This window comes from Amblyomma americanum, chromosome 10, assembly GCF_052857255.1.
Source record: "Amblyomma americanum isolate KBUSLIRL-KWMA chromosome 10, ASM5285725v1, whole genome shotgun sequence".
NCBI classification, from domain to species: domain Eukaryota; kingdom Metazoa; phylum Arthropoda; class Arachnida; order Ixodida; family Ixodidae; genus Amblyomma; species Amblyomma americanum.
Window position 1 is genome coordinate 52,179,492 of NC_135506.1, and position 130,490 is coordinate 52,309,981.

The 130,490-nt window shown below is 46.8% G+C and overlaps 2 protein-coding genes across 2 annotated transcripts; both read left to right on the forward strand.

Moving 5' to 3' along the window:
* Positions 1-19,112: 19,112 nt before the first annotated feature.
* LOC144108298 (uncharacterized) lies at positions 19,113-44,030 on the forward strand. The gene is made up of 9 exons (XM_077641563.1): positions 19,113-19,323; positions 21,458-21,713; positions 24,369-24,504; positions 27,442-27,594; positions 29,513-29,807; positions 33,989-34,149; positions 38,824-39,170; positions 41,567-41,912; positions 43,661-44,030. The coding sequence occupies exons 1-9, from the start codon at positions 19,113-19,115 to the stop codon at positions 43,973-43,975; spliced, it is 2,220 nt and encodes a 739-aa protein (XP_077497689.1). The 3' UTR covers positions 43,976-44,030.
* A 13,665-nt stretch (positions 44,031-57,695) lies between these two features.
* Positions 57,696-88,589, forward strand: LOC144108299 (uncharacterized). Its single transcript, XM_077641564.1, has 10 exons — positions 57,696-57,933; positions 66,559-66,814; positions 67,911-68,046; positions 68,204-68,371; positions 72,174-72,326; positions 76,081-76,360; positions 77,540-77,700; positions 81,109-81,455; positions 84,415-84,760; positions 88,263-88,589. Exons 1-10 carry the CDS (start codon positions 57,696-57,698, stop codon positions 88,587-88,589), a joined length of 2,412 nt encoding a protein of 803 aa, XP_077497690.1.
* Positions 88,590-130,490: the final 41,901 nt, after the last annotated feature.

Consider the following 130,490-nt stretch of genomic DNA (forward strand, 5'->3'; position numbering starts at 1 on the left):
ACACACGCGCTCAGTTCTCGATTGTCCTTGGCGGCAAGTGGTGTAGGTATAGGGGCATGGTCCACAATTGTCTGCGGCAGGTCTAGTGACCACCTGCAAATTACTTTTACCGTATTGGTGAGCCCCCTCCGAAATCATGGTTCCGCCAGAAAATTAGTTAATCTCGCAGCCTAAAAATATATTTGCGCGCCTCTCTTATATCTGACTCTTGTGCATGTAGGACCGACAGCACTCAACGAGTGTTTTCTTCAGTTTTGAAGGCTACGGAGAGCTCCCAGTTCACTGTGCGTCCTGCTATTTGTAATAAATCACCATCCCCAGGGTGGAATTACGTGTGTGAGACAGCTTTCTGTCGCAGGAAAGCAGCGGGGAGGAGCCTTTCGCATAATCAGAGGCCGGCAAATTGGATCAACTACAAATTTTTCTCGCCTCGTAAGCAAAGGCAAAGGATGAATACAATAAATTTGAACACATATCTGTCAAACCCAAAAAATAGGAAGGCTTTGTATCGTTTTATGGAACGGAATGTTAACTCCTAAGCCATACAGTTAACCAGCTCGGTAGTGCTCTCTCCACATGAGGCGAAAGATGAGTTAGAGCGAATCGCACAAGGGCTTTCATTACGTTTTCAGGAGATGCGTAGAGTCCTTCTGTACGTCCCGACCAGTGCTCAAACAATGTTGATGTTGACATGTCAGAGCTACAAACTTCAGTTTCTTTAATGCAATCCTGAGCTCCGGGTTGGGATTGTGTCACAGTCGGTACGTTGAAAATCTTAGTGGAAGACTTCACTCAGGACCTCCTCAATCTGATCAATACATCACTGAAAACTGCATGGTTGCGCACTCCTGGAAGGTGGCGAAAATAATACTGCTCTTTAAAGATATAAAAAAAGGCTTCCGTATTGATGACATTCGGCCGATAGCTCTAACATCCAATTTGGTAAACCTCACAGAAAGAATTGTGCACAGCCGCCTATCAGCGCATGTTTCAGAAGTCAACGCATTGAGCTCTGCCCAGATTGGATTTCGCCGCGGATGCTCCATATGGTCTGCCCATGTCGATTTAGAGAACAGTCTGCTTTGTTGTACGCAAGAATGAAGTATCAGCATTAGTGACGCTGGACATTGCTAAAGCATACTACAGTGTTGAATATTCAATCATCGCTAACTTGGCATAATTACACCCGCCGTACTACATTTATGCATGGATCCCCGAATTTTTAACAGGACGGCAGTTCTTTTGCTCTGACGGTTCTTTCACCTCGGACACATATGCCCAGACCAGAGGCGTGCCACAAGAATCTGCACTTTCGCCACTTCTATTCAATCTGCTGATGGGCGACATTCCAGTGCACCCTGATGTTACAGTGTATGTTTACGCAGATAACCTACCCTTAATTCTCTGCTTCTGCAACAGACATTCATGCCCTACATCATTCTCTCCAGGATTACCTCAATGCGCTCGAGGTTTGGTTGGATACAATAAATTTGGTATTAAATGTGCACAAAAGCAGTTGGCTAGTTTTTAAAAGCAACATGCCTTTGTATATATCGCTACACTACTGCTCGGACAGCATACCTCAGGTGGAACCTTTGAGGTAGCTAGGCGTTATTTATGATGCCAGTATGAATTGGCGGCCCCACTTCAAGAATAACATTGAGAAAGGTGAGCGTGCACTACTTAGGCTACTACGAATAAGTAATAGAAAACTTGGCATGCGCCGGGACGCGCTTGTACTTCTTTACAAAGCCTATGTCAGACCCATTTTGGAATTTGGATGCATACTCTTTTCTGGCTCCCCTAAATATAAGCTTCATCCGTTGCTGCTGTTAGAAAAGCGCGCACTGCGCCTCTGCCTAAGTCTCCTTCAATCATTTTCCACCGCAGTTATGTACCTGGAGGCTCGTATTCCCGACCTTAACTCCCGTTTTCACCTTTTAGCTGTCAGGACTTTTTGCGGGCATTTGAGTCGGCTCCTGGCGTGGCTACACCTATTTTCGTCTCGCACCAAGCCGCCTTTCACACTCCTCATTGGCCAAGGTACCCCCTCCCTCAAGTTGTTTTTACTCAGAACCTTTTATCGAGCATTGGTGTGGATCTCAATTTTGTATGCAGAGTTAGTTGGGCAGCGTCTCTTGAGAATATTGCTTTTGATTATATTTTCCCATCCAATGCGCAGCACCTGCCTGCAAGCACATAAAGTGGATTCCTCTTTGATCACCTTGCCCATTTTCCGCAACAAACTTTGATTGCTGCAGATGCGTCTGGGGCTGACCAGAAGGCACCGGTTGGTATTTTTTCAGAGTCTCTCTCATGGAGCTTTTCGGTTAGAGTCCCGTATTACACAACCACATTTCTAGCAGAGTTTATGGTTATTGGATTGGCCGCTTTGAAAATTCCCACAACTGTTTCTCGGGTGATATTCCTCTCAGATTGTCTCTCTGCTTTGTTGGCGCTGGAGTCGACACGAAAATCTTCTTTGAGACGCTCACTAAAGTTTTTTTTTTTTTGGATGGGTGAAACAGGTGCGCTTTGTGTGGATACTAGGCCACTGCGGTATTTTACAAAATGAAGCAGCAGACTTTTTGCAAAACCAGCTCTAAATGCACCTGTTGCCTGTAGCGTCCCCAAACTTGTTCTTTTCGGAACGACTCAATTTCAGCGTTTTCAGTTTATAACCGGCACGTGAAACGATCCCTTACTCTCTGCTGTTAACTACCATCATCTCATGTACCCATGGAAGGCTCGTGCGTGTAATATCCGGCAGTGTGAGGTAGCGATGACACTCATGCGGTGCAGGATTCCCCGTTTTAATCTTTACTTATGTAGATGCGGGTTCAGTCTCACAAACCTTTGTGCGGCTTGTGGTGAAGTAGAGACATTGGAGCATTTCTTACTGTCTTGACGGAGGTTTGCACATCAGATGAGAGCTCACCTAGAAATTCCCATTACAAAGTTGGGCCTCATTTTGTCGGTTCCCCTCCTCCTCTATTTCGGTGCGAGTGCCAGGGGTTTTGCATTGCGTCAAGTTTGTGAATATCTCCATATTTACATAACAGCTACCGGCAGATTCTCTTGCTAATTGTTTCCAAAATCTCCGAATTTAAAAGAGCATTTGGGTATCTTCGTGTTTTATTCTCAGATATTCTCTCCCGATATTTTCTTTTGTTTCTTTTTAATTACTCTGAATTTTTGCCCTAGGCACAATCATTAGCTTGGCACCAGTTTACCCTATTCTATGGGGTCTCCCCACTGAACCCTGGCAAATCCCCCGTCGTGGGTATGTGCCATCTCACGAAGGGAACAACAACAACAACCAAATATATACGAAAGCGGGTATATACTTTGTGTTTGTGATTGTCCCTTCGACTCGTGTGGCAGTTTTCGTGTGTTTTGTATCTTGATGAGGTTTCCGCATAAGTCCCATATTGCACATTATTTTTTGCGCTCTTAAAATGTGTTGTTATAGTGAGCGCATCGCTCAGTCTTTTTCTGTTTTGTATGCCGTCTTCGTATGGCTCGATAAATATGTGTGACAATACCGTCTCAGTGACAATACAACATTCTCAAAAGGCCACCTGGATGCCATGGGCGCCTGTGGGACGAGACAGGGAGCACCTGCTCTCTGCAGAAAATATCGCATATGACTTAAGGCCACCTTGGCAGTTTGGGAGATACATTTTGAGCATCAGCTTGCACCACTGGCACAGGCTATTACACGCTCAAACCGGTCGCCATAAAAATTAGGAGGCCAGGGGGAGTTTCGCATGTCATTTCATTGAGTTCATATGATTACTTCTCTACATATTATCCACACTATCCGGCTCTGGGTTAGAGCTATGTGCGTAAATATTTAGCAACGATAGCTTTCGTCCCGCTTATGTTTGAGGCGGAAATTTCCAAAAACTCCAATGCAAGTGAATATGACAGCGTGTAGAGCTTTGTACGGCCTCCTCTCTCGTACCGTACGTACGGGTCTTATTTATGTGTCTTACAGGCCGCCTAAGAACTGAATAGGCAGTCTAACAGAAATGGGAAATTTTCCGGCTTGCAATAAAAATGCAGCCACAAAATCAGGCACAAAGTGCAGCCTGAACATTTTGCGTTTCTTTTGATAATTGTGGAATTAAAAGAGATTGTCTTGAGTGCATTAGTTCTGTTTCCCCGCAAGTATACGTTGTATTATTGAAAAATTAAGCAAGGATATTCAGTACGTAGTCTTGTATTTAAATACTCATTTTTGCTCAAACAATTACGAATCGAATAAATGACTAAAGCGCGTAGTGTATTATCCGAATATAGAGGCGTTCAAGGTGAATATGGGGTGTGTGGAGGCCCCAAATTGTTTTTCTCGCGTGTGTTTCTTCGTTTAATGCGTGGATTATATTATGTCATTGTATCAATTTCGCGTATGCTATCATTGCTTATAATGCCACTTTGTTTTGTTATTTTTGTGCTCAGTTCCTGTTTAGAGGCTAACGATTCAGCATAATCAATGAACAATTAGTAAATGAATAAATAAATAAGCTAGAGCTAATAGCATTCCCTGTAATTGAAAACATAGACCTTACATTGCCAGGTCTGATTTTTTTTAACATTACTCTGTGATATCTGTGTGTCTTCACGGCCAGTACTTTCATTCCTTAATGAAGCCCATCTAGCGAAGGCAACTGAGCTTACCTATTCATTAAGGCCCATTTCATTTTATTTCAGGCATCTCAAGCTAAACGAGGAGGAGGGGCGACATGCTTCACTGATGAGACGCTGGCCAAACTGTTAAGGGGACCGCCGGAGCTGGTTGTTACAAAAAGACCGAGAAAAAGTGAAGGACAGTTGAAAGAGAATAGGGAAGAAAAAATGGCACAAAGAAGACTTTCTAGAGAGCGAGGCCGCAAGCGTGCACACGGATAAAAAAAATTTCGGAGAAGCTGCTGATTTATACGGACCATAATATTTCATCACGAAATAAAAAATGGCGACTGTTGTAATGAACTGAAGGATTAAACTCGAATGTGGAACACTCGCAATGAGGTAGACCATCTGCCTCGGATTGAAAAACGACGGCGGCTCGAATCCCGTGGCGTCTTTACCAAAAGGAAACATTTTGGCTGTTAAAATGATTAATCATGCCTGAGGAGCCAGAGCTGGCGACGCACCCTCTTGTCAGAACAGGATTTCGGTACCCTGGTGTAGTACTCCGCAACTACTTCCTATATACAGGTATACTCGCCAATTAAAATCCGGCGCGCAGTCCCAATTGTATGAGGAGCAGCAGAACCAGGCAGTGGTCAGATTTGTAACGCAGCGAAGGGTGCTGAGAATTTTTGGCACCAACCAAGCTGCCATTGGAAGCTGAACATCTCACCTTCTGCCGGTAGGACAGGATCTACTGAGGAAATCCGAAATTTTTAATTTCGTAAACGTGCCCTTCGGCATAACAGAGTCATATGTTCATACGGAGGCTTGTGTCCGCTCTAAATGCCAACAATGCGCCCGGTATTGTGGCCCATGCGTCCAGATCCTTCTGTCTGGTGGTCGAATGGGCTGGTAATCCTGGCTGGCGTGGTAGAGCTTGCATGCTAGCCGAAGTTCTATTCGAGGTACTAGCTGGTATGGAATGGGATAGCATGGACCCTACTGAGGACAAGAGGGGAGATCGAGCATATGCAGTGTTAAAGGGCTTACTATGCTATCACCGATTAGCTGACTTCGAGAGCTAGGTGCAGGATTCCTGATCAATAACGACACAGCTAACAACAGAGGAATCCTACAGCACTAGCAAGAGGCTTGTAAAGGCGTACAGAGGGTAGACCGCTAGTATCGAACGCCCCAGATGCGTGTTCCGTGCCTCTCTGCGCTACGTGTGCGACATCTAGCAATAACGCCTGGCTAGAGACAGTTCGGGTGTAAGTGTGGGTTCTCTGGCTAGTGCTCCTCCCAGTTCGCCGCTCAAAGCGCGCAGTGCCATCGCTGACCCTTTCCTCTGTCGGCACGTTTCGCAGCAGTCAACATAAATGAACCATGCAAAAGTCCTCCGCTCTCTTCATTCTGACGAGGCTCGTTCTGCGGTGGCCTCTTTTCGGGTACTACCCTTAATAGACACTCCCAGGAAAGTACTGTCCCGAAACCAGTGGGTGTACATAGGACGTGCCTTTTACACGCCTACCGCTCTGTAGTATGTTCTTCCTTAGACTATGAATGCGTTGTGTGTGGGTGTGGGAGACCATCATACCATAAAACTGCATCCAGTACAAAACTTAGGTCTGCATCTCTCAACTAGCGCGTACGGAACTTCCCATGTAAAATCCCTCCATGTACGATAACCCTCCCCCGCGGTCTTACCCGTCCAGAGAATTTTGCGCTTAGGAGGATCCGGGTCGGGGTTGCCCTCACACCAGTCATCCCTCGGAAGTGGCCTCAGTACCGAGATTTGTTTCCTCGGCCAGGGTGTCCGATATGTAAACACGAGGACATTGAGGCCGACATACATCACTCACTGAGGGACTGCCCAGCTCTCAAGCCTACAAGGATTCGGCACCTGATGGTGGCAGGTCTTTCACAAAGCAACCCTGCTTCATACATTGCCTGGACGCAGGGACCGTACCGTCGTTCTCTACTGGACTTCATCGAATGCGCTAACCTTTTTCCATTCATTTAATCTCTACTACATCATTCATCACACCTTCACCCATCATTAATGCCCTGGGGCAATAAATTTCGCTTAAAACCGCTCCTTCACAACAGGAGAAGAATCCCTGCATGTTCATATCGATGGAGGATGAATGCTAGAGGCCCGTGTACGGTGCTATGCCAGTGGACGTTAAAGAAGACCAGGAGGTAGAAATCTCCGCAGTCCTCGACTATGGCATCAGTTTGGGGCCTGAGTCGATTTGGGACGTTAAACCTCATAAACCAATTCAAACTAATTCTTACGTGCACATTGATACTAAGAATAAGGTCCCTAGCAAAACATCTTTGTTTTCTAATTGTCACAAAGTGCACGTCCAGAAAACTGTTCAAAAATAAACCGCAGTCGATCAGACTTTTGATGTTAGGCTCTGAAGATACATGTCGTGAACGATACGATACGATACGATATGATAGATACGATATGCCCTCCTGAAATTGCCGGAAGACACGATCCACTGCCGCCATCATGGTAGAGTTCTGCCCCTTTGTGTGACTCCACATTAACACACTCTCGTAAAAGAAAAACACTACATGAACAGATTCTAGTGCCCCTGGCTGTAAAAAGAATTCATCCTAAAAACAGCGCACACAAGACAGATACGACGTAAGGAAACGACAACACGAGCGCGGTTCCTTACGTCGTCCCTGACTTGCACATGAGTACATACCAACTAGCCCGATCTTATACTTTGGTGAAAATAATACGCAAATTTAAGAACATTTTAGTCCAACGGCTCAAAAACCAGAACACACGTCAGAATTGGTGTAGTATGGGGAGAATTGGAAAAAATTAGACGAGGCCCTCAAATTATGCATCAGTACTCAAGTAACACTTGTTGCTGGGCTAGTTGGTGCATAGTTCTATGTACAAACATTAGCGCAAAATAAGAGATAATCACAAGAAAGGTCGACAAGACAGCGCGTTGTCTTTTCTACCTTTCTTGTGGCTGTCTCTTATTTTGCGCTAACGTTTGTACATAGAATTATACATAAGTGTTTACTCCGAATATCATGCAGTGTGTGTGGTTGTGGGGAGAGTTGTAGATGAGACCATCGAAAATACCATAGGCTATACTGATTGCTTGAACCTACTCATAGCGCTACAGTCAAGAAATGATGTTGAACGCTTAGTGGGCGGCATCACATAGAACATAGAAAAAGTTACAACAACGGCACACATGATAAGATTCTGGGATGATAAGATTGAGGTACAGTGCATTTGGCAAGTTCTTTCAGACCATAAACGACAGTTTACCAATATCCTACATGAAGAGCTACATAAAAGCTCTATCCCACCGTTACTTACCTATAGGGCAGAAACATGGAGGATAACGAAAAGGGCTCAGCTTAAGTTAAGTACAACGCAGCGAGCTGTGGAAAGAAAAATGATAGGAATAAGGTTAAAGGACCGGAAGCGGGCAGAGTGGATGAGGGAACAAACGCTGGTTAATCACATCCTAGTCGAAATAAAGATTGAGGAAATGGGCTTGGGCAAGGCATGTAATGCGAAGGTGCAGGATAACCGTTAAGCTTAACGGACTGAATTCCAAGAAAAGGCAAGCGCAGCAAGGAACGGCAGAAAGTTAGATGGACGGATAAGATTGGGAAGTTAGCAGGGATATTGTGAGAGCGGCTGGCGCAGTAGAGATTTAAGTGACCAGCGTTTGCTTGGGGCATAGTTGATTCATGTTTATTCAAGTGGAATTCTTTTTTATGTGTCGCGCTAAAAAAATTTCCTTGGAAGGGTTAATTGAGGAGATATGGGAAAGGCCTATGAATTGTGATGAGCGTAGTCAGGCTGGTGATGATGATGATGACTTACGTTAGGTTTTGATACATCACCGTTTTCACAAATAAATCTCAACAACACGTTCTCAACAAAACTTTGTTCTGAAGTACTGAACAAAAACTTCATAGTGGTTTAATAAAGAAATTGAGTGATTATTGAATTAACACCAAACAAACCGTTGAGTTAACAAAGCATCAACATAATAAAAACGGAATCCCAAAGCTTATTTTGTAAGGCCTACTGCCGATGCTCTTTCGGATAAATCGTATAACGCACAGTGTTGATAGTGTTTGGCGGCGCTTAACTCTCAGGGTTTCGGCGCATAATTTCTGGCTTTTATCTCCCGCACCCCATTATCATCCAAAAAAGAATCACACGCTATCTCGTTTCCTTCTAATCATCTTGCTGGCTGTTTATCTATTTGTACTACAACCACCGTCACGATTTCTTCATTTCCCTCAAGAATGAATATGAATTACAAAGCATAAAAGAGTCCCGACGGTTGTTGCGCGTGCGTACGTGAGCCTTGTCTCTGGATTATGCCTGTTGCCTCCGGTAGTCTCCCAAATCTGTGCCCAGCAAAGTGCGAGATGCCATGATTTTAGTGGATACGCCCACCGGAAGACACTCTGCACTTTCCCAGTCGACACCATTGCCCGTGCTGTCGGCATCAGAAGATTTTGTTAGACGCTTGCATCTGGCAGACATTCGTCGGACAAATAGCTCTGTAACCAAGCGGCTCAGCACCAGCAAAAGTTAATGGTAAGCCTCATTCTGCGAGCTTTTTTTTTTTCAGAAACCGCTTTGTTCCTGGATCATCCATTAGTAAGGCAAAGCAGCTCCCCAGCTTCTGATCTTGCTGTTCTAAGTGCGAATAGAAGCAACAAAGAAAGACGACCGAGCTAAAGACAGTGGTCACACGTTTTCCTTTCTTTGTTGAATTGTACGCTTCGCGAGCGTTTTCTACTGTAAAGCTGCTTTTCACTGTCATATAGGAGCTTCCACGTGTTCCAGTTGCCGCTGTAGGCTACATTAGTCTATTCCAACTCTTCATTTCTTACCCCGAGCCTTAGATCCATATCGTACGGACACTTCCGATCCAAACTGAACCCGATCTGCATCGAGAATTTCGAGCCTGATTGAAGCATCTGGTGCTACACGAGCATTTTCAATCCTCATTGAGAACTAGCCCTCATGTGCGCAGGGTGCCGCCAAATGTTCCGCCGTTATCCATAGCATGGTGATGTCCGCCACGCAGGGTGGCGATTGCGATTCATCAAACTTCTTTTTCTTTGCCAGCATACCTTGCTCAGTTGTGCGACTAGACACTGCGGAAGCGGATGCAGCGTCAACGCATGGTTGACGCATGGGGATGCTATCTGTGTTTGCACAGACGGTAGAACCTGGTGTTGAAATTACTTAAATATGTGCACTTGATTTGCAGGCACGGTTCACTGAAAAAAGCATATCATGCATTTTAACCAATTTACACTTTAACAATTGCACTTTTGCTTTATTAACTTGCTTTAGTTTTTGTAGCTCAGTGAGGCCGAGTGTCAACGGCTGCTTTCAAGCTTTCAATTGCGCTTAAAATCTCAAGCTCGCTGGGAGACTCGTGATCAAGCCAAGAAGATGCGGAGCCGACTGCGCTTTAGAATAGCAGTGTTAGAACCTCTGCCTGATCTGCATTGAATGCGATGAGCATTGACTCAATGTGGATCGAAAGTGCCGTTTGACAGGGGTATAATATAGGCACTCCAAGCATGTTTTCCGCCGAAAGCGTCGCGGTAGAAAGGATTTGTTTGTCGGCCAAGCATCGGAACTTAATTTTGTTTAGACGCCATGGATTAAGGTGACTGCTGAAGTGCGATGCTGAGTAATAGTTTTCAAGGATGGACGGATACGGCTGAACCCTTTAAATCGGGTGGTGGCTGAAGCCACCTAGCTATGACTTATGAAATTTTACTTAATTGCCTTGATTTTAGCTACCAATCAGATAGCCTTCGCTTGGTTACTTCTACCCGCTTAAAATCTACTTTCCCTTCACTGTCCTTAAACCCCAATGCCGTGGATAAATCAGCCCCACTGCTTTCCACTGTAGGGTGAATCCCTTTACAGCAAAGTATCAAGTGTTCAGCCGTTTCCTCCTCCTCTCCTCGCGCAACGCACAACGTGTCTATCTCGTGGATGGATGGATGGATGGATGGATGGATGGATGGATGGATGGATGGATGGATGGATGGATGGATGGATGGATGGATGGATGGATGGATGGATGGATGGATGGATGGATGGATGGATGGATGGATGGATGGATGGATGGATGGATGGATGGATGGATGGATGGATGGATGGATGGATGGATGGATGGATGGATGGATGGATGGATGGATGGATGGATGGATGGATGGATGGATGGATGGATGGATGGATGGATGGATGGATGGATGGATGGATGGATGGATGGATGGATGGATGGATGGATGGATGGATGGATGGATGGATGGATGGATGGATGGATGGATGGATGGATGGATGGATGGATGGATGGATGGATGGATGGATGGATGGATGGATGGATGGATGGATGGATGGATGGATGGATGGATGGATGGATGGATGGATGGATGGATGGATGGATGGATGGATGGATGGATGGATGGATGGATGGATGGATGGATGGATGGATGGATGGATGGATGGATACGGCTGAACCCTTTACATCGGGCGGTGGCTCAAGCCACCTAGCTATGTCTTGTGAAATTTTACTCCTGTCTTGCTTTTAGCCACCAATCAGATAACCTTCGCTTGGTTACTTCTAACCTCTTAAAATCCACTTTCCCTTCACTATCCCTAAACCCCAATGCCTTGGGTCAGCCAGCCCCGCTGCCTTCCACTGTAGGGTGAAGCCCTTTACAGAAAAGTATCAAGTGTTCAGCTGTTTCCTCCTCCTCTCCGCATGCATTGCACAAAGTGTCTATCTCCTGGTACCTGACTCTATACGTCTTAGTCCGCAAAACTCCAGTCCTGGCCTCAAACAACAAAGAACTTCCCCTACAATTATCATAGATATTTTCTTTGACAATTTCCTGTTTAAAGGTCCGGTATGCTTCCAGTGCCGATTTCGTCAGCATCCCTGTTTTCCACAAAGTTCTCTCTGTTCCTTTATCCTTTTTCTTAACCGATAATTGCTGATTTGCCCCCTTACTGCTGTCCAGATATTTGCTTGTAAATTTTCTAGTTCGCTTTCTCCATTTCGTGTCAACATTCTTTATATACAGGAAAACTGGTGGATGGATGGATGGATGGATGGATGGATGGATGGATACGGCTGAACCCTTTACATCGGGCGGTGGCTCAAGCCACCTAGCCATGTCTTGTGAAATTTTACTCCTGTCTTGCTTTTAGCCACCAATCAGATAACCTTCGCTTGGTTACTTCTATCCTCTTAAAATCCACTTTCCCTTCACTATCCCTAAACCCCAATGCCTTGGGTAAGTCAGCCCCGCTGCCTTCCACTGTAGGGTGAAGCCCTTTACAGAAAAGTATCAAGTGTTCAGCCGTTTCCTCCTCCTCTCCGCACGCAACGCACAAAGTGCCAATCTCCTGGTACCTGACTCTATACTTCTTAGTCCGCAAAACTCCAGTCCTGGCCTCAAACAACAAAGAACTTCCCCTACAATTATCATAGATATTTTCTTTGACAATTTCCTGTTTAAAGGTCCGGTATGTTTCTAGTGCCGATTTCTTCAGCATCCCTGTTTTCCACAAAGCTCTCTCTGTTCCTTTAACCTTTTTCTTAACCGATAATTGCTGATTTGCCCCCTTACTGCTGTCCAGATATTTGCTTGTCAATTTTCTAGTTCGCTTTCTCCATTTCGTGTCAACATTCTTTATATACAGGTATCTGAAAACTTTCCTAGCCCACCGCTTTTCCTCCATCCTTCTCAATCGTTCCTCAAATGCTATCTTACTGCTAGCCTCTCTGCTCTCGAAAGACGCCCATCCCATATCACCCTGTACCCCCTGATTTGGTGTATTGCCATGTGCTCCCAAAGCTAACCTCCCTACTCCCCGTTGCCTAATTTCCAGCCTTGCTTGAACATCTGGCCTCATACACAGGACCGCATTCCCGAAGGTCAGGCTAGGGACCATCACCCCTTTCCAGATCCCTCTTACCACCTCATACCTATTGTAATTCCACAGTGCCCTATTTTTCATGACAGCTGCATTCCTACTAGCTTTATTCATTACATATTTTTCATGCTCTGTCAGATACTCAACACTGTTATTTATCCACACCCCAAGATACTTGTACTCATTCACTACCTTTAGCACGAACTCCTGTATTCTATGCTCGCCGCCCTCTTCAATAAATGTCATGACTGCAGATTTTTCCTTACTATACTTGAAGCCTAATCTATCTCCCTCTGTACTGCATATGTCTAACAACTTCTGCAGGTCTTCCTTGTTGTCAGCCATTATCACTATATCGTCCGCATATATTAGTCCCGGTAATGTCTGTTTAATCAATTCCCCTTGCTTGAAAAAAGATAGGTTGAAACCTAGTCCGCTCCCCTCTAGCTTGGCCTCCAAACCTTGCAGGTACAACATGAACAACAAAGGGGACAGAGGACATCCTTGTCTAAGCCCCCGCTGTATCTCTACAGGCCCTGATACATTTTTTTCCCATTTTATGAGCACTCTGTTACCTCTATATACATCTTTTAAAAGATTAATTACTCCATTTTCCACATCCAATGTGCCCAATATGTCCCACAAATGCTCCTGAGTAACGTTGTCATAGGCTCCCCTAATATCCAGAAATGCTAGCAATAAGGGCCTATGTTCCTTTTCCGCAATTTCTATACACTGTGTCAATGAAAATAGATTGTCCTCCAACCTCCTTTGTTTCCGGAACCCATTCTGTAGTTCCCCTAGCACCCCCTCGTTCTCCACCCAAGCCTGCAGTCTATCCTTTATAATTTGCATCACCACCCTGTAAACCACAGACGTCACTGTTATGGGGCGATAGTTACTTACGTCTGCTTTGTCCCCCTTTCCCTTATATATCATGTTCATTCTACTTAATCGCCATTCATCGGGGACTTTCTCATCCACTATCATTTTGTTCACTACCTGTATTAATGTTTGCTTGGATTTTGGTCCTAACTTCTTTATCAACATAATCGGGATACCATCTGGTCCTGTTGATGTGCCACTAGGAACCTTCTTCTCTGCCCTTTCCCACTCTCCTTGCTCAAGTGAAGCTATTGCTGTAACCGGTCTATCCTCCTTCGATAAATTATGTACCACGTGCTTTGCTGAAAATTTTTCCGTCATCCTTGTTCCTATGTGTTTTATTGCTTCATCCCCTTCTAGTCGAATACCCTCATCTGTAACAATAAACCTTTGTTCTAGCCTAGTTTTATTACTCATTGCATTTAGATGTTTCCAGAATTTTTGGGCTGCTTTTCTATCCTTTTTATTTACTTTTGACATCCATTGGGCACCCTTTCTTCTAATTTTCTCATTAATCAAATAGGATGCGTCCCTTCTACACTTTATGAAGGTATCCCATTTTCTGTCTACTTCGGGTTTTGGTTCCCCCCTCTTCTTGGAATATCTGTGTTCCCTGGATGCTTCCTTGCGCTTTTCTATTGCCCTCTTGACCTCCTCATCCCACCAACTCTTGGGTTTGCATCTTTTCCCTTTTAGCTTTACTCGCACCTTAGCTAGCTCTAGCTCCAGTAATCGAGTTAATTTGGTATAAGTCCATTCTGTTTCACTATCCTCAAAAATTACTTTCTCGATTTGTTTGGCTGCTACTTCCAATTGCTTTTCTGAGTAAAAATTTTCCCCTGATTCTTTATCTTGATTCAGTCCTACAATGCTTTTTCTTCTGAAGCTCAACTTGATACGCTTGTGGTCACTACCTAGACTTCTGGAACCATCTTCATCTATGCTCATTACCCCTAATCTGTTATACATCCTCTGTGACATTAGTGCATAATCTATCGTCGAGTGCAGACTCCCCGCCTCCCATGTTATGAGCCCTTCACACTTCTCGGTGCTGTTGCATACAACTAAATCATGCCTGTCACACATGTCCTGCAGCATGCTTCCTGTCGAATCCGTGTACCCATCCAGGTCTTCTATGTGTGCATTCATGTCGCCTAATATAATTATCTCGCCCTGTCCTCCTAGCTCATCAATGTCGCTTGCAATACATTCTAACATTTTCCTGTTTTCCTCTTTGGCATTAACCCCTGTCCACAGGTATACAAAGCCAAGGAGTGTTTGCTTGCCTGCCACTGTTGCTGCCACTGGTTAAAGGGCAACGGCGCCATCTTTCGGCAAAGCGCGGAAGCATTTGGAAACGGGGAGGGGCATTCCCGCTTTGGTCGCACGCCACGAGGACTGCGCATGCGCGGGTCGTGTTGGAGGACAGAGCATAGGCTCCTTTGCGCCACGCGCTGACTTTTCCCACCAGGGGATCACGGTGCACGGGATAGGAAAGCTCTGCATACGCAAGCGTTGCTCCAGTATCAGTACAGCACGCAAGCACCAGGGGCCGAAGGAAAATTTTACCAATGTTAGTTTAGGTCATGGAGGAAGGAAAGAACGCGGGAGAGAGGCGGCTACGTCGCATTCCTTGAATCCGGCTGCCCCCTGCGTACCCCCTACTTGGTCGCCGTCTGAGCGCGCTTGCGCAGCAGACAATCCAGAAGACTACGCCGCTGTGCCCAGCGTTACTCTGGGCTGCGCCGGCGGGCATATACTCCCAGTAGCAAAGCCTTTAGTTGGGCGAGTTCGATAACGTTCATGATGAAAAAATAGTGCAAAAGAAACACGAGCGACGGCGCTTGTCTGCGTCGTTCCGTTTCCGTCTCTCGTGTTCATTTTGCGCAATTTTTTCATCATGTACTCCCAGTAGCCATTGCCAAAGCGCGTGGCTTCCGGCACACTTTTTGGCGTGCAGCTTAGATAGTGAGGGCCTCTCCCACGGTTCACTTTCGTCTTCTTCCTTCAGTTCGGCGCCATGTTGTCCCTACGTTCCGGCGCCAAGGTCACCCGCGGCATGCCGACAACAGAATAAAGAAAAGCGGTGCCCAATTGGTGTTTTTCATTAACTCGCTGCGAACTTGCAAAAGGCACGCACTTCAAAGTGTAGCGATATTTTTTTTCCCTGTGTGTCAGTGGTTGCGTGCTCTCTTGAATAAGAAAGAAAAACCGAGTTTCAAGACCCCGCGTTGAGGAATATTGTGAGCCTAACTTTCGTGTTCAATTAATTTCACTTGACGTCTGAGCGTGAGTCCCGTCGTTACCTCTTCGTTGTCCCTCGTATTTCTTAGCGCTAGTTACCACGTAGCAGCCAGTTAGTCGACAACTGGAGCTAATTCGGAGCCTCCTAGCCTATGGGTCGCTTCAGGTCGTTAAACATAAAAAAAACACCTCTTGAGCATATAGCTGCTACACAGGCAACGTAGATTCAGACCTAATCCTATACGGAGCTCGCTCTTAGTAACTGCATACACTATTCAAACTACAAAACGCTTAAAGCCAAACGAATATCCATTCCCTGTCCTTTGGTTTCTTTAAGTGTAGCGCCTTGTTTCACAAGTTAATCATCGTCATGAGCCCGACTACACCCTCTGCAGGACAAAGACCTATGCCTGCAAACTTTTTAACCTCATCCGCCCACATAACCGTTTCCCGCCCCCTGCTAGGCTTGCCCTTCCTGGGAATCCACTCCGCTACCCTTAAGGACCAGCGGTTATCTTGCCTTCGCATTACATGCCCTGCTCAAGCCCATTTCGTCTTGTTGCTTTCGACTACGATGTCATTAACCCGCGTTTGTTCCCTCACCCACTCGGCCCTCTTCCTGTCGCTTAACGTTACACCTAGCACAAGTTAATATGCAGAATGAACCAAAACGTGACATGCATTTTTTAGATCTTCTCAAGCATATTGGGCTTCAAGAGCAGCGTTACTGAATACATGCTGCACAAGAGGGCAATTACTGTTTGCATGCAACACCTGCAATATTTCTAGAGGCCCGTGTACTGTGCGACGTCAGTGCGCTACGACGATTGGAAAGGACGATTGGAAAGCGTGGAATGAACGTTGCCCCGGTCGTCCCGGCCGTTCTTCTTCTTTCTTCACGAAGCCTTGGCACCTGCCCGGTGGGCTATACTTGGCAGTAAACTGACGTGCGCTGCGGCTAATACCGTCTTCGAGGCCAAATCGAACTCCGAAAATTGGGTAGCGGCATATCACTTCTGTGTTTGCCGGCGGACGTTCCGCGTACTTGGGCAGCTTGTGCCGAAATACAACGCTACGGTATCTGGCTACGGTGCGTATAGCATAGCGCAACAAGTGAAAAACGGGCTCCTCCTCGCCTTCATATTGTTTTTCTATTTTATTTTATTTCATTCCTTTGGTATTTATTGCGAGCAATGCAGTAAACATTTAGCTGTTAGTCAGTGCTTTGTGTGTGCGTGTCTGTTATTCTCGGTACATTCTTTCGCGCGCTGTTTCCGTTGAAATCATTTGTCAACTGGCCCGGCAGCATTCTGTAATAGCATCTAAGATTACGCTAAACCACGTGTGATCCAGACATACCGCTTCTGCTAACCACGCTACCCACTTCAGTGCAGAGCGAAAGATCAGTCTTTTTACAGCCACACCGTAGCCCTTTGGACGGTTATCTTCAGCAGGTTCATGTGGCGTGCCTTAGTCTCACCGCCTCGACGTTCTTGCGTGTGGCACAGCTCAGGCTTTTATCTACCTCAATCCTTTTTTTTCTACCTACCGGTATACGCGTATGCGGCGCTTTGCGCGTTCATGTGGGGCTCGCACGGTCTAGGTCAAGCGATATCAGTCTACTTCATAAGCAGCATAAAACTAACAACGGCAGTTTACGTATCGATCCTGTGGAAAAAATCCCCGCAGTAAATCACCTTTTAAAATATTTTGCTTGATGACAGTTACGCCTGTGATTTAAAAGATGCGGCATGCAGGAGAGCATTCACACCATAGATAATATTGCACATGACAATGTAGTACATTTTCCTAAAGCTGAGATGGGTGACCTGTGATTTTGAAGCCGCGTATAATACATTCTATTGGCAAAAAAAATCGTTGAGTTTCAAACCTTGTTTCAGAAGCCCATCACATACTCTTGGTGCGCCCACCTGTGCGTGCTTCTGTTTGGAAAAGCATGGCCGTCACGCCTAAAAAACTTATATAATTTAATTATCTGCTTATATTTCCGCTATCCTAGAGAACCGAAGGAAGCTCCTGTGAGCGCAGATTGTTGGGAGCTCGCGGGAGTCGTGAGCTGCTTCAATCCTAGTGGTCGCTCAATACCAAAAACTCCCTGAGATGCCGCGGTGGCTGAGTGGTTATGGCGCACGGCTGCTGGCCCGAAAGACGCGGGTTCGATCCCGGCCGCGGCGGTGGAATTTTGATGGCGGCGAAATTCTAGAGGCCCATGTACTGTACGATGTCAGTGCACTTTAGAGAACCCCAGGTGGTCGAAATTCCCGGAGCCCTTCACTACGGCGTCTCTCATAGCCTGAGTCGGCTTGTGACGTTAAACCCCCATAAACCATAAACCAAAAACTCCCTGAAATATTTCGTCTTCAGACATCAGTACCATGGACCCGCTTCTAGAAGCGGAACCTGGACACTTCCTTTCAAAGAAGGGCATGAAGTATTGAAGCCTGTTATCATGGCCTCAACCACGGCGGAAGACCATTGGTGCAACGCAACTCAATTTTCTATGCCAGCGAGGTTACGCGCAACGAGCCCTAACAGCTATTTCCTTTGATACAGAACACTTTGTTTCATCACAGGTGCGTGATGAACCAATTTATGGCCCACAATACTCTGGATAGGCGTGCATGCATGGTAGCAAATCAATGAACGTTTGCTGTTAAATGACAGTGTCTGATATCTTCGTTTGCAACGTAAAGGCCCAGCTCCATGGGCCCTCTGGTCTTGCGCGCTTGGGCGCCCACGCGCCGGCCAGAGGAAGTGTGCGCATGCGCGACGCGTCGTCGGCCTATCGCGTCCACGGCGTTCGGATCCGACAGTGCCAGATATTCGGCGCGCGTGCTGCTTACGGCGCGCCAGCATCGACCAGTCAATGGGCGTTCTGCTTCTGTGTCTGCCGGAGCGGTTCTTCCAAGCATTACCTGCAGCGGTCGACGGGACGCATACTTGCGCCATGCGCTTGGAGTTGTGCACCGCTTTTTTTTTTTGCGCGTCGGGGCTCGACGCTCAGTGCGGAGGCGCGCACGGCGCGTAGCACGCAGAAGTGTCTATGGAGTCGTGCATTTAGTTTTCATTCAGAATCCATCGAAAAAAACCCAGTGTTAAGGAAGCCGAGCTATAATTTTGTGCCTCCTTCATACTTGCACAGCAATTGTAAATGACGCATCGTAGCCAAAAAAGTGTAGTAAAAAATGCAGATTTCCGATTTCTAATCTATCGTGCGGCTTTCTTGCGTCACGTTTTACGAACGTTGATATAGGTTTTAGCGTAACTGGGATCTATGCGCAGCGCTCACGTGCGTTTTGGGCGTTCTGACTCGCCATTACCTTTTCGCCTTGATATGCAGAGCATGGCGACAGCACAGAAGGACAGACGCCTTGGTGTTATTACCGCAAAGTACATAACCACGCTTCAGGGATTGTGCACGACCACCAAGGCAACCAAAAAGGACATCACCGACATTTTCAACGAGTTACGCCGCACTCTCGATACGGGAGCGTCGACAGATTCTGCCTCGTCGTCGTCATCCCGTGCTCCCAAGGGCTGTCGTGGTGGCTCCGGTAAGCATCTCTTTCAAATAGGGAAGTGGCGTCCTGGCTGTTTTATTGCAGGTACGAGTGGGTCTCAATGTTGGTGATTTTGCTGCAAGCTTTGAAGCATATACGAATGACTGCGAAACAAGGAATGCAGAGGAAAACGACCATGGCCACGTTAGGAGAGAATGACAGCGTTGTAGACTTCAAAAACCGAGCAGTTAGTCTATCCCACCTGCAATTAAGAAGATGCAGTGAGGATGGACGTTACATTGAATATACTAACAAGGAATCGCCTCTTAGCTGGACAGGAGATTGGATACCAAGCGAGGAAACTGGCAGGCACAGCTAAAAAAGAAACTAGGGAGTAGAGATGAGATCTGGAAGCATGCTTGGATAGAGTAATAGCTGCTGGCACAGGACACGACTAGTTAGAAATCAGGGGTGGAGGCGTTTGCCCTCCAGTCGTTGTAACCTGATTAATGATCAAACTAGTAGTTTCAGGTGCAGTTGGTTTTTAGTGATCGTGATTTTGACTGCGGCGCCTGCGCGTCAGTTTTAACGCTGTTCGTCCACAAACGGAATAAATCATCTGTGCTAAAACTGTAACGCATTTTGAAAGGAGACGCGCTTAGACGCTCGCTGTTTCTGGACACGAACATTTCCGGGACGGAAAGTATGATGGGCAAATAAAGGAGAGAAAGATATAAAGATGACCATAAGGGGGACGCAAGGGATGAGTGTGCAAGTAACGACGTCGTTTTTACATTCCTCGGCTGACTTAAGGATTGTAATGTGACAGTCAGTACGAACGTCCTCACTCACGGCAGTCGAGCAAGACCAGCCAATGTTTTTTTGGTGTGAGATCACTTACACTTTCTAAAAATGACGATGAATCAAAGATTAAAGAGGGGTGGTCATGCCGATGTATTTCCATCTCCTTTGTTAACTAGCCACCACGGTGGCTGCGTGGGTATGGCGCTCGGCTGCTGGCCCGAAAGATGCGGGTTCCATCCCGGCCGCGGAGGTCGAATTTCGATGGAGGTGAGGTTCTAGAGGCCCGTGTGTTGTGCGATTTCAGTGAACGTAAAAAAAAACCCAGGTGGTCGAAATTTCCGGAGCCCTTCACTACGGCGTCCCTCATAGAGCTTTGGGACGTTAAACCCCATAAACCAAACTTGGTTAACGAATCAATCGTTCGTTCAGCCTTGGTTACGATTGAAATTATTATTATGGTTCCGATGTGTTACACCGGGCGCGCTCTTGTAGTTGCCAGCGTAGCAGAAATGTCGAGGGAAGAAAGGTTCGAAATACGAGGGAGGTTATTGTGCTCGCCTGCTGACCCGAGAGACGCGGGTTTGATCCCGGCCGCAGCGATCGCATTTAGACGGAGGCAAAATGATAGAGGCTCATGCACTCAGCAATGCCAGTGGTCGAAAAGCCCCAGGTGGTCGAAATTATCCGGTGTCCTCCACTATGATGTCCCTCATAGCACAAGTCGCTTCGGGACGTTAAACACCGTAAACCAAACAACCAAATATCAACGTTCTTGTATTGTTTACGCACCAAATCCAGATTATTCACAGTACGTTTCGTGGTCCAGGATAGGAGTAACTTTATTAAAATGCCGGCAAACGATGGTTTAACACGTCGTGGCGTTGGCCGAGCGTTAACCCAGGGTTATGCCCTACTGTGCACTATCCCAGTTCGGCCCGTTTGTGGTGGGTCGTCAGGCTTGTGCTTTCGAGCCCACCCCGACCCTGTTGGACTGCCCATAGTTGAGTGTCCCTGTCTGTAGACTGCACTGCACTTTGAAGTTCGGGCGGGTATGTCCTGGAGGTAGCCTCGGTCGAGATCCTGGCACAGTCCCACATGATGTGCCATTGGTCCGCCGGACCCACTGCACACCACTCGGATAGAGTTCTGGGTGAAGCACGTGTAGCACTCCCGGGGCGAAGAGTGACCCGGTCCGTGTCTGCCTTAGGATGATGGACTCCTCCCCACAGAGTACCGGGTGGGGAGGCGGCAGAGCCTATCACTTCATGATGCAGTTATCCGGTTATATTTCGATACAAAGGAAAGTAAACCGACGTACCCCTTGGGAGTCGACGGCGCATAAAACGAACCCAATCCTTTTCACTGTTTCCAAACGCCTGCGCAGCGCCTCAAGGTGGCAGCGGTGACCGAGAGAGCTTCGACCGGCCCTGCACGTTGCAACCTGGCGAGAAGCAGTGCTGGCTCGTGTCCGAGATCGAGCCGTGGAACCGGGTGCTGTGTCGCAACTGCATTGAGTTTCGCGAGCACGCGTGGGGTGAAATGACGCTGCAGGGATCCAACTGGCCCGAGAGCAGGACCCCGGAAGTCCGCGACATTCTCCGAGCCTCCCTGCTCGTACACCTGATTCTGCGGCAGCACAGGCGAGTGGTGCACGTGACCTACCTGGGCAGGTCGTGCACGTCACGCGTTGCTGTTTTCAATGTTTTAAAGGAGAAGAGGTTGCTGTTAGTGTAAATGCATGTGGCAACGCTTTGCTGCTTTAGCCATTAATTCCACACGCGTTTAATACGAAAGAGATTCATTGATATCTTCAAAAAGAATGGAGCAACGGAATTCACACTGAAAGTACTTGGTATAATTTTTTCTAAATTTTTACGAACATTTCGTCGCTTTCACTACAAATCGTGCTTCCCTAGGTTTGCCCGCCTCGATTAGTACGCTCCTATAATATTCAGATTCACAGGGCTCAATGGAAACGTTCGACAGCCTTGGGTCAGGACGTCGTTAGCGTGGTATGCCCCTTCATAGAATGCTAAAACAACAGCAGTGTTGTGGCCATCTGAACATGACTTAATGTTAGGAAACGTGGAAAATACCAAGGAACAAAAAATTCAACATCTTCGATAAATAAACTAAAACGCCGTTCTGGAGCTCGGCTTTCGTCAACGGCGTACTGAATTTTCTTGAAAACATGTTTTCAAGAAGAAATCTATTTTAAATCAATGTTTATAAACAGTGGACTCCACGCAGGTATGGAGTGACACTGAGTTTGATCTTAAACTGCCTTGCAAGTGCGCTGTCGCCATGAGTCGTTATTTCAGACCGGGTCCCAAGAACGTTGACTGTTCAGCCCAATGCGCAAAACGAAATCGGCAAGCAGAACCCGTAGAGCGTGGATATAAGCATGATTTCGTTCTAGTAGGCGCCGAACGCATTCGTTGCATACTAGGTAGGTAACTGATAGATCATAACTGAAGCGCGAGATCTCAGCCACATGGTACGCCTCTGTGCACCGTGCATTATTCGGGAAAGGGTGAAAAGAATTCGTATGTACCTTATATAATGTACATAAGCACAAAAACACATAAACGCATAAAGGACTCTAGGCTATGAGCTCGTATTACGCTTTATTAGAAAGCTGCTGGGAGCATAACACTAGGATTATTTCACTGGAAATACAACACTCAACCGCGCCACCACTGAAATCATGTAAATGTCCTTTAGCAGCCGTTAACACCTTGGACGAAATATTCTTGATTTTCTTGTTTTGAAATTGTCAACAACCAATCCAATTTAAGAAATCAGTGTGGACGCTCGTTTTTTGCAACTTCGATCATAATTCCGCTTGTGGCAGCGGTCGCACGTATATATGTCCAAATGCGTCCGTTTACACAGCGTCAATTCGTAGCCGACACATATACGACGCCACCGCCTTGACGGCGCAAATTTACCCATAATCTTTACAAGTGAGACACCTGCATTGCTTTAGAAAAGCGGAAGAAAACAGCGGCGGCCGACAAGAAGGGTAAATAATTCCCCTTCTCTTGGCACAGGTAGTATTAATATTCTAAAACAGCTCAGTTTTTATTACCATGCCATTACTTTTCACCCTTGGCCGGAGTATGCTCTCTTCTATAGGCCTGATCGAATAATAGTAGTGTACTTTCTTACCGATTCGAATAGGTAGTCGGATATGACAGGAATATTTAAAGTAATGTTTTAAATGTACATACGTACAATCCTCACAAAGAACGGAGCTCTATTTAACGCCGTTTTATTTGCGAGAGCCAATGGAAAATGGTTAAACGTGCGACTCGATAAAGACATGAGCGTATTAAAAATTAAAATCACTTGGATGCCCCAGTATGAAGAAAGAGGTTAGCACTTTTTGCCGGGCACTTCTCAGCTTGCCGTTTCCTCATCACAAGCCATTGAGTCGACGCACAGGCGGCGACAGGCGATCAGAAACTACACAAGCGCTAAATGTGAGGAGCAGTTAAGGAAATCACAACGGTGTGCACGCTATCTATAGAGGCTGTGCCGATTACGCTGCGGCAACGAACGTGGAAGGAAGAAACAGCTAACAGAAATGAAGTCATCGCCAATTATGGCAGCGAGCGAACTGGATGGACCACGTCACGAGAGCTGATACGTATTCTGTTTGAGCTGGAGGCACAGCCGCGCAGATGGAACAAACCTCGGCGTCCTGAAGTCTCTATTCCGCTCACGTCGATCGCGGGACTAGACACTGCAGGGCCAGCATGGCGTCCGTGTCGAAGTTTTTTGTAAAAAAATACCTCCGCACCAATTCATACAAAGCCTTTCGAATGTATTTCGAGCGTGCATTTAATTTGGGTCGAAAAATAGTCCAGTCACGAATACTTTTGAGAATGCAGTTTCGTCACAACAATCCCGGAAATAAGGTACCGCTAGCTGGCGCCTTTGATGCAACAAATAGGATAAAAGATCGACGAACATTTCGTAAACTTATTCAGAGGAAGATGGCATAAGACGTACGTGCTTGCCACATCGGCAGTGCGGACCGTGCTTAGATGCGCCCTTGTTTTGAGGCCTCAGGGCCTCAAAATAACGGTGGGCCAATGTTCTGCCACATGGCTAAGTAAACGAATTTGACTACCCATTGGTTGGAAACAAATAGCTGAAATAGAGATCGTACGTTGGTTAAGAATTGCCAGAATTACGCAAAAAAGGACAACGGGACAAAGAGCACTGTCTAGAAGAAGATCAAATTCATTTTGAGGCCTAATTTTCTGTTGATTTTTGCGATGGTACAGTTGCGTGACCCGTGTTCTGATGCACCATGCTACCACGTTCCTCGAGATGGCTATCTTCTGGCATGCCCTGCAGAATGGAGGCGGGGGAGTCCGCTTTGTCGACTTCACAGGTTCACAGATCGAGGAACCCACCGCGGTGAGCTGTACTGCTGTTGCTGCCAACTGTTGCAGCATAGAGTTAGTGTACTACTTCAAGCACTTGTGAAGAACCCATACGGTAATCTTCACACGGACGGAGGGCCTGAGACCTCAACACGTTCTTACGATACCACAGCGATGGCCTAGTCGTTTGAGCATCAGCCTCTCATGCGGAAGGTGCGGGGTTCGATCCCCAGTGCCGTTGGCTACCCACCGGTGATAGAATGGGTACAAGGGTTCCTGTGCCAGTTGGTGGCTTCTTTAAGGTGAAATGCTTAGGAAATGTGTCTTTGACCCGACCTTGAGTAGAAGAAGAAACCTCGTGCCATGGCGCAATAAAACTTCATCATCAATACGCTAATACGTTGAAAGCCATTTTACGGAGCTTCCACTGTGACGAGCTTCACTGTCAGCCGGCGAGTGGAGCCTAGCATAGCTGGTGCAAAGCCAGTTCCATATTGTGGCCTAATCGAGAACTAGGGAGGAGCAGATGGTGGTGTATAGTCGTACGACCCAGGTTATGGGGAATTCCGATCGCAGATCTGGAGCGGTGCAGCGCCTGCATCCCACGGACCGTACTCGCCCCATGCTGTATTTCGAACACTTGTGCCCCAGCTACGCTCTGGCGGCACTGACCGCGAAAAAGTACCCAGATATACTTATGCTCTCCCGCGTGCGTCGTCTGCTACGGAACAGGAGACAGGAAACGAGCGTAGAACACGCGCACTTGTTAACTCATTTTTAGTAATTAACTTTTGATTTGTAATTACACGCCTAGTTCCAATTAGATTCATGTTCCAAAAGAAGTAATAACGGCGACCAAGAAGGGAGTTGTTAATAGATGCTAATGGCGTTTCGGCTTCCGTACGGAAGCCTTGTTCAAATCTAAGATTGGTCGGCTTTATTCCTTTATTTTGGCATATGAATCTACTACCTGACCAGACCATATATCTTCAAATTTTAGATTTCAGTTGCGATTAGATTTGTAGGCCATCGTTACCAACACCCATATCAGTTTTTGCAACTCCTAAAACATGATTACCCTCTCCACTGTGGCTTGAGAAAATTTGGCTGCATCGTGCGAAAATACACGCGCTTTCGAAAGCATGCAGGCAAAGCAACCCCTCCAGTGCACGGAAAGTGTCGAAAAAGCTAAATTTGGTCGAGCCACAGAACCAAAATTCTAAACGCTCATGTGGCTGTTACCAACAGCCGACTACAACTATCTATTTGAAACTAGGCGCCTAACTATAAGAGTTAAAAAGTTTAGTAATAAAAAATATATTACCAGCTCACTACTTACGGCGATTCCCCGGTTTCCTGGTGTCCGCCAACACTGGTAATACTATGCCGCAAAATCCACCTTTTTAGCCCTAAAACCTATATTTGAACATTTTTGTAAGTGTTCGCTGAAAAACTTGGTATAAACACTCGGTAAAGCAGCGCAATACAGCGTGCAGGAAAACTGCTTTCGCCGGAAATTTGCGCGCTACGCAGCGAAGCTTAGCACCGGATGTGTGTTTTTTTCTTACTCTCTCGTGTCCCCACTTGAAGCAGAAGCAGCCGATCGGCAGGGTCAGGTGGTCCCACTCAGTGGTCTGCCTTCCAGTCCTCCACACCCTGCACTTACTGAGCGTCCTCTTTGACGAAGACGTGGCGCATACGTTGGGCAGCTACCTGTTACGGACCACGACTCTCCAGTACATCGCCTTTAACGACGTGCAGGTAAAGCGCCCCGCATGCAGTCATTTCCCGTGCGTTTGTGTAACCCTCCGTTGTTCCGTAGTGCGTAGACTCCAAAAGGAACTCGCGCACTGATTTGGTTCGATTTGTTTTGTTGTTGCTGTGATTGTTGCGGAGCGGACTTCCTCAGGGCAAATTTTTAGCGTTTCCTTGGCGATCTTAATGACCCACTTTCGCGTTGTCCGTTCGTAAATTTGTACAAAAGCCCGAAGCGCGTGCTCTCGTGAAGGTTTTTTGTTTGCTAAAATGATTCATTTTGGCCTTGGAGAAGGCAGCTCTGCTCAGCAATATGCTCCTGCAGTGCATTGTACAAGGGCTACCAAGGTATTGGATGAGACGGCTAGTGAAATTTCAAATTTAAACGTGGCAAGCAGCTCAGAGAACTACAAATGACCTTCAAAAATTTGGAGCATGACTGAAGAGCACTATTGCTTGGTATTATGTTCCGGCGTGACTGTACCGCCAATGGGCGTTTTCCACCGCACCATTTCATTCTATGCTCGTCTATTGGCTGCTATCACGCTTGACCTTCAATGGGAAAGATCACTCATTCAAATAATTTCCTCTCTATCTAAGGCGCGTTTGATCCGGAGAGAAAGGCGGGTGCTCATAGGTTCCATAGGGACCTCCACCCATACAAATTTTTTTAGACAGTCTATAAACTGTCCATAGACTTCTGTCTAAAAGTTTATAGACTGTTTATAGATTAACCATCTAGAACAGTCTATAGGCACTAAAAATCTTTTACAGTCTATATACAAGCTATCGATTCTTGTCAATACACTTTTATTAAACTTTTTTCTGTAGATAGTCTATAACCTATGGATGGACAAAAAGAAATATCTATAGGTAGGTAATAGTTTATAAGAAGTCTATAGACTGTCTATAGACCATTTTTATAAGGGTATAGACTCTGAAGCACGGCGGAACACCCAGGCAGGTGCAGCACCGCCCTCTGAACTGAAAGACTGGAATATGAGGCTGCCTCAGGATTGCGAGGCTCTGAAGTTAGAAGAATACAGGCGATCAGTTATTGCCCTGAACCACTTGCAGTCCGGTCTCTAGGCGAGGCGAGATGAATGCCAACTTTCTGCGTTCCCAGCAGCGAGTGGTTTCCTTGCTTATCTTTTGTGCGCTGCCTCAAACTCGGCGGCTCTTTTGAACTGTTCACGCCAACGTTATGCTTGTGCAGGCTGAAGATAAGGATGCTGCTGCGTTCCTGGACTATTTGGCCCGCAACCAGACAGTTACGAGCCTTGAACTGCCAGAGGACTTCGTGATGGCACGGGAGGGTGAAGCTCTAGCGCTTGTCCTGAGAAACCACGTTGCTCTTGAAAGCCTGGAGGTGAGGAGCACTGCATCATTTGTTGTTGTGCACTGACGATTTGCATCTATGGCTGGGCACTGATAGGCGCCCGGTACGCAACTACCCTCTTCTACATTGCAACTTGAAATATTAGATCAGTGTTCTCTGCGTGTGCGTAATTCAAGGTTGTAAACGTTACTAAACTGAGCATGCAATGTTTCAGTAACAATTCATTTTTCCCTCCCTTTCCCCTGTACCACGTCGAGTCATTGTAAAGGTAACTAGTGGCCTGCGAAGACAAAGATGTATAATGCAACTGGCCTCCATGACGTTACCGGCTAAAGAACGAAATTTTACTGCTAGTATTCATGGGCGCACCAACAGGTTGCACGGGTAGGGCTAATCCTCATATGACGCTGCCAAAACGGATAAAGCCATACCGAAGCACAGGAGAGAGAATTGAAAAGGCGAAATCATGGGCAGATTTCACTTCGGCGTCATGGTCACTGGGGTTAATTGCACTACTGGACTAATTTCGCTCACATCTTTCCACTTAGCGCGTCCTACGCCACCCGAAATCGTCATAATCCGACACGTCCTAATCTCAGTTCACTTTCTCTGCTCTGACACTTTTTCTCACCATGGTGTGTCAACGCGGTTACTATAAAATATCAAAACCATTACCTGGGGCAGATTGTTTCTCTTAGCACCAGTGTACTCGACCTGTCTTATGCCGTCCCGAAAGACACGGCAGTCGGCAGTCGAATTTAGATGGAGGCGAAATTACAGAGGCACGTGCACTGCGCGATGTCAGTGCATGCTAAACAACCCCTGGTGATCGAATTTTCCGGAGCCCTTCACTACGGTGTCCCTCATGTCTGAGTCGCTTTGCGACATTAAACCCCATAAACCATAATCTTGTCTTACTTGTGTAGGTTATCAAAAGCACATGGCGCTCATGTTTTCAATTTAACGTGCGCATATCATTTTCCATTCCACGTCTATAAGAGTGTTGTTAATCTAAAGGCTTTCTTGTTAGCGTCAAGAAGCTTGTCCCATAGACAGGCAAGCCATTCAGCTGCTTCGTGGGCAAGGGCAATACCCAGCTATACATCTCGGGCGAAACACCAAATCCCTAGTTTTCACAAGCAGTCAGAACATCGTCGCCATATGAATGCGGCTTATGTTCGGCAGTATCGCCAGCGTAAGAGAGAACCATCGGTCTTGGCTGCCGGCTTGACCGTGATCGTACCGTGGTCGAAGCCACTGCCTTCTAAATGTGTGGTAGCGAATAAATATTGTTCTCGCAAAGTCGAGCATCACAGGGAAAGCCGCGTCAGCGATAGCGCTCTATAGTCGGATACAACTCAAGAACTAAGTGGCTTTTCCCCGTCAAAGGACCCCCTACAGCCAATGGCGTCGGCCGATTCTCATTACCCTGCTAGCGTGAGAATTCAGGGGGAAGCGGGACAATGCAGGGAGGGAGATATCCCCGACCATATATAGAGAGAAGGGCAAAATACACTCCAGCCCTTTTCTAGTCACCTACTGAACGCCTCCATGTGGTCCTGGTTTGTCGTCACTTCTTCACGTGAAAAGGTGTACCCTGTCATAACTTCCAGCGCTTCACTACCTCTTGTACACTGTTGTTCCTATGCTGGTGTCAAAAGTCTGTTTCGTTTTCGTGTTACAATCTCCACAACGACAGCTGAATGTGGGGCTGCCTAAGTTGTAATCTAATTTTACGATTCCGCATTCATCGCGCCTGCGCTGAGAATGTTTTCGAGCACTTGGCCCATGTCATATACTGGGAATAACGCTTAATTGGACGACACAGGGTAATTTAAGGGCGGGTGGCCGCGTAAAAGATCCGGTACGGCTATCGTTGACGCTTCACCGACGCATCGGATACCTCCCTAATTTACCGCATGCATTTATTGCTCTATTCCGGCGGCAGATCATCGGCACGGAACAGCACACTCCCTCAGCCGTGCTGCGGGCTGCGCTGCAGAGCTCGAGCCTCAAGTCCCTCACGGTGCGCTTCTTCACCATCAACGCCGAAGACATCGAGGCCATGGCCGCTGCCCTGACGCGGCTTCCGCCTCCGTACGCGATTGTGACCAGTGCCGCTGAGTCTCCCGCCAGATGTCCACCAGCAGCGAAACGAACCAGCTGCCTGGAACGCCTCGATTTCTTCGGGTGCTCATCGTGCGAACCGCGTCTGCAGCGGGCTTATGCCTCGCTTATCGCAGGCAAGAACTTCACGGCACAACTCATTTAAAGGTTGACAAAGCGCAAAAAGGAAATTGGACAAAACAAACGGGGCATATAGACCTTTTCACATTTACCTTTTGGGGCGCAGCCATATTTCCACTAGGCCTCCGCAGTGGCTCAGTGGTTGTGACTGTCGGCTACTGACCCGAAGGACGCGGGTTCGATCCCGTCCGCAGCTGCTGAATTTCGATGCAGGCGAAATTCTAGAGGCCCGTGTACTGTGCGACGTCAGTGCACGTTAAAGAAACACAGGTGGTTGAAATTTCCGGAGCTCTTCACTACGGCGTCCCTCATAGCCTGAGTCGCTTTGGGATGTTAAACCCCCATAAACCAATGCTGTCACGACAAAGCGGAGTACACCTCTTACACGAAATATTTATCCGTCCGTAATTACTACTTGCTAAAACTCGAAATTCTGTCGCGCCATCTAGTGAAAACATAAATTACTCAGTCGGCGGCAAGAAGGGAACGCCGCTTTTCATCGGAGGAAGCAATGGGGAGACCGCAAGCTACTAAAAAGCTATCAAATACGCCTTAAAAAAATGTACTGCCCTTAAAAATCAGTACTATTTTACCGAGATGAGGTCATGTCAAAGATGAGGTCATGGCAAAGGATAGGGTTAATTGGAGAGACATGGGAGAGGCCTTTGCCCTGCAGTGGGTGTAGTAAGGCTGATGATGATGATGATGATGAGGTCATGTTATGCGGTACACCAATAATTTGAAGGTTTGACCACAAGATGGCACTTCAGTTCGTGTTATGCGATTTCAGGTCACAAACTAAAATCAAAATTTTGTTTCTACGACCCTAAAATGCTGAATTCTTACAATATGCGACCAGATCTATTCACTTCGGTTTTAATTTCACAAGTGTTTATGTCAGTTGTCGGTCCCTTGACATTCACAGTCATGAATGAGGGTCCAATGGGACTTCCTTAGCAGCAAGACTTCCGGCGCGCAGGCGTTAGCGATACGCTAAGCCTGCCGTAACATAGCTTGACATTTAAAAGTAAACGCTTTCCTTAAGGCGAAAAGCGACTGGGAGGGCTTGGTCAAATAATATACAGTGGAAAGTAGCCACCTGTATTACGTAATCACCAAACATGATTGCAACAGCTTTCACAAAACAAAGCGAGCGCCGATGACGAGTGCAAAAGCATGAATTTCTTTCAGCCAGCCAGAAACGTAGACGCCTCAGTCGGGCGTACCACGGCGCAATAAACTTCGCTGACACGCAAACTTACCTGCGGTATTTGCCTTCGCCTACCAGGTTATGCTGAGAGGAAGTAAACGGGTTCCCATAATTCTGTTCCAGTGCTCAGTGAAGCATCAAGGATAATTTTCAGCGTAAAATATTTATCACAGGCTGAAACGCTCATTCAAAGTGACATGTTTCCTGTACCCGATCTTATACTAGCAGCACTTTTGATGCGTGATATATTTCAGATGACACGAGCGCCCCAAATTGGAGGAAAGAGTGCATTTTCTAAGACTAATCGCTGCAGGGCTCCCGCATGCTTTCGGTATTTCCAGCGCGGTCAGAAAGAGGCCTATCAGCCTCTTAATAGCCTCAGCTACAACCATGATCAGGCTTGAGCGCTATTTTAGTGCATTAGAGCTCGATCTTCAACTCAGGCGCTTATTCATTTGCTCTGGGGGCCGAAGCAGTGGCTCAGTGGTTATGGCGCGCGGCTGCTGGCCCGAGAGACACGGGATCGATGCCAACCGCGGCGGTGTGATTTTGATGGAGGCGAAATTCTGGAGGCCCGTGTGCTGTGCGATGTCAGTGCACGTTAAAGAACCCCAGGTCGTGGAAATTTCCGGAGCCCTTCACTACGGCGTCCCTCATAGCCTGAGACGTTAAACCCACATAAAACCCCGAGGAAAAAAAACCTGTGAGGACCGTCTCTGTTGTCACCTTGTTGTGGGCAAGCTACTCCAGGTGGTCACGCGACATTGTGACCTCATGAAACCCTATCCACTGGATTGTAGACAAACTGCCCACCGTGGCGTTCAGCGGTTCAGCTAATGATTGCTGGCGAGAGGTTGCTTGGGAAGGGCATGCTGGGTCTCACAAGCCCCACCGCTGGCAGCGCCCACCGCCAGTGCTGTGAGGGTGCCCAGCGATTTATGGTTGTAAATTAGACAAGAACCATTCCACATATATGGGCATTAACTAATTAACGCTATCGCATATTACCCTTAAGCCAGAGCTTAAGTCCGATTTCATCGATCTTTGTCTCAAGCCTGCTTGACATTGCAAACCGAGTCTTGATCCGCAACAGAAATGCCAGCGCACCCAAATTGCATTCCTCCTAACCGCGCTAAATCGTCTGCTATTTCTTGCTCACTGCGCCGTCAGCCGTGCCAGCCTTGCTCAGATTGCTTGCACCACGTTTTCAGTTTAGACAGGAGAGGGAAATAATGAAACCTAAAAGAGTAACTGTAAGCTGTAGTGGCGTGTCGTTTCTGGTCATCTGACAGCAGTGGCTGAATACCTCCCCCCCCCCCTCGATATCGCGCGGCAGTGTTTTTGCTAATGTAATCCTGGCAAATACAGTGATAATGAGCAGTGGTAGCTCTCTGCGGATTGTGTTCCTCATGCGTAAGGAGATAGTTACTTTCTCCTTATTGCATCACAGGAGAAAAAAGTCCTTCGTTCTCCGTTTTCTGGGCACGAGTAATACATTCAAACTGGCATTCATCCCAAAAACCACCTCGATACTGAGGGAAACTAAAAGGGGGAGGAGGATGTTGAGAGAAAATCACCAACGTCAGCCTTACTACGCCCTAAGCAGGACAAATGCCTCTCCCATATCTCTCCAAATAACACTGTCCTGTCAGTTCTGGACACCTGGAAGATACATCACTTTTCACTGTCCTTCTAGGCAAACGGACGATGGCTGTGACCGCTTACTCCTTCACTTTTAGTTATTTTGTTTCTATTTGTATGTACTATTGATCTAATCGGGACCGGGATAGGAGTGGGCACAAGCAGCAAATTGAGGTGAACGCAGGATGGTACGCTAAAACAATCAGTATTGAAGAATACACTCAAGGGCGGCAATGTGAGACATGCCATTTTCCTGATTGATTTGCATTGTCTGGTTAATCGTCCATGCAAGTGCGGCTGATCGGTACAGATGGTAATTCATGACAGCTAAAAAACACAGCGCAGGGACGAAGGAAAGGCGGACACCACCGCCCAGAAACGTCAGATTTCTCAAGCTTGCCATGGAAAATGTTATCCAGTTGGCTCTTCACCGTAAGGGTCACGTGAAGCGGAGAGTGCACACTCGCAGATATACCACCCGTGATCACGTGGTCTGAATAGGCACACATTACACCAGATACCGCTATGGATGCTTAACAGCTAAGAAGCGCTGCGGATCTTTAAGACGGGAAACAAGAAAAGACACACCACAGCGCTGACAGCCATCAATTTCGTAATATATCCTTGTCCACCTGAAATCTAAAACAAAAATGTTTATTAGAAACTTAATTTAGCTGCTTAAAAATTGATGTATATCAGGCACATGATGTCCGCGTTGTAGAGAGCTTAACAGATTGCCCAACTTACCTGTTTTTAAGATAAAAATCTTTAAAGGTTAAAAAATGAATCGCACATTATATAAATCTTTTTGTATTTTCAATATTTTCTGTATTTTCCTGAATGCATTTTTGGCTTTATGTGCCTTAACACTCACGATGAAGCAACTCCTAAATTTCGAGTTAGCCGTTTTGCCGGAGTTCCCGGGTTCGAACCCGGCCGCGGCGGCTGCGTTTTTATGGAGGAAAAACGCTAAGGCGCCCATGTGCTGTGCGATGTCAGTGCACGTTAAAGATCCCGAGGTGGTCGAAATTGTTCCGCAGCCCTCCACTACGGCACCTCTTCCTTCCTTTCTTCTTTCAGTCCCTCCTTTATCCCTTCCTTACGGCGCGGTTCAGGTGTCCAATGATATATGAGACAGATACTGCGCAATTTCCTTTCCTCAAAAACCATTATTATTATTATTGATTATTATCATTATTTGCCATGTGGTAAATAATTCCTACATTCCCCAGACCAGGAATAGTTTTCCTGCCTCGAGTTGCCCGCGAGCTCCAAAAGCGGGCGTATCCCACCGCACTCTGTGAGCGTCCGTTTCTCTCCGCGCAGGCGTCCTCCTCGAGCTTAGGATCATCCTGTGCAACCTGAACGAGGTGTTCGCTTCCAACGTGGTCCCCAAACTTCGGTGCGACTCTCGGCTGCGGGTGCTAGACGTTACGAGGAACGAGATCCCCGTCGCGTCCCTCTGCTTCCTCGTCGGAGCGCTCCAAGTGAGTGGGGTTGAAGCGAAAAGCTTCACTGCGCTAGGTAAAGCAGTCTTCGGGTAGCAGCACAACGACATTGAACGACCTTCAGCCCAACCAAGGATAGGCGTGTATGACCATATATGCGGTACAGTTATGGCGTCGAACCTTTGACCCCTGACCTTGACCCATGATTTTTAGTAGACCTTTTACCTTTAACATTTTGTCACCTTTGGGTTGACCTTTGACCGTAAGAACATCCGATGGGGTGGTGTGAGCGCTGAGCGACCAGCCCAGTGCGGTGAGCTGAGCTCCCAACAGCTTTAGCCGACGAAAGCGCATGCGCAAATGACACCGACAGGGCAGCTGGCCTCTCGGTGCTGTCTGCGGCTGCTGGTAGTCGTATATGGTTATGCTATGCTAAAATGGTCTAGTTATTTACCGCCAAAAGAGGGCAAAAGTAAAGCTTTTGAAGCCACATGCTTCACTATACGCTCGGTAAAGCAGTCGCCCCATAACCCGAAGAATGACCTTAAACGACCTTCAGCCCACCCACGTTAGCCGTGTACGACGATATGTTTTACAGTTATGAAGTCCAGCCCTTGACCCCTGACCTTGACCTATGACCTTTAGTTGACTTTTGACCTACAACCTTTAGTAGACCTTTGACATTGGGTGACCTTTGGGTTTACCTTTGACCTTAAGAACATCCGATGGGGTGGGGTGAAGCCACGTAATGACATCCGATGGGGGTGTCGTAAGACTATGTGATACCACATAATAGCCACGTTGTCGTGTGGGTATATATAGAACGGCTGTCGAAAGCATGTAGCGGAGCTGCCATGGACGAGCCTCACGCTTGGCAAGCGTGCTTGCGTTTCGCTAAATTCCAGGGTTAGCCAAGTTAAGCCACTGCCAGTTTTTGTTATTTATATTCTTAGTATTTAGGCGTACGGCCCTTGGAACATTAGCGTGGGATGTCCGCTGTACAGTACACAGCGCATGTTGTTGGGCGAGTCGGTCATACATCGTTGAGTAAACGTGTACTGCGCAAAATAATACAAACAAGGACGAGAACGGCCCTTCTCGTCCTTGCTGTATTATTTTGCGCAGTACCTTTACTCAACAGTAGAGAGCCATTGCCGAATAAATGAAGTTTATTAAGAACGAAAATTAACAGGAATTGTCCTTGATGTCTAAGAACCGTGTAAACCGCGGAAGGAGCCTCCAATAATTCGCTTTGATTACTATTAATAGAACGGTGCAACCATCGAAATTGCTTTTAGTGTGCACCAGCAGTCCTTTTGTTAGGCACCTGTCCCTGGCTTTCTCGTTGCCGTCAGCGTAACCGTTGGGTGCGCTAGGCTCACGGTCGCCTGACCTTATGTAATGGTCAACTTGAGTCGCATAGCCTATGGGTGGCTCTGTTTAGAACAGCCGCCTGCCAGTGCAGGGGTGCACCACTTAACCACTACACCAGTGCGCCAGGAATATACCCCCAAAACTAAACGCCTAAACAGCTATCACTGAATATCGTGTTATATAATCGTAACCATGCTGTCAGTCTTTTTTTTCATGCGACATCATCTAACAGGCTTCTCGCGCTCCGGCCAATCTGAATTTCGCTCACCAGTATAGATATGTCGATCGCCTGTACGCACGTGTGAATCTTTGCCGTTCAGACTGTTGACAACGGATACAAAAAGCTCGCGCTACGACGACGAGCAAAATGGCGACGCCTATGCAGCGCTTGGAACGTTTCTGTAGCCTACATGCAATCAGTCAAAATAAAGCTCTAGATGAAATATACCTGCATGAAATGTGTCTAGATATATAGCAAAATGCATAGGTATAATGTAGTTTGGGAAAACTGCGTAATTCCAAACATCCCAACATGTCGCTACGGTTCCGAGATTGTGGTGGCCTGATTATGTGATCAAACAAAACTTCCCCACGGAAACGTGGCTTCACGAAATTTTTAGCACTTTTGACATGCTTGCTTGAATCGGAAGACCCAGCGTTTGTAAGTTAATCCGTCGCCCCTGTTTTTCTGTTTCGGAATCGATGGTGTACTCCTAGGAGGCAAACCCTTGAAACCCATTAGCCGGCAAGCAGTGAATAACGAATACGTACATATGAGCCTACATCCAAGGCAGTTACCCACTGAGATACATCAAGCGGCGCTGTAACTCAAATCTTTATAACTTAAGATTTCTGTATTCAGTGGTCGTAGATATTGAAGTACCAGAAATGAATATTCCGGATGGGAACTTCAGAGAAACTCCGCCACTAGGACGCAACTACGCATTCTTCCACCCATAACCTAAATACTTTTCTTAATCATTCCCGGTCTTTTCTCTACCGTATCCGACGCCTCTCCCTTTGCACCAGTTGTCCAGCTCCTTATGCTAATTTAGAATGTTGTCTTTTCTCCTGCCCCCGTTGCCATCCAGTCGCCTCACTTCAGTATGATGAAGATGACTGGTAACGGAAGCAGAGCGTCTGCCTGGGTAGTTGTGGGCTGCAACGTTTTTTACAACAGGGCTATTCGGAAACTGCCTGGGAGAGGAGAAGGAGAGGTAATGAATGATAGGCAGCTCGGTAGGTTTGAGAGCAGCTTTAAATATCCGGTGTCCCTGTTTCGTATTGGAAAGAAGCGCCATTTGTCGGTCTCTGTGTTGTATAAGGTTTCCAGGAGGAATTAACAGCCCCGTAGCGTACATGCGCTCAGTGGACGTATTTGCTGGAACTTTAACTCATTAACGCCCGACGTTTCATATGATACAGAGTGCCAAAATGAATAATTTCCATTTCTGCCCGCATATCTACTTGAACTGATAAAACAGTTCGAGTGATGACCTTCTCCAACGTACTTATGAACGCAAGGCCAATGTATAAGCTGCCAGAGATGCAGGAGGCCTGCGAAAAGGTAAATTCATGCAAAAACTAGCCCTACAGCAAAGCAGCCTAGAGCTCTAGAGGACTGCTAAGACAAAAAATAAAGGGGAACCTTCCTGGACAATTCCATAGGAAGCAATCTACGTTTTTATACTAGTACTTGATCCTTGAGGGCAAAGTGTTAGCAAGAAAAATTCCACGCATGACATTTGCTCGTTGCTGCTAGAAGAGCCGAGAAACGATGGACATAATCATATCCAATATTAGGCCATCTAGCCTTCGCTTTACCAGGCCGCTACAGAGACCCGAGATGCATTGGATATGGAAATAGCCAGGGCAAACTTAGTATTTAAAACCTACAAGCCAGTAACGCGATCAAAAATACTCTGCGGGGCTAGTTGGTGCATGGTTTTGATAATAGACGGTGCGAAAAACAGACAACACTGGAAGAGGACAGAAGAAACATTCGCATGCTTCGTCTGTCTGCCGTCAGTATTGTCTGTATTGCGCATCGTCTTTTTTTCAAAACGCGATTAAAGGTGGTGGTGGTAATAACATTTATTGCATAGAAAAATAAGCGTCCTCAAGGGTTGGCTGCTGCTTGTACAGATGTACACGGGCCCGTGCTTTAAGAACAGCTGTCTGCTAACCATGTTTGGTCAGTTGGTTGAGCAATCCGCCGAGTGGCCCCCATGAGCAGCGGATGTGTCTGGTAAGGGGACTACTGCCTTGGGTTACAGGCGTTCCCGCAGGTAGTGTACGAGTGTGGTCTTGGCTTTCCCACATGTGGAGTAGAATGGGATGTTGAATGTAGTGTGGTAGCGATGTAAGAGGTAGGGTGAGATGTAGCAATTTGCCGGGAGTTGTCGCCGGGCCGCACTGTATTTTGAACCTAGCGTGTGGTGAGGTGTGGGAGGGTAATGCGGCTGTGGTTGTAATGAGTGCTGGTATTTTGGTAGAGTTGCGGGCCAAAATAATGGGTGCGGCCCCGATTGTTCCACCTGCTTCAGCTATAGACTGGTGTCTGTTCCTGTGGAACCCGCGGTTCATAATTTCGGTAAAGCATTGATGCAAACTTGGCCGTGAACATCAGGCGGGATGATTTGGCAGTTGAGGGCAGTAAAAAAGTGGTGGGGATAGGGTGGAAATGCTGCAGGGGGTGTTGGCCGGTTTCTGTGCAGGAAAGTTGAGGTGTCTGGCTGCTTCTTTAGACTTCGGGTAGTTCCGAGATAGTGTTGCATGCGCCCATTTCGAGGAAGTGACTCTCGCTAGACGAGAAGGTCGCTTTTCCAGTCAGGATATCAGCTTTGTATTTTTGTGTAGGGTGAGTGCGTGATATCGGGAGTAGTAGCTCAAGCGCCTTTTGATGAGGGCGTCTCTAATATTAAGAGTTTACCTATCCAATACGCCGTGATAAGGATCAGAGAGTGTAGTTTAGGCAGGCGAAAAAATTAACTACGCTTAGAATAAATGTCTAGGTGACAATTATCACCAAACCGCGTACAAAGGGTATGCTCCAGTTATGTATCTAACCATAACTGTCAATCCACCAATAGAACTGAAGCGTCATTTCTTGGTGGTAAATCTATTTTTGTCAATAAAATTTTCAATAAAAAGTGTACCTTTTATGTTTTTGCCCTTCTGCGAAATCCGCATCGTGCAGGTATGTGTACTTTTCAAACTTTCGTATTATTCTCTCTCACCTTTGGGTCACCCTGCAATGCTACCGCAATACATGAGCGTGTCCACTCAATGCCGTTTCGTCTTCTATGCAATCCACTAAGAAGTGCTTTGTATGAACAGGTGAACTCTACTCTGGAGATGATGGCCTTCGACTTGTGCGGCTGGCTGGGGAATTTCGATGTATTCCCACTGTTCCACATCAGCCGAGAGATCGGTACCTCGTCACGCGTCCACGTAAACTGGCTCAACCCGCACCCGTTGACAACCACGATAGGCGGAGGATTGTTCACAATCTCTATGTTCGTTCTGGATCTGGGCACGTGCCCTGCAGAATATGTGACCAGCCTACTGGAACCACTGGTCTCCGGCACAAGCGTTACTTCAGCGGGCATTCAGTGCTGCAATCCCGTGGAAGACGCTGTCGTCGAACAGTTGGTCGATGCACTCGGCAGGATCAAGTCCGCCAGGTGGGCACCGTCTGTTTGTTTCTTTAAATGCCTCCGCAACCTTTCGGTTTCCATCGACAGCACGGCCGTAACTCGCCCCTACAATGCGCATTGACCCAAGCCGCATTAAACTCGCATCACTCCATCGATTCATTGAGGATCACTGGAGCGGCTGGAGGTATGACGGGGCCCCAACGCACGTTTAGCAGTAATCGTTTTTTGGGCATGTTGGTTCGTGACAATGCAGAAAATTGGGCGAAAAACGCGTTCACAAGCGAGGACAAGACGGGACGAGAGGAAACTTGTAACTGAGGTTTCTGCGAAGAAAAAAATCAAAATTGAAAATTGGCCTTTGGGGAAAGGAATTGGCGCAGTATCTGTCTCGCATATCGGCGGACACCTGAAATGTGCTGTAAAGGAAGGGATAAAGGATACTAAGAGAAGAAAGGAAGAAAGAGGTGCCGCAGTGGAGGGCTCCGGAAAAATTTCGACCACCTGGGGATCTACAACGTGCACTGACATCGCCCAGCACACGGGTGCCTTTGCCTCCATAAAAACGCAGCTGCCGCGGTCGGGTTCGAACACGGGAACTCCGGATCAGCGAAGAGCCGCCGCGGTGGCTCAGTGGTTATAGCGCTCGGCTACTGATCCGGAATTCCCGTGTTCGAACCCGACCGCGGCGGCTGCGTTTTTATGGAGGCAAAACGCTCAGGCGCCGTTGTGCTGTGCGACGTCAGTGAAGTTAAAGATCCCCAGGTGTTCAAAATTATTCCGGAGCCCTCCACTACGACACCTCTTTCTTCTTCTTTCACTGCCTTCTTTATGTGAGACAGATACTGCGTCATTTCCTTTTCCCAAAAAACTAATTTTCAACTTTCAATTTTTCAGTGATGCAGCCTGCATCTAGAACTGACCTCCCTGCATGAGAGGCCCATTCCAGATTAGCAGCAACATCATCTACTTAAACACTACCGGGCACACAAATGCAAGTCTTTATTTAAAAAAGCAAGATTCTATCTAAATGTGCAAAACGAAGAGAACTTCAAAACGTATTTTATCAAGAAAAAGCTACAGATTGTAGCACCGACACGGCGATCAGACTTTATAATAGCGACATTGGTTTCCTGGAAAGCACGTTGTTGTGATTCCTTTTTCTCACATCTGCGTTTGATACCCTTCTGACCTGCTATAGTAAAACTGTGTGAGCTTGCTTATTGTTCGAATAAACCTAGTGTTCGTCCCGTCTTATCCTAAACTATGAATATTTTTTTGCGTAACCTCTTTTTCCATCCTAATGTACGCTGGATCATAGCCAAATTGTATCAGCGGTGCTCTTTATCCTAGGTACTACTGAAAAATATTTTAGAGAAAGAATTCGCAGGGTTTCAGTGGACTGCGCGCTCAAAGTTCGTCGGAATCTGGCAGCTGCGTTTTTATAGGCAACTTTAGGGAGGAACCACTCGAGGAGTGGCGATCCTGTTTGCAAAATGTCTTCCTTGAATTTCGGGGATTCATGCCTAATTTTATGTGAACATCTCTTGAAATTCCCTGCTTGTAGTGAGCTAGTCGGTATGAAAATTTCTGGTACAGGAAGCAACTCGAATTACTGGACAAGAGATGATGTATCGAAGCTCCTGCGACGTTTGCTCAGACTGAAGTATTAAGCATCAATGCGCGTAAATCGTGAAGGGTACAAAATATCAAAAAACAAAATCGGGGTAATTTGTATCTTTTCCAGTTTCCAACCTTTATATTTGAGCGCAAGCTTGGCCCATGCCACTCGACGGATAAAGTGAAGAGAAACTTTTGTGACGGCGTTGGTTTTCTTGATGACTGGTATAATTTTAAAGGTTCTTCGGACCTGGTTTCGCTGGTGTTTCGCTGGTAGCAGTTATTCGCCTGAGGTAGTGCTGATGGTCCTCGAAGTTAATGCCGCTAGTTTACCATGCTCACACCCTTACAAAAATGGTCTATAGACAGTCTGTTGACTTCTTATACACTGTTGCCTTCCTACAGATATCTCTTTTGTCTATTCATAGTCTATAGATTGATAGATAGATAAAGAGGAGGGAAAGGCAGGGATGTTAACCAGAAAGGGGTTCCGGTTGGCTACCCTGCCCTGGGGAAGAGGGATTAGGGGACTAAAAGGAGGAAGAGAGAAGGGAAAAAGACATAACACACACACGCACAACGCTGTCACCATTTGTCGCTATAAACAAAAGTCTACTAAAAGTGTATGACCATAAATCTATAGATTGTCTACAGACTGTCTATAGGTTTTGTATTGCCTATAGACAGTTGTCTATGGTTTGTCCGTAGATAATCTTAGACTATAGACAGAAGTCTATGGACAGTCTTAGACTGTATAAAAAAGTTTGGTAGGGGCATTCAAAGTGTCTCACAAATCTTTCATGCAGGCAGTTGACCCTGCTCCTAGATTGGTCTGAAAACGGCATCGTCAGCGTGCTGCGGTCACTGGAGCAGAACCGAAGCGTCTCGGTCCTCGACATACGCAGGGCTACGTTCAAGAAGAGGTCGGCCAAGGCTCTGGCCCGTCTGGTGGAGCAGAACCGAATGCTAAACAAGATTTCCGTGGAATTGAACGAGGCAGATTCCTCCGGATTCCCGCAGCTTCGTACCGTCTGCCGAGAACTCAAGGAGGCCGTGCCTCGTAACCGCTTCCTCACCCACCTGGCACTGAATCTTCATGATGGCAACCACGCCTCAGATTCCGCCATCTTGGACGCCCTGAGGCGCAACAGGGTTGGTGGTTGTTTCGTTCTCCGCAAGAACTCTGTTCAGATGATATAAAGCGGTAATCTACCTAGTATTGGACCGCCGCCACTGCCCTCCTTGTCGCAGGCACCAGCACTTCAATCTACACTGGAGTCCGGCAGTGTCGGTTTTTCATGGTGACTTCAGATGCGAATGTGCTAATACAAAGCTTAAGAGTACAGCTTCAGTACAGTCACCTTCAGTCAGACGTCTTCAGCAGAGCTAAAGCTGAAGGTGACTGTCACAAAGTCATTATGGGCGGCCTTAATGCATTATGGTGCTGTAAGCGAAAGCTTAGTCCTAAAAATCATTTGTTGAGGCAGGTGACTGTTAGTCGAGAAAGACAAGGTCTTGTCCTTGGAGGGACACGAAGTAAAGTTCTGAACAGACGTCAAGTATGTCGGTGCGCGCTAGAGGAACGCCAGAGCACATTTTCGTTAGTTATATGTAGGCCGTGAAATTTCCGGTTTGTATTTGTGAGCAAACTGGACGGATGTTTTTTGACGTTTTTTTCGTTTTTGGAAAATCGGTGTCTTTTTGCTAGTTGTGCGGCGCAAACTCTAAAAGCGGTGATCACCGGTTAAAAAATATCAGTTTTTAAATGGTGGAATGCACGCAAATAGGATAATTTTTTTGCCTTAGTTGAAAACATACTGTGTACAGTTGTTAGTAGGTGCCTTGTTCAACGTTTTGACTCTATTCTGTTAGAATGTTTTTGCTGACAGCACCGAACTTCGTAAATGCTCGCTATGCATTAGAACTGGAGGTGGTAAAAGAAGGCCAGGGCGAAACGAGGTAATCGCACGCATAAAATTTAAAAAACCAATCATGCCAGTGCTGTAGAACAGTAGTTATTTCTTTCCTCTTCAGAGGCTCGTAAAAATGTGGGAATGTTTTCAACGATAAATTTAAACGAGACTTTGTAAAGAGTAAAGGGCGTTGGCACCGGCGATATAACTCACCCGTTCACGTCCTGGCCTCTTAAAAAGAATGCTGCCCACGTTTGACTGAACAACGAGCACGTGGACCAGGGGATATACGCGCTTTCAAGAATGTGCCATGTATACTCATATTCAAAGGTCTTCGAGTCAGATATACTGCGGGAAAGTGTACAGGGCCCTTTCATTACGCCGGTTGCAAAACTACAAAGTCATGTATTCAGAACTGGTGCTCTGGATTGGTATGAAAGAGTGAGGTCACCTTAGTAAAAGTCGTTGACAGTGAAGGTCACAGTGGAAGTCCCTGGACGATGGCAACATCTGGCCACTTACCTCAGCCTGCGCCACGGTCACCTCGCTTCCAGGTGCGAACTGCAGGTTATCGCAGGATTTTGAACAGAAATATCGTAGCTGGTAGGTTTAAGCGTCGTTGATTCTGCACGTTTCGCTTCCATGCAGTAAATCTCAGCTCACGTATCAAATGGTAGAACAAAAGCTGGCGAGGCGAGATGGCGGCGGGAACAGCTATGACCCCTGACTTCTTCAGCCTGAGAAAGCGAAAATGTTGGGAGTGTTTGTTCATTGCATGAGTGCGCGTACGCACAAAATTCTGCTCAAAGAACGGGTTGTGTATCCACTTACAAAAGCAGACTTTGCAGTGCCCTAATTCTTTTCATTATGTAAGTTGCGACAAAAGCCGATTGGCAGCAGATCGCAGAGTCTATAGGTTTTTGTCCAAATGTGTTCTGAGTCTTGTGCGCACGCAAGCTGCCTAACTATACCTTCTGAAAAACGCAGGTGCTCCTCAATCAAGCAGTTCGTTTTGTGCATGGCTCCAACGATAAAAAAGAAGCCCTTGCCTTCGAGACGCTGCAGTTCTCTCGGACTGTTCTGGTGGACCTACGTAAGCGCGACGAGGCTCGTGCCAAAGAGGAGATCAGTGAGGCCCGCAGGAGGTTGGCTCTCAATTACTTCATCTTCACGGGAGTCGTCAAGGCCAAGATAGTCTGCTGGCCGCGTCCCAGGGGAAAGTGTATGTTCGACATGCTGGGCAAGGATGTCCAGGCTCGAATCTGCTCTTACCTCAGCGTGACCGACGTCATGGACATCTAGGCGCTGCCATTTCTCAAAAGGCATGAACCCCTCGGTACAGAGTAAAGCTCAAGTGCTGTGCATTCTTATGCAAACTTGTCACCTCCCGGAGAACTTGGTCACGAGCCGCCTTATCATAACTGACGACAGGGCAACAGCGCCTTCCGAGATCGCCATTGATCTGTCTAATCAATTTTCTAGGCTAATTGCCGATCTGTGATTAAAATTTCTAGACCCTTTTGATGCGGCTTAGGTTTAAAAATTCCTACAGGCGTTTTTGTTTGCGGCTTCTTCAGTGCGCGTATTTCTCATATATTTGTCGCCGTATTTATTAAACGTCATTTTTTCGCTCAATACATTATTTCAAGAAGTGCCCCACAGAACCCAGAAGCAACTCAAAAAGGCCACTCATCGCATTCCTTCATCACTGTTATCTGGACAAGGGCCACTCAATGTCATTTTGCCAACCTCACTTGGTTTGAAAGTTTCCAATTGAACTGACAAAAGACTGTAATGACACGAAGATGTGTATGAGCAACGCCCCACTAGTTTTTTTTCCTTAAACTAGAGTTCACCGGTCCTGCATTATGCCGCATTTTCTAACGTGCTGGAGCTTCCAGCACACTATGCATTTTGTAATTGCTTTCTTATCGCACCTTTTTACGATACCTTTTTAGAACCACTATTTTACCTTTTAGGCCAACATATACCGTGTGACTTCTTACGATATGAAGTGACGCAGCACATTGCGTAGTTTGTGGTATGATTGTTTTCACTGGAAAATTGATATCTCGGCTGCTGGAGCGACATGTATTGCGACGGCCTTAACTGGCAATTGCAAACGAACATTTGTCCGCTGTTTAATCTGTAATCATATCGTCATATGTGAAGTTGAATAAAAGCGCCAAATTGGTGAGTGGCAGCCATCTCAAAGCTGCATTTGTTGCGTTGAAACCGCGAGAGAACTTCTCTCGGATGGCTGTGCCGCTTGTCCACACTTTAAGTTTGGTTTGGTTTATGTGGATTTAAATCGTCCCAAAGCGACTCGTGCTGCGAGAGACGCCGTAGTGAAAGGATCCGAGGTTCCCGGGTTCGAACCCGACCGCGGCGGCTGCGTTTCTACGGAGGCAAAACGCTAAGGCGCCCGTGTGCTGTGCTATGTCAGTGCACGTTAAAGATCTCCAGGTGGTCGAAAATATTCCGGAGCTCTCCACTACAACGCCTCTTTCTTCCTTTGTTTTCTCACCCCTTACTTTATCCCTAGCCTTACGGCGCGGTACTGGTGTCTACTGGGATGTAAGACAGATACTGCGCCATTTCCTTTTATCAAAAGCCAGTTTTTCTCGAACACACTTCTCCCTCCTCGTCGACCTCACACAAGCCTAACTCTTCACCTTTGTCCAAGCCTACGCCCTTGACATAATTCCTGTCGACAAAAGCACCGTCCCGGTGCTAAGGTGAAGACTTATCAGGGGCGTGGTATAGTTTGAGCCGAGCCACAAGTAGTATACATCAGTCACATGGCGGGTGGATGCCGTCGCAGAAGAGACTGGACTAATTTCGTACGTGACGTCAATTGCCTGGCGGAGGGCTCGATAACGGCCGGTATATCGGAAAGCAGCTTTTCATACAGCCCAACGCGGGAGTGGGACACCATAGAATGACGAAGGATCCAAAGGCGAAGTGGACGTCACGATGTCGGTTCTCGTCAATGTCCTGCTTTGCAATTGAGATGAATAGAGACAAGCGTGAGCAACCTGGCGCACCATATCGGCACGTGCAATGGCATCCTCTACGTACTCCGTGGTAGTAGCGATGGCTGGGCGGTAACGTGTTCAAAGGCAAGTGAGGGTCCTGACCGAGCAAAAAATAGAAAGGAGAGAAGCAGAAGGTTTCATGGTGGTGTAAATTATAAGCAAATGTGGTAAAACTTCGTCCCAATCGCGATGTTCGGCAGTGACGTGCACAGATTATATATATCCGAGTGTTCGATTCAGGCGTTCGGTAAGTCCATAATATGAGGATGGTAGGCTGTAGAGTCTGTGCTAGGTAGAGCAAGACCGCAGGCTGTTGTCCACGACTTTTGAATAGAAATAACGTCCGCGGTCGGTGAGGAGTTCCCGTGGTAAAAGATGATGTCGTGCAGAATAAAGTCCGCAACATCTGTAGCGCAGCTTGTCGGCAACGGACATGAGACGGCATATTTTGTAGCGATAGCTACGTTACGGTAGCGTTCTGAGCCTTCGGCGTGGCGGTGCCGCCACCCCCACCCTGTCACGTGGATGGTCTCGTGATGCGGAGCAACTGCCGGCGGCGCGGCGCCGTGGCTGATCACGTGGTTGGTCAGGTGACCAAGTGCCACCCTGCCAGCTGTAGCTATCGCGTCACTCCAAGTTTAACCAGAGAAAATTCGCCGCCAATTTTTTGGCATAGTTGGCGGCGAGAGCAATCCATTTATTGCCTCATCGGGTGGGCGGAGCAGCGCCAAGAAGGATGAGACCGACGCTATAGAAAGGAGCGGGAGGTATGTCAGCAGGCTGGGGGTGACGAGCAGGCAGTACAGATTTTTTCGCGCCTTGACACGCGTCGCAGACGGCGACATAGCGATGGACAGAACAGTAATCCTGGTCAAAATAAACGGCGGCGGACGCGGTTGTATGTGCGAGACACACCTAGGTGTTCGGCAGTTGGGAGGTCCTGAGGTTCCGACAAGACAGCCGAGAGCAGGCGCTGAGGCACGACAAGCAGCAAGTCACACCTGTCACGGTAGAGATTGCGTCGGTACAGAATGCCATCTTGAAGCACAAAAAGCCGCAGTGAGAAATCGAGGCGGGTAGCGGCGAGTCCTTCAACCATCACGCATAACGAAGGATCGCGTTGCTGTTGGTTTTTTGAGGAAAGGAAATAGTGCAGTATCTGTCTTACATCTCGGCTACAGAGAACTAGAATACTATCCTAGTGGCGCGACCGGAAGGGCGCGGGCGTGCCGTTTGGCGTAGAAACCACCAGGTGGCGCCAATGCAACTTTTTCTAGCGGCGTCGTCGCTGGAGCTTGTGTGTTCCTCCGAGTCGTTGTTCTGGTGTGGTGTACTAATACGCCTGTAGTTAATAAACATGCATGCCATTTGCTTCAACTAGCTTCAGCGTAACCTCATAGGCACCTTGTTTTCCCCCTTTGAGCATTTCGGCGATGATGAAAAATCGCGTCGTCGTATGCCGTCTGCTACCGAGAACGGGCGCCGGGCAATGAGAGGCTCACGGATTTTCCGGTGGATGTTAGTTGTCTAGGTGCGTCTTTTGCCAGGCTGATATTGTTTACCTGCGATTATAGTTTGGTGCCATGGGTTTTAACGTCCTAAAGCAACTCAGGCTATTAGGGACGCCGTAATAGAGGGTTCTGGATATTTCGACCACCCGGGTTCTTTTTAACGTGCACTGACATCGCGTACAGTACACGGGCCTCTAGCATATTGCCTCCATCAAAATGGGATCGGCGCGACCAGGATCAAACCGGTGTCTTTTGAGTCAGCATCCGAGCAAAATAACCACTGAGCTACCGCGGCGACTTAATTATAGAGAACTACACCCCTCATTCATCTGTGCGCGCGCGTACGTGTGATCTAGTCTTACGGAAATCAGTTATTTCCTGAGACGTTTAAGCGGCCTCAAAAACGCATTTTGTTGAGAAAATTTTGCCCATGACTGAAAATATTTCCAACCAAATTTTAGGCAAATTTTACTTGCAGTGTATGCATTACGTAAGCCAGGTTGATAATACACTGGAGGCGAGCATTATACTTTTATTGGCAAGTGGGGATATGTAAAAGAAAAACTGAAGCAAATATTGGTTTGATGGCAGGCACATTATTGGCGTAACTAGCCAATTAGGTTACATAGAAATTTCATCCGTGGAAACAAGGCTGGGCTTGCAGCTACCCTAACAGGGTGCTTCGCAGATCTAAGTGCATCGACTCATTTTCAGGGATTTAAAAGCTTGGCATTTCCGGTTGTTGCTGCTATTGATGTTTTTCATAAAAAAGTGAAGGCGGATGTTACGTAAAAGCAGTAAGCTCTGCAACAACATTCTCACAGTGGTCTGGACAGCCAAGTCAAAGCTCTGTTTTTGCCTTAACCACATCTACAATATCAATGATACTGTCTGCATGTAGTTCTAGGAGGCTAAAACATGTTGTGAAAGCATTTTCTAGGTCAGCTACAAATTTTTGTAGGGCGGCAGCGGGATACAGAAGACTACCGTTGTCTTTTATGCGAGTGAACTGGCTTAATTGGTTTGATCATAGAAGGTTGTGGCCAAGTAGTACACCAGGGTGGCCAAATCCTAGTCTGGTGAGAGAGTGCGTTGTCGGTTCTGGTTACCGAGATCAGGCCGCACTCCAGGCCTGGTTATGCAATTCCATCGACACGCGTTTTTTTTATTATTTTAAACCCGGTGGAGAATTGCGCGGCACCAGGATTTGAACCCCGGTCCTCTTGCACGCGAGGCGGATGTTCTACCTCTACGCCATCGCTGCGTCAATTACGCAATTGACGGGTTCAAATCCTGGTGCCGCGCAATTCTCCACCGGGTTTAAAACAAAAAAAAAATCCGCGTGTCGATGGAATTGCATAACCAGGCCTGGAGTGCGGCCTGATCTCGGTAACCAGAACCGACAACGCACTCTCTCACCAGAGCAGGATTTGGCCACCCTGGTGTAGTACTTGGCCACAACCTTCTTTGATCAAACCAATTAACCCTCGGCCCTCAGTTCCCAGCGGCTGCAGAGAAACTGACCACGGCGGCGGTCAGACCTGTGACACCGCGGAGGGTGCTAAGAATCTCTGGCTCCGGACAGGCCGCCATTGGAATCTGAACCTGGCAACGTTTAACGCTAGAACTTTAGCTAGTGAGGCTAGCCTAGCAGTGCTGTTCGAGGAACTAGCGGGAATTAAATGGGATGTGATAGGGCTTAGCGAAGTTAGGAGGACAGGTGAGGCGAATACAGTACTAAAGGACGGACACATACTGTGCTATCGCGGGTTAGAGGGTAGACGAGAACTAGGTGTGGGTTTCCTCATTAATAAGGATATAGCTGGCAACGTAGAGGAGTTCTACAGTATTAACGAGAGGGTAGCAGCTATAGTAATTAGGCTGAATAAGAGGTACAAGCTGAAAGTGGTGCAGGCATACGCACCCACATCCAGCCATGATGACCAGACCGTTGAAAGCTTCTATGAGGACGTAGAATCAGCAATGAATAGAGCAAAATCGCAGTACACTGTACTGATGGGCGACTTCAATGCGAAGGTGGGCAAGAAGCAGGCTGACGACCACGCGGTAGGTGACTATGGGATAGGCTCTAGAAATAGCAGGGGAGAGTTATTAGTCGAATTCGCGGATAGAAATAATTTACGGATCATGAATACCTTCTTCCGCAAACGAGAAAACAGGAAGTGGACCTGGAAGAGCCCCAATGGTGAGATTAAAAATGAAATAGACTTCATACTATGCGCTAAACCTGGCATCATTCAGGATGTGGCCGTCCTCGGAAGGGTGCGTTGCAGCGACCATAGAATGGTAAGGTCTAGAATTAGCCTAGACTTGAAGAGGGAACGGAAAAAGCTAGCGAAGAAGAAGACCATTAACGAGTTAGCCGTAAGAGGGAAAGCACAGGAGTTTAGGATAGCGCTGCAAAACAGATACTCGGCTTTAACTCAGGAAGATGATCTTGATGTTCATTCAATGCACGATAACCTGACATCAATAATTACGGAGTGCGCAGTAGAAGTAGGCGGTAGGACAGTTCGAAAAGATACCGGGAAGCTATCTCAGGTGACGAAAGATCTGATTAAGAAGCGCCAAAACATGAGGGCATCTAACCCTACCGAAAGAATAGAACTAACGGAGCTATCAAAGTTAATAAATAAGCGCAAAGTAGCCGACATAAGGAAGTTTAATATGGAGAGAATCGAGCATGCTCTAAAGAACGGAGGTAGCCTAAAAACAGTGAAGAGGAAACTAGGCATAGGTAAAAACCAGATGTATGCATTAAGAGACAAGCAGGGCAATGTCATTAGCAATATGGATAAGATAGTTAACGTAGCCGAAGAGTTCTACACAGACCTGTACAGTAGCCAATGTAATCAGAACGCTAATGAGAAAGACAGTAGTGCACAGCAATGCGTCATCCCGCCAGTAACGAAAGATGAAGTAAAGAAAGCCTTAGAAGCAATGAAAAGGGGAAAAGCAGCTGGGGAGGATCAGGTAACAGCAGATCTGTTGAAGGATGGAGGGGACATCGTGCTAGAAAAACTAGCCACCCTGTATACGCAATGCCTTATGACCTCGACTGTACCAGAAGCTGGGAAGAATGCAAACATTATCTTAATTCATAAGAAGGGAGACGCCAAGGACTTGAAAAATTACAGGCCGATCAGCTTACTATCCGTTGCCTACAAAGTATTTACTAAGGTAATCGCTAATAGAGTCAGGGCAACGTTACACTTTAATCAACCAAATGATCAGGCAGGCTTTCGTAAAGGATATTCCACAATAGATCATATTCACACTATCAATCATGTGATAGAGAAATGCGCAGAATATAACCAACCTCTATATATAGCTTTCATTGATTACGAGAAAGCATTCGACTCAGTTTAAACCCCAGCAGTCATACAGGCATTGCGTAACCAGGGGGTAGAAGAGCCTTATGTCAAAATACTGGGAGATATATATAGCAACTGCACAGCTACTATAGTCCTCCATAAAGTCAGCAATAAAATTTCAATAAGGAAGGGCGTCAGGCATGGAGAAACGATCTCGCCAATGCTGTTCACCGCATGTTTACAGGAGGTATTTCGAGGCCTCAATTGGGAACAGTTGGGAATAAGAATAAATGGAGAATACCTAAATAATCTGCGATTTGCTGAGGACATTGCCTTGCTGAGTCACTCAGGAGGTGAACTGCAAATCATGATCAATGAGTTAGACAGGCAGAGCAGATCGATGCGTCTAAAAATTAACATGCAGAAAACCAAGGTAATGTTCAACAGCCTAGCAAGGGAACAACAGTTCACAATTGGCAGCGAGAGCCTAGAAATTGTGACGGAATACGTCTACTTAGGGCAGGTAGTGACAGCTGATTCGGATCATGAGAGGGAGATAACTAGAAGGATAAGAATGGGGTGGAAAACGTATATGGCAAACTCTCGCAGATCATGAGTGGCAGTTTACCAATTTCCCTCAAGAGAAAGCGTACAACAGCTGTATCTTACCGGTGCTCACCTACGAAGCAGGAATGTGGAGGCTAACGAAAAGGGTCCAGCTTAACTTAAGTACTGCACAGCGAGTCATGGAAAGGGAAATGATAGGCGTAACGTTAAGAGACCGGAAGCGGGCAGAATGGGTGAGGGAACAAACACGGGTTAATGACATCCTAGTAGAAATCAAGAGAAAGAAATGGGCTTGGGCAGGGCATGTAATGCGAAGGCAAGATAACCGCTGGTCCTTAAGGGTAACGGAGTGGATTCCAAGAGAAAGTAAGAAGAGCAGGGGGCGGCAGGTTAGGTGGGCGGATGAGATTAAGAAGTTTGCAGGCAAAGGGTGGATGCAGCTGGCACAGAATAGGGTTAATTGGAGAGACATGGGAGAGGCCTTTGCCCTGCAGTGGGTGTAGTAATGCTGCTGCTGCTGCTGCTCATGATGATGATGATGATGATGATGATGATGAACTGGCTAGGTTTAAGTTCCCAGTCACCTCTTTGGTCAAGAAAAGCAAATTGAGGCAGCTTTCACAGCCCGTCTTCAGGACACATTTCCTGTCCACATAACCAGCTATATAAAATATTAGCCGGCTGTCACTTGATGCCACAGGGCAAGTGGAATGGTCTGGGGGTATAATTTCGGGAACACTGCGTTTGCTGCATCTATGTTGCCTGCATCAAGCAGTTTATCAACAAGTTCCTTCCTGCTACTATGGGAGCTTTGCTGGCCAGCATCTGCATCCAAAAGGGAACAGCACGGATTTCTCGTGAATAATTTCAAGTTTGGTGTCTCTTCGTATCAATGTTGTTGCGAAGAGCACGCTGGCGTCACTGTCGCAATTTATCCGGCCCCGAACGCGTGAATAATATCTGCCAAATCACCCAAGTGCCGGCATTCACCATTGATTTTTGGATCGAAATGTTTTACTGTAGCTGGGCAGAACAGCGTGTTGGTTTGGAGGCCCCGCAGGACGTGTTCTTCTGTTTTGGATGGGCCTTCCGCCGGAGGGGGGTACAGCCGGCGCTGCTCGCTGCAGTAAACTGGGACTGCACAGATTCATAGTAGAGGGGTAGCGCAATTAGGCTGCTCAGGGCGACAAAAGCTTAATATGCGTCCCAAGTCCGGGTTGCCGGTTGGATTAAAAGCGTTAAGGCTGCAGATCTGCGGCTCGTGCTAGTTATCCAACGCGTGTACGATGTAGGCCATTAAGAGCGGCTTTGGTGTTGGGTTGGGTGGAGCAGCACGAGCTACGCTGCTCCCTCAAGAATAAGGTGCGGGAAGCAATTTCCACTGGAGGTAGTGCAGTGACCGATCGGCTCGCGGACATTCTTAATATGTACGTGTATTGTCACAGTAGGAGGCACATACCTAATAGCGGGGTTGGTCAGGACAGCCGAGTATGTGGTGTTAGTTGCGGTCACATGTTAGCAAATGCTGCGTAATCATTTCGTGACAAGAACTACGCTCGAACGCGTTATTCGTGAATAAATAATTTACTCTGTGTCTTTTTGGTGTTGATGCCTGGTTGGTAATGGGATAAAGTACATTATCCAGTTGTTTTGAAAGTCGCACTCTTTTGAGACGCCAGGAGAGTGAATTGCGCTCGAGTTGCGATTCATGAAAGGGGTAGTCATCGTCAGCCACCTGAGTGAGGGCGGGTGGGAGTCATATGCGTACAAAAAATCTTCGTGAGATTGTGGGGTTGGTAGCTTCCCACGTAGCAAATGACTCGCACGTGCGCACGTGTTAGGCAACCTTGAACCTGTTGTCTTTTCCGGTAATGTTCTATGCTTTCCACGACTCTTGAAGTTCTCGTTTAAGTGCACCGACACTGGCGGTCTCAAAATAAATGCGGTGATCAAGGCGCACGGAATGGTCCACAATAGCACTGCGCCCACCTTTTAAAGTTGCGGACACCGTTCCTGTGTTGCCGAAGCCTTTGTGAAAAGTTTTCTACTTCGCCAACCTAACTGGAGGAAAACGCAGCACAGAAAATTTCCTAAACTGCGCCGGGCACTCATTAATTTGGGGCTTGGTCTGTCAGCCCTGGCATGAGGCGCCCTAGGGTTGACGACAGCTTGTCCCACCCCTGCATTCCTGCTGCGCCATAATAGGCGCATGTGTCCCATTGCCATAGTCGTCCCGCCTGGGGCAGCCAGTCGAATCTATTCGCTGATAACGCCCGCGCAGAAGTTCAAACGTCGAGTAGAATGAAGCTCGCGTGACTGCATCAAAATTACGAAAGCGATGTTAAGGAATAGACGGAATTATTGTTTCGTACGAAAATAATCCTTTTGTGCTTTCTGATGGACACCACCGCGGACCACGTTACAGCATTTGTTAGCATTAAATGCTCAGGTTTCCAGGAATTAATTTTTGGTTTTTATCTCCCGGGACACTATTATCATGGAAATAAAGAAGAAACTGTAAAATATACGCCTTCCCGTTTTCGTATTTTGAATTTGCAGGTTAACCCGCCGCGGTGGCTGAGTGTATTTATGGAGCTCGGCTGCTGACCCGAAAGACGCTGGTTCGATCCCGTTCGCAGAGGTCGAATTTCTATGGAGGCGAAATTCTAGAGGTCCGTGTACAGTGCGACGTCAGCGCACATTAATGAACCCGGGGTGGTCGAAATTTCCGAAGCACTTCACTACGGCGTCCCTCATAGCCTGAGTCGCTTTAGGACGTGAAACCCCCCATGAGCTACGTTCCAGCGTTTGTAGGCTTTAACTGCTCAGATTTCCGACGATTATTTCTTTTGTTTTTTATCTCCCAGGCCACTGTTATCATCCCGATAAACTGGAAACGGTGAAAAATTTGCGTGCTAATTTTCGTCTTTTCTTTCTGCAGGTTACCTAGTTGCACTACATCGCTCTCGCGATAACTTCAGCTTCGTCAAGCTCGCACATCGATTGAATTCAACGCTTGAAAGAACCACGGCGTTTTCTGCGCGTGCGCAAGCAAGCCATGTCCTCGAAGGAAGCACGTTGCCTCGAGTAATCTCAGATATCTATGTTCATCAGAGCACGAAATGCCTCGATTTCTGAGGACACGCCCACCGAAAGACCGTCGCCGTCTGCTCAGTCGACACTTTTTCTTATGCCGGGACCATCAGTGTCAAGTTTTTCCTAGAAGCTTGCATTAGGGAGTCATTTGTGAGACAAAGCGCTCGTTTCCAGCGCGTCTGAGCACCGCATGTGAGCCGAGGTGAGCCTCATTCTTGAGATATTTTTGACGTCAATTAGGAACCTTAGAGTTACAGTGGAAGGGATTAGCGCGGTAACTTAATCTCGCTAAGTTCCTGTTGATGAAGTTCGATATGCTAACAGGAGCAACATAAAAAAGCCACAAGGTCGAAAACAGGCGCTCGCACAATACACTTTTCCTGCTGAAGTGTGGGTTTCAGAAGTAGTTGATGCTAATCAACAGTTATTTCGTCATCATAGGCGTTCCCCTCAGCTCCATCGGTCACTGCAGGCTACAGCAGTTCACCTCGAGCTGTTCGTGAACACTTCTTCCGTGCGCCCCTCCTGCCCCTTAAAGAAATAAACTAAGTGGGTGCTTTGTGGCAAAAATCGTGAGATAAGTCATTGCCGCGTCACGACTGGGTATTGGGACCTATTTGCAATTTGATGTCCCGTATTTAGTTGGATCAATTCGGTGTAACCCATTCGATGTCAAACAAAAATATGTCCACGGCTGCTTGCTTATGAGTCTTGTGTAAAAATACCGGAATATATCTATGACGGCTGCACAGCTACAATTGTCCTCCATAAAGTCAGTAAAAAAAAATGGGACACCTGAGTTGCGCGTTAAGGTGTGGCGCGATAGTGTTGACTGTTGCGGAATATATGCGGAATAGGTCATTCTCAACTTTACACTCATGGATCCTTGGGAGTCGTCATACCCCTAATGGCGCTTTGGTGCAGCGGTTAAGCGATGCGCCACAGCCCTTCGATGCCAGGGGCTGGCACTGGCGGGGCTTGACACCAAGGTTGCTCACGAATAACTGACTGAACGTCCGCCAGACCCGGTGGGTAGTTTGCTCACAATCTGGTGGGCAAGCTGCGATGATGCCACGAGGTCACATGACTTAGGTGGTCCATCTATCACCTACGTGGGCCACCTAGGTTCCTTCTCTGGGGATTCTTCGTGCATTTTTCACCCACGGAAAAGGACGCCGATGACGACACCAGCTTTTCTGCGACAGGGGCTCATTAAAGCTATCGCGTTCAAACCGCAATAACGGAGAGTGTTAGGCAGAAACATGGTGTAGCCAGTGATAATCGCCGCCTGTTTGTAAGAGGTATTAGGAGGCCAGGATTTGTAACAGTGGGTAACAAGAGATAATCAACATGTTACTAATCTGCGATTCCCTGATGGTGTGGAAGGCGATCGACATTTATTGGAGGTCCCGGTAGCCGCGGCTGATGAACCGGCGGAGCGGGCAGTCGACGTTGCTGGCCAGGCCGGTCGCCGAAAGCGCTCTCATCAGCGCGAGCGAGCCCGCGCTCCGAGCTTTGTCATCAGCGCCACTGGCGATACCACCGCCGCTACAATGTCATTGTCTTTCAAAACATGATCAATGATGAAAAGATGATCAAGTGCAAAACATGGTCAGTTACTTAGACAGGCTGAGCCAAACGATGGGTCTAAGAGTTAAGGAGCAGAAAACTAAATTAATGTTGAAGAGTCTCGGAAGGAAACAGCAGATTATGATTGCTAGTGAGGCGCTTGAAGTGGAGAGGTAGCGAGAGGTAGTGACTTAGGAAACTAATGACTTAGAATGGCAGTGACCCAGAAAAGCAGTGACTTAGAAAGGCAGCATCTTAGGAAGGTACCGAATTAGGAAGGTAGCGATTTGGAAATGTAGTGGCTTATAAATGTAGTAATTTAGGGCAGGTAATAGCCTCAGATTCAGATCAGTAGGGTGAAACGACTATAAAAAAATTGGGTATAGAGCATTTGGCACGTTCTGTCAGGTCATGAATAGCAGGCTGCCGCTGCGTTGGCTCAGTGGTTATGGCGCTCGGTTGGCTGCTTACTCGAAACACGTAGGTTCAATCCCCTCCTCGGCACTCGAATTCCGATGGAGGTTAAATTGTAGAGTCCCATGTATTGTGCGATGTCAGTGCCAGGTGGTCATCACCAGGTGGTCGTAATTTCGAGAGCATTTGACTACGGCGTTCTGGGTCGCTTTGGGGCGTTAAGCCCCCATAAACCAAAAACCATTTTCCACCTCCAAGCCACTATGTTGTACACTCGTCGATTACAGCAACAACACAAAATTGGCAACAGAAGTTATGTATTGACCGTGAGCATAAATTTCTGCAGCAAATAAACTTTTGGAACTTGTCTTTGTATGAAAGTTATGCCTTTGGAGGAAACATTGCCGTTTCCAGAGGCACATTTAAATCATGCATAAACTGTACAGAACAGTTCACAGTACATTTCTGCATGGCTGAGATGCGGGACCTGCGGTTTTTGAAGGGCGTAAAATATATCACGTTAGTTTAAAATTATACATTCGGAGCTGTTTTTAAAGTTCGATTAGGCAATCTGAGTATTAATACCTGCATCTGCTTCTGTTTACTGCGCGTGTACCTGACTATAAAAAATTGCCTATGATCTATTCGCTGTTTAGATTTTCTCACGTTCTCGACAGCTGCAGGCATGTTGTGTGAGCGCTGATTGTGGAGAATCTTTGAGGGACTGAGACACTTAAACTTCAGTGGCCACCCCACACTTACCTCTCCCTAAACGTTAGGATCGCTAAACCTGGTCTAGAAGCACTTCTGGTAACGGAACTAGCACTCTTTTCCTTTTTAGTGAAGGGTAAAAAAGTGTAGAGCCTCCTGGCACCAGCTGAACCGGGTGGAAATTTTATTCTCTAGAGTGACCAGATGAATACACGTGTCCTCACAGAAAATGTCTTTTAGGATTTTGGCTCTTGGTTTCATCTTAGGGTCGTAATATTAAGACCCTGTTTGAAATTTTAGGGCAGGTAGAAGTGACCTAATACTTTAATGACGTCACAGCTCCTTGTTACTCAAGAGCACTGTCTGCCCCGCATATGACCGATGTTGCTATCGAGGAAAATACTTCGCATGGTTACTGATGAATGCGTCGTTGCAAATCTATGAACGCCAGCTGGTTATCATACATCCGTTTATTATCTTCGTTTGTAACAAAGCCTTAGTTCTCATTCAGCGTCTCCTGCATGAAGAACACAGATGTCGTCTACGTGTGAGCTGGTGTAATGGGGATCCAGGTTGCATCTCTCTCCTTGTCACTGCTTGCACAGAACCTCTAAGGGGCCATTGCAGCCGAAAATAAGTGCTGTAAGGAACTCAGATTCCCATGTTAAATTCTTCGACCCGCTATCTTGTATTACCTTCTATGTACGTTAATTCGGTTGCAAGAGTACATGGAAGGAGCTATCGGTAGCGCCCATGTGCGTTCTAGATCTTATCACCCATCATGTCTTCGCTTCCTTCACTTCACGTGCAGGACATGAAGAAGGACCGACACATCGGTGTCATGAACGCAAGGTACATCAATATATTCGCCAGGTTATGCAAGTTCGCTTGCGTCACCCCAAGGGACATCGTCGACACTTTCAACGAGTTACGCAGCTCTCTCAGTAAAGGAGAATTAAAAGCTTCTGCTCCGTCGTCGTCGCCATCCCGTCGTCCCAAGGGACGCCGCGGTAACATCGGTAAGAGCAGTTCTTCCTAAAGGCGAAGTGTTGTCCTGAATGCTGTAGCGTAGGTACGAGCTGCGCTCAAAGAGGTTGCTATTGCAACTAGCTTTAAAACATATGAAGATCTGCGTAACCACCTGTCCAAAGAAGAATAGTATTGGCTAAGTTACGCAGTGCGGATCTATATGTGCTGGAGAACAGACAAGTGATTGTAGCCCTCCACTGAAACTTGCGCTGGATGTCGTATCACTTAGATGCTGGTTAGATTTTTCTGAAAGCCTTCGATCCGCACTGAATTTAACCAGGCCCTTTGGTCAAAGCGTTTTCTTAACGTGCATTTGCTTTCGTAGGTGCAGCTTTGACTGCAGTGTCTTCATGACCGTTCTAGTGTTGTCTATCCTGAAAAGCAATGCATCGGCATGTGAAAAACAGGCGGATGAAAGGAATCTGGGGAGTTTTTTTCATTGTGTATAGACACGTGAACCTTACAGAGATGAAAGAGAAGATGGTTAAAAAGCGGAGGGGATGAAATATAGGTCACCATACAGAGCAGTCCAAGCGGTGAAGCCGTTCGTGCATTGGTCGAGCGGAGAAGGAATTGCACAGTAAAATACGATGATGCTCGCTTTCGCGTCGGCCAAACAAGACGAAAAAAAGATTTTTGATGCTACGATAGCCTAGTGTTGTGAAAAGCGCTGCAGGATAGATGACCCGAGGTAGTTATGCTTCGACAATTCGTTCAGCCTTCTTGTAGAAATACATTGCGTAGAACACATATTTAGATTAGGCCAAGCCTCAAGGGATCATCATATTGATCCCGATTCGTTACAGTTGGCTTGTTTGTCGTCTCTTTCTGGGCCGGTGCTTGAGCACTGTTTTCCGTGTTATCTTGGTTCAGTGTACGACATAGCGTCCGGCAGTCATCTTGGTAAGAGTCTTGGGTGGCCCTGGTTGGTGAATAGCAAACACCACGGACAACAGCGTTCACTGTTTTTCGTCTGTTTCTTGTCCGTTGCTTGAGCACTGTTTTCCGTTATGTTATCTTGGGTCTGTGTTTTCAATATTTGGTTTTACACGATTAAATGCCAGTTCACTCCAACGTGAACCTTGAAATGTTTACGTATGAAATGCTGGGTCTACACGCTACGATCCGCTGTTCTAACCTCATCTCCATGACACTTTTATGCCACAATCCACAAAAAAATTATGGGGGGATGCAGATTTCAAAACTATTTATGTAGTGTGCTTGTCATAATCATGAAAGCATAGTTTTTGTCTATTCCAAGTATGCATTTAGGTATCGAATATTTCAAATGGAATAGGAGATATAGGGTATCTCGGGGTTTTAATGGGGCTCTTCGTTACAGGCCGTTACCCAAAAAATGTTTTTGAATTATTAGAAATATTTGCAAAACTTTATTACCTACGCTCTGCTTTGTGCGATGATGCCGTTTTAACGCTTGTCTCAGTGAAAATGAATCGCTGGAAAAACCTACCATTCGAACATACAAAGGGTTTGGCTGGTAGTTTAGGAAAGCAACTAAATTTAGTGCAAGTAGCAGTAAGAATAACCGTATCACACAGCTCTACTCTTTACAAATGGATACCAAGCTCAGTTCAACTGCTCAAGGCAAACCAGAGAAAGATCCCGTAAAGCGAAGACTATATCTGCAATATAACGAACAGGGACAAAAAGGCCTGAAGCCTATGTGCACTTCCTGTAGCGTTCCTGCAGTTCCTGTAGCGTTAAATGCGCTGCTGTGATGCCATCTTAAAAGGTGTCGAATGAAACGACGTGAAACTAACTTTAATACTGTATCAAAAATTAAAAATGTTTGCTCCAAATTAGCTTATGGCTGTCATACTTTATTAAGGGCGAGGGAATGTTTTCGTGCATCGATTTTACGCATATTGTACTTCGCCCCGCAGGGGGGCGCCTGCAGCTTGCAGGCGTCGCGACGGTGAGTGGCGTCACCGCGGGTTCCCGAGCATCCGCAGGGACATCCCCGCAAGGGGATGATGGTGAACTGTGCATCACCACGGACCCGAGCACCCGCGCCTCGCCGTGCGTGGCATCGCCGTGTCCGGGGAAAAGGGGATCCTGGTGGTTGAGCCGATGCCGAGCGTTTGGACCCTTAAGGCCCCTCGGCGGAGGCAACACACCACTTTGGCCCCAGCTTCCTGTAGACGGCACCTCCGGCCTGACCCGACCGGGGGAAATCGGCAGTCGTCTTTTCCTTATCCTCCCCTCCATCTTTTACTTTCCTATCATCTTTCTTACAACTCTCCTGTCTCCTCCTCCTTCCTTGGTTTTTTCCTTTTTCCTGGCGGCTAGGGTTAACCCTGTGTGGCGAACTATCCTGGGTTTCGTCATATTCGGTTATAGCAATGGTGTACAGCTGGCGTGGGCAGGACTTGTTTTCAAGTTCCTGTCCTGTCCCCTAGTTGGGCTCCATGGTGGGCGGCTGGCACCAAGGCCGAAGAACAAAATTTTTTATGGCTTCCTCCCTGCTTAATAATGATCGCCCTCTGAAAAGGGGGCGGACCGATGTCACATCCCAGTTTTTCAACAAAAAGAAGACAACTTTCCCTAAGTACCACATCGTCCACAGTAAAGAAACAGAAAAGCCAGCCAGACAAATACCCCCGTTCCTTGTTTCAAGAGTTCTTACAGAATCCCTGGGCCCTCAGTACAAAGTCACAAAGTTGGCTTGTGGTGACCTCCTCCTCGAACTGCTCGACATAACTCAGATTTCAAAGCTTGCAAACATTGAAACTTTTGGCGATATTCCTGTCTCTGTTACACCGCACAGATCATTGAACACAGTACGTGGTGTCATCTCAGATAATGATTTCCTGCACCTAACAGAGGAAGAGATGCTTGAAGGACTGAACCCTCAGAATGTTACCAACGTCCACAGAATTACAATCCGCAAAGACAACAAAGAGATTCCGACAAAACACCTGGTCCTGACGTTTGCCTCATGCACCCTACCCGAGTCAATCGAGGTAGGCTATGCAAAAATCTCCGTTCGCCCTTATATCCCCAACCCTAGACGCGGTTTCAAATGCCAGAAGTTCGGTCACGGCTCCCAGAGCTGCCGCGGCCGCAACACTTGTGCTAAATGTGCCTCCAATGACCACCAATCAGACGGCTGCGACGCCGCGCCACGCTGTGCAAACTGCGAAGGCGAGCACGCTGCTTACTCAAGGTCTTGTCCTGCCTGGAAAAAAGAAAAGGAAATCATTACAATAAAGACAAAAGATAATATCACTTTTAAAGAGGCAAGAAAGCGTTATGCAATGTCGCAAGGCACTTTCTCCTTAACACCCCACACAAACTTCGCCGATGTGGTGCGCGGGCGCGGCGCATCACACCGGTCTCAGGCACCTGCCCAGTTCACACCTAGTGAGGCTGAGGCAGGGCCATCCGCGCCCCTGGCAGATGCAGCGAGAGCTGCTATGCCACCCCCAACAACGGGCCGGCCGTCCTCCAAGTCGGCAGCCCGCAAGGCTTCCTCCGTTCGGGAGAAGTCTACCACCCCCCTGCCCGCGGGTTCCCCGCGGAACTCCAGCGCCTCCATGGAGGCGATGGATACAAGTCAAAGCTCGCCTCGGTCGCAACGGCGACGGGGCTCTCTTGACCGGAAAAAAGAAAAAACCACGATAACAGGCCCTCAACAAGGAGGGACCTGAGGTCTCAAAACACTCCTCCTTAAAATAATCATGGCGTTCCTTATCCACTGGAACTGCCGTCGAATTTTAAATAACTACAGCGATGCAACAGATCTCCTACGCTCTATGTCTCCTGTAGCACTGTGCCTTCAGGAGACCAATTTGGGACCTTTACAAAAAAATATTTTTAAGAATTATAAAGTCTTTCGCCGTGACCGTGAGCAGGCAGATAGGCTCTCTGGAGGTGTTGCTGTCGTTGTTAAGAGCGGTGTTGCAACACGTGAAATCCAGCTGCAGACGAATTATGAAGCCATTGCAGTCACCGTCATTAGCTTTAAAACAATTACCATATGTTCAGTATACCTTCAGCCACACCTCACAGTAACACTTCATGACCTAGAATCACTTTTTAATCAGCTACCAGAGCCATATCTGGTAGTTGGGGATTTTAATGCACACTCCCCTTTCTGGGGGAGTGAACAGACAGACACTAGGGGCCGTATATTAGAAGATTTTATTCTGTGCAATAATGTTTGCCTACTCAATACAGGCAAACCCACATATTGCTCTCCAGCCTCAGGAATAATGAGTTGCATAGATTTATCTTTTAGCTCTTCTTCCGTTTTTACCGATTTTAAGTGGGATGTTCTCGATAACCCGTACGGAAGCGATCATCTTCCGGTAGTGATTAACTTTTCATCGCCACCATCAGTCATCCCTAGTAAACCACGCCGTTGGAAACTACACCTAGCCGACTGGCAACTATTTAGAGAAAAGGCTAGCCTGGAGAAATTATTTTCAAGCAGTCTTAACGTTGACGAACTAAATGAAATTTTTACAAGCTGCATTATTGATGCTGCGTGCCAAGCTATTCCGCAATCGTCAGGAATAGTACGACAAAACAACAAGGTATAGTACACGCAGGAATGCCGGGAAGCAAAAAAGAAGCAAAATAAAGCTTGGGGAGTTTTTCGAAGATACCCAACTCAAGATAACCTCATCAACTTTAAAAAGACGAGAGCAAAAGCTCGGTACATCCGCCGAAATGCCGAAAGAACATCATGGAGAAGCTACGTATCATGCATAAATAGTTCAGTTACGTCCAAAAAAATGTGGGAACAAGTCCACAAGTTTAACAGAAGCTTTTCTCCTTACACAATTCCTTTCTTAACAGCTCCAGGTACACAGACAAATATAGAGGAACAGGCAAACATCTTGGGAGAACATTTCTCAAACATTTCTAGTTCTTCACACTACACAGAAACATTTTTAAAGCATAAACATGCAGTGGAGAAACATAGACTTCCAACAACGGGCTGCACAAAAGAACCGTACAATGGTTTAATAACACTCCAAGAAATAAACGAAGTTCTCTCGGCCGGAAAAAAGACGGCACCTGGCCCTGACAATATACATTACGAAATGCTAGCACATCTGTCCCAGCCATCTGTGGAGGCGCTCTTGAAGTTTTTTAACCAAGTGTGGGTGCTCGGAAGATTGCCGAAATCCTGGAAGAAAGCAGTTATTGTACCATTCCTGAAATCCGGAAAACAACCATCCCCTACTAGTTACAGGCCGATAGCCATTACCAGCTGCCTTGCCAAATCATTCGAAAGTGTGCTGAATAAAAGACTAACTTTTCTGATTGAATCTCTTGAGCTTATTGACATCCATCAGTGCGGTTTTAAGAAAGCATGCTCAACAACAGACCACTTAACTCGCCTGGAAAATACTGTCCGAGAGGCTTTTATACACAGACAGCACTGTCTTGCCGTCTTTTTTGACCTCGAGAAAGCATACGACACCACCTGGAGGTTCGGCATCCTTCGTGACTTAGCAGATCTTGGCATCCGTGGCAGGATGTTGAACTGCCTGAAGGACTTCCTTTCCGACCGCTCATTTCAAGTGCGCCTAGGATCAACCGTGTCCAGGGGCTTCGTTCAAGAGAACGGGGTTCCTCAGGGGTGTATTTTGAGCACGACATTGTTTGTTATTAAAGTAAATTCCATAGCCAAAGTAATACCGAAGGCCATTATGTATTCCGTCTATGTTGACGATCTGCAAATAGCCTGCACATCCTCAAACCTGGTAACATGCGAGAGACAAATACAGCTGACAATGGATAAACTGGTGACCTGGGCAGACGAGAATGGTTTCCGGTTTTCCACACAGAAAACCGTGGCCATTCTTTTCTCTATTAAGCGAGGCTTACAGGCTGACCCATTTATACACCTGAACAAAACACAGCTACCGGTGAAAAATGAGCACAAATTCCTAGGCGTAACCTTTGACAAAAAGCTCACTTTTCTGCCTCATATAAATGCGCTGAAAAAGAAAGCCTCCCGATCCCTCAACATACTCAAAGTACTGTCACGAAAACATTGGGGTGCCGACAGGACATGCCTTCTAAAAATTTACCGCTCTGTAGTACGCTCTACCCTTGATTATGGATGTATAGTGTATGGGTCAGCGAGACCATCATACCTTAAACGACTAGATACAGTGCATAACTTGGGTTTGCGTCTCTCCACTGGTGCTTACAGGACATCACCCATTAACAGTCTTTATGTAGAAACCAACAAACCGTCACTCGAGGACCGAAGAACCATGCTCACGTGCTCGTACGTTTTAAAAATTCGTTCGCTTCCCAAACACCTATGTTACCCCATAGTCACAAAGTGCCCATCAAGAACACTTTTTAACAACAAACCACAAGCTATCAGGCCACTCCTCCTGCGTTTCGAAGAGATGTGTCAAAACCTCGGAGTACTGGACACATTACCTGCCATTGCTCGAAGACGAGCTCCACTGCCTCCATGGCACAATTTTCCGGCAATCTGTGATTTTACCCTTACGCAGTTCCAAAACAAACAAACTCCAAAACAACATATAGTACAGGAATTCCTTGCACTCGAAGAAAAATACAGTAGTTTTACGGACTTTTACACTGACGGTTCAAAAACGAATGTGTACGTAGGAAGCGCAGTGGTGCGAGGAAATTCGGAGACAGCAATGCGACTTCCACAGTGCGCATCCATCTTCAGCGCAGAATGTTACGCAGTATGTGTGGCAACAAAAAAAATATTAAATGAGAACCTCAAAAACACTATTATTTACACAGACTCTTTAAGTGTACTTACAGCCCTCCACTCTAGAAATGACTGCATGAAATGACTGCATGAAATTAGTTCAACAGAAATTAAGACAAAAATGGCAGTCGCGTTGGAACAGCGAAGTGAATAATAAACTGCACTTTGTAAAACCAGTTTTGGGTGAATTTAAGTCATGTGTGCACCAGGAACGTTTTAAAGAAGTGGTTTTATGCCATCTGCGAATAGGCCACACGCACCTCACGCACAACTTCCTGCTAACAAAACAAGATAAACCTGGTTGCGAGGAATGCGGAGAAGAACTTACTGTTAACCACATTCTATTCTCATGTGTGAAACTAGAAAAACTAAGAAAAAAGTGCTTCACTCAATTTTATCATGAATACATTCCTTTTCACCCAACATTGCTCTTAGCTGATAATGCCATTGTTAACATACCCTCCGTTTTTAGCTTTTTAAAAGCAGCGGGCGTCCTCGAAAAACTGTAATTTTTGAACCACTGGTTCCCTTTATTACATGATACACCTCAGCCACTTTCTCATTCCTGAGAAGTAGGCTGAGGTTTTTTATTTGATTGGTTGGGAGCCTCAGGATCCTTGCCTAGCCAAGGATAGCCGCTAAGGCTGCCTGACCTTCTTTAAGGCTTTTACCATTAGCGATTTCCAAATTTCTTCTCTTCTTTTACTTGGCAGCACAATGTTTTTAGGTCATCTACGCCATCGGCATTTTTTTGATATTCGTAAACATTCTACAGAAAGCCAATTCTACACCTTGAGTTTGGCGCATGATGGCCTTAGCTGCCTATGTGCCATAAAACCCAACACACACAACACACAACACACGCATATTGTACTTCGCGTTTTTCCATAGTCACTTATGTTACTGCCTAGAGACATGGGGCGGTACCTATAAAACGTATTTAGAATCAATCTTACGCCTGTAGGAGCGTGCTGTTCGTACCATAACCTTTGCAAAGGCAATCGACCCTAGCCGACCACTCTTTCAAGAACTGCGAATATTACCGGTTATCAGTTGCATACAAACTAAAGATAGCTCAAATAATAAACACAGTAATAAGAACTAATGATCCAATTCCTCTTAGACTGTTTAGATCGCCGCTGGGACAAACAAGAGCCGCCACTAAAAATATAGTTAACCTACCGCCTAGTCATAACACTTACGGTCAAAGGTTATTAGAGTACAATGGGGCGCAGATATGGAATGAGATTCCCGATGACATCAAACTCAAACAATGTTTCGGCCTTATTAAAAAACATTTTTCTTGTCTGCCCCGAACTGTGGGACTGAATGCGTTTGTGCTTAGTTTTGTATATTCATGAACCTATTTTTTGTTGTTTTGCAGATTATGTACGTGCTTAACATATGTGCAATGCCGCTATTGTAGCATCTCACGTCTTTTTGTGCATGTATTTTGAATGTGTGCCATTCTTTAGTCAATATTATGTATTTGGACCTTTCACTAGCCGAGCTGGCTATTGGTCCAATTAATTTTTGATGTATTGGTTTTATAAAATAATATGATGATGAGGATGAAAAAAAAAAGGCGGCAATTGGAGAGGGGAGTCGGAATTGCGATCGCTTGAAGGAGAACGTGTTTCAAAGCTCGCGCTTTGTATTGATCAAAGAAAAATTATTGTATTGATTTTTCTTTCATACCTCAAGATGATTTTGAGAGTGGATCTTGTGCGGAGATATAGATTGAAGCATTTTATTGCGGAAAGTTTTTTTTCAAAAGTTAAAAGGCCGGCATCCTACCTTAAGCCGATGTCGAATTGGCCAGAGAAGGCCATAATACAAGCCTAACCCCTTTCTCTGTTTCCTAACCGCAATGCAGCGCTTCAAGATGGCAGCGGCTACCGCGAGAACTACGACCGGCCCTGCACGGGGGAGCCCGGTGAAAAGCAGTGCTGGCTAATGTCCGAGCTCGAGCCGTGGAACCGCCTGCTGTCTCGCACCTACGTAGAGCTGCAGGAACACTCGTGGGGTGAACTAACCATGCGGGGATACAGCTCGCCTAAGAGCTGCATTCCTCAAGCCTCCGACGCCCTCCGGTCCTCCCTTCTGATGCACGTGCTTCTGCAGCAGCATAGGCGAGTGGCGCGTGCGGATGGCCTACGCAAGTCGTGTCTGTCGCGTTTTTCGGTTTTCTATGTCGTACATTGGGGAAAAAAAATTGGGAGTGGCTTCACTTGGCTAACCGATGAGTTCAACGAAAAGCAAGGACGCTTGCAAAGCGTCTGAGGCTTCTCCATGGCTGCTCCGCTACACGTTCGCGACAGCCGCTCTATATTACCCACACGGCCACATGGCTATGACGTGGTATAACTTGGTTTTACGACACCCCCATCAGATGCCATCACGTGGCTTCACACCACCACATCGGATGTTCTTAATGTCAAAGGTCAACCCAAGTCACGAATTGTGAAAGGTCAAAGGTCAACTAAAGGTCATGGGTCAAGGTCAGGGGTCAAGGGTTCGACACCTTACTGTACCACATATATGGTCATTCACGGCTATCCTCGGTTGGGCTGAAGGTTGTTCAAGGTCGTTGTGCTGCCTACCCGAAGGCTGCTTTACCTAGTGTAGTGACGCTTTTCTCTTCACAAAATTGGGAGCACTGGATCTGCATTAAAGGAATGCGAAAGCATTGTTGTTGCTGCCACTGCGGTGATTAGGTGTTCGTTTGTGCTACTAGGTGCTTCGTTTCTACACTTTCTCGTGACTTTGAATGAAGTAGAAAACTTTTCCACGTTCTTTGTCGCGTGACAGTGTTGCATGACTCATAAGTCGTCACTTTCGAGTGACGCTTATCAAATCACCATTGAACAACGTCATCACTTTTTCATTTTTACGACTCATCGTCAGTCACATGGCAATTGTCACATGACCCATAGATGAGGCTTTCGCTTATTCGAAAAATTCCTTGACTCCACCTGCTACAACAGCCTCCAACAGCATTTCGAGCATATCTCTAATACTGCGTAAGGAAATCCGTGATTCTCGAATAATTTTGGCTGTGAAGATCAATCATGAAACTCCAAGCTATAAAGCACAATGGTCTGCAGCTTTAGCTACTAAAAGAGGGCGGGCTAGTGAACATTTTCTTAAGGCATTGAGATGAAGACAGCATGAAAAAAGCACTGACCAACGTCTGGATGTTTGCTATGATTTCTCGCAATGGTGCAGGTGCCTGACCCGTGTTGTACTGAACCAAAATGTCACCTTAATCGAGATGAACATCTTCTGGCATGGCCTGCAGAATGGGGGCGCTGGAGTTCAGTACTTCAAATACATTGGTCCGCTGAGCGACCAGTGCCCCGTGGTGAGCTTTCCTGCCTTCGCTGCCAACAATTTTAGCATGGCGTTACCGTATACTGCTTCCACCAGCTGAGGACATGCACCCGATAACGCTATGCTGAAACTTTTATTTCCAACAAGGGCACTGGTCAAAGGATCTCGCAACGTTTTTCCCTCTCTAGCGGCACCTGTTCGACATGCAGATGTGGTGCCACTCGGTCGCCTGCCTTTCGGCCCTCCATTCCCTGGACATACGGCACGTCTTCTTCGATGATGACGTGGCGCACATGCTGGGCAGATATCTGGCGCGCAGCACCACTCTCAAATGCATCGCCCTTCATGACGTCCAGGTAAAGCGCGCAATTTGTAGTCATTTCCGTTGTGTGTGTGCAACGGCCTCATTTTTTTTCTTTTTTAGACCGTTAAGCTCTACTTCTCGCGTTTCGGGTCTCAGTGTTGGGCAGGAATATAACACAAATCGTAACCCAGTGCTTGCCATGGTAACCGAGGAGATTACTTGTTGAATAAAATAACAGGCTGCAGCGCGACGACCCAGCATTACAACTCGAAACTAAACAATGTCGATCCGGTATATCTCTGTCTGGCAGGCGTCAGTTGGGGCACTTAGACCCAACATTCGTGTAAATTTTTAGGCTAACCGTTTACCCCAGAATGTTCCGGATGGCGTCATGCGATTCAGTGTTTTGTGCAGCATAAACTTACTTGTTAGGTTAGAGCCTAGCTCTAGGCAGGGATGCGAACTGGCGACTTATGTACCCCCAATTTCACGTCTTTACTAATCTTCATATGAATATTGCTGCTCAACCGTTTGTCGCAGAGTGTTCGGGGTGGTAGCATGCGTTTTCGCGTGTCGTGCAACATAAACTTACTAGGCAAGTACGTCTAGCTGGCTGCCTCAGAGTCGGCTCATTTTTTTTATTTAAAACTAGCAGCCTGAGTGCCAGTCTTTAGATGGGACTTGACATACAAGAGATACATCAGCTTAAAAATATTTTAAGCATAGGATTGTAACAAATCACCATGAAGTCAAACCAGCATTACCCCGGCAAGCAGCAAGTTAGATTGCAAAACACAAAAACAAATTAAACAAAACATGACAAAGGAACATAAAGCTAATGGAACGCCATTGTCTGAGAAAAAAATCTGCAAATAAGAACACAGTGAACGCAATTCGACATTCAGGATAGTGAGCGAGAGAATAACTTGCGCATTGAACAACATCAGCAGGTAACGTTTTCCGATGGCGAGCGTTTCTGAGAAGCAATTTTTTTATTTTTAGTTTTTCAGGGATATTCGCCAACCTTTTAAGGGTGATAGGAAAGTGTTGCTCGTGGAGTAGTGGCTTCATTATAGCATATCTTAACAATTGCAAGTTGCTTGTTATAAAGCGAGTAAAGAAAGATTCATTCGTTTCTACCAACGCCTTAAGAGTGGGCTTTCCGAAGTAGCGTCTAGTAAGGGCTGGGTTGGGAATGCCCGTCATTAAATGCGTTATAAATTAGCCTTACCGACCTACTTACGTTGTAGCTTTTCAAGTTTAGTGATGTTAATTTGTGTGTAGTGTTCCAGATAACGGCAGGCAAGCGAGATCGAGTAACAAAACCCTCTCTCGGTGTTACTCACATTGACTTTACCATATAGAATGGGACCCGTATTGTCATGGCATGCATGCACTGCTATACTATGCAAGAATATCCACTGGGGTGGAACATTGGGTTTTCCAAGATTAATTTTACCGAAGTATTATCAGTTATGGGAAAGCGTCGCTGCATGGTATATTTGTACCTGAGTTGACCGCTCCCAGCAATGCAGAATTAGTGCTCCGAACGTCGCAAACCCGATGTGAGAACGGTTAGCTTTACGAGAGGTTGGACGTGCCCGCAATGCAGCAGTAGACTGATATTTCCTTTTTGAAGGGCTTATTTGCAGTCTCAACCCCTGCAATCAAGGCACAACTGGCGTCACATAATATTCTTCGAATTATTGCCGGAACATGGTTCCAAATAAGAGCATGTTGAACACTGTTCCACATAAAACTACTCAGTGCACTGACAAGTTGCACCAGAAATTCTAGTGTTTTCTTAAATGCGGTTCCATTTGTTCAGGTATAATTCTTTCAAAAAATAGTTTCACATAGGTTCCATTGAGGAACTGGACCCTATGTGGAACCAAATTAAGAGTACTAACGGTGGGCACGCAGTACATCTTTGTTGGTGTGCACCTCTCTCGCCCTTCCACCCGCTTACTCAACAAGCAGACACCGTTTGCACTATTTTTTCATGCGCTAGAGTGCACTTTTCGCTGACAGCTGGCACAGCAAAGAGACCTGAGAGGAACTCCGTAACTTGTGACAAACCCACTCTGCTTCCCTGCCTCGGCTGCAGGCGATGGAGGTGACTCTGAGGTCCTCGGCTTCGGAAACACTGTGGGAATCCCCAAAAGAGCGGCCTGGACTTGTGGACCTCAAGAGTGCAAAAAATCTTCAAATACCCGCTTATGCTCGTTAGTCATTCAGAAGCGAAGGCAATGAGTCCTAATGCGTGCAGCAATGATAAGGGTAGGACTGTTTAGGATTGTTTTAGGTTTATGGAGTTTAAGTCCCAAATCGACTCAGGCTATGAGGGACATCGTAGTGAAGGGCTCCAGAAATTTCGACTACCTGGGGTTCTTTAACGTGCACTGACATCGCACAGTACACGGGCTTCTAGAATTTTGCCTCCATGGAAATTCGACCGCCCCGCCCGGCATTGAACTGCGTCTTTTGCGTCAGCCGCCGAGCTTCATAGCCACTGAGCCACTGCGGCGGCTATAGGCACTGTTTAGATCTTACGGGAAAATAACCTGTCAAGTGATGCGTTGTAAAAATTATTGGCTCAGCTTCTGGAGCGGTTCATCCAGGATGGTGAAAGTACAAGAATCAATTCCCGAGTGGTACAATAACCCTTTCACTATGCATAAGTTGAATATTACACTAGAAAAATGTAAAAACTAAACAGCAGGTCCCGACAAGAAAGCATTAGGAGTGAATATCTATTGTCATGCTCTGGGCGTGAGCCCAAGGCTTGGAAACAAGTGAGCTACTCTTGCAGCTATAGCTACAGCTAGGCTGATTTCTCTAACTGCTTATTCAAGCTCGTCGGGAAAAAAAGATAAATATTGGCCTTATTTATTTTTTTTCTTGAGCTCAATGGCCTTCTTAACCAATGCCAGGCTGGGTTCAGGTCTGGCCGGTCAGCAACCGGTCAGCTTCCGACCAGCCCCCTTCATTCGACTCATGTAAAAGATGGTTCTGTTCATAAAGAGCACTGTCTATCTGCATTTTCACCTGAACAAAGAATAAAATACGACGTGGCGTTTTGGTATTCTTCGTGATCTGTGGTCCTTTTCAGTGTCAGAGATTATGCCGAGTTCTATTGATCTCTCCGATCATACCTTCGTGTGTCGCTTTGAAAACACTTTATCCAAGCAGTTAATACAGGAAAACTGCGTTCTTTAAGGTGGTGCTCTCAGCTGCACACTTTTCATAGCTAAAATAATTGGATAGAGAGCCTCCTGCCTCGGTTCATTCCATTCTCTGTTTACGTCGACGAAAAGATAAATTTGACCGTTATTTGACCGCAGATGTTCTATCGCCGAAAAACCCAAGGTCATCTATAGCAGCAGCATCAGCAATTTAACTGCCTTAGCAATAACCGTGAACACCTTATTTTGCTATAATTTGTTTCAAATAAAACGAAAGAGCGGGTCTTTTTTCTATGTCACATTCTTCCGTAATCAGAGCACGCTTTGAGTGACGAGTCTAAAGTTTCGCGTTAGCATGTGCGACGCTTGCCGCTTTGATCTCCCTTACGCATTTATTTGAAACACCGCTTATGTCACTGATCTCAAGTTCCCTGAACAATAGCAAAGTGCGACAGAATGAAGTAAATACTGCGACTCTTGCTTGGTTAGGAATGGGTTTCATTTTTAATTTTTTTAAGTTCCGTGTAACACCCCGAAAGACGCCACCCCGACTCTGGTCAGAATGTAGCCTTTCGGTGCGCAAAGCACCGAAAAGTTTCTTGTCCAATTTCGGCAACTACTGCTTTCCGGAATGAAGTCACTGTGGCCACCTGACTGGAATTTACGCAGGCCGGAGTTGGCGAGGCTATTGCGTTCCTGGGGTACCTGGCCGAGAACAAGACAGTTACAAGTCTCACGCTGCCAGAGCACCTTGTGGTACCACATGATAGCGAAGTTCTCGCAGACGTCGTGCGAAACCACGTCGCTCTTGAAAACCTAGAGGTAAGGAGCACTGCAGATTTTGCTTTTGGGCCATGATAATTTGTATCTTTCACTAAGGCCTTATCCTGCGCCTGGCGAAACCACTCTACTTCACCACATTTTCTAATCCTGTTTCTCTATTTGCTTTCCGTTTACGTTCCTCTGATCATGATATCCCCTGTGTTACGCTAGCATGACTCGATCATCAACACGGCCCTTTTTGTTTCATTCAGGTCGGTCTTCTCCTCTTGGATTCGTTATATAATCGCATGCATCTGATCTTTAATGACACTGCCTCCTTCCCCCTCACTTAACGTTGTCCATATCATTTCTCCTTCGAAAAATCGGTTCACTTTCGTTAATCTAAGATTTCATGATAGCCTCAATGGTCTGGCCCCGTAGGCACGCTGATACCTGCAGGATCGAACTGTCATACGTTATTACAGCGAAAAGCTGGTATAGGCGGCTCACCCACGGTATTCATCATGTCCAGCGCGCAACAAAAGTTGGCTCCTTGCACGTGTGCGACCGCTTACTCTCATACGTGGCTCAGGCACTGTCGCACTTGGCGTGCAGCACATTCACCTTGGCAGTTGCAGTCTGCAGCCGGGAACCGAAATACTCGTCAGAAGCGCCGGCAGTGCCACACTTATCCGCGCGTGGGGAGACACATGAAGCTGTTAGGCTTAACAGGCGATCCGAACATCGTTGCGAGGTTCACGCCACGCATGTTCGAGGGTAACGCAAGCGTAGGTAGGAAGGGTCCTACCTTGCTGCTCCCTTGTCCGTCCACGGTCTGTAGACGGCGCAGCTTCGTATTATATGTGAGGTAACTGCTGAACAAGGTGCTGACATAGTCAAGAAGCGGTGGCAACAGCTTTCTTCTGAATTCTTCTTGTTATGAAGTAGCTTAGACCTTTAGGTTTTAGGGACACTTTTGTGGAGTGCTGCAGGTAATTTTGACGGCTTAGGGTTCTTTAACTTGCAGTGACATTGCACAGTACAGAGGCCTCTATCATTTCGCCTCCATCAAAATGAAACCGCTGCGGCCTGGATCAAACCCGCATCTTTCGGGTCAGCAGCCGAGCAGCATAACAACCAAGCCTGCGCGGCGGCTCTAACTTAGCCATTGTAGGTTCCTTGTGTTTCGGAGGGTCATCCTGGCCATTTTGAGAGGTATCTGTAGATACAGGAGTTGGAAGGGAATGCCCATATGCAAGTCAATCCAGTCCTATTCATCGACTGACACCTTCCTCGCTTTCCTGATTTGCCATCACTTCCTCACTTAAACAGATTTAACCTGTCGTGGCTTCCAGCGCCTGTATGCCTTTTGGGAAGTTTTGTTACATTTAGGCTATCGAAGTTTTGTTCCTTTTTTGGGATATTTTCACAACTACAGGTGTTGCTGTCTAAGACGTAGCAACCACCTGATCATTGTATAATTTCTATTGAGAACGTTATCCAGCTGCATGAGTTCCTGGCTCAAGACTAATATTCTATGGGGTCTATCCGCTTTATTACATTAGCGATTTTTAGCCGCGTGTGTGCAGTCTGATAAAGTTCTGTAGTCACGTAGAGGATGCAGAGCGGCTACCGCCGTCACTTCAAGGTAAGTTAGGGCTGAAGATTTTTGCTGAAAGATGCGGCACGAAAAGAGAAATTTCGTCATCCTTACAAATAGAACAGTATACAAACTTGGAAGTTAGACAGAGACAATATCGCTGACTGTACAGAGTTGCGCCGTGGTGGCTTGCCTATGCCAGCACAAATGATGTCGGTTGCACACGTGTTCGTGGTGCCCCGTTAAGTCCATTCCCTCTAAAGCTTAGGGTATGAAGCCAGATACTGATCTTGTGGAAGTCCTTGGCATTTCGGCGCTTATTCTTCCTCTTTCTCGGGGAAGGACAGATAGGGAAAGAGGGACGAGGATGGCTCTGATGAACACGCATATATGCTACATGGAACACAAAATTTAACAGCAGTTTGGACAACCAAAACTGTAGTTGAATCGGCAGAGCACCGTACGCGACATGCGGAGTTCGTGTCTTCGTATCCCACTGGTGGCATGTGGTTGTCTTTCCTGTATTTTCTAATTATCTTTCAAGAAAGGAATGACCGCAGTATAGTTTGCCATTGATCAACAGGACAATTTTTGAAGGATTAAAAAAATATTCCTTTATACTTTCGTGGCTCCAGTAGGGTTCCCTTCCTTGATACTTTTCTCGGAGAGGTAAATGCTTTTGTAATCTGCGGACGGTACTACGGGCGAGACTGCGTTGTCACGAGTAGTAATCTGCTATTGTTATGGAAGAGCTGAATTATGAATAAGAATAACATGTAGTCATGGGTTTAATATGTACGAAGAAAGGAATGGGTTTGGGCACCAGTACGCTCCTTCTGAGTGGTGAATAGCCTTGTTCTGGAGCTCACGTAATCGATTGTCAGTGTATTCATAAACTCGTAAAAAAATGGACGTTAGCAGCAAAGAATTCGATACTTAGGCTTAAAGTGAAAGTGCATTTATAAAACTCTGAAATCACGTTTTTATTCGTAATTTTCGACATTTGTGTAACTACTATTTCTGGATAACACTGTTGTATCGTCTGCGTGTATTGTATACCCTAGTTCAGTACTGATATTTAAGTAATTACTGGGTCCTTAAAGGCCAAATGATAGACTGTGCTCAATGATCTTCGATATTTTTTTTCAAAATAATATGGTCGATTGTGTTGCTCTGCTAAAGATTCATAGAGCTTGTTTTTGGTGGAAAAAATTTTCGTGTCGCGGCCGGCATCTTATGTTCGCAAATAATCAGAAAAAAGCAAATTGTTAGGAACGAAGTTTTTGAAGCGTCACTGTTATTTTTTTTTTTTGCTCGAATGAAAGACATTATGCTTTTATATAGAATACTTTAAAACATTTTTCCCTAAAACAAAAGTACGAAACCGTAGTGCTTTATTATTTTACTCATTTTTACGTTCTCAATGCGCTCATTCAAGCTGTTATTTCACGTTATGCTGGAGAGACAGAAGCTGCCAATAATTTATGAAAAAATGTACAGCACGTAAGAATAAAAATCCAAAAAATGATTAACTTGCTTTTTAAGCGTATACAACGTCAATTGCTTAGGGAGGTAGTCAAAGTATAGATACAAAGTGTAGTACCTTTCACTGTACTTTTCAATAGCTTTAATTTCAGAAAAATTGATGGACACGTTTTTGTTTCATTTGACCAAATAATTTTGTAAGTCTAGAACCTGCACCCTACAATAGCAGCGCGGCAGTGCACGCCAACTCGATGGCACCACTCGGTGGTGTTCCGAAGCTCGCTATACCTCATGGTGAAAGTTACGTACGATAAAGGCAGAGCATCTGTGTCGTGATGTGCACAAAGAGACGGACAAAGGCAGGCGACAGCACAGGGCCATTTTTTTGCGGTTTTGCTTTTCATATAGTTCCACCACTTGTCCTGCAGCTATGCATTCCTTGGTAAAAGAAGAATGCCACCGCATCAAAACTGTTGTACGCACCCAAATTCAAATAGGATTTTTTCCTTCGCCCTTTGAAATCCTATGTTCTAGAGGGTGATACTATCTTTGGTCTCTTGTTTTTTGTTGTGAGGAGTTTTAGACCTCGGATGTTTTGAAGGCCATTCTTACTACCTGGCTGATGAGTCTATGAGCATAAACACTTTCTCTGTTCTGCCTCGACGCAATAAATACGGTCTGATACCCACCATCAAACATAATGCATTTATTTCTTCCTTCTGGCTGCAGATCAGAGGCACCACTGAGAGCACTCCTTCTGCCGTGCTTCGGGCTGCGCTGCAGAGCTCGAGCCTCAAGTCCCTCACGGTGAACTTCTTTACCATTCTTGCCGAGGACATCGAGGCCATGGCCGCCGCCTTGACGCAGCGTCCGCCTTCATGCACGGCAGGGACCGACGCTACTGCAGGGCTCACACCGGCATCCACAAGTCACCTGGAAAGCCTCACATTCTACTACTGTACACCGTGCGATCCACGTCTGCAGCGGGCTTATGCAGCCCTTATCGGAGGCAAGAACTTGGCGTTTTGAATTGCAGCATGGTTCATAAAAAAGTTTAAGTGCCAAAAGGTTAATAAACTAAACTAAATGGGTAAGTAGGATAGAGATAGAGCACGTGAAAGCGTTGCTTTCTCCTTTGATTTTTCTTTCACTGCAAATTATCCATGCAATACCGACGTGCCTAATCACTTACGCTCTGTGACAGGTTAATAGAGATTTGCTCTGCGGATTGTTTCAGTCTGTCCCTTCGATTCGGAAGAGGGCGATAAAGGAAAGGTTCTGAAATATAACTCGCAGACTTTTCACCGTCACTCGGAGTTAAATAACTAGATTTCTGAATGACTTCGCCCATCCCAACGTTAGTTTTAATAACACTTCATTCACGTTACCATGGGAGGCAAATCCCCGAGGCTACCTTCGGCTGAAGCGGCCCCGTATGTTCAACGTCCGACTGCATATTTTTTTCCAAGAAAGAAGGGAAACGCTAGAGTTTACGAAGCTCATTGTGTTCCTTCATACTGATATCGTTACCGATGAGACAACAGTTTTTCAACAAGGCAGTAATTACAAGCATTATAAAAACCAGTTCTGTCGTAACATCCTCTTAGAGACATTAACTGCTCTACGAAAAGAGATTGCCCGCTCCTCGAGCAGGTCTGCACACCCTGGATATTTGTCATGTGACATTCCCAAACTTGTTGCTCTCATCTCTCTAAATATTTTCATGCCTGTTTGCAGCAGTATTTCCAAGCCTGTTTTGTAATACGTTGCCTGTCCTGTTTCAATTTAGTTTACTTGCTTCTCTTCCCTTACTATTCGTTTTCTCTGCCTTTTTCTCTATTTCCTCTTTTTTTCATTATGCCTTTTGTGGTCGCAGCGTTAACGGTTATCGCGAGCTTAAAGTTGTAGTGAGAATTCCATTTCTATGGATATCGCTGCTTTTATGTTACCAGAGCATTTATTTGTCACTTTTGTAAGTAATCAATTCTTGATTAGTTACAAAACTCAACTGCTACTTCTACTTTTCGAGTTAATACTATTGAATTAGATGGCATTGATCGATCTCAGGCTCATCCCATTACTACTTCTTTACGCAACATAATTTTGTCATGTTTCGCGCGGGGTACGGGCACCAGAAGCCTGCGTCTCTTACCAACACCTACGTGCCCGCGTCTGTGTCGCCGCGCAGGCGGCCTGGTGGAGTTGAAGATACGTGGGTTCGCCGTGAGCGAGGAGTTTGCGATCAACGCTGCATCCCAGCTGCGCATGGACTCTCGTCTCCGTGTGCTCGACATAAAGAATAACAAGCTTTCCGCCGCCTCAGTCTGTGTCCTCGTCCAGGCGCTCGGAGTAAGTGGAGTACATCATTATTTCAATGTTTAATATTTACGGTCGCGACCCTTAGCACTATTCCAGCTGGCGCACTGCTGTTGTGGGCTGGGCATTAATATTTTTAAAATTTTTTAAGCCCACTATAACCTCTATCCGGGGAAGGATATATTACCGAGTAAATAACTTTTCTAACCACGGAAATCAAAAATAGCTGCCGCGGTGGCTCAGTGGTTATGCCGCTTGGCTGCTGACCCGAAAGACACGGTCTCGATCCCGGCCGTGGCGGTTGAATTTCGATAGAGGCGAAATTGCAGAAGCCCGTGAACTGTTCGATGTCCGGGCATTTAAAGAACACCTGGTGGTGGAAATTTCCGGAGCAATTCACTACAGAGTCCCTCATAGCCTGAGTCGCTTTGGGACGTAAAACCTCCCTAAACCATAAACTTCGCTTTGAATGTTGGCCGCCATGGTGGGGCTCAGTGGTTAGGGCGCTCGTCTACGGATCCGCAGTTCCCGGGCTCGAACCCGACCGCGGCGGCTGCGTCTTTATGGAGACAAAACGCTAAGGCGCCCGTGTGCGGTGCGATGTCAGTGCACGTTAAAGATCCCCAGTTGGTCGAAATTGTTCCGTATACCTTCCACTACGGCACCTCTTTTTTCCCTTGTTCGTTCACTCCCTCCTTTATCCCTTCCCTTACGGCGCGGTTCATGTGTCCAACGATATACGAGACAGATACTGCGCCATTTTCTTTCCCCAAAAACCAATTAATATCAATTTTCATGGTACCCGCGGTGGTGGCTCAGTGGTTAGGGTGCTCGACTACTGATCCGGAGCTCGGGGTTCGAACCCGACCGCGGCGGCTGCGTCTTTATGGAGGAAAAACGCTAAGGCGCCCGTGTGCTGTGCAATGTCAGTGCACGTTAAAGATCCCCAGCTGGTCGAAATTATTCCGGAGCCCTCCACTACGGCACCTCTTCCTTCCTTTCTTCTTTCACTCCCTCCTTTATCCCTTCCCTTACGGCGCAGTTCAGGTGTCCAACGATATATGAGACAGATACTGCGCCATTTCCTTTCCCCCAAAACCAATTATTATTATTATTATTATTATTATTATTATTATTATTATTATTATTATTATTATTATTATTATTATTATTATTATTATTATTATTATTATTATGGCGCCATTGCTCCGCACGCACCCTCTGCCGTGCGTATTGCGCAATGCGCGCAGCGTGCTCGCTTTTCTAACACGTCGCCAGGAGAACGAATTCGCTACTTGTGCTGGAGGACTGAGTACACATGCTTCGCTCATTACGAGACAACAAAGACACTGTTGTTGACGCATGCACTGTTCCGGCGGCAGCACAGCACGTAGGCGCTAGATAGCAGACGGAAAGTTTCACGAAAGATTGTTCAGGTTCGCCTCAGTGTCCTCCCTGCGGTTCGGGGAGGTGTTCTTCCGCTATTCCGAGGCTAAAGTTTCTCGCCTCGCGCCGACAACGGCAGCTAAAAGCGTTTCATGCTTAAAAAAACAAAATTAAGCGGAGCCCATCGCTGCCGATCCCGGGCTAGTTGAACGGCAGACGAACAGAAGAGAGCGTGACTGGGAGAGGCGCGGAAGAAACAAAGGAGCCCAGTGCTGACGTCAAGCAGCCTGTTTCCCGCTCGCTGCTGCCGCATAGCGCCTCTTAAACCTGCGATTACACAGCTCCTGAAAATAGGTCACAAAAATTATTTCGTCGATTGTATAGAGTTAAGGCACTTTGTGCGCTTATGAGTGCAAACTTGGCATTCTCCTCGAACATACGGTGCTTTTTTAGGCCCACCAGCACATGCAGCGAATGTCAAAACGGCGACCTTCAAAGTGTGGCCTCCACCATTTTTGTTCAGACTAGTTTGGCTACCAGTATTCATATTGTCACGTAGTGGTGACGGCAGTCGAAGCAGCGATGAAGACGGACGAAAGGATCTTCTAAAAGAACTGTTTATTGGGCTGACTTGCACCCAAAATGGACTGAATCACTCGGCGGCGGCGAAGCGACAAGCGTGCTCGGCGGTCGTCGAACAGAATGCCCGCCGCTGTCGGCCGTGCTCAATTTAAAGCTGATAGCGAACATTCGAGATAAAGGGCGTAAAGTTACTAGAACATTCCGGAACAACGTAGAATCAGCTTTGCCTGGCTGCGATCAATCGAGATAAATCTAGTCGCGTCTTGCGTCGCAAACAAAGCGATAAGGTGGTGTCGCGGCAGATTTGAAAAACGAATAAACACTGCAAATATTCGCGGCAATATCTATCTTTTTTTTCTGAATTTCAAGCTTGATGTGCAGCTGGACAAGGAAGATGTTTCCACGATCCATTGGTGTATATTTGACAAATGGTCGCATTTGCATCTTAGATTCTTAACATTGTTACACTTCGTACATATTCAGCACAGCAAATTGGAATTAGGCCGCTGATGCGGTTCAGTGGTTATTGTGCTCTGCTGCTAACCCGAAAGACGCGGTTCGATCCCGGCCGCGGCGGTCGCATTTCGATGGAGGAGAAATGCAAGAGACCCGTGTACTATGCGACGTCAGTGCACGCTAGGGAACCCCAGGCGGTTGAAATTATCCGGAGCCCTCCACTATGGGTCCCTTATAGTTTTTTGTTAAACTCAATAAGACCTAAAACAATCTAGTTGCAACCGGCTGATTAACTGTGATATATAAAAGTCAACTTATCAAAATTTGTTAATCCGCCAACTAGTTAACATGATTCGCCATTTTTCAGGCATCCGCCAGCACTGTTGTTACTTGGCCGAAAAAGCCACCTTTCTACCTCATCGTACCCAGCAATTCTGGACAAAAGCATTTTTGAGCGGGAAACCGTTTATGAACGCAATTTTTTCATATAATGTAAGATTTCACTATAACAGTCAATATACCCACTGATCACCTGACGTGATTCTTGTATTTTTTTCTATTAACATTTTTGTTATCGTCAAAAGCGTTCCCCATTGGTTTTCTATGGCAGTCTTATCTGCTCGATGCGATCGCTGTAAACACTTTAAGAGAAAGATTTTGCTGCAAATCAGAACAACGGACCATTATTTTCAATATTTCGATAACAGTGTCTTGAAATTTGTAACTTTCAAAATATTTGCCTGAGAAAACTGGACCTGAAAAACCCCATTTTTAAACTTAGTGGCGGACTTCCTTTAAGCACCTGGTGTATTAATAGTGCATACAGATTTGATAGGCTTATTTCGCGCCGGCAGCCATACAATTCCGTCCTAGACCTGCTAGATTGAAGAGATACGCTATGTATTCTTTGTATCGGTAACAGTGGAAAATGATTCTGCTGCAAGGACGCATCACCAGTTGCACCTGTAAATGTCGTATTTACCACACCGTCCAGTATTAAACGCTTTGCATCAACAGGTGAATTATACGCTGGAGCAGATGGCCTGCAACCTGTACTGCTCGACGCCTGACCTCGACCTGCTGACAATGTTCAACGCCATTCGAGAGCTCGGTGCGTCGTCGCGTATTGACGTCGACTGGTACGAGCCCCTGCCGTCGTACGTCGCTCAATTCGGAGGCTTGTGCAGAATATCTACCCTCCTCCTAGACCTGGCCAACTGCAGTGCAGAAGACGCAAGAAACCTTCTCGAACCGCTGGTCTCCGCCACGAACATTACTAAAGTGGGCATTGAGTGCGATGAACCTGCGGGACACGCTGTTGTTGAACAGCTGGTCGACGCACTCTGCAAGACCAAGGCCATCAGGTGGGCACCATTTGCTTTTATTTCAATCCCTCCTCAGTCCTATACTGTTACGAGTGACACCGGGGTTTAGTAGAATGAAAAAATGTGGCAGTGTCTTAACTTGCCTAACACTGGAATTCAGCGAAGAGCAACCATGTCTGAGGCTCGTCCATGGCAGCTCCCCTACACGCTCGCGATAGCCGTTCTATATATACCCAGACGACCATGTGGCTATGACGTGGTATCACATGGTCTTACGACACTCCCATCGGTTGTGATCACGTGGCTTCGCATCACCCCATCGGATGTTCGTAAGGTAAAAGGTCACCCAAAGTTAAAGGTCAAAGGTAAGCTAAAGTTCACGAATCAAGGTCACTGGTCAAGGGTTCGACACCATAACTGTACTGCATATGGTCATACACGGCTATCCATGGTTGAACTGAAGATCGTTCAAGGTCGCTGTGCTGCCTACCCGAACACTGCTTTACCTAGCGTAGTGAAGCTTTTCGCTTCAAACCTGAGTGAGTTGGCGAAGTTTTGTTTCTCTGTTTCTGTCCTTTTACTGGTCCTTTTGCGCTGTTCGTTAAGCTAAACAGGTGTTCGTCCCGACCCGGGACTGTGCATTAGCCCAAGTCGCTTAGGACTCGCCACTCGCCAACGAAACCACGGTCCTGTACAAAAACAAAAAGAAAACACAGGTTAACAAGGAACATTACTGAAGCGTTCCATATTCACAAAAACGAATACTTGGTCACAAGCACCTTCTTTACACGTGTTCATGATTGTGAACTAAAATATCTAGATTCAAGTGATTGAGATATCAACAAGTCTCTTGGTGTTGCACACGCGCTCCAGGTTTATGAAAATAGTGTGTTTTCTTTCATGTTTTTCGTTTAGAGCCCAGTTGTTAGTCAGCGCCGCTTCTGTCTACTTCCTCTGTCCGTTGTCTCTGCGCTATTATTCATTCAGCATGTATGAACTAGCTCCACCTCGCCACAATAAGGCACTTTTCCCTAAATAGACTCGACCACATGAAGAAGAGACCTCAAAGGTAATTTGAGCGTCATATTCTGTGTACTGTTTTTTCCGGCAAACAACTCGTGTTTCCTTACTTACTTACTAGAAGACAAATCATCAATATTTAGCAGGCGCTGCGAATAGATTTGCATTCTGCCTGTTGGCTACTTTCTGCACGTTATGCGAGAGTGTGGGATATGCTATGATATGCAGTGGTTTCTTATAAGGCGGTCTGTTTTTCTTCGCTGTGCCCTTGATCTTTTCCAAAAGGCTATCGTGACGCTTCAAATCCGTCAAAGCGTAATTTGCGTTTCGGAACCTATCGCTTTCCAAAGAAAATGTTTCACGAACGCAATGCTCCAAGCTTTTGTTTAGCGTTGCTTGAGGAGTATTGGACAAAATGGCACGTTCTACTAGCTTAGGGCAAGGGCTGTCAAATGGTAAAAAGGCCTTTTTCTTCAGCAGATTAGACATCCGCCGTACCAACGCGGCTATAAAACCAATTAATATTTAAATCAAGAAATTGAACGATAGTTGACGTAGTGGTTTTGCATGTGAACTGGAGACCTCCGCGCTTCGATGGAGGCTATCGTACTTTTTTTTGTGGCGACAACTTTTCTCTCAGACGAGGGAATAACACCCCATTAACACCCGAGTATGAAGCTAATAATAATAATTGGTTTTTGGGGAAAGGAGATGGCGCAGTATCTGTCTCATATATCGTTGGACACCTGAACCGCGCCGTAAGGGAAGGGATAAAGGAGGGAGTGAAAGAAGAAAGGAAAAAAAAACTGGTGCCGTAGTGGAGGGCTCCGGAATAATTTCGACCACCTGGGGATCTTTAACGTGCACTGACATCGCACAGCACACGGGCGCCTTAGCGTTTTTCCTCCATAAAAACGCAGCCGCCGCGGTCGGGTTCGAACCCGGGAACTCCGGATCAGTAGTCGAGCGCCCTAACCACTGAGCCACCGAGGCGGGGCCGAGTATGAAGCTCGCATCTTAATTTGTAAGAGCCCCATCAAATTTTTCTCCTTCCGAATTCTAAATTAGGACAAGTCAGCGCTTTTAGGTGAACTCACAAGTACATACCTTGAGTCGTATAGTAAAGCCCCTATGCAAACCCCACTCCCTAAATGTCTTAGCTAAGAAGGAACCTTGCCCTCCCCTTTCGAGAATAGCGAGAGAGCAAGAGAGAGATAAATAACATTAATGACCAAGGGGTTTAGGACACGTAGATCTCTGGGTCCCTGCACTACCCCCACCGCACTATACGTTCATAAGATCATGGAGTTCTATGATGAGGGCCGCTTCTTCTGGCGAACTTCTGCCTGGCCTGATCTGTCTAGTGCAGTAAGATCTCACATTCCTCCCAAGTGATCAGGAGCTCCGGGTCCCGCAAAGAGGATGGTCCGTAGGGCATTCAAGGAGAATTTGGGTAAGAGCAGCGTGGGGGTGGGTGCACTGGGTACAGGATGGGGTGCGCGCTCCCGGGTGGATGCTGGAGAGCAAATAGCTCCCATTTCGAGAATAACTTATTTTTAGGGAAGACGTACAATTGAGAAGCACACCAGGTGGCCCAGCCTCTTTTGTCAGATTAGATAATTTGCCCAGCAAGGTGCACAAATTACTGGACTAGAGAGGACTGATCATGTGGCCCGCCATGTTTGATTTAAAAACCTCGGAATATGAGACCAGCGTGAGATGTTTTCCGCAGTTTAAAGCGTCAATTCTGGAAACAGTTTGTCTTGCTTCACGACGGAAACAGCACAGGGGAAGTCTCGTGACTGATTGTTTTTTCTTTTAATGGCGTATACGGTGAACGGTTGTTTCCTTGTGTACTGATTGCGTCGCAGTTTTCCTGACTGTCATTATTCTCCCGAGGAAGTGGTGCTGCTCCAAACAGCTACTGCTGCTTTTTTACCGTCTTCACGTTGAAGCGACTGGCATTTCGTTTATGCAGGGATTTGAACCTGCTACTCAATTGGCCTGAAAACCACATCGTCAGCGTACTCCGGTCACTGGAACAGAACCGTAGCATTTCGGAACTCGACATAGGCGGGATGACTTTCAACAGGAGGTCAGCCAAGGCTCTGGCCAGGCTGGTGGAACAGAACCGCACGCTAAACAAGATTTTCGTGAACGTGGACGAGGAAGACTCCGGTGGATGCCCGCAGATTCGTACCGTCTGCCGAGAACTCAAGGAAGCCATACCTCGTAACCGCTTCCTGACCACCGTGGCTGTCAATTCGCTATCCGGCAACTGCGCTTCAGATATCGTCATCAAAGAAGCCCTCAGGCGAAACAGAGTGAGTCTATAGTAATGATACAGAAATATGTAAAGTGATCACTTCGAGCGCTCTATCATTTTTCTTTTGAAGATAAGCAACCTTCTAGTGCTACTCAGGACAGGTATGTACCCGAAATAGAACATCGGGCTCATCCAATTGCGGGGTAGGGACGCTGGATGCAATAGTAGTTATTGTAGTGATATCTTGTCTACGCAGCATGTCAGAGACCCACTCATGCCAGAGCAATTGAGACTGTTCGTGATCTCGCCTTGTCGAAGGTACAGATGCTTTATTGTAGACTGGTGTGTGGCAGGTCAGTTTTTCATGGTTCCTTTTGATGAAAGTCATGGCGCGGTGGAGCTGAAAGTTGCAGTCAAAGCCACTATTACACAAAATCCTCACACGAGCACCCTCACTGCGCTCCGGCGCCCTGTGTGAACCAAGCACTGAAAGAATTGTTTATTCCTCTAAATAAGTTCGTGTGGCTATAGCGATAAGCACTAAACTTCAGAACAAACGAGAAGTACGCCTAAACTCTCATACAGGGACGCCAGAGCACTCTTGCATTGGAAATTTGACCTCAGCGGTGGCCTAGTGGTCTGACCATCCGCCTCGCATGCTGTAGGGGCAGGGTTCGATCCCCAGTGCCGCCGGGTACCCACCAATAACACAATGAGCACAAGTTTTCCTCTGCCTGATGCTCGGCTTATTTAGGGTGAAATGCTTGAAAGTGGGTCTTTGACCATACCTCTTGAAAAGATGAAAATACCTTGTGTCACGGCGTTCTTTGGCCACAGATGCCCTTGCGCCAGAAAAATCCATCATCGCATGGAAATTCGATTTCCCTGCAAATGCTGCAACTTCTGTTGATGTCATCGCAGCTTCGCATTTTCACATCACTTTCGTTATTCATAGTCTTTGTACCACGCTGCACGGCTAGTCTGCTTTGAGAGCAACGCCATACCTGGCTATAAGCTTAATCTAGCGAGCTTTTGACGCCTCTCCTATTGCGGCGACCACCTTGTACACAAACGCGTGAGGTTTAGGTTATTTTCCTGTTCAGGCATTGCAGGCCGCTGCACTAAGAATACGTAATGTTACTGATAAATGAGAACTTATTTTCTTCACGGTGGTTATAAGACTGTCAAATGTTTACGGCGTTTATTTTCGATGTATTGTTGAGTGGTAATCGATAACTTTTTTTCACTAGGTCGGTTGAGAAATATTTTTTCAGTCCATAATTCATCCTCATGTTCCTTTTTCTAGTTGTTTTTGTTTCACTGCCTTTGTCTCCTCAAGCCATTCCTTGCTATACAATACAGAGGAAAATTATGAAGGCAACCATGGGCAACTTTATATATTGCTGGCCATGTGTAATTTCTGTCCTGAACGCCTTGTAGACTTCAAAAGGAGAAAAGAGTGTATAAGTAAAAATACAAACAAGTAAAATGGTTAAACAATGCTGGTTGACAGTTCGATGACGTTCAATATCTTTTTCCACCCAAATATCGCTGTAAAAAAAGTATTTATGGTGCAGGAAACGGCGTCGCTGCATACTACACTGTGCGTTTTATGCCTCTACCGGTGACGCGCCAAAGAATAAGCGTTAAGCCTCCAGGAAGCCCTCATTTTTGAGCGACAGCTCCTTGGACCCGTACGATGTGTAAACTGCGTCGGCGTCACCGTCGTGCGCCATTCTAAACAGTTTTCAGTTGTGCCTTTGAGTGCTAGCTGAAACAACGGCAGGAATTTATGCACCTGCTCCCTCCCAGTCACCTCCTCCTCCTCTTGCATTCCTAAGCACTTTGCTCATATCTTTTCCTGTGCTGTGTCTCCCGGCTGGTTTAAGAAGATTCAGTACCAACTCGTCCAGTCGTCAGCCTAAGCAGCTATCGGGTCGAATGCCTAATTTCGCAGTTCGCACAATTCGCGTTCACGGAGCTGGGATACTTAGGACGAGGCACAAGATGCAAAATCTGGTCTTTGCCGCCGCATTTCGAAAGAGACTAACTACAAACATGCTGGTATTCAGTTCAAAGTAGGCGCATGTGACACATGCCAAGATTAAGCAGAACGTTCAGTTGGGTGACTTCGTACAGATTCATTCTTGTAAAACAGCGGCTTTATCGCTTTTAGTGTAACATGTGATGCACTTTGTTTTTATAGCGAAAGCTTTACTTGCCACGAAGTCGCGATTTCGCCGTGGCGGTGCTCCGAGGAGGCACATGACGTCACAACGCGCGCCTCGCCGCGGAGCCGAACCGGTCTGGCCGGGCCGGCGGCGGTTGGCGCACTCGGCGCGAAGTAGACACGTGCTCCAAGTTTCCGCCAGTGCGTTCAGATTGCACCGAAGCCGCCGAACGCGTCGGTGGTCAAGCGCAGTTGGAGTATAGAGGATCTAGCTTTGGCCGACGTGACGTCGCAGTGCAGCGCGTGTGTTACGACGGAGTATAAGCGCGCCTTAACAGAGCCTGCGCGTAACCGCTAACCAGCGTATTCGGTGGCAGCATCTATGGGAGCCACTGAAACCCCCCGCACAATCACTGAATAAAAAAAAACCTGTGCCGAGGCTCGGAATCGAGCCACGGCCTTTGCCGTATGAGGCGGAGACGCTACCACTCGGCCACGACGGCTCAAGCTTTAACCATGAATAAAGGCACATCTAGTGAATGCACTCTTCCGATGCAGAAGTCTCCGCGCTTTCGCTACATATATCCTGGCTAAACAGAGCTCGGCCATCAGCATTTTTTTTCTTTCAAGCGCCAGTTATTGCTATTAAAAACTTACTAGAGAGTCAGTGCTCGTCCCGTGTCCTTCTTGCTCCTGTCCGTCGTAGTTCGCGCTGTTTTGCAAAAATGAATCCCAAGATTTTTGCATGCTTCATTGCCTTCCTCAGCCAGCGCCTCATTATTCTGCCTGCTCCCACTTCATACTTTCTATATTGTGCACCTTTCCTGTGCTTCCTGCGGCTTTCTTGCACCTCTTTGTTATCGTCTTGTGAACAATCCTGGATACCATCTAATTCCCACTTCCAGCGAGAGCTTCTACAAAGGCTCATGCATTCTATTACCACGTTATCTGCATGCACCCCTTTATGAAAATTGGTTTTTCATGGCAGAAAGTGGCGCAGTATCTGTCTCACATCTCGGTGGTCGAACCGCGCCGCAATGGAAGGGTGGAAGGCGGGAGTGAAAGAATAAAGAGGTGCTGTAGTGGAGGGTTCCGGAATAATTTCGACCACCTGGGGATCTTTAACGTGTGAACAAGGCGAGTGAGATGGCGCGGTGGGCCTCTACGCTGTTACGTCTTCACCTGGAGGGAGAAAATTTTTGGAATCATAGCATACGGCCGCGTTCGAGCCGTTTACCAAAAGAAACTTTGTGGTGTCGTCGTTCTGTTGATTGCAACATTCTGGATGAGTCCCACTAAGAGATGGAAACCCATTTCTCGCTTTTGCGCAGCGTCATTCTGGGTTACTCGAAGACTTAACTTGTCACGCTCCTCTTTCTCGAAAACGCAGATGCTAGTCAATCAAGCTGTCCACTTCGTCAAGGGATCCGACAGTAAGAAAGACGCCTTGGCCTTCGAGACCTTGCAGCACTCTCGTACTCTTGTGAGACAGCTGTGCAAGGACAGCGGGGATCCTGACGAGGCTTCTGCCAGGGGCAAGATCGACAAAGCTCGCAGAAGGCTGACTCTCGACTACTTCATCTTCACGGGAGTCGTCAAGGACAAGGTTGCCTGCCACCCCCGTTCGAAAAGAAAGCCCGGGTTCGACAAGCTCGACAAGCATGTGCAAGCTCACATCTGCTCGTACCTCAGCCTGACAGACGTCATGGATGTCTAAGGCGCCGCCACCTCTCGAGGGGAAAGCCAGTTCGCAGCAGACAGTAGAGGTTAACTGCTGTACAGACTGACCCTAAATTCTCACCGCCAAAAGTGCTTTGTGATGAGCCACCCGATCATAACTCATCACCGTGCTACATCAAAGTCCTATGAGCTCTTTTTGCTTTTCGTCTATTTCATGCATTAGTTGCTGATCTAAGACCATTCTAGAACAATAGAATAGATCATAAATTGAGGCAGTCGTTCCATAATTTTTAATTCCTGATATGTTGGTTTTCATGTTGTGTCCTGTGTGTATCGCCGCATTGATTAGAAGCAATTTTTTCCCTTAAGTGGTTTGAACTTAAACCCCAGAAAATCACTTCCAAAGAAGGTATTTGATCACATTCACACAGGAGTGCTCAATGAACGAACAGCACGTAAGGTCATCTTTCTCATCTCACCTGGCTTGCTTGTGCTCAACTGCACTGCTCCGAATATTCACTGACATGTATGCGGGCATCAAAAACATTTAAAAATTTTAGCTGCTCATTAGCATAATTCATGGGTGAAGTATTGTATCTTATCAATTTCGAAAAATTTTGCTGCAGCGCCGCAAATTTCTTGAATTGCTTTCTAATGCACCTTTTTACAATGACGTTTAGCTGTCAGTATTTTAAATTTTTATGCTAACGTATTGCGTGTAGCATTCTTAGCTTGTGACGCGACACAGCACATTGTGTATTCTTTGGCAGTTTTTTTTTCATCGCATACTTCTTATCGCTGCTATTGCAACGAAATGAATTGCCATGGCCATAACTGAACTGGGGATGGCCACTGCGGGCTAACTTTTTACCATTATTTTATTCTGGCCATATATTGTCATGTGCAAAGTTCATCAAAGGCTCCGAATTGTCAAATGGCCGCTATAAGATATTATCATTTATTGCCCTGCCAGGTGGCAAGTGTTTATGGTTGGCATGCGTATTTGGCTTGGCCGTTATTTACACCAGCCTTCTGCACTGTAACTAGTTCGAGAAATAAATTGCACAATGTCGCTTGTTTTTCTTTGTACTTCATCTCTCAGTATCTTAATGTACACACCATAGAGCAGTGTTCGGTTGTTTGGCATGCCCTTTTACTGCCCCTGCACTAGCGCAAAGCTCTACAAAAACAGTACATGGGTAAGTTTCTGGGCTAGCTGGTTTTCAGACATCATAAGATAAGGAGCTCTTGCAGAAAAGGACAGAGAAGGAAAAACAACGCGCACAACTTCGTTGAACTTAACAGCTTTATTTCTGAAGAAGTCGATCGCGGTTTTTAATTATGTGCCGGAGAGACAGAGACGCGCACGCACACCTACTATGCCAGTTGCCAAACTACAACTACAAGGGGTAAAAATTCGGAACAAAGTCGTTGCATATCCGAGGGCTTTGATATGCTCATCCGCTGAGGCAGGATTAACAAAAAATATCGCCCCCTTGCTCCTCACATACAAGGAGGGAGGATTTACCATCATGCCGAAATAGGTGTACATTGCGAAACTATAATTGGTTTTTTGGGGGAAAGGAAATGGCGCAGTATCTGTCTCATATATCGTTGGACACCTGAACCGCGCCATAAGGGAAGGGATAAAGGAGGGAGTGAAAGAAGAAAGGAAGAAAGAGGTGCCGTAGTGGAGGGCTCCGGAATAATTTCCACGTCCTGGGGATCTTTAACGTGCACTGAAATCGCACAGCACACGGGCACCTTAGCGTTTTTCCTCCATAAAAACGCAGCCGCCGCGGTCGGGTTTGAACCCGGGAACTCCGGATCAGTAGTCGAGCGCCCTAACCACTGAGCCACCGCGGCGGGTGCGAAAGTATCAGCAGAGTTTGATTTTTGTTTCAGCAAATGCAACAAGATTTATTTGACTAAGGCGGAAATCATGGCCGTTGTGTGAAGGGTTAAGCCTAGATGAGCTCGCTCATTCTATCAAAGATAGCAGTAAGTTGTCCCTCAGTTTATTTTTTACACCTAAAGCACATAAAGCTGAATGCCTGCTCCGCGTTATAGTCTCAGAAAAAGAGACTTGGCATAAGCGCATTGCAAGCTGCTTACAAGCCAAACTGAACCTGCTGGCTGCAGATTATCCGTATCTAATAAAAAAAAAACTTCGAATGATGCCATTTTCTTCTTGCAATAAAAAAAGTGTAGTCTTTCTAGGTTCTTCCTTCGACGTCAAAGGCTTGTACAATAGACTTACTCACAATTAACTTCTCGTGTGTGTTAATGATTGTGTTCACCAGCATGGCAGTGTGGCCTTCAAAATTGGCTGCGGCCTCCCTGTTAACAGTTATTCACTTATCCTACTTACTTACACTGAGTGTAACGACTCACTTTACATTTAAAAAAAAGGCGTCTGCATTGGTTTATGCATTGCTCCCATCTTGAGAGACCAATACCCAGCCATACATGTCAGAGAACTCGGCACGAAGCTTGCAAATTACCAATCCTAATTTTGTTTTTCATCCCAAGACGATTACCAAATTTTCGTAAACAGCCATGACAATGAATTTCTGCCACACGTACACAGTGAGCTAGCCGTCTGCATGGAGTGCTTTTCCAGCCTGTTCTTTTTTTTTACGTGCGAGCTACCGGAGAATGGCTCCATCCGCTTTCTGGTGTTTAGGTTACAATTTTCACCGCAACGTGCTTGGTGGTGCTTTGAAAGCACGGCCAACAAAGTCTATCATGCCCTGAGACTCCGCGCACTCGAAATTAATAAAAAGAAAACAGTGTCCACTCTGGCTTTAGTAACGCGTACCTAAATCATTTGAGCATTCCTTTGTGGCCAGCCTCCACAATACAGCTCACAGAATGCTTCTTTCTGGGTATCCATCATTGCTTCTTTCTTTGGTAACCGTATAAGGTTAAACGTCATGCAGAGATAAAAGCGCGCTTCGCCGAATGCAAATGACCGCAACAAAATACTGGCCGTTATATCCTACAAACACAAGGTTTCACACGAAGGTCACGTAACTCCAGCTTAGTTATGGCATAGTGATCAAGTAACAAAATGTGAAAATATTGTTGCTTACGAGAATAAGCCCGACGTCATTTCGGAAGAAAAATACAATACACCACGTTCTAGATGATCAGGTTATCGGGACGTAATTGTTGGTTTCAATCTCTCGCGTTCCCATTGTTCTTGAAAACAAGTGCAAGCATTGGTGAAAAAAGTGTAATACTATCTGGTGTCATTATTTTCATCTAGCAAATTTCCTCGTCACACTGCGCTTGTACCAGCGATCTGTTGCAGCAAGCTTGGCGCGTAGGTTACAATGCATTAAAGAATAGCCCCGTTTTTTGCGCATGCGCATTTGCGCCGTGTAACCGCAAGGTGCATGTTGTCCCGAGTAATCTCCCATGTGACGAGTAATCTCCCGAGCAGGACGTGGAAACCATTGCCTGGAATTCGAACCATCTGACGGCCCTTCTGTAATGTTCCCACCTCGCTGAGCGCAGCTCAAATCAGAAGGTTCACATTCCAGACAATAGTTTCCAGGTGCTGCTGTATTTGCTTCCTTTTATTTTTTCTTACCTTAACTCTGCTTCGCCAGCGCGGCCTCCCGTAATAGGAAAAAAAGGAGGAAGCACGTCTCAGCGTCACATCTTAGTCATGCACATGTGCTCTACTGCCTGCCGGTTTTTTGCGAACAGATATTGTGGCAGGGCGTGTGTCTTCGTGATCGGAACAGCGTAGCAGACGACGCTCTCCTTTCGTGCGCATGCGCCAGATCTCGCCGTGTTGCACGCTTATCGCCATTATAAAGTGCTGACCAGCAGTTTGGTCGACGCTCGCGCTATATTATTAAAAATCAGGACGGCTATGCCCTTCAAAGCGCAAAACGCCTTCATTTGAGAGGATATGCCCACCGAAAGACAGCCTGCATCTACTCGGACTACAACGTTACCTATGTAGGCGGCGTCAGCAGCAAGTTTTTCTTTGACGCTTGCATCAGGCAAACATTCGTCGGACAAACCGCCCGACTACATCGCGTCCGGGCACCACAGGATAGCAAAGGTAAGGCTTATTACGGGAACAGTTGTTTGCACCATTTATGAAGTTCTTTTTCAATGTGAAACCGGTTAGTAAGGTAGCTAAAGCAGCTCCCCAGCGTCTGCTCGTGCTGTTCCATGTGTGAAAAGAGGCAACGCAGAGAAGGCTAATGGGCAAGAGACTGGTACTCGCGCAATGCGCTTTCACTGATGAACTCAATGCGTCGCAGGCCTTTTATGTTATCTAACTCTACGCCATCGCGACGCGATGCCATTTCACTCTATCCAGATGTGCTGACTGGCCCGATTTTCTATAGCAAACACTTAGTTCAACTAAGAAGTGCTAGTAGCTGGGCGTGTTAACGCATATTCAGGAGAGACATAGGCGCGCAAAAATACGACCACGGGCGTAGTGAAAGAGCGTTAGTCTGGTTCCCTCACTACGTCTGCGTTCGTATTTTTGCGGTTCTCTTTCCAGGATTTAGTTCAACAACCACGCCATCGTGTATAAGCAAACGTTTGGAACTGCAATGAGACTGTATTTCCGCGATCAAATCCAATTTAAAATTAGAAGCAATTCAGTCCGAATCCTTGACAAGAATCTTATCGGAACTTCAGGCGTTCCTCGGATGCAATGAAAACCATTTTTGCATTTTGAACAAGCGGCGCATTTGTCCATTCCTGAAACAAATCAATGACGTGGTACCTTCAGCCAAACTGGCCGAGAAAAAGAAGACAGTTGGAAGCATCGCCTGATTGGACGTACAGTCGTGAGCATAAGTGCAGAGACCACGGCTCCGGGCGCGGGAGCACCTGCGGGGCCGCACCACGGCGCTGCTATCTCGTGCCGCACGCTCGCAGCGAGAGTGCCCCGAGTGACGACAAACTTCACCCTCGCTCTTGCGCAGGCGCTTATCACGCTTGATAAATTCCTAGTGCGGCATTCGGCTGCTCTACAGCTGACGGTCGCGACGAAGGGGAGCGCGCATCGCAAAGCGCCTAAAGTCTCTGAAGGGAAAATACGGCGAACTGCTCTCCTCCTCCTCATTTTTCAGCGCGCCTTGACGGTTACGCGCCGATGCGTTGTCTGTATTGGCATGCTGTTGGAAGGCATGCGCGGCTTACAATCGACTACCGAATCGCTAATTAGAGACTAATACATCGAGGCATAAAATGCAAGGCACTGTGGATCCTCGCTTTGAGCACCCCCTTTCAAAAAAGTATTGAAAATGTTTGGCACTCACAGGCTCTTTATTGCCGTGAGAAATAAAGAATCTGAACTTAGCAATCAACTAATGCTTAGTGCAGTTGCCATTAACGGCAATTACACTATCAGCTCGGCGCGGCATCGTATCGAACAGTGATGACACAACGTCGGGGCGAGCGCGAAGATACTGCCAGTCTTGCTTTACGGCAGTCCACAGTTGATTATCTGTAGTCGCGCGGAGATCCCGGGCCGCAATTTGCTTCTTGATCAGCCCGCACACGTTTTCGATGTGGTTCAGATCTGCATCTAGTAGTGGCCACTCCAGCGTGCGGATGTCTGCTTTTTCAGCAGTGCGCCTACGAGGCGAGCTGTGTGAACTGGGCTATGACCCTGCTGGAAAAGGAAGCAGCAGGAAGGAACGAAGCATTCGATGCGGAAAAGGGGGCCCAGGCCATCCTTGCTTATGGCACCTCAGACAATGACAGTGCAGCTCCCACTTGACAGGACGCCCGTCGTGTACTTGGACAGATATCTATAATAGGATGGTGGTGAAGAAGCAAAGGAAAAAAGCAAATCAGGTAGCACACAATCTATCTAGCCCAATGAAAGCATTAGGATAGATTACATTTGTCTTGGATAAAGAAATTTCTGACATGTTATTTCGCGTTCTCTTTTTCAAAGCCTAGGCCTTACCCAGCGCACATCAGCTCGTAAAAAAAATGATACAGTGCTTGATGTTGAACCTGTGAAATATAAGAAATTTCTTTATCCAAGACAAATGTAATCTGTCCTAAGGCTTTCATTGTGCTAGATAGATCGTGTGCTACCTGGTGATGGCCTGGGTAGCCTTGTACGCATCGAAGGCTTCCTTTTCCGGCAGGGTCGTAGCCCAGTTCACACAGCTCGCCTCGTGGGCGCACTGCTGGAAGAGCGGACATCCGCACGCTGGAGTGGCCACCAGCAGATGCAGATCTGAACCCCATCGAAAACGTTTGCGGGCTGATCAAGAAGCAAATAGCGGCCCGGGATCTCTGCGCGGCTACAGATGATCAACTGTGGACTGCCGTAAAGCAAGACTGGCAGACTCTTCGCGCTCGTTTCTCGCGGCAATAAAGAGCCTGTGAGTTCCAAACATTTTTAATACTTACTTGAAGGGGGTGTTAAAAGCAAGGATCCTCAGTACCTTGTATTTTATGCCTCCATGTATTCGTCTCTACCTCATTATTCGGGAGTCGATTGTAAGCCGCGAATTCCTTCCAACAGCATGCCAATACAGACAAGGCATCGGCGCGGAACCGTCAAGGCGCGCTGAAAAAGGAGGAGGGGAGGAGCTCGCCGTATTTTCCCTTCAGAGAACTCAGGCACTTTGCGATGCGCGCTCCCCTTCGTCGCAACCGTCAGCTGTAGAGCAGCCGAATGCCGCACTAGGAATTTATCAAGCGTGATAAGCGCCCGTGCAAGAGCGAGGGTGAAGTTTGTCGTCACTCGGGGCACTCTCGCAGCGAGCATGCGGCGCGAGATAGGAGCGCCGCGGTGCGGCCCCGCAGCTGCTCCCGCGCCTGAAGGCGGGGTCTCGCCACTTTTGCTCACGACTGTACTTGTGGAGGGCTCAACGGCTGGCCTATCCTTGTGCCTTTACGGAAACCCACGCATTCATGAAGGTACCTTGACTATTTCGAACATTTGACAGCTCACACGCTGTTTAAGGTGTCGCCTCTGGTGAATCGAGCTAAATTCGCTTCCTTGTGTGTCACCAGTCTCATGAGTGGAGTACAAACGATCAGATACGATGTTGATCGAAATGGCCACCCAAGAAAGTTTGCCCAGAAGATCGCCAAGCAAGCAGTATGGATACACGCGTAAGCCAATAACAGACCGCAACCGGCAGAGAAGGTGGAGGGCTCTCAGGTTCCGTTCTTCCCTGGAATCAGCGAGGCCTTGGCATGTGTTTTCCACAAAACTGCTGGGCATATTGCGCAAGGGTCTAGAGCTAACTACGGAAGGAGCTAGTAAAGCTCATGGATCAATTGCGAAGCGGTCTAAGTTGCAGAAACAGAAAAATTCATCCACATAATTGAAGTATCAGGATGACTTGAACAATGCCGGCAGAACGTCGAATGCTATTTCAGAGCATGTGCCAGCCGCCTAACACAAAATAAATTGGCGAGAGGCAGCTATGGCTGCAACACAACGCAACAAATCGGCGCACATTAATCTCGAGTCTGTAGCAATCCAGACAACGTCCGCACTCTCTATCAGTACAGCGCAAATCAAGAGCAGATCTACGGCCAATCACTTCGACATGATTTTAGGCTTAATGAGTCTGCTTCGCCCAGAATATTCTGTTGTGAACAATGTTTCCTTACGGAACTTGAAAAGTCCATTTGTTTTGCTTCAGTTTGGCCAGTGACCGTTATAGGAATCATTCACAAACATACGCCCTTAACAGAGGGTGTTAGTACATCGAACGCTGAACTACAAAGCAACCATAGCAGCTCGCGAAGTGATGTTCGTGCAATTCTGTGGGCGAAAAGAGACAGCAGACAGCACGACAGACGATTTGCTGTTGACTCCAGGCTTGGCTAGTTCTCCCTTTTACGTCACTGTTACCTCGCCATTATGCGTTTTCCTGAGTTATAGCTGTCATTGCAGGCTATATAGCCCGGCCGTTTCAAAAGCATTTATTTTTTTCTGCGCTCATTGCTTGTGTAGAGGCCTCCCCCTTCCCCTCTTAAAGAAATAGTGATAGTGCTTAGCGTTTAACACGTCGTGGATCCTGCGTCTCAACTGCATGGTCAAAGCGACGGCATTGTGTTCATCAGGGCCTATAGGGCCCTGATCGTACATGATCTCTTCGTACATGACCAAGAGCGAGTTGGTATCGGTCCATTGTGAAACAGCGCGAATAATGACGGTGACGAAAGTAAAGACGACCCTACGAGTTCTGACTCGCCACTAACTTTATTTGACATCAAATTCAACTTATACGCATGAATCGTCAGGAAAAAGAAAATCTAAGGTACCAACCCGACCACATGCAAGGATTTCAGTATAGATGTGGAAGACCTCTATTAGTCACTGCCCCAGGACAGCATTTTACAGTTTGTACACAGCTGTATCACGAAGGATAAGGACAAGTACGCCTTCACAGACAGATGTGGGATCTCATTAGACAGTTTTCTCGAACTGCTTCATTTTATCTACGTTGCACGTATGTTGGTTGGGAAGGGAAACTGTATACCCAGAAAGCGGGAGTTTGCATTGGCTCCTGTGTGGCTCCAATACCGAGTGAACTTTTTCTGGGCAAGGTAGATAGATCCTTAGAACACGCATTAGTTAGGCTTCACCATAGAACGTTCAGGTATTTATTTATTTATCTATTTCAATACCTTCAAGGCCCCCGGGGGGCGTTACAGAAGGGAGTGGAATGCGCAAAAGTAGTTTATAACGCAGCAAAACAAACCCAATGTAATACAGTAAAGAAAACTGTAAGCTTACACAAGATATAGGATTAGGTGACAAGGCAGATTAGTGGCACTGTTTTCAGCGGCTGTTTTAACACGGGTCAAAAATATCGGCAACCACGGTGGGCGGGTGGTTCCAATCCCTGGCCGTCTTCGGTATAAATTAGTTAAATTATGCATTGGTACGGCTGTTTGGAATGGGAACCTTATGGCGATGATCTGTGCGAGGTGATATGAAAGATGGCGCAGATAGCAGATCCTGTTTTGACTGGTGATTGTGGTAGTAAATTTTGTGAAAAGTTAGCGCTCGCGAGTGTTTTCTACGAAGGGGAATGCTAGCAAGGCTCAAAGTACTTTTCATAGCACTTACGCTAGCAGTGCGAGAAAAGTTACATATAAATCGGGCGCTACGTTTCTGTACTGATTATAATTGATTAGTAACAGTTTCGAGTCGCGTGTCCCACACAGACCACGCGTATTCTAACTCCGATCACGCTAAGGCTTTGTAGAAAAGTATCTTTAAAGATGGAGCCATGGAAAAGTTCCAACGCAAGTAGCCAAGCATGTGATTAGCAGTGTTAACAATATAATCGACATACGCCTGCCATGAAAGGCTGGAAGTTATATGAACCCCTAAATATTTATACATTGTTACTTCCTTAAGTACAGAGCCTGAAATATGGTAGAATAAGATTCACGTTAGCAGACCGAAATTAAACGCGCATAAGCTTACATTTGTTAGTATTGTTTCATAAGCCAAGTGTTATGCCAACTAGATACCTTATTTAAGTCACATTACAGTATGGATGGGGGTGAAACGAAATTGATTACTTGATAGATAACGCAATCATCTGCTAAAAGCCTGATTGTGAAGTCAATAGAGTTTGGCAGATCATTAATGTAAATTAGAAACAATAAGGGACCCGGTACGGACCCTTGAGGCATGCCTAAGGTTACGGAGCATGGTGAAGAATTAGCGTTCTTGGCAGTGACGAATTGAGTTCTGCTACGCAAAAAAACTCTTCATCTATGAAATAATGTTCAGGTCAATGTTCAGTTTGCTAACCTTAAAACAAAGAAGTTGGTATTTAACAAGGTCGAATGCTTTCTGAAATTCTAGAAGTATGCAGCCAATGAGAAATCTATGATCTAATGCCTCAAATAAGTCATGGGTGAAGGCAATGAGTTGCGTCTCACACGAAAACGACTTAAGAAAGCCGTGCCGATGAGGAAAAAAAACTAATCACTTTCAAGAATTCTAGCCTGATTAGAATGTATGAATATATTAGAATATATATTAGAGTGTATGTTGATGATTACCAGGTTTTTGCAGATCGTTTGAATTTCAATTCTAGAATGATTGACATTCTGGAAGTGTTCAAAGAATGTGGTCCAGGGCTGTAATTTACATTCTAGACCACCAAAGAAGATATCTTGAAATAGACACAATGATTAAAGCGGAAGAAAACCATGTCTGCTGGTACTTTAAAACAAGGTCAATTAAACTGACCCTGAGATTCAACGCGGCACTCCGAGATAGTTATACACTGCATAGTCAAGTCGTGCCTACAGAACGCCGCGTAGAAATCCTGTTTCATCTGATGAACTTTAGCTTCTAAGCCCAAGCGAACAGATTAATGGAAGTAGGCTACTCGCAACAACTACTGGCACGCATCTCGGGTGAGCCACCTAAAGAAATAAGATGCAGGCGTTCCCACACCAAGCAACAATGCAACAGGAATGAGAGTAATAAATTCGCTGTCATTACTTATGTACACCGCCTCTCGCATAGGTTGAAAAACGTGGCGAAGCGATATCAAATTGATGTCTTCTTATCCGCTCCTATGAAACTGGTCTGCAAGTGTCCATCGATGCATCATAAGCTGGAAGCACCAAACCGAGGTGCATGAAAAGGTTGCACTATACGCCATGAGAAGCATTTCGTTGCTTGCAATGAAGGCGTAGTGTATCAGATCAATTTTTCATGCGCAGCAAAGCACACAGAGCAGACTGGTCGATGTCTGAACACACGCCTTCTAGAACAGGACAAAAATGTCGAAAACATTTACCCAGATTCTCAGACTGAAGCACTGCCTCACATGCAACAGGTGTTCGCCCATATTCAACATAGCAATAGTATTGTACAAACACAGGGAGAAGACCACGCGGGAGGTCGTGGAATCGTGTCATATCGCAAAAAACCGGGCCACGTGCATCAAATAGTTCTCACAGGTAATGAGCTGGCGTTCCTGGATACAAGCTGAGGGCTCAGTGGATTGTATGTTGGTTGCTATCTATGACTTCACACTTCTTCCCTTTCCTTTCATGTAATTTTTCCAGACGCTCATGTGCATAAATTGCATTTGATGTCAAATAAAGGTAACTGAGAGTCAGCGCTCGTTGTGTCGTCTTTACTTTTCTCCCCGTCCTTATTCACGGCTGTTGTTTCATAATGGTGCATGACAAACCCTGCTGCACCAAGGGCAGAGATAAGGTCTGCCGGGAATTACAACGAAGGGCGGTTTCACTCTTGGAAATGAATGAAGGCGAGTCTAGTAAATGCAGAGGTGTCCAAGAAACGTGTCTTCGAGATATGTATTGAACCGTGCATAAATAACTTAATTTTGAACATGTAAATTACAAATATCCCAATTAAGCAACTAGCGAAGTACGTTTTCGGTGAACTTCCTTTGTGCATGGCGTGCAGTCGTACCGCCATCATGCGGCACTCACTAAAACTCGAACACGCAATGTACGGCAATGGTACAGCAGATGACGCGCATCCGGTGAATGCACAGATGTCCCAGAAACGTATCTTCGAATTATGTACTACCCGCCGCGGTGGCTCAGTGGTTAAGGTGCTCGACTACTGATCCGGAGTTCCCGGGTTCGAACCCGACCGCGGCGGCTGCGTTTTTATGGAGGAAAAACGCTAAGGCGCCCGTGTGCTGTGCGATGTCAGCGCACGTTAAAGATCCCCAGGTGGTCGAAATTATTCCGGAGCCCTCCACTACGGCACCTCTCTCTTCCTTTCTTCTTTCACTCCCTCCTTTATCCCTTCCCTTACGGCGCGGTTCAGGTGTCCAACGATATATGAGACAGATACTGCGCCATTTCCTTTCCCCAAAAACCAAATTAAATTAATTATGTACTCAGGCGTCCATTATTAATTTAACCATGAGCGTACAAAGTAGAGATGTTCCAACACATCACTCGCTCCAACTAACCAGGTTCAGCCGAGTTGAACCACAGCGGGTTTTTTTTTTAACTTCCTTTCCAGGGCATGTTGTCAAGAGCTACGAAGAAGAGCCAGGGCATTGGTGTCATCACTACTAAGTATGTGGACACGCTGCAGGGGTTATGCAGATTCACCAGTGCTACAAGTAGGAACATCACCGATGTCTTCAACGAGTTCCGCTGCTCTCTCGGTAAGGGAGGGTCGACATCTTCAATCTCGTCCCCATCACGACGTCCCAGGGGCAGCCGCGGTGACTTCGGTAAGGACAGTTTTTCCAAAAGGGGGATTTGTAGTTCCTATTAATGATACGTAGGTAGGAGTAGAGGTTCAAGAGTTTGCCTTTGTAGAATGCTTTAGAACTTCAGAACTTGTCTAAAGATTTAGCTTTTAGTTAGGCGTCACAGAGATAGCAACGTGGACAGGAGGACATATCAGTTATTGCTTGTGTCTTCTGCGATTCATACCAGGAAATAAATTGTAGAGGGGGTAATGTGATGCGAACAAAAATAGCCCATTTTCAAATACTGATCAAAGGAAGACATATCCGAGGGCAACAAAATAAGGAGGCGACATGAGATCAGCAAACCTAACTAATCGGGGCGGCTACAAGAGAACACTGAAGATTAGTGGAGGTTCTCGCCTAAAGGGAATGAACCGGTTTGATTATTATAATGAAGGGAGTACTGACACGATAGCATAGGAAGCCTAATCTCGGAAACAAAACAGGCGTTGCTGTCTGCCTTAAAATTTATCTGACCGGTCTAGGCAGTTCTTACGTTATCAAGTCATGCCACGTGGTACCTGCCACACCTGGCGTCTCATAAAATTTTTCTTTGGTTCAGACAGTTAAACATCAAGTCACGAAACGTGCCACCTTCCACCTCCCCTACCGTCTTTTCCCCCGCCCCCTCTCTAACGGCATCTCCACAAACACTGCCGTCATCGTGGAGAAGATCCAGGCGTCGGGGTCCGTCATAAAATTCGCTGTTTCTATGCTATGACGTTCCCCACACGTAACGTAATGAAGTGTTCCCATAGGTTTTAACGTGAGAGCGTTAGCGCACCTACGTCGTAAAAAAGCTGTCCGGCATAGGCGTCGGCATTGGCAACCGTTTGAAGCCTCGCAGCCGCAGTGTTTTGCTTCCAAACGATTGCAGCGCTACAACGTGGCAGCGGCGACCACGAGAGCTTCGACAGGCCCTGTACCTGGGAGTTGGGCGAAAAGCAGTGCTGGCTTGTGTCCGAGCTCCAGCCGTGGAACCGCGTGCTGTCTCGCAACTGCATCGAGCTGCAAGAGCACTCGTGGGGCGAACTGACGCTGCAAGGATTCCACACGCCCGAAAGCGATACACCGCAAATCCTGGACGTCCTACGGAGCTCCCTGATTATGCACCTGCTTCTGCGGCAGCACAGGTGGGTTGCGCATGCGGCCCACATGGGCCTGTCACGACCGTTTCTTGTTGTGGTTTCTCATTTCGTAGACTGGTGTAGATTGTTGATAACTGAAATGACTCTGGAGACCCTTTGCTGCATATTGCGCCAAAGTGTGACAATATTAAGTGTTCCACGCAAGCCTCGTTTAAGACAAAAAAGCTTCAATGTTTTCAGGTTTCAAGATTATTGCTCATTAAGAATACAAACAAAATGACAAGAAATTAGTATTGTAGCAGGTCCCATGATTAAAAAACTGTCATGCGGACGTCCTAATGCAAACTAACGTAGTCTAAACAAATACAAGTGGTCGTCGGTTAAAGTCGCATGAATATGAATTGGTCTCGGTAATATATACATCGTCAGCAAAGAAGCATCAAATAGCGCACGTACAAAGTGCAGCACGAAGCGATATGAGTCAAACACAACTAAACTGAGCTTCTTGCACAAAGATAAAAATCAAACTTGCAGCTTCTTTAGGGCCCCAGAACAGCAATGAGTACAATTCTGCGGCATCACTACATGTATGCGAAATTAACAGGGCAGAAGTTGGAATGGAATGCCTAAGTCGTGGTGCGAAGTTGATTAAAAAGGCTTTAAAATTAGGCAACACGTGAACAACGACACGACGAAGTCCACTGCACTGTCCTTTGTGAATTCAGTGAATGTACGTGAATTCCAACCAGCCATCGAACAGTAAGCTCACTTTGAGTTGTAATACTTTTTTTTAACTTTTGCCCATGGTGTAGGTGCATCACCCGTCTTCTTATGGACCAAACAATCACGCACATCGAGATGGCTATCTTCTGGCATGCCCTGCAAAATGGAGGCGCTGGAATCCGCTACCTCGAGTTTACTGGTTCGCTCAGCTACCAGTACCCCGCGGTGAGCTGTACTGCTGTCCATACCAGCTGGTTTAGCACAGTGTTATTTTGTACCGCTTCTACCACCTAGGAAGTGTCTCTATGATAAGGTTGTGCTAAAACTGTTCTTCTGCCGGACAAAACGTGAAACAGCTCAATGAGCTCCTCCCTCCCTTCGTGTCCCCACTTCCAATTGCAGCAATGGCTCGAAATGCTCATGTGGTCCCACTCGGTGGCCTGCCTTCCAGTCCTCCACTCCCTGCGCGTATCGCGAGTCGTCTTCGACGAGGACGTGGCGCATACGCTGGGCAGCTACCTGCTGCGCACCACCACTCTCCAGTGCATCGACATTAACAATGTGCAGGTAAAGCGCTCAACTTTTTATCATTTCTGTTCTGTATGTTCTGCTATATTCCGCAGTACAAAAGTTCGGGTAAAGAACCAGCCCGTCTGTTGCGCTCGCTTTCCGCATTACAGCGTCCATGCGAACGAAACTCCGGCGTTTGTCTCCTGGTGTACAGTCCCCGAGAAAACTGAAAAAAAAAGCGCGATCTGACCTTAAGGCGGCACAAACCAATCAAATTCGCCTGTTGGTGCTTTAGACCACTCGGCCATTGCCGCAGCCTTTCTGCTCGTGCGTCAAACTGCCCCAGGCTGGCGCTCATCGCTTAGGGAACCGTTGTCTTCTTCAACTTCAATCATGGCGCGATACAGTACCGACTGAAAACCAGGCTAGCACTTGCCCGTGCTGGCGCTAATTCGAACGCTTAGTTCGCTGAAGCTTGCTTTATGACGCTTGATCAAACTGAACACCTCATTCGATCAAGTTGGGCAACATCCCGAATGTTTTCAAGGAATTGGAGAAACATGCAACGCAGCCGTTCACCTCGTGTCTTAAACTGCCAGACTTTCGCGCTGTGGCATTCATTCATTTCCGCAAAAGCACATACAGGCTGCCACAAATCCCTAGGAGACGTACGTAGTTTCAGTCACTACGCAAGAAAGGCCCCACAAGTCAGTGTGAGTCAGCGCCCCCGAGTCATGCATCACCTTCGATTCTCATACACATTCCCAGATATTTTTGCAATGATGTCTTAAGAGATGAGTTCCTCTGGGGCAAACGTTTGGAGTTCATTTTGCGGGTCGTTGTGGCCGATTCTCCCTTTGCCCGTTCGCTATGTTGTACAAACGCTGGGAGCGTGCACAATCATAAATATTCCCTGCTTGGTAACATGATTCACCGGGGGCATTAGTGAAGACACTTTTGTTCATAGATATGCTGCCGTTTCAGTACACCGTGCAATAGCTAGCAAGGAATTAAGACGAGACAGGAGCTGAATTTTCAATTTACACTTGACAAGTAGCTCAAGGAAGTAAAGCACACTTCAGAATCATGGAACATGGCTGCAGCTGACGAGCATTCCGTAAAGTGTTCCGGCGTGACAGTACCACCAGTATTCCTTCCACTGCGCCGCGTCGTCGTTCTTTGCTGGACTGTTGCGTGCAGCAAAGCTCGAACATCATTCTAAACGGACATTACCGCGCCTAAATCTCTAAATACATAAGCTTTTAAGGTAGAGAAGAAAGTGGGTTCTCTGGAGACTCCTATATTATGGTTACGCTGTCTAGTTGTAACTCTAATGAAAGCTTCTTGTGAAAGAAGGTCCCGCTAAAGCGGTCCCTATAATTTCTTCGCCACGGAAGACTGCTACAAAAGCCTTGAAATCGGCTTGTATAGCGACTGTATCAGCGAGCCGGTGGTCGGGGTTCGAGCCCCGAACCAGGACGAAATTTTCTTCGCCTAAGTATTTGTGCCGAAGATGTATAGCTTTTCTCTGCAGCCGTATGGCTGCTATTTGATGGATGCTAATTAGTAATTGCTTACTCGTTACAAATCTACTTCTCCTAGGGGCTTCCCTTATACATTTTCCTAGCATTTTTTTGTACTTTGCAAACAGCGCCTTGGTAGTCCGGCGTGTTCCTTTTTCCTAGTTCGCTATTGTTTGTTCAGAAATATTGCTATGCGCAGCTTATATACTGTGGCCGGGAGAACTATTTGGTCAGCAGTTAAGAAATGAAGCGATGCTTAGCAAGGTCAGTTTCACCTTCGGAGAATTAAGTCATTTCATGTTGGCTGCAGCAGATTTACTGCAATGGCAGTTCGTTCATGTTGTTCAGGTCTCGTCATATATCAGCTCATAGTTCTAGCTTAAGCGCCTATGTAAACCGCTGCTCATGTCACTTATCTCAATTTCTAAGAAAATAAGCCATTTTAAACACAGTGAAGCAAGCACGTTGTGAATGTTTCAAGCTAATTGAAACTCAGCCTTTCCGCTGAGGTTTCAGAAGTAGGAAGGGACACCGATCTAGGCCGTGTCCAACCCGCACGACAGGAGCATGAATGCCTGCTAAGTGTGATTCTATTTAGTCCGAAGAATACAGGCGCTTTCGGTTGGCGAGGCCAAATTGCACCTTAGCTCACTTGAATTCCTTTCTCTACTGAATACTGATGCATGCAACATCTCGTTGTGCTAAGCAGTGAGATGTTTCCTGTGTCCTTGTGGCCACCATTGCTTCCAAAAAGAGATACATTGTGCGTTGCTGATCTGGATTTAATGCTTGCGCAGGCTAAACATGAGGAAGCTTCTGTGTTCCTGAGTTATCTGGCTAACAACAAGACAGTCACAAGCCTCAAGGTGCAAGTTCACTTCGTGATGGCAACGGAGGGCGAAGCTCTTGCACATGTACTGCAAAACCACGTCTCCCTTGAAAACCTGGAGGTAAGGAGGACAGCAGAATTTGTTTGTTCCGTGATAGTTACTTTTTACTGATCCTTAATAGGCATCCGGTATGCAGCAATTTTTTCCATTGTTGCTACCTGAGAGGTAGCACATATTCAATGCTCGTCGGATAACTGAGTGAAATGCGGTATTAAGTCATTGCATGTATATATTTGGCAGTGTTTCGAACTGATTTTTTCCTCCATTGTTTTGTCTCGCGTCCGTGTACTTCGGGTTCGTTATTGGGCAATGGCTATAAAGAAACTTGCTTCAACATGACGTGACCACCTTTCTAGTGAAAGCGGTCAACCCTTGAGTTACTATAATGAGTGCCAAAATAATGTTAGTTCGAACTTTGATATGGAGCCCTCGAGACAAGTCCAGGCTTGCTGAACCACAACAGAGGATATTGAAAAGGGGAACAATGGGCTCTTCGCCTTTTCGAGTCATGATCAGCCAGATTAACTGCACTAGAGTACAAATACATCTCTCATTGTTCTCCACATAGCCTTGCTTTGCTCCGGCCGAAGCCGGCCTGTTAGAGCAGTTTATCTAATCTCATGTTACCATTTGTACTCTTACGGCGTTTATTTTACTTTGGTATCAACTCGGTGACCCTACCCAATCGCAAGGAATGATTGCTCACTGTAAGGCTGTTTGCTGTTCTTGATTGTTACGTATATAATAACACGAGTCTGTTTCTCTAAACCCGCCGGAGTGTCTCAGTGGCTTTGGAGTTAGCCTGCTGATCCCAAAGCCGTGGCTTCTATCTCTGCCGCGGCGACTGTAATTTGATGCAGGCGAAATAAAAAACCACCTGTGGGCTCTGCGATGCCAGCGCACATGAAATTCTCCTCGCCCCCTCTTCGCTTGCTTCCCTTAAATTGGCTCTTCTTTGGCATTTGAAAGGGAAAGTTGTAAACTGCCCAAGCATCATGTTCCGATGCTGCCTGCTCTTCTCGAGCATGGAGTGTTCACAAAAGGCTTAAATGTCAGTCATCTGACCCCGTCGGCGAATCAGTCTGCGATTGCAGATTCGTCCTCGTCAATCTGTACTAGCGCAAGCGGAGTAATGTGGTTGAGAAAGTATAAAGTGTTCATTTATCTACGCAGAACCAGTTTGGTCAAATCCGCACAGTGGTTTGTCTTTAGCGATTACCAAGCACTCCACGCAGACGTTTGCAGCCCATGTACGCTGGCCTCCCATCATTTTGAGCTCTCTGAAAAAGCATTTTATCTCCTAACATTTTACGCACAGGGTGACGATTTCGGCGGGGTCATCGGTATGGTTCTACAGGAGGGGTCGGTCGCCGTCGACAAAGCACTGTGATTGCATACCACATCATAAAAATCGAAGCACGGCCTGAGTGAATGGGCAGCCACGAACCCGGATAGGACCGCCATATTTGCTTGTGTTTAGCAGTGTTGCCACATATATAATTTTGTCCGCAGGAACAAACTGATGCAGATGTGGTTCTCTAAAGAGAAGCCAGTATGAAACATTGGAATTCGCGTCGTTTTCGCTTTCTGAAACAGGAGGCTATGTTGTGATCTGCTTTTGACCATGTTATCAGTATTAGGACGTGGTCAGTCATTGCAGGCCTTCACAATATGACAAACATCAAAGCCCTCTAGCGTTTTTGTCGTAGTAAGGAAAGTTATAATCTTGCAGACACTACTTGCAACATTTTTTTTTCCAGAAACGCCTCTTATTTCAGCATTGCGCCTTTAAGCGCACTGTTCGGCTTTAATCCTGTATCGTGCTCTTAGAGATACTTTGTCGTATTGATGCGGTCATTCCGCAATGTTTCGTGCGTCTACCTTAATGCCTGGTTATCCTTCTCTAAAGCCTAATTTCTTTCTTAGCTTCTGCAAATCCATTATTGCAAAACTGATGATTAGCTTTCATCTTTCGCAGTTCTTTGGAGAGGGCGTTTAGGCCTTCGACGTTTCTGATGTCCTTCTTAGTTGCTTCACTGCTGAAAATTGAGCACAACACAAATTTATTTCTAGCTCTTGCGCCTAAATATCGGCGGATGGCTTCCCAAACAACTTTGCATATTCATTTCTTCTTTCCGGGGCGCAGATCAACGGCACCTACGACTGCACTCCCTCTGCCGTGCTTCGGGCTGCGGTGCAGAGCTCGAGCCTCAAGTCCCTCACAGTGCGCTCCTTCATCATCCTCACCAAGGACATCGAGGCCATGGCCGCCGCCCTTATGCGACACCCGCCTTCGTACGCGAGCGGGACCTCGGCTCTAGCGCCGCCTCCCACCAGCCGCATGGAAAGCCTGACATTCTTGGGCTGTCCCACGTACGATCTCCGTCTGCAGCGGGCTTTAGCCGCCCTCATCGGAGGCAAGGACTTCACTTGTCCCTCACCTCACGTTTCATAAAAACGTTGCAGGGAACCGCAGCTTCGCAGGGATGCGCTGCAGGCGCCAATGAAAAGCGCCCCCTCCGGCCGACTCCTCATAATTGACCGGGCAGGCCGGTCGCCCCTCGCTTCGCGTTTCCCCTCCACCGAAACGCAAAGGCGCCCGCGTGCTGTGTGATTTCAGTGCCCGTTAAAGATCCCAAGGTGGTCGAAGTTATTCCGGAGCCCTCAACTACGTCACCTCTTTCTTCATTTCTTCTCCCCGTCCCTTCTTTACCCTTCCCCTTATCACGTGTACTTGTGTTTGTTTTTGTTTTGGCAGTACCGTTAACTATTCTCGCCAGTTTCATCTTGTACTGAAGTGTGCTACTTTCTATACGAATATCTTTATTTTCTCAGCGTACTTCTTAATTCTCATATTTATTTCAAAATGTTTCTCTGTTTCTGTGTAAACTATTCTCGCCAGTTTCATCTCGTACTGAAGTGTGCTACTTTCTATACGAATATCTTTATTTTCTCAGCGTATTTCTTAATTCTCATATTTATTTCAAAATGTTTCTCTGTTTCTGTGTAAACTATTCTCGCCAGTTTCATCTCGTACTGAAGTGTGCTACTTTCAATACGAATATCTTTATTTTCTCAGCGTACTTCTTAATTCTCATATTTATTTCAAAATGTTTCTCTGTTTCTGTGTGCATGAACGCCTCTCTGCCGCAACTTCTAGTACTTGAGTTACCAGTATTACTAATATTTAGGATTTAAAAATCTAATATTCATAGCGGCCGTCGTGGTTAGCGGCTGAGTGGTTACGGAGCTCGGCTGCTGACCCGAAAGACGCGGCTTAGATCCCGGCCACTGCGGTAGAATTTCGGTAGAGGCGAAATTCTAGAGGCCCGTGTACTGTGTGACGTCAGTACCTCCAGGTGGTCGAAATTTCCGGAGCCCTTCCCAACGGCGCCCATTATAGCCTGAGTCGCCTTGGGACGTTAAAACCCCTAAACCATAAACATAACTGTGCGTTTTCTCATGCTGGCCAAGCGCTCCAGAAACCGGCAACTGGCAGAGTTAACTGACTCGTGCGTACCTCTCCCTGCGCAGGAAACCTGGTGAAGCTCAGGATCAGCATGTGCTCCCTAGGCGAGGAGTTCGCGATCAACGCAGCCTCCCGACTTCGGTTCAACTCTCCCCTGCGCGTACTCGACATGAAAAATAGCGGGCTATCTGTCCCCACCATCTGCATCCTCGTCTGCGCGCTCGAAGTAAGTGGCTGACATCATTGTTTTAAGTGCGGCAGCACCACTTCAATAGCAGTCCTGAAAATCCGATGTCTGTCTCAAGCCTCTGATACATCCAGAAATAAAATAAACAATGCCGCGACTGCGTTTCGAACCCGCGGTGGCGCGAACTGATCTCCTTCACTGGCCACTGCACCTCATCTTCGTTGTCCAAGCCTACGGCAGTGACAATATTAAAACAATGCAACATTGATAGTTTAAACAATCGCATAACACCCCAGCCGTGATCAAAAGAATGACTAAATATTTTGCTTTTGGTGAAGAAAACTTCAAGGTATCACTGCGCCGTCTCGTTCTGTATGGTAATCGCTCAATATGCTATGTAAAATATTTCGCTTCATGCCTTTACGTTACCATCTGTTCTGTAAAGTAGCCCTCAAAATGAACAGATGATACCAATACGATGGTGCACAACCCTACTGCCAGAGCAAGTTACCTGTGTTGCTCAGTTCTCTGTGAGGCTCGCTGGGCCAGGTTTGCCTTGAAGAGCTGAAAATTCGTGCTTGTTATTTCTACGATAAGTTCTTTAGAATAAAACATCCCTGAAATGGCCAATAATATCTATAATAAACATTCTCCTCTCTGAGTGCGGCTGCACTGAGATTGGAGGTTGTTTATTATAAATGTTATTATAGGATGTATATTGTATTAGCAAAAATAAACTATATCTTGCACCAGCCGTAGCTTTATAAGCCAGCATTACTTCCGTTATTTATATTGAATACCCGTAACCAGGAGATTTCGTTTTTGACCTGCTACACTGCTGTGGTGCAATAGATCATGTTTGCATGAGCAATCATAGCAAATTACTTCGGCTACCATGACACATTAACTGATCAAGTAATAAACGCTTTGCTTAAACAGGTGAATTCTACGCTGGAGATGATGGCCTTCAACTTGTACGGCACGCTGCCGGATGTCGAGCTGCTCCGACTGTTCAACACCATTCGAGAGGTCGGCGCTTCGCCGCGCATCCACGTCAGCTGGTGCAAGCCGCGCCCGTTGCACTTCGCGCGAGGCGGAGCGTTGTGCAGAATCCCCAGCCTCTTTGTGGACCTGGACAACTGCAGTGCCGAAGATGCGGCCATCCTTCTGGAACCACTGGCCTCTGGTACCAACGTGACATCAGCCTGCATTCAGTGCAGCACCAACGTGGATGACACTGTCGTTCAACAGCTGGTCAATGCACTTGCGAATACCAAGTCCGTCAGGTGGGCATTCTTTGCATAACCGGGGCCTTAAAGGTCCTGTTCTCGAGAAAATCCGTTGTCGGCGTCGATGTCATCGTTGTCGGTGTTGTGAGCGGAGAAGTACAAGCATGACTCTGGCAGGTGGCGCCCAGAGAGCAATCTAGGAGACATATGGGCCACCTAGGTTACGTGAGCTTGTACCGGCATTAAAACCTGGCCACCGGATAGTGAGTAAACTGCCTACCGTGGCAGGTGGCACCTAAGTTAATATTTGGTCGCTCGGGAAGAGCGACCTGGCCTACACAAGGCCGACCACTGGGACCACCTGCCATCGCAGGGCAGTGGCGCATTGCTTAACTGCTGCACCACTGCTCCAGGAGCGGCATGAGGACCCCCAAGAATCTATGAATGAGAAGGAGATAATGACCTTCTGCTTATAGGAATTAACCCGTTATGCTATCGCGTCATACATTAAGGTAGAACAGAACTGTGCCCTCCGTTTTTTGAAGCGAAAAGCTTCACTACGCTAGGTAAAACAGTCATCGCGTTGGCCAGAGAAATACCTTGAACTACCTTCAGCCACACCACGGTAGCCGTGTATATGTCGTACAGTTAGTGTCGAACCCTTCACCCTTACCTTAACTCACAATGTTTAGTTGACCTTCGACCTTGAGTTGACCACTAACCTTTGACACTGGGCCTTTGCGTTGACCTTGGACACTAAGACCATAAGGTGCGTAGATGTGAAGTAACGTGATGACATCCGAAGGGGGTTTCGTAAGACCATGTAATACGACGTCATAGCCACGTGGTCGTGTGGCTATATATAGAACAGCTGTCGCGAACGTGTAGCGGAGCTGCCATGGACGAGCCTCAGTCGTATTATTAAGCGTCCTTGCTTTTCTCTGAATTTCAGGGTTAGTCAAGTTCAGCCTTTGCCAATCTTTTTTTCTAATTCGTCCTGACAACTTTTGTCTCGAATGACAACATGGCTTATCACGCCCCACATCTGTGCGTTATCCCAAGCTGCATTGGACTTGTTTCTCCTCCTCTTCTGTGTGGAGCACTGTAGGTGCTCGAGATATGCTACGTTGTACGTTAGAGCTTCCCAAGCTTATTTAGCATTATACTTTATCCTAGGTAGCACTGGATAAATAAATCGGGATGCGTATTCGTAGTATTTCAATGCAGAGTACACTGTGCTTGAAAGTGCGTTGATATGTTCCAACTGCAGATATATGGGCACACTTTTTGGGGGGAAGGGGAATTAGGTGAGAGCTGGTCCAATTTTTACAATGCATTCCTTGAACTTAATTCGTTAGAGATAAATGATCGGTTGTAGTTTGGATTTATAATAGTAATTTTCTGCCCCGCCCATTTCTTTTTATTCCGCTGAGGAATCTGGTCACGTAGGCTGAAAAAAGTTCGACATGAGATAGCCGTATCCCATGAGTCATAAGGCATATAGCATTACAGGAGCTGCTGCTTGTACATCATTCGAGCAGGCATCCCCTATCGGTTACAATTTCTGCTGTGAAGGTTTTCTTGCCTGATCATTTTTAGATGTCTGAAGGCTACCAGTCTTCCAGGAGTGTGGTGCTGGCTTCTACTGTTTTGTTCGAGGAGACTGCACCCAAGGTGCTTAAGAAACGCTGCGTAAAACCATTGAAATCATGACTTACGGGTCATCATGTTCGATTAAAGAAACTGCTGTTATCGTCGCTCTGCTATGAGCGAACTAACGGGAGTGATAGTTGCACCGCACCCCATCCCCACCGCTATTAGGCCACGTATTTCAGGCTCGCCAGCACTACCCCACCACTAGTGGCGCACTCTCGAGAGCGACAGTTACTCTACATTTTCCATGCCACCTGGGAAAGTTTGGCGCACAGAAGTTTGGCGCACAAAAGTTTGGCGCACAAAAGTTTGGCGCACAAAAGTTTGGCGCACAAAAGTTTGGCGCACAAAAGTTTGGCGCACAAAAGTTTGGCGCACAAAAGTTTGGCGCACAAAAGTGTGGCGCACAAAAGTGTGGCGCACAAAAGTGTGGCGCACAAAAGTGTGGCGCGCAAAAGTTTGGCGCGCAAAAGTTTGGCGCGCAAAAGTTTGGTGCGCCGCAGTCCCGGAAACCAAAGGAAAGGGCAATGTTTAACTCTTGGCTTCCATCATATTTAAGTCACGACGAGCCCCTCATTTCCGTACATTTGTCTGCTCAATAGCTTGAGAGAGCCTTGTTTAATATAGTATTGATGCCATATAGGTAGCATAAGAGCGTTCTCGCACAGATTCTTACCTCACCATTCGATTACTTTCCACGTGACATTCTGTTTAATGCAGGACATACTATGTACCTGCCGAGGACGAGGGTGACGCTGGTGAAAACTCACGATGTTCAGTTACACTAGACATAAATACCCCAGAAAGCAAAAGATTGGTCAGCCGTCGCCATAGCCGAGTTGGTAGAGCACCGTGCGTGAAATCCGGATGCCGTGAGTTCACACCCCAACGGCTCCATGTGGTTTCCTCTTCTACTTGTTAATCAATTATCTTTCAACCATCAAGTAATTACGGTATTAATTGTTCGTTAATCAACACAACAAATTAAAAAATAAACATTCCTCTATGCTTCCTTTGGTTTCGTTGACTGCTTACTAGCTATATAACGAGCCCATCATTTCTTTACCTTTGTCTGTCGAGGGAGAGAGCAGAGTGGGTCAGAGAGCGAACGCGGGTATAAATAACGTAGACAAAAACAAGCGTAGACAGCTGGGCTAGTTGGTGGTTTGTAATACTGACTCATCTTTCCATTGCTCACGAAAGACACGTACAGAGCTACAGCAGACACCACGAACGCTGGAGTAGGCCCCACCTGCGGCTGTGGAGTCTGCTCTCCCTCAGTCAGTGTTTTTTTTTTTTTGCGCGCTGGAAAGATGAGTCAGTGTTCACGATAACCGTCAGCTCCTTAGCGTAACGAAGTGAATTTCAAGACACGGCAAGCCTAGCAGGGTGCGTCAGTCAGTATTACACATGAGATTAAGAAGTTTGCTCTGATAAATTAGCCGCAGCTGGCATAGGACATGTTTAATTGAAGGAATTTGAGAGAGGCCTTCGTTCTGCACTCAACGTAGTCACTCTGATGATTACGGTGTTGATACGGGGCTTAACGTTCTGAAGCTGCCTTGAGCTATGTGCAAGGAAGCCGTTGTTTAGGAGTCCAGATTCAGTTCGGCATATTAAGGCAGCAGTTTGATCCGGCGTCTATAGGCTCGGGAACTGAGCACCAAAGAACACCACTGCAGGCGAGATGACATAATCATGCAACAATGTCACAAGAGCACGGTCACCGGTCACCGTCGTGTGCTGTGATAACGTGTTTACGTTGCCACCATGAGACATTTGGTAATGTGACTGCATTAAAAGCTGTCTCAAGCTTGCACCGTATTATGCGAACGTCCCTTAAAAGCATTAACAGCCATAGCTGAGAAGAGCAGCATCAGTCTTCACGTTGAAGCGATTGGTATTTCTCCGTGCAGGACACTGAGCCTGCAGCTGGACTGGCCTGAAAACAGCATCGTCAACGTGCTGCGATCTCTGGAACAGAACTGCAGCGTTTCGGTCCTCGAGATAGACGGCACGACCTTCAGGAAGAGGGCTGCTAAGGCTCTTGCCCGACTGGTGGTGCAGAACCGTATGTTAAACAAGATTTTCATGAACCTGGAAAAAGAAAACTGCGAATGCCCGCAGCTTCGTACCGTCTGTCGAGAACTCAAGGAGGCCATGCCTCGTAACCGTTTTCTGACCAACGTGGCTGTGAATCTCCAAGATGCCAACCACGCCTCAGATGTCGTCATCAAGGACGCTCTCAGGCGCAACAAGGTGACGGATCCTTTTGCTGTCCTCAAGCGCTGTGTAACTTGCTCGTTCCAGAGTAAGGTAGCATTGTAGTTGATAGGATATTTCGTGTACAGGAATCAATCGAAGGAGGATTTTTTTTAATTGGTTTTGGGGAGAAAGGAAATGGCGCAGTATCTTTCTCATATATCGTTGGACACCTGAACCGCGCCGTAAGGAAAGGGTAAAGGAGGGAGTGAAAGAAGAAAGGAAGAGAGGTGCCGTAGTGGAGGGCTCCGGAATAATTTCGACCACCTGGGGATCTTTAACGTCCACTGACATCGCACAGCACAGGGGCGCCTTAGCGTTTTTCCTCCATAAAAACGCAGCCGCCGCGGTCGGGTTCGAACCCGGGAACTCCGGATCAGTAGTCGAGAGCCCTAACCACTGAGCCACCGCATGAGGAGGATTCCGGAGAAGGCCAGTTCAGGGCAGGGGAGGCTGGGCAGTACAATCAGTGGCGAGGACGTAAATTTCTAGATACGAAGCATGTGTGAGATGCCACGCATGTACCAAGCAAGGGGCAGTGCCAGCTGTTTCGAATTTTTAAAGCGGAAGCTTTACTAGGCAATGTCAGCGGGGATCGTGCCCGCAAAATGTGTCGGCAGCAGTTACGGGCAACTCAAAAGAGCTAGAGTCAAATGAGTGGTCTGAATCGAAAGAGGACGATGTGAAGATGCCGCCCGAAAAAAAAAAAACCTTTCGAAATCAGATAAATAGTTAATTAGTTAGGGCCAAAAATAACCAAAAATGGGCGGTGCCCGAGCAAAACTGCTGTGACATTTGAAAACACCAGAAGTAGGCGGAGCTACAGCGTAGCGCCAAATTTCAAAAACCGGAAGTGAGGACGGAGCAAATGCGTGGCGCCAAGTTTGAAAACTCTAAGTGGGCAATCACGTGAACAGTGATAAGTGATTAGAACATAACCAGGAGATAGAAAAAAAATTAGAGGCAATTACGTAATTAATCAGAAGCAAAAGGTAACGGACGGGTATACAGTGACTGGCGGGAACAAAGCGTGGCGGACCATTTGAAAACTCCATATGGTTGCCGGGATGAAACGAGGGTATAGTCCGAGTTAATCTATAACCAATCAATCAAGTGAACGAGAAACCAACCATGGCGCCAGATTGGAAAGGCGACCAGTGTCGAGGCGTCAACGCTTTCGCATTCTTCCAATGAGGGAACAGCAGTGATCGCTAATTTTTTGCATGGAAGAGCTGTTCATTCCACACTCTTGCCGAAGATGTTACGCTTTTATAGTTTCTCGTAATACGAGTCATGTCACGGTATAGCTAATGGCCGTGGACAGGGGTCACTGTCACGCAGAGGCTTCATGAGGCCCTTGCTACCGGTGCTCTGAACATGATCTTAGTGCTGCAAACCTTTTGTTCTTAAAGCGGGCGACTGTAGGCCGAGGGAAACAATAAGGTCGTGTGTCTGGAGCAAAATAAGCTTGGTAAAATTTTGAACAGTGGCGGATAGTGCCGGGTAATTCGGAAGCTATTCCAGAGAACTGATGAATAATCTCATATCCTGTAGAATATAGAAGGTTGCTTTGGCAACTAATGTATCAGCTTTTGTTATTGTTGTTATTATCTTTCTATGTATAGCGTCATGCTTTTAGAGTCGAAGGCTAGTCTTTGCACTGCGCCGCACAGGCATCCGTTTGAATCTCGCTGTATCTGAATATTCTCTGCATTTAGCGACGATTTCTTTTCCTTGTGGTGACGACCGCCTTGGATATGCACACATGAGGATTGTGACCTATAGCACTTCAGGTATTATAGGAAAGTGCATTAAAAAAACGAAGCGGTTTTGGGCATGCTTTCAGCGTATAGTCATGACACTTATGGTACCAAGATTAACCGCATAAAATTGTTCTAAGTAGAGTAGTTCTGAAGAAAGTAAAGTTCCTCAGACAACAGTAGTATGCTAAACTCACAGGCTGCGCCACAACTTGCCAACCTCCAGAAATGAGCCACAGGTTCTTGCGAGATTTCGAACCGCAATTATATCGCTTGTAGGATTAGGCGTCCATCCTTGTCCACGTAATGTTCTGGACATTAACCTCCACGTAACCTTCCCATGGGTAGGATCAAATCTGGGCGGACGGGATGTCTCCGGGTGCAGCAATGGCTCCTCATGTCTTCAAACGAAGAGAGAGCAAATTTTCGGTTGTTTTAACGGCGCAAAAGCGCTACTTCACTAGAAAAGCTGAAAACCCGGAAGTATATTTGAAGCCTCAACCTTTGACTTAGCACCGGCAGCGAAGGCCTAGCGCCGCTGCTCCGCCAGAACGTGGAACCGGCTCCCCCCCACCCCTCCCCCAGCGGCTGATTGTTTCATGGGGTGGTTGCCTTTGATGCGGTGTTGCCTAATGTGCTGGCGCACATCACACTCTGTTTACCTGTGTTAAAACCCTGCAGTCTTTTTCTTACTGCATGCTTGCACGCGTATATGTGTCCGTAGAACTATGTTAGCTAAAGGGCTGTCGAGTCACTTAGCAAGCAAAACATTGCGATGTCTCTTTTTCTTTGAATTTATAATTCCGATAAAAAATCAATTTGAAGCGTATCCTCGGGGCTTTTATTCCGAGGCATTCTAAGTTCATTTCCCACATAATCTACCTAACTCGAAAACGCAGGTGTTCATCAACGAAGCTGTCCATTTTATCAAGGGCTCCAACGAAAAAAAAGAAGCCCTCGCCTTCGAGACCCTGCAGTACTCTCGTAGTGTAGTGACGGACCTGTGCACGGGTGCAGTGGAATGTGACGAGGCCCGTGCCAAAAAGCAGATCGATGAGGCTCGCTGCAGACTGGCTCTCAACTACTTCATCTTCACAGGCGTCGTCAAGGCTAAGGTAGTCTGCCGGCTGCATCCGAAGCGCAAGCCCAGGTTCGACAAACTTGGAAAGGATATGCAGGCCCGCATCTGTTCTTACCTCAGCCTGACTGACGTCATCGGCATCTAGGACGCCGTTGTTTTTCTAAATACATGCATGCACCCGGTAGTAGAATGTAGCCCGTAACCGCTGTGCAATCACGCGAAAAACTGCCACCACCGGTACTTCGTCATGAGCCACCTCATTATAACTGACTGCAAGGCAACACCGCTTTCTGAGAGGTGCCCTGAAGCGTATGAACAATTGACTAGGCTATATTACAATCTGCGCCTTCTCTCATGTATTTAAATACGTCTTAAACTTTTCAATTCGTACTGGTATTTGTAGTTCCAGCATTCTCACGGCTTATGGCTCTCAGATCTACATCGTCCCGTTTACTAGCGACAAATTATTTGCTTGTTCCATGTGTTTTCATGTAGCTCTTCACAGAACGAATGAAAACACGGTATTTCATCCCTTCGCTGCTCGACACACGCGTAAGGTTACTTGGCCTAGCTCAAGTGGCGTGCATTTATCCATCTGCATTGGCGAAAAACGCATTTTTACACGATTGTGTACCACATAGTTTATTTTTTTCTCATTAGCTTAAATTCATCCCTTTTTATAAGCTCCCATCATTTTGGAACATTTTCCTGGAGCCTGCGGCACTCATGTTTCGTGAATCGCTTTCTTAATGCATCTTTTTACAAAGTTTTCATAGGTATCACAGTTTTATATTTTTAAGCCAGCATTTGTCCTGTTCCTTCCTATATTATGGAGTGACGCAGCACGTTGCGTAGTTTTCAGAGCGAGAACTATTTCTACGACCGTATATGAACGCCTCCCGCGAGAAGCTTCAGCGTAGACTCTAACCGCCACACGCAGCTGGTACGACGCAGATGACACCATTCGTGTCCGCAGGGTGCATAAAAACTGCTCCGATGCGCGGGGAACGCGGACTCTCTCTCACGCACACATCGCGAGATTTTCCTCCTGAAGACTACAAAGCTAATGCAGTAAAAGAGAAATTAGTACAGCTAAGCTTGCCGGAAAGCATGTTGGCGGGCTAGTAGGTTTTTTTGCACGGTGAGGGAACAACGCAAAGTGCGAGGCACAAGGAACGGAACACTCAAACACTTACACGGGCTCGCTATCAACAGAATTGATAATCAGCGCCCGTGTGTGTCTTTCCATGTTCCGTTCCTTGTGTCCCTTACCCTGTACCCTCACCATGCAAGCTTACCGGCTTAGCGCATTATGAGCGTAAAGATGGCTGGAATTAGTGACGTTTCCCGCATGTAAGCTCTGTCTGGCGCATGCATGCAACGAGGACGGTAACGCTATCACGGGTATATTTACAGACATTTTATGCCCGCGACAAGGCGGCCTTGCAAAGAAATAGCTACTTGGCCTTGCTTTTCTGTTTCTTGTAAGTTTAGCTACTTCGCTTCGCGTCTCTTTTCAAGCATGTTTAGCTAATTGACTTTTGCCTGTTTGTTTTGAGGACGTTTACCTACTGAGCTCTATTTCTGTTTCGAACTCGTTTGGCGAATAGGCTTTGCCGCTTTATGAGCCAGCACGCTTTCGCTTTTTACATCAGCATGCTTTCGACATTGGCGTCGGAGTGGAGAATATCCACTTACACCGGCATGGCGAATCTACCAGCATCCCACGGCGCGAAATTTTCGAGAAAATTTGTCGTGACTGGACTCCTCTTCGCACCTCGTCAGGGCGGCATAGAACTCCGCACGAACGCCTTTTGAGAAAAGGAAATCGCAGTTTACTGTCTCGCATCTCGGTGGACACCTTTGCCGCAGCCACAGCTGGTGTGGAAGGAAGACAGCTAAAGAAAGGGAAGACGCAGAGGCAGGAAGGTCGGAAAGAGGTGTTGCGGCTTGCCGATGTTTCAGCACGTTGTTCCTTCCTTCTTTCTATCGCTCCTTCTAATCATTAAACATATATCTGGCTCTGTGATTAGAAATGATTAGCAGAGCCATATTTCACTTTTTTATTTATTCTGCAGTGCTTACATGTAATTGCGCACCATGTGCTTTCTTCTGACTGTTTTTTTCCCAACAATGTATAATTTTTTTTCGTAAACTTATTTCTAAACAACTGTTGTTGATTCTAAGGCACAGTATTTATGAACAAATGAATGTACCCTCTGCTGCTTGGACCAATGCGGTCTGCAATATTTTGTAAATAAACTGCTTTTTAATGGCACTGTTTTGAGTATTTGAGCCACAAGATGAAAGGAAATATTCCTAAATGCACATCCGCATAGATACACGAAATTCCAATAGCTGAGTGAAGTCCGTCGAAGAGGCAACGACAGGTTGTAAGCAGCACTGGAAACAGTCATAACAAATCAGGAAGTTACGCAGAGCTGGCGACAGTGAAATTTGATGTTAACAGGAAAGGAGATGCGATGCACAACAAATAGTTAAGATTGATAACAACATCTCTGATATACAGGCTGGCAATGCAGTGAAATTAAAGAATACAGACATGCGTAGATTGTAATAGGATGCTCGGAGAACTTCACGTGCTGAGAATCAGTAGTCGCTTAAATGATAGCCTGTTCGTGCTTACCCAAAGCATAGAAATAACTGAGAACAGACCTTTGTATTTAGCCTTCCTGGACATAAGTAATCTAGGTTATAATCTGTCGTACAGATTAGGCGGAATGGACGCTGAAAAACTGCTCCCTGGTTTAAAATCTCTGCTCTAATGTATCCTGACGATATTTTACTCCTAGCAGGTAGCCAGGAAGATTTTCAAACTCCGATTATATGTTGTAGAGACGGAGACGCTGTAGGTTTCAGTTTTAACAAAATTAAGTCGTGTCTGATGATTTTCAACGATACAACGAATCGGATGCTTGCAATACAAGGCAATGAAATTCCCAGAGTAGCTAAGTGCAAATATCTCTGGGTATGGGCAAAGGACGGACAGATACGCATAGAAAAGCACGAACAGACTCCTATGGCAATAGGGCTAGGAGATCCCGGGATAATGAAGCATGGGATATTATGGCGGTGCAACAAACATGAAGTAGTACTGAGAGGTATTTGGAAAGGAATTATGGTGCCAGGACTTAGTTTCTAGAATGCGATGTTGTGCGTAAGGGCAAAAGTTCAGTCGGGATTAGAAATAAATCAGAGCATTTGGAAGATTAGCCCAAGTTACATACGGGGAAACCACAAACGAGGCAGTACAGGGGGATATGGGCAGGGCATCGTTCGAAGCACGGGAAGCTCAGAGTAAAACATAATATGGAGAGAACACCTGAGGAAATTGTACGACAACAGGTGGGCAGCTAAGGTATTTGGATACCTGCACAGAAAAAGCGTTGACTCACAATAGCGGAAAAAAACTAGGAACCTAACCAGAAAGTATGCAGCACACATGGACGGTGAAAGAAAGAACATCAAACGACAAGTAAACAACGCAGAATTTAAAAACTGGGTTACTTGAAAGGAAAAGAAGCAGAGCGTACAACTATATCGAAATTGTATAAGGCAGATCAGGATAGAATCGTTCTATGATAACTCAAGAGGCAGTGCCTTACTCTTTAAAGCTACATCAGGTTGTCTCAGAACGCGCAGCTATAAAAAAAAATTAAACAAGATTACAAATGTGCAGTGTGTGAACACCTTCTACTCGAATGTAATGATATCCATCCGGATGTCAATGAACGCGCGGTCACTCCCTTTGGTGCCCTAAGGTTTATCGATAACAAAGGTCATGTGAGTACATCTGTGGTGAAAGTTTTCAAAAAACGACAAATATTGGTGGCTCAAAAGCCGAGAGGTAACATAATCTTAGAAGAGTAGGATAAAAAATGTATTCAATAAAAATGGCGAATTTATAAAGATATTATTAACAGCGTTAGAGAAATATAAAGAAAAATTATAGAAAAACAAAAAGAAACAAACACGGTGGCAACTGCCACCCCTCCGTTTCAAAGAGGACGCTCCTAGCTTCCTTCCATCCATTCATCCATGAAAACTTCATTCCTGACTCCGACTGACATTGCAAGCACTGCAATCGCATAAAATGTTCTCCGTTTATGCGCTTTCGCAATGTCGTTAATACTGGTAACATTAAACGTATGCGTTATTGGCAAAGCTAACTTCGAAGATAACGTGAACGGACATTCAGAATAAGGCAGACAACGTTTTTGAAACTTATTTAAGCATCAGCCTGCGCATGTAACTGTTCCTTGAAGGCCCCGTGGCTCAAGAAGCCCGCAGCTCTGTGGAAGGCGCCAAAGGTCCCGTTTAATAAAATTTCTCTTTAGAAACATGATATCATTGGACTCAGCCAGGCGCGGTGGCCCAGTGGTTAGTGTGCTCGACTACTGAGCTGAAGCGCCCGGGTTCCAACCTGACCGCGGCAGCCGCGTTCCGATGGAGGCGAAAGGCGCCTCTGTGTTTTCACTTCTTCCATTGGGCGAGGGAGAGTGAACGGCAGGAGTGAACTGCTGATTAGTGCTCAGGAAAGGAACGGCGCAGTAACTGTCGCGCTTCACGGCAGACATTTCAACCTCAATTGCGTTGCGCGTTACCCGTCACACTTCGTTACGAGTTACGGCTGCCGCTGTACCCCCTAAATATTTTATACATAGCTAATGCAGCTTTCGCTGTACAAACACAGCTGTCGCCGTGACAGACAGACTTTGCAAGTCAGCTGCATGCGTCGGCAGTGGTTGTCCCGCGCGGATCCCAGAGGCTGGAGTACGCAGCCAATCACTTAAAAACGATGAAAACAGGTTCCTTGCGGTGAAGGCGTCTAGAGTTCCGATCGAGTAGCGCGAAAAGTTTTAAATTCATTTTTCTAAACGATAAATGCGTTCCTTGTTGCGGAAGAAACATTAGCACACCAAGACAGAGCCACACAATTATCTCTTACTGAAAAGTGTGATGAGATGCAGTTTTATTCAGTAGCCCTGTAACGTTAGCTCTATCTCTTTTATTCATAGCTCACTGCAGACTCGTTACTTTCATTTCAAGGTTTCTTTCTAGCAGTGAAGTTTTTGCCCTGGTGGGGACCATAATGACGATGGTTAATTTTTATGCCGAAAAGGAATCTGGGCGGCCACAGAATGCCACGCACAAGGTTAATGGTAAACTTAGGTCAATACGAAATGCTCTGGGTCAAACTTCTAAACTTGTTATGAAAATGACCATGATGTATAGGGCCTAAAAGTTCATTCGCAGCGTGCAGTGATGGTAAGTGGGATGGAAGTATTATGAAAGGTAGAGGGCTTTAAAGATGTACAACAGCAAATACAAGTTAAAAATAATTAAAATGTACCGTAAAGGCGCTTTAGCCACAGTCTTCGTTTGGGAAAGAACCGTGACGGACCTGAGGAATGGGATAAATACTCCATCTTCTAAGCTCTCAGAGAGAAAGCCTAAGGCCAGTGACAGCAGGAAACTCAACGTGAGCAGCCTACATGTACTGATGTCTGAAGTACTCTCTCTGGAGGAGACTTACGATCACCACTCAAAAAAGAGGGGGAGTGTGATAGTATTTGATTCTGGCACAACTCTGAAAAGTACCGTTTCTGCTTCTAACGTCGGACATACGTTTAAGATTTGGATAACAGGGAAGCGGTCGCCGCACCTCGACTAATGTTGTGGCGGCGTGTTCCTTAAAAAATTTGAATGTGTTTGCATGTGTGTCCCATACTTAGTCTACACACTGCTGCTTCTTTGAATCTCTCTCGGTTTGCAGTTGCACACCTCCCTATTATTGGCTATATTGTTCCGTTAATATTGGGAATATGTTTCTAACATATGATCTGAGGTCCTGGCATGGTACTTTGTGTCAATGCAGCTTGAGTGTACTGCTCACAATGCAAGTCGATCAACTGCCTCATTGCCCGTGATATTATGCCGACCTGACACCCAGCACACTGTAGTTATCAATTTTGATGTATGAGCTGACATGAAGCTGTTCGGCAGTGGAAGGAATTTATTACTGCGCTCATGTGGCATTTTTCAGAGGATAGAAGAGGTACCACAATAAAGAAGTCTGTATGAGTGAGAGAGGTTGATATTTACTAATGTGCGCCGTACTGCCACGAATACACCTTTAAATATTGACACGGTGCATTCTTCGTCTTTACTCCGCCCTGTTCTTGAGCGTGCCTCTCACCGAGGCGAGGAAGCTGAAGTAAACGGTTGAGCAGCTGACGTTCAGCCCTTCGCCTCGCCAAGCTCTGTGGTCCTGCATCCTTTCTGGCCATCTGGTACTTCCTGCTTCCATGACAATGTGATTGTTTGTGTAGTCATCATTGCAAAAAAAAATTTCGGACTAAAGAGAACTTCGAGCCGTCCGTCCGTTTAAAACTCATTACACCAAGACAGAGGCATTAAGTATTGTTTTACTGAAATCTGCAAGCCGTGCTTGCCGAGTTAAAGAAAAGATGTGTCACAGTCGACAGAATGTACTTCTCGGAGAGGTACTGTATTCTTATAGAAAGTTTTTGATGTTGGAGACCTGTATGTTGAGGTAATCGACAACGGTGACTAAGATGGAAAATGGTGTCGCTACAGAAGTCCGGTTTAAAAACTGCTGTGTACTGGGTTGCTCAAAAGTGTAATGGATAAAAGTGTACATATCGTCACCGACAAACTGTTGACGTGAACCAGTTCCGGTGGTGCGCGTCGACATACATGGAAATCAAGTCGGCGATCGTCTTGTTGAGCGGTTCAGTGAGTCCGTTCGTTTGAGGGTGGTGAGCGGTTGTTTTGCGGTAACTTGTGCCGCTAAGGCGCATAACCTCCTACGTAAGGGCCTACGTGAACGCCGTTCCCCTGTCATTTAGAATGATGATGGGTGCACCGTGACGAAGCAAAAATGTTTTGAATCAAAACGTTCGCAATCTCATCAGCGGTACCACGGGGAAGAGCTTTAGGCTCACAGTACCGGCTGAGATAGTCGGTGCCGACCACAATATAGCGGTTACCTAGTGAGGACTCCGGAAATGGGCTAAGTAAGTCCATGCCGACTTGGTGGAAGGGGGCTTGTGGCGAATCGATAGGCTGCAGTAGCCCGGCTGGCTTAGCCGGCGGCGTCTTCCGACATTGGCGCTCGCGGCAAGTTCTGAGGCAATGCTTCAAACCTGCAGCAACCCTGGTCCAGTAGTACTTTTGGCATATCCGTGCCAAAGTTCGGCAAAACCCCAGGTAACCAGAAGATGGGCCTGCAAGACTTCGTCGCGAAAGGCTGTATGTACGACGAGCAGATAGACAGCTTCTGTTGGGCTGTAGTTTTTCTTGTACAGTACGCCGCGGCGTAAACAGAATGACGACAGTCCACGCGAGATCATTCGCGGGGGAGACTGAGCGCTTCCTTCAAGATACTCAATGTGGGGCCGTAGTTCACTGTCGTCTTTTTTGTGTTGAGCAAGAATGCACGTGGAGAAGGCGCCAAGAAAACAGATTCGTCTTCGGGATTAGCTCGGTTGGCCTCGGGACGAGCACGAGACAGACAGTCGTCATCCCTGTGCTTCCTGCGGGACTTATAGATGACGGTGACATCGAATGCTTGGAGTCGAAGGCTCCAGCGTACAAGCCGTCCCGACGTGTCTTTGATGTTCGCCAATCAACACAGCGAGTAGTGGTCACTGACGACTCTGAAAGGGCTGCCATATAAATACGGACGAAATTTGGTCACTGCCCACAAAATGGCCAGGCATTCTTTTTTAGCGGTGGAGTAGTTCGCCTCGGATCGCGACAAGGTGCGGCTTGCGTATGCGAATACACTTTCCAGACCCTCCTGCCACTCCAAAAAGACCGCACCGAAGCCGATGCTGCTGGCGTCTGTATGCAGTTCAGTGTCGGCTGACTCATCGAAGTGGCCATGAATGGGCGTACTTTGCAAACAAGTTCGGAGGTCCTCGAAGGCCTATTGATGCTCCTGGCCCCAGAAGAACGGTTCGGCATCTTTCGTGAGGCGGGTGAGGGGCTCAGTAATCTGAGAGAAGTTCTGCACAAAATGCCTATAATAGGCACAGAGGCCAAGAAAGCGGAGCCCACATCGCTTATCGGTTGGCGCTGGAAAAACAGTGACAGCGCCTGTCTTATCGGGATCAGGGCCAACTGCCTTAGCGCTGACGATGTGGCACAGAAACTTCAACTCTTAGAAAGTGAAGCGACACTTTTCGGGCCTCAGGGAAAGATAGGCCCAACGAATTGCTTCTAACACAGCGCGCAGGCGCTTCAGATACTCTTTGAACGTGGCGGAGATGACAACGTCCTTAAGGAACGCAATGCAGGACTTCCATTTCATATCGGCAAGCACGGTGTCCATCATCCGATTGAACGTCGCAGGGGCCGAGCACAGGCCGAAAGGGAGCACCCGATATTCGTACAGACTATCCGGTGTAAAAAAGGCGGTCTCTTCCCGGCCGTGTTCGTCCACCTCGATTTGCCAATACAGCGTAAAGCTCACGATGAGAGGTATGGGGCGTGGCGCAGCCGGTCCAAGGAATCATCAATGCGTGGTAGAGGATTTTTTTGCTGACTTTGTTTAGACGTCTGTTATCTACACAGAACCGCATGTTTCCATCTTTCTTTGCCACTAGAACAATAGGCGACACACACAGGCGCGTCGATGGCTGTATCACATCATCCTTGGGCATTTCTTGAACTTGTCGGTGAATGGAATCACGTTCCTTCGAAGAGATCAGATAAGGCGGCTGGCATAACGATCGCTGGCTTGCGTCAACTATAGTGCGGTGCTTTGTGAGCGGTGTCTGCCTAACCTTGGAGGTCGAGGCAAAACAGTCGCGGAAAGATTCGATAATGCTCTTGAGGCAGCGTTTCTGATTATACGGGAGGTTCGTGTTCACGTCGGTGTTTATGAGAGTGGTCGGTCTCTCCACTGATGGCGGGTCTTCGGACAACACGTGCTGTCCCTCGCAATCCCCTACTTTCTTCGAAATTGGAGCGTTTTAATTAGGGGAATAATTTTTATTCAAGTTCAACCGCGGCTGACACAGTTCAAAACCGCCGGACCTCACCCGTGATGGCGTACGCTACCGAGCGCACGCCGACCACGGCGGGCCTTGCTCTGAAAAAAACAAAGGAAAGACACTGTTGCCGGCAGAAACAAGGCATATTTTTGCTAGAGCAACAATAACGCCAGCTAGCAACGAAATACGCTAAGGAATCGAGGTCGTCCGACTCACCAGCAGGGTTACGAGTGAATATCAGCCCACGCTATGGCAGGGGATATCCGCAGCCGGACGGGACGATATGCGAGAACCTTCCTCCCTACGAGGCCTCGCCCCTCTGGCGGAGAGAGAAACAACACGCCTGAACGTCAGCGCGCGTCGAGCTTCCCCAGCCTGAGAGAGTGCGGTTTTGTCCAAGGGGTCAGGAACTTTCTTAGGGTCGTGGCTAACCGCGACTGCTGATTGCAGAGAAATCTGCGCCGATATCCACGAGTGTGGTAAAGTCATGCTTGTGGGCGGTTGCAGGAACTTCGGTGGAAACCAGTCGGTTGCAGCACCTCGTTGAGGCCGTCGAGTGAGGTCGTCGTCGGTCGGATCGTCGCGGCGAATCGTCGGGTGGAGGCTCTTGACTCGGTCCAGTAGCGGCGGCCCTACCCCCGTGGACGCCGTATTCAGTTTTCCCGATGTGGGGACGTATCTGGCCAGAGGACGACGGGCGGCTGGGCGAAGAGAACCGCCTTCGAGGTGGCGACTGGGACTGGCGCCGCTACGAGGTCGAGGGTTGCACGTTATCGACCTGGTGTTTCTCGATGTCCCGCGGCCGTTCACCGTAGCGCGGTCGAGGCGCGTCAGGTAAAAACCTTGTTGTTGTTGCCTCAAATACGACGGCACATACCCACGGTGGGGGATTGGCCAGGGTTTGGTGCAGATACAAACAGGGAAAATCTCATCCAGGTTCATCTCAAGTGGCTCATAAATTGAGAGGACCCTGAGAGAAAAAGAAAATCACGAATTTTGAGAGAGCTTGAGGAAATCGGAATGAAATCAAGGAAACAAAGCGGTGCGAGTAGCATAACTAAATTTTAACTATTAATCAGACAGAAAATAATTTTGAGAGGAAAGTAAAGGCATCGAGAAGTTAACACAAAAATCTCCCAGTTTCAATGATATACTTGTGAAGAAGCTGACACACCTGCCTCATAGCATGCCCTTTGACGGTTGCACCGAAGGAGTGGAGAACGGGAAGAGTAAACGGCAGCTCTAATTGAGCGAGAGGATTTTGCAAAAACTGAATTCTGTGCCGTGCACACCGCCGGCAGTAGAGGATGAAATGATCTATCCTTTCAACGTCGCCGCATGACGCACATAGATTCGACGACGTGAACCCAAAACAGCATAAATATAAATTAAGGCGAGGAATCCTACAGCGTAATAGCGTCATGGAAACCTGCGCAGGAACGTATGTTCCATGGGATTTTCAAATGTTCAAAATTCGCTGTAGGTAATAGTGTAATTCGTAAAGTTCATAACGGGACGTGGTCAGAAGGGTGAGGTTCGGAACGATATGGGCAACAGGCCCATTGATGGCTGATTTCTCTAAGAAATCGACCATCGAATTTGAAGTAATGCCACCGTGCCCTGGGATCCACTGAAAGCGCACCTCTAGGACGTGACGTGGCACGAAGTACATTAGGGATCGATACAGGAGACTAGTTGCCGAACTTTCTAGTGCAGCCAAGACTGAGAGGCAGTCCGAGAGAATGATAACTTGAGAAATATTACTGGGAACTTTTTAAAGTGCCAAACCAATAGCGAGAAATTCAACAGCGACAATTGGTGTATAATCAGGGACCCGGAGAGAATAACTCCAATCTAGTGTGTGGGAATAAGCACCTACTGCTACCTTTTCGCCTTGTTGAAAGGCATCTTTGGTGAGGACCTCCTGTTCCATTAAAGTCCTTCTCCTCCTCTTCCTCCATTCTGCGATAGGGGTAGTGGTGCAGGATGTGGCCAGGCTCTCCGCAGCAGTAGCATAGCAGCTGATTGGCGTACGCCGCACGTGCGCTTTGCTCATGATGGGCCTGGACTCCAGAGGCACTAAGGGTACAGCTACGATTAGGTACCCCAGAGAAGGCACAGTAGCGACGGGGCAAAATGCTTGCATCGCTGGCCCAGGACCCCGTTGTCCGTCGCTGCGGGTCATGACGTAGGTCACCGGCTGTGGAGCTAATGGCGGCTGCACAACTCGCCTGATTTCATCATGGACCACGTCCGGTACGGCAGCGACGCTGGCCTGTGGACCTTAGAAGCAAATTTTCGCCAGTTTCTCACGCAAAAGACTCCTCACAAGCTCCCCAGCGGGTAGCGACGTAGGCGTGTACTGGACAGCTGCTGCTGCAGTAGCCTGACGACCGTAGTGCGCACCCGTTCCTGCAGAGAACGGTAAATTCGGAGACCGTTCTTGGCAAGTCACGGACCAATCTGGCAAACAACTGCTCCTCTGCGCCGCACATTAAGTGGCATACTTTCTTGGCCTCGCGCATAGCAGGGCCGGCCCGAATGAAGAGTTGCGTCATGACCTCGATGAACATGGCCACGCTCTCGTTCGGCTGCTGCAACTTCGAGTGCAGGGCGATTTCAGCATTCCCCTTTCTTTCGGTGTAACTAAATGTCGCCAGCAGCTTTCGGTGAAAAACCTCCCTGTTGGTGATGGAAGCTCCGTGGCTTTCAAACCACGTCTTGGCAGAGTCCTGCTGTGCGAAGTAGACGTTGCGCAATTTGTGCTCACCGTCTCACTCATTGAAGCACGCCACACGGTCAAAGCTCGCCAACCAGCCTTTAGCGTCCTCGAACTTGTCACCGTGAAATGGTGGCGGCGACCGAGGTGCGTGAAGAACGAACGGCGGAGCATTCCCGGAATGCTGAGTTGTCTGGCTATCCGTGGTGTCATGGCTCTTATCGGCGTTGTCAGTTGGCCGAACTCCAGTTGTAGGCCTCGCAGACGGCTGCTCGCCTTGTGGACGGGTGTTCAGTCCACGCGTTGAAAACTGCCGTCAAGGGTGTCCTCGAAGTCGGCGCACATGAGACGCTCCCAGCACCTCCACCAAATATGTCACCGACAAATGGTCGACGTACACAGGACAGATTTACTTAGACGAGCTGGGACGTGCAAGACAGCAGGGAGCTCGAGAGAGAAAGACGAGAAAACTTCTAGCCCCTACAAGGATAGGCAACAGCGTCAGCGCAGACACGTGCCCGGACCTCACCTTCGTGAAGGGCACGAGCCAAGTAGAGTGGGAAAACACCCTAGAAAACCTGGGGAGCGACCACTGCATAATCCAACTCACGATGGCAGCGGAGTCCACCAAACGAAAACTTGGGAAAGCCCGCCTCACCGACTGGGACGCCTTTCGGCAAGGAAGCAGGGATCTGACCGGGCAGATCACAAACATCCAAGACTGGTGCCAACAGCTCAAACAGATACAGGAGTCCTACACGCAAGAGGTAGACGCAGCTGCAAGGAGACTCTCCGGAACTGACCAAAAGAATTCAATAAAGTTTTTCATTCATTCATTCTAGCCCCTAAAATGCTCAAAGCTTGCCAAGTGCCTGGTAATACAGTTCGGCCGCGATACGGCGCCACTGGAGGGGTTAGTACTGTGGCCATATAAATGTAAGGGTTCTAAAAAATCAACACGCTTAGTCCCGAAAGATCTTTGTTAACAAGCGTGGGTAGGCGCCTATATCAACGCGATATCGAGCCTCGCCAACCAGAATTCTTAAAACGTGAAAAGCTCTAGCTTAATCGCATCTACAAGCGTAAATCCCCGACGTCGCGCAGTAGGAATGAATCCTCAACCATGTGTTCTCCGACTAAGCAAATGTTATTTCGTTAAAGTAGTCCGAACTGGTGCTTCGGAGCCGTGCACACTTATGTATACCTCACAGCAGAAAGAGCAGAGATATTACACAGACGCGGGGTACGAGGCACAGTAGAATGCCAGAGCAAAAATTCCTTACAGTCCGGATACTATCACGCAAACACAAAACGCCAAAAGCGACAAAAGCTGGCGGAAAGCAGATCGGTTCGTACACAATTTTATCTCCATATACTTCATGCTGGTAGCAGATGGGGGTCGCACCGGAAGCAGGTCGGCTTGGAGAAAAATATTTTAAGGCGAAATCCTTTAATGGGTCTTCGTTGTCCGTCCGTGAAATCTGTCACACTAAAGCTATCCATTAAATGACGTGAACTCGATGAGAAAAACAATTTTGTGCACGCTGAGATTCGA

What these genes read in the sequence shown, in the direction of transcription:
- LOC144108298 (XM_077641563.1), top strand. Translation starts at nt 19,113, where the DNA reads ATGGCGACAGCACAGAAGGACAGACGCCTTGGTGTTATTACCGCAAAG. An exon ending in GGGCTGTCGTGGTGGCTCCG is followed by an intron (nt 19,324 to 21,457) that starts GTAAGCATCTCT and finishes ACGCCTGCGCAG; the next exon opens with CGCCTCAAGGTGGCAGCGGT. An exon ending in ACGCCCTGAGGCGCAACAGG is followed by an intron (nt 41,913 to 43,660) that starts GTTGGTGGTTGT and finishes TGAAAAACGCAG; the next exon opens with GTGCTCCTCAATCAAGCAGT.
- LOC144108299 (XM_077641564.1), top strand. Translation starts at nt 57,696, where the DNA reads ATGTCTTCGCTTCCTTCACTTCACGTGCAGGACATGAAGAAGGACCGA. An exon ending in GGGACGCCGCGGTAACATCG is followed by an intron (nt 57,934 to 66,558) that starts GTAAGAGCAGTT and finishes ACCGCAATGCAG; the next exon opens with CGCTTCAAGATGGCAGCGGC. An exon ending in TCGCTCTTGAAAACCTAGAG is followed by an intron (nt 72,327 to 76,080) that starts GTAAGGAGCACT and finishes TTCTGGCTGCAG; the next exon opens with ATCAGAGGCACCACTGAGAG.